Genomic DNA, 140,645 nt, shown 5'->3' with positions numbered 1-140,645 from the left:
CATAGAGAAAGAAAAAGTGGGCCCAGGGGACCTGCGCTCAGCATACAGAGGACCCACGCCTGCACGGGTCTCTTGAGTTCCCTCAGTATTTATTGATCATTATCTTTACCATCTTAGAAAAAGGGAAGTGGCAGGATAATAGGATCATCCTAGGGAGAAGGTCAGCAGTAAGACATATGAATAAAGATCTCTGCGACATGAATAAGTTTAAGGAAAAGTGCTGTGCCTTGATATGCATATGCAAACATCTCCATAAACCTTTTCAGTGCATAAAGAGCAGCATTGCGCTAGCACGTCCCACCTTCAGCCTTAAGGCGGTTTTCTCCTTTCTCAGTAAATAGAACATACAATTGGGTTTTACACCGAGATGTTCCATTGCCCAAGGAGGAGCAGGAGACAGATGCTTTTCTCTATCTCAACTGCCAAGGGGCCTTCTTTCCTCTTATACTAGTCCTCCTCAGCACAGACCCTTCACGGGTGTCAGGCTGGGGGACGATCAGGTCTTTCCCTTCCCACGAGGCCATATTTCAGACGATCACATGGGGAGAAACCTTGGACAATACCTAGCTTTCCTAGGCAGAGGTCCCTGTGACCTTTGGCAGTGTACGTGTCCCTGAGTACTTGAGATTAAGAGAATGGTGATGACTTTTAACCAGCAAGCTGCCTTCAGGCACTTGTTTAACAAAGCACACCCTGCACAGCCCAAAATCCATTAAACCTTGAGTCACTACAGCACATGTCTCTTGCAAGGACAAGGTTCGGGGTAGGGTCACAGATTAACAGCATCTCAAATACAGCACAAAATGGAGTCTCTTATGTCTACTTCTTTTTATATAGACACAGTAACAGTCTGATCTCGCTTTCTTTTCCCCACAAACAGTGAGCTGTAAACTCAGCCTTGAACAAAAGAGAACGAAAAGGAAGGTCTTAGGAAGGAGGCCTTGGCCAGAATGCCAAGTTTCCAGTTGATGCCAGGATGAAGTTACTCATTGGAAAGGGATAGTATCCCAGGGCAGATGTTGGTCAGGGAAGGGGGATGTATTTGAAACTTAGTTTACACATGGTTTGCAAAAAGGCTTTCTTTGAAACACACCTCCCTAAATAAGTTGGGTCCCCTGTTCTTCCATCTCACTTGTTCAGTGTCCATCATCGCCCTAGGAGGGCAGCTCTGCCATGACCAGGACTGGCCCAGCCTCTCTGCCTAATGCATGGCTGACACTGGGTGAATTGGAGGGGAAGTGTGGGAAGAAATAATCAATGTCATCTGCATCTCAGGCTTGGGTCCTGGGAGAGGGCTTTCCTCTGAGTGGTTGCTGTCTGACATCCCCCTCGGCCCCTGCCCTAGAAGGACGGCTGATGCTGTCCGCCTGCAGGAGCTGCCTGCCCTGCCCTCCCCCCAGCCCATAACACTGCGGGGAATGGAGAAGGGCTGACCCTCGGATGCTCACCTGGAGTCACGGAGGATGAGTGAGTGCCACACTGCCCCCCTCCCTGTGATTACTTCTGCTGATAAGTTTGCCACAAGGGCCTCCTCTGTTGTCACCACCGCTATCACTTGCCACCTCCCAGCTCTTCCTCTTCCCTGTTCCTTCCCTTTATCAGTGGACTCCAGCTGAAGGAATGCCGCAGGGGTGGCAGCATAGGACCATCCACCCCATTCTGTCCTGTCCTCCCAGCAGTTGGATGTATTTGAAACCATCGAAACCATCTGATGGAAGCACACAGCCTTTTTTTTTTTTTTTTTTTTGAGACAGAGTCTTGCTCTGTCGCCCAGGCTGGAGTACAGTAGCATGATCTCAGCTCACTGCAAGCTCCGTCTCCCGGGTTCATGCCATTCTCCTGCCTCAGCCTCCCAAGTAGCTGGGACTATATAGGCACCTGCCACCATGCCCGGCTAATTTTTTTTTTTTTTTTTTAGTTCAGACAGGGTTTCCCCATGTCAGCCAGGATGGTCTCGATCTCCTGACCTCGTGATCCGCCTGTCTCGGCCTCCCAAAGTGCTGGGATTACAGGTGTGAGCCACCGTGCAAGGCCATGGAAGCACACAGTCTTACCCATGTTACACACACATGTGAGAGTGGGTTTCTGCACCGGCGTTTCTCTAGAGGATGGACCAGGCCTCAGCTGTTTCTGAGGTTTGTTTCCAGAGATGGGATTACCAGAGAGACCCACTTTCTATGTCCTGGACCTCTCTAGTTTGGCTTTTTTTTTTTTTCCCACACAGAGTCTTCCTCTGTCTACCAGGCTGGAGTGCAGTGGTGCAATCTCAGCTCACTGCAACCTGTCTTCTGGGCTCAAGCAATTCTCCCACCTCCGCCTCCCAAGTAGCTAGAACTATAGGCGTGCAACATCACGCCTGGCTAATTTTTGTATTTTTAGTAGAGATGGGGTTTCACCATGTTGGCCAGGCTGGATGGCCTTTCTTAAATAAACATTTTGTTTCAGAGTAAAAATAAATAAAATATGGAAAATATGGCCAGGTGTATGGCTCATGCCTGTAATCCCAGCACTTTGGGAGGCTAAAGCGGGTAGATCCCTTGAGCCCAGGAGTTCGAGACCAGCCTGGGCAATATGGCGAAATCCTGTCTGTATAGAAAATAAGAAAATTGGCTGGGCGTGGTGGCTCGTGCCTCTGGCTGCAGCTACTTGTGAAGCTGAGGTGGGAGGATCACCTGAGCCCAGGAGGTCAAGGCTGCTATAAGCCATGATCACACCCATCCTGAGTGAGTCTCTGTCTCAAAAAAAAAGAAAAAAAAGAAAAAAAGAAATATATGGGCATTGTTTGCTAATTATTGGTTACCAATATCTTTTTTTTTCTTTTGGTTACAAGTAACAACTAGTATCTTTCATAGTTATGTTTTCAGGATTAAGGCTGTGCTTAACTGACCTTTCCATAATGTCTGTATTTCTTTTGAAATTTGACATCTTTTCTAAAAAAGTCCACGTTTTGTAAAGCACAGATTTAAAACAATTTTTTAACCATTTTTGGCCAATAGTTATAGGCAAATAGTTCCTATCTAACTGAATAGTCTTTTTTGACTATTAACGCCTAGTTCCAATGGCTTTATTGGATCATACACACTGAAAAGCATGTATCATCTTGGAATATTTGAGAAGTGTCTGTTTCATTGCTTACTGTTTTACCAATTGCGAAGTTTCTTCTAAGTGCTGTTTATTTGACACTTTCGGAGGGAGAAGACTGTCCCACAGCCAGTCACCTGGGGCCTTGTTTCCAGAAGTGGAGTCCTGGAATCAGCGCATCTGCGAGCAGTGGGCGTCACATCGTATAACGTTATGGTCAGTGGGGCCTAGAAGTGAGCTCCAGCACCCTGCCACCCTCCCAACACAGGACACTACACATGTAACCAGAAAATAAAAACAAGAATGGCTCCTGTTTCTAGATTATCTAAAAGGAGGGAATCTCTTATTTCTAGATTTAAATTTAAACTTTTTTTTTTTTTTTAGAGACAGGGTCTCGTTTTGTTACCCAAGCTGGAGTACAGTGACACCATCGTAACTCACTGCAACCTTGAACTCCTGGGCTCAGGTGATTCTCTCACCTCAGCCTCCCTAATAGGACTGCAAGCACACGCCACCATACCTGGCTCATTTTTAAACTTTTTTATGGAGACAGGTTCTCCCTATGTTGCCCAGGCTGGTCTTGAACTCCTGAACTCAAGTGATCCTCCCACCTTGGCCTCCCAAAGCACTGGGATTATAGGCATGAGCCACTGTCGAAAGGAGAGAAACCTTTGCAATGTGAATAGACTTCTCTAAAAGCACACTTGGCTTCCTCCCTCAAACTTACTTGATTCTGATGCTTTTTCCCACTCCATAAACTCTTTTACAAAGTTGAATTTACATGTATCATTAAGATACATAATTTCCACTGTTACATCCTTCTTAGAGGTCACTTCCCCTTACCTACTGCTTGATATGACTTTTTTTGAGGGAGTGTGATTAAGGACATCACGGGACTAGACTGAGCTTTTTGAAAGCAGGGGCCGTTTCTCAGTCATCTTGGGTATCTACAGCACTTGTTGTGAGTGAATGAATGAATGAGGATGGAATGAGTGATGCCTGCTCTGCTTTCACATGGCCATAAAGCAGGCATCCAGGTACCCATTCCCAGGAGGAGGTGAGGTCCACAGTCTCCACCCCCCAAGCCCCCATCCCTTCCTGGACCCTGGTGGGAGCCCAAGTGTAAAGCAGCCCAGACCAGAGAAGGGGTTACAGCTGGACAGCCCCCAAAACACAGGAGGGCAGATTGCTCGAGCATCCCAGTCTGAGAACAGTGGGGGCAACATGCCAGAATGGAGGTGAAGGAAACGGAGGGGCAGGGGCGTGAGCTCACCTCCACCCTGTGGCCAAGGAACGGGCACAGGTAAGAAGGGAAGGAAATGTCCTGGGCTCGGCAGGAGATCGCAGACCTGTGAGGGAAAGTGAGGAAGAGCTTTTGCAATGTTGGGAGGAGAGGCAGGAAAAAAGTTTCCTTTCCTCAGAGGAAAAGGAAGGAGAGCCCAGTTTTAAAAACAAAACCCTCACCTGCACCCTCCATAACCAAAGATCCCGACACTCATTCTCGACAGCTGAGAGTGAGCTGGGACACAGAGTGGTTCATCCACCCCCCAACTGCAGACAGCAAGCTGTGGGAGGGGCAGGTTTATGGGCCTTGAAACCCTCTGAGATGGGAGAGATAATATCCATAAAATCCAGGATTGCTAGAGAGCCACAGACTTGCTCTCCAAAAAGCTGAAAATAGAAAGTAGGAAGTGAAATTAATAGAGCTGGGAATGAGAAAGAAACAAGGCCATGTGTGCGTATCTTTAAAGCTAGAAAATAACAACCACATCTTCTGAACACATTACATTCCCGGTGCCGAACTAAGCAATTTGCACTTATTTAATCCTCATATAACAATCTAAGGAGACGGATATTACAATCTTGTTTTATTGGTGAGGAAATTCTCTCAGAGAAGTTGTTACCACACCTGTAATCCCAGCACTTTGGGAGGCCGAGGCGGGCAGATCACCTGAGGTCGGCAGTTTGAGACCAGCCTGACCAACATGGAGAAACCCTGTCTCTACTAAAAATACAAAAATTAGCCATACATGGTGGCGCATGCCTGTAATCCCAGCTACTCAGGAGTAGCTGTCTCAAAAAAAACAACTCTGTCTCAAAAAAAAAAAAGTTAAGTTACTTGCCTGAAGCCACATAACTGAGCCCAGTTCCAGCTGACTCAAAAGGGTACAAATTTAGTCACTATGTCAGTTATTTTCAAACTTTGTTTCTTTGTTTGTTTGTTTTTGAGACAAATTTTGCTCCTGTTGCCCAGGCTGGAGTGCAATGGTGCAATCTCAGCTCACTGCAACCTCCACCTCCTGGGTTCAGGTGATTCTCCTGTTTCGACCTCCTAAGTAGCTGGGATTACAGGCATGTGCCACCACACCTGGCTAATTTTTTGTACTTAGTAGAGACGGTGTTTCACCATGTTGGTCAGGCTGGTCTTGAACTCCTGACCTCAGGTAATCCACCTGCCTTGGGCCTCCCAAAGTGCTGGGATTACAGGCGTGAGCCACCGTGCCTGGCCTGCTTTCAAACTTTTTTAACTAGGACCCACAGTAAGAAATATATTTTAGACCGGGCCCAGTGGCTCATGTCTGTAATTCCAGCACTTTGGGAGGCCGAGGCAGGCAGATCACCTGAGGTCAGGAGTTCGAGATCAGCCTGGTCAACATGGCAAAACCCCACCTCTCCTAAAAATACAAAAATTAACTGGGCGTGGTAGTGAAAGCCTGTAATCACAGCTGCTCGGGAGGCTGAGGCAGGAGAATCGCTTGAACCTGGGAGACAGACATTGCAGTGAGCCAAGATTGTGCCACTGCACTCCAGCCGTGGTGACAGAGTGAGACTCTGTCTCAAAAAAAAAAAAAAAGAAGAAGAAAAAGAAAGATATTTTAGATTCTAAGCCAGCACACATACATATAATTGATAACCAAAATGAAAATTTTATAAAATGCATGTAGCCTTACTACTTATTAAAAGAAGAACTTTAGTCAATAAAATTTAGCAGAGTTTATTTGAGCAAATAATGATTCATGTTAGGTATGGTAAGTAATGCCTGCAATCCAGCACTTGGGGAGGCTGAGGTGGGAGGATCACCTGAACCCAGGAGTTTGAGACCAGTCTGGGCAATATAGTAAAACCCTGTTGCTAAAAAAAAAAAAAAAAAAAAGAGAGAGAGAGATAATCCATGAAAGAGTGGTTTGTAAAAAAAAAGCACTCACAAGTATGAGTTGTAATTTATATCTTATATATAATTTTTTTGGTGGGGACAGAGTCTTGTTGCCCAGGCTGAAGTGCAGTGGTAAGATCTCGGCTCACTGCAACCTCCACCTCCCGGGTTCAAGTGATTCTCCTGTTTCAGCCTCCCAAGTAGCTGGCATTACAGGTGCATGCTACCACACCTGGCTAATTTTTATATTTTTAGTAGAGACGGGGTTTCAGCATATTGGCCAGGCTGGTCTTGAACTCCTGATCTCAAGTGATCTGCCCGCCTTGGCCTCCCAAAGTGCTGGGATTACAGGTGTGAGCCACAGTGCCTGGCCTCTATCACATATATGTAATGGCCTCTGTCCCCTCCACTAGAATTTGAACCCTTCGAGAGTAGAGAATTCTTTCATTCGCTACCTTTGTATTTCCAGCACTTAGCCTAGAGCCAGCCATTTAGATGCTCCTCAATACATTTTGGAGGAATGTTATCATTAATTAATCAATATCTGCCTGAAAGAGGACTCTGGGGGCATGTGCCAGGGCTTCAGCCTTAGTCCTCTCATGTTCAACATTCTTCTCAGCTACCTGGACACGGAAATGAATGACATATTTATCAAAGTTTCAGGTGGCAAAAAACTGGGGCAGCCAAAGTACTGAATGACAGAATCAGGTTCCGAAAATAACTTAGTAGCCTGGAATGGTGGGCTGAACGAACGTAGAGAATAATAGACATCTGTATTCTGCCTTTCTGTCTAAAACTTAGCTTCATAAGCACAGGACTGGGGGTAGATGATTTAACAGCAATACATGTGAGGGACTTGTGGTTTTTACTGCAAGCTAATTAATGAAGCAGCAGTGTGGTTAGGTCACCAACTCTGCAGACTTAGACTGTGAAAATACAGACTCAGTGAACAAAAGAGGGAGACCAGAGTCCCTCTACTTTATGCAGGTCAAATGACACTGGAAAAACTGGCTTTGTCTGAATGACATTATTAAGGAAGACATTGACAAATTGCAAACCTTTTTAGAGGAGAACAATATGTTGAACTTCCCTGCGTCACAATTAAGGATTCCTGTTAAGTATAAGATGCCATAAAGTTATTGGATGAATAACAAACTAGGAAAAGATGTAACATGTAAAACTAACACAGAATTAATATCTAGAGTATTTAAGGAACGTCTGCAAATCAACAAGAGAAAGCCAGGAGTCTGTAAGAGTAAAGGTCACAGAGAATGAGTACTCATTTCACAGAAGAGGAAGCTTGAACTGATACCAATGTAAGAAAAGATTCACCACTAATCAGATAAATTAAATGAAAACAACAGGACTTCCTTTTTCTAGTAATAGGAGTATAACTCGCTCAAGCAACCCTCCAGCTGAAAACAACTAAATAAGCTCAATAAAATACTGAAAACAGGCCAGGCACGGTGGCTCATGCCTATATTCCCAGCACTTTGGGAGACCAAGGTGGGCGGATCACCTGAGGTCAGGAGTTTGCGACCAGCCTGGACAACATGGTGAAACCTTATCTCTACTAAACATACAAAAATCAGCCAGGCGCGGTGGCAGGAGCCTGTAATCTCAGCTGCTCGGGAGTTGAGACAGGAGAATTGCTTGAACCCAGGAGGCAGAGGTTGCAGTGAGCCAAGATCGCACCACTGCACACTCCAGCATGGGCGACAAAGTCAGATTGTCTCAAAAAAAAAAAAAAAAAAAAACAAACCTGAAAACATCTTCTGTAAAGAATTGACAAGGTGGGACAGCATCACTCTGTAGGCAACAGGAACCAAAGGAGAGGGAAGTCCGGAGGCTGTTCTCTCTCCGGGACCCTTCACCCATCAGGGGAGGGTAGAGGGTCAAGCTTCTTTTGATGATGTATTTTTCTCTCCCTCCCTCCCTCCCTCCCTCCCTTTTTCTTCCTTCCTTCCTGCCTTCCTGCCTTTTCTTTCTTCCTCTCTCTCTTTCTTTCTTCTTTTCTTTTTGTAGAGAGAATGTCTCACTGTGTTGCCCAGGCTGGTCTTGATCTCCTGCCTCAAGCAATCCTCCTTCTTTGGCCTCCCAAAGTGCTGACAACCACTGCATCCAGCCCAATGGCCTCTTTCAGTGAAAGGATCTGAATCACAGCCCAGCACCATCCTAGGTGGGAAATCTATCAGGACATCCCCTTTTCCCCAGTGAACTGTAAGTGGACCAACCGGCCAGAATTACAGCCTAGCTCTATTTGCCTGGATTATCCAGGGAACCCCCAGGCCTTGACTCTGGATAGCCCAAGACTGACAGTGCTCCCAAGCCTCTAGCAAATGCAAACACAAATTCTCTGCAGAGGAAATCACCTTCGTCTTGGCCCTTAAATTATTCCCACAAATAATTTTTCAAATATAATGACCAGCATATAGTCAAAGATAACTAGGGACACAGGAAATTAGGCTTCAGGTCACTGCCCTAGAAGTCCAATTTCTGTAGCTGTGGGAATCCAAATCTAACACCTGGGAGCAGGGATGTCATAGAGTATGTGGCCACCAACAGCTACGTGCCCCAGGACCCAGAGACTGCATGAGTGAGTGAGAGTGTGGGTACATGTGTGTGCCACCACAGTACTGGAAAGTTCTGCCTGGCAGAGCTGGTCTGGTTTTGTGATACAATAATATTATAATTTTTGCAGAGATCCATGGCTTACGCCTACAATGCCAGCACTTTGGGAGGCTGAGGCGGGAGGATCACTTGAAGCCAGGAGTTCAAGACTAGCCTGGGCAACAGAGTAAGACCCTGTCTCTACAAAACAAAATTTTTTTTTTTTTTGAGACGGAGTCTCACTCTGTTGCCCAGGCTGGAGTGCAGTGGCCGGATCTCAGCTCACTGCAAGCTCCACTTCCCGGGTTTACGCCATTCTCCTGCCTCAGCCTCCCAAGTATCTGGGACTACAGGCGCCTGCCACCTCGCCCGGTTAATTTTTTGTATTTTTTTTAGTAGAGACGGGGTTTCACTGTGTTAGCCAGGATGGTCTCAATCTCCTGACCTCGTGATCCGCCCGTCTCGGTCTCCCAAAGTGCTGGGATTACAAGCTTGAACCACTGCGCCCAGCCAAAAAATATTTTTAAGTAAAAAAAAAAATTAGCCAGGTGTGGTGGTATGTGCCAGCTACTCAGAGGGCTGAGGTAGGAGGATTGCTTGAGTCCAGGGAGGTCGAGGCAGCAGTAAGCCATGATTGTACCACTGTATTCCAGCCTGGGAGACAGAACGAGACCCTATGTCAAAAAAAAAAAAAAAAAAGACACTTGTTCCAATTTGTGTAAAGGTGCTCTATGGCCTAGTGGCAGCTCCATGTATAGACTTTAAATATTATAACTATCTGGCTGGGCACAGTGGCTCACACCTGTAATCCCAGCACTTTGGGAAGTCAAGGCAGGTGGATCACCTGAGGTCAGGAGTTCAAGACCAGCCTGTCCAACATTGTGAAACCTCTTCTCTACTAAAAATACACACACACACACACACACAGAGACACACACAAAATAGCCAGGTGTGGTGGTGCATGCCTGTAATCTCAGCTACTTGGGAGGCTGAGGCAGGAGAATAACTTGAATCTGGGAGGCAAAGGTTTGCAGTAAGCTGAGATTACACCACTGTATTCCAGCCTGGATGACAGAGTAAGACTCCATCTCAAAAAGTAAAACTAAATATTACAACTGTCTGATACATACAACAAAAACTCTAAGTTTATTATTTTAAAGAAATAGGAAAGAAGAAAAAGTGAAAAGTGATATGGCAGATTTTTAAAGGAACCTAGAAAAAAGAGTTTTTAGAAATGATAAATACAATAATTGAAATGAAAAACTCATGCCCATGAGATAACTACTTTATACCAGTTAGAGAGATCAAAATTAGAAAGATGGGAAATACCCAGCACTAGCCAGGATGCAGGGCACCAGGAGCTCGTGGGCAACACTTGTGGCTATATATATTAGGTGCTGCCCCCTGGAGAGCCGCTGCAGTACTGAGTGCAACTAGGCACGTGTGACAGTCCTGACCCTGCATTCAGAGCTCAGAGAGACCCTTGCACTAGCTGGTGCAGACAAGCATGAAGGCATCCAACCTTGTGGCACAGACCACAAGCAGCTGTGAGGAACGCCCTCATGCAGCACCCAGAGATTTTATTACAGCAGGTGTGGAAAGAATGTTTTCAAATGGAAAAGTTCACACCATAGCATGTGGAAACCGAGAAACGAAGAAACCTTATCCTTGGGGGGAATCTAACTAAATAGGAAGCAAAAGCTATTATTCATAAAATCATAAAAGTGATTATTCATAAAAGTGAAGTGATTAAAACATTGAATTTTTAAAATATTTTACTTGTATTGCTGTCAGAGTATTAAAGTCACTTAATTTGTTTTGCAAAGTCCATGCACATTTGTTACAGAAGATATATGATGTGGCTGTTTTAGAAAAAGGAATATTTTTATGTCAACATTTTTTCGTAATGATAGTTGGGCTTCTCACAGAGTCATGTAAAAATAAACTCACAGCTAAAATGCAAAACTGACCAATTAGTTTGAGGGAGTTAATTTCCCAGTGACTGCAATTATTTGCATCATCTGTTTTTTTCTAAATAAATTAACAAATCATCTTTCTACATGTGGATATATTGGCAAAGATAATGAGTAATTTTAATTATTTAATGTTATTAAAAATGTTTTTGACCGGGCGCGGTGGCTCAAGCCTGTAATCCCAGCACTTTGGGAGGCCAAGATGGGCGGATCACGAGGTCAGGAGATCAAGACCATCCTGGCTAACACAGTGAAACCCCGAAACCCCGTCTCTACTGAAAAAATCCAAAAAGCTAGCCAGGCAAGGTGGCGGGCGCCTGTAGTCCCAGCTACTCGGGAGGCTGAGGCAGGAGAATGGCGTGACCCCAGGAGGCAGAGCTTGCAGTGAGCTGAGATCCGGCCACTGCACTCCAGCCTGGGTGACAGAGCAAGACTCCGTCTCAAAAAAAAAAAAAAAAAAAAGTTTTTAAGCCCGGGCATGGTGGCTTATGCCTTTAATCTCAGCACTTTGGGAGGCTGAGGTGGGAGAATCACTTGAGGCCAGGAGTTTGAGACCAGCCTGGACAACATGATGAGACCCTGTCTCTACAAAAAAATATAAATAAATTAAAAAATTAGCTGAGCATGGTGGTGCAGTCCCAGCTACTTGGGAGGCTGAGGCAGGAGGATCCCTTGAGTCCAAGAAGTTGAGGCTGCAGTGAAACGTGTTCATGCCACTCTACTTCAGCCTGGGTGACAGAGTGAGATGAAGTCTCAAAAAATTTTTTAAAGTTCATATAATAAAATGTAGCCTAAAGCCAAATCCAAGATGTGAAGACCATATATTAAATTTATATCAAAAAATGAGCAAGCACTGACTATTTTGTGGAAAGCTGATTAAATCAAGAGACCCAAAGCAATACTTAAATACATTCATAACAGATGTTTAAAATAGTAAATTGAATCTATCTTATTAAAATCAGATCCCCTGACTCCATATACCAGATGCAATTTGTGCTGATAATATTTAAAACAGTTTGCAATTCCTGAACATCCCTGGCTGGTCCCTGGAAGATGATCCTTGGGAAAGCTCTACGGGTGGAGGTGGGGGCTGCCTAGAACCTGACATTCAGGGTGGGCACATCTGGCAGCCTGTCTGGGCCTGGATAACAGAGGATTGACTACTGAAATGTATTGCCACCAATCGGCTCTCGTGTTTCTTGGTTTGTTGGTGTAAAATTGTTTATATTGAGGCTACATTTGCAAATTCCTTATTAAGGGATTAAAATTACACTGATTTGCTTTGTTGTATTTGGAATGCAAAGCTCAGATATATTTTTATTGGATTCTGGAAGCCCCAGGGGTTTCTCATAAGTAAGCTGCTTGTTAATTGCCTTTTTTGTACATAAACAAAATCCCAAATTGGATAAAAAAAGAAAATGGAGAACTAAACTTTCTCTACTTTAAAGGCAATTTATATAGTTTTATGTCTTCCTTTCCCCTTTCCATTAATTATTTAACACATTTTATGATACATGGGGGTAATTGGCTGCTTTAAAATTAAAACTGAGAAAAAATACTTATGAGATCCAAATGATGGTGTTTTTCCCCAATAATAGTTCTGAGATACGATGGGAGGCATTTGAAAGAGTATGAACTTTACAATCACTCAGACCTGGGTTTCAACTGGGGTTTCTCAATTAGCTATAAATTAATTACCCTTTTGATGTTTCTGCTCTGTGGAATGGGACTATCACTCCCATTACGGTTGTTATGAAGGCAAAAGATAATATGAGTAAAGTGCCTGGCAAATGAGAGACAATTTCTTTTTTTTGTCTTTTTGTAGAGATAGGATCTCACTCTGTTGCCCAGACTGGAGTGCAGTGGCACCATCACAGCTCACTGCAGTTTTAACCTCCTGGGCTCAAGCGATCCTCCCACTTCAGCCTCCTGAGTAGCTGGGACTACAGGCATGTGCCACTACACCAGGCTATTTTTTTTTTTTTATTTTTGTAGAGATGGGGTCTTGCTTTGTCCCGAACTCCTGGCCTAGAGTAATCCTCCTGCTATTCAGCCTCCTGAGTGACTGAGATTACAGGCATGAGCCACCATGTCTGTAAATACTTTCCAGTGTGACTTCATTTCCCCCAAACCTAACACTTTCATATGAATTAATTAATCTAATCTATATAATAGTCTATGAAGGTCTGTCTCAAGCCCATCAATATGAACTTATAATTAAAAACTAGAAAAAATTTTTTTTTTTTTGAGGCCAGTCTCGCTATGTCCTAGGCTGGAGCTGCAGTGCAGCGATCTCGGCTCACTGCAAGCTCCGCCTCCCGGGTTCACGCCATTCTCCTGCCTCAGCCTCCGAGTAGCTGGGACTACAGGCGCCCGCCACCACGCCCGGCTAGTTTTTTGTATTTTTAGTAGAGACGGGGTTTCACCATGTTAACCAGGATGGTCTCGATCTCCTGACCTCGTGATCCACCCGCCTCGGCCTCCCAAAGTGCTGGGATTACAGGGTTGAGCCACCGCGCCCGGCCAAAAACTAGAAAATTAACAAAGAAATAATCCACCACAAATTAGACTTTGTTTACACCACAAACAGTGCAGGATTAGACCCATAAGCACTTCAGATAATGAAATTACAAGATTCAGTCTCTAAGTATGTTAAAAAGTATTGAGGTTATAAAACAAGGAATCAAAAGAAAAATAAACAGAATGCTATTGGAAAATCAGGTATCATTTTCAAAGTTATTATTATAGACAGTGAATGGGTTACACAGACAATTAGAAGTAGCACAGAGGCTAAATTCAGTGGCTTACGCCTGTAATCCCAGCACTTTGGGAGGCCAAGGCAGGAGGATCACTTGCGCCCCGGAGTTTGAGACCAGTCTGGGCAACATAGCGATACCTTGTTTCTACAAATACTTTTAAAATTAGGTGGGTGTGGTGGCGTATACCTATAGTAGCAGCTACTTGGGAGGCTGAGGTGGGAGGATCACTTGAGCATGGGAGGTCAAGACTGTGGTGAGCCATGATTGTGCCACTACACTCCATCCTGGGTTATGGAGCGAGACCCTTCCTGTCTCTTGAAAAGGAAAAGAAATTACTGAGGACAGAGATGGATACTAGAAGATAAATCTGACAAAATTTTCTAAAATGTAGCATAGAAAGATACAGAGATGAAAAGTGTGTTGAAGAGATGAAGAGGCATCATGGATAGCATAAGATATTCCAATAAATATTTGAAAATATTTGAGCAGGAGAGAATAGGGAGAAGAAGATGAGTGGAGAAAATGCTCATTTACAAAATCATTCAGCTGTTTAGAAGCACCTAATGTGTGCCAGGCACTATTCTAGGCTCTTAGAACATACAAGGAGATAAGAGGAAGAGATCAGAGCTGATCATCCTCCAGAACTGACTTTGGACAATAATTCTCTTTCAGGAAATGAGTCCCAAGATACACTAGATTCTCACCTGGGCACATAGAGAAACTGAAGGACTCAAAGATGGAGATGGGGTTAAAAAATAAGAAAGCAGACTGGGTGCTGTGGCTCATGCCTGTAATCCCAGCACTTTGGGAGGCCGAGGTAGTCAGCAGTTTGAGACCAGCCTGGCCAACGTGGTGAAACCCCGTCTCTACTAAAAATAGAAAAATTAGCTGGGAGTGGTGGCGCATGCCTGTAGTCCCAGCTACTTAGGAGGCTGAGGCAGAAGAATCACTTAAACCTGGCGGGTGGAGGTTGCAGTGAGCCGAGATTGTGCCACTGCACTACAGCCTGGGTGACAGAGCGAGACTCCATCTCAAAAAAAAAAAAAAAAAAGAAGAAGAAGAAAGCAAAGACATTTCCCACAGAGCAAGAATGCCTGGACAGACGGCAAACTTCTCAACAGCTACTATAGAAATTAGAAGACAAGGGAATACAGAATACAGTCTTCATAGTTCTTAGAGAAAGTATCTGGCAACATCGACCATAAAACCCAACTAATCCATCCTTTGACATGGAAGGTGACTTGAACTAATAACCAGTATACAGTCAACTCTGGCTTAGATTTACCCAAATCCTTACAAGCTTTTTGGACAGCTGGAGAAATGTGAATATAGACTGCATTAGATAGTTTAAGGAATCATTGTTATTTTTAGTGATATAATATTGTGGTTAAGTAGATGTCTTTAATTTCATAAGATGAATACTCAAGAATATTAGGTGAACTGCCATGATGTTACAGCATCTTTGGGGTGTCAATTTTCTTCCTGAAAACCTTGTGGCTGGTGGTGCCTTTGGAGCCTTTGCCCATGTTCTTGTCCTGTGTCCAAGTACACAGACAAGCGAAGGGTGAAGAAGATGAAGAGGGCCTTTATTTAGTGTTAGAACAGCTCAGAGGAGACCCACAGTGGGGAGCTCCTCTCTGTAGACAGGTTGTTCTGTTGAGTGTTCAGCTCTCAGCAGAGAAGGCCCTGGAGTGGGTAGCTCTTCTCTGCCCATGGTCATCTGCCGCCCTCAGCAGAGAGGAGGCCCTAGGGAGAGTGGCTTCTCTCCACAGGCAGGTCATTTAGACATCTCCACAGGCCTCTGAAGGTCTCATCAGAGAGGGTAGCTCCTCTCTGCAGCTGGTCATCCTGTTGTCTTTCTGTCCTCTGCCCTCTGCTCTGCTCTGGCTGAGTCTAGGGCTTTTATGGACTGAGAGGGGAGAAAGTGCCTACCAATTGGTCATGGGCAGCCATGGGTGGGCCTGGAGGAGGCACCACAAGTGCTCACTCTGGTGGGCAGAACTGAATGCCTGGCCCCTAGCCTTCAGGTCCTCCCTGGCCTGAAAGTGGGGCTTTACTGAGGACCCCCTTCCACCCAGGGCTGTGCCTTCCACTGACATTCAAAGCCCCAGGACTGGCCCCGACCTGGTTCCCACTGGAGCTGCCAGGGAGAGGAGAGAGGTCAGGCAGCAGGAAAACTGGGTAGGGTTGGGCGGGCTGCAGAGATGCCCAGGTCCTGTGCCTGGGAGGGCAACTGCAGCTGCAACCAGGGAGCTCCCACCCTGCCAGTTTGGAAGGGGCGGGTTTCCTGCTTGTCCTCAGCTCCTGCCTGTTCCATGGAGCAGGAGGCCCAGGTCTGCAGTTGTGGGTTGGGAGGCTGCAGCTGCAACCCGAAGGGCAGATCCTGCCTACTCCTGCCCCTCCAAGAGCACAGAGAGGCTGGGATCCACAGCCACAGTTTGGGCTCTGTAGATCAGGAGGCCTGGGTCTGCAGCCAGGGTTTGGGTGGCTGCATGGCACCAGGGAAGCTCCTGCCCTAGGTCAGAAGGGGCAGGGCTCCCACTGGCTTCATGGAGTGTGCAGCCCCAGCCAGACCTCCTTACTGCAGCCGGCATGATGGCAGCAGCCACTGCCATCAATCATGTGTGAAATAATTTTTTTAAAACCATAACGAGATAATGTTTCACATAATTATATAGGCTAAAGTAAAAATGTCTGCAAATACCAAGTGTTGGGGAAAAGAAATGCCTTACATGCTACTGGAAGAGGTGTAAATGGGCTAATTAGACAGCAATTTGAGACTAAGTGGTAAAGTTGAAGATGTAATCTCCTTCTACTCAGTAATTCTGCTTTTTAAGTTTATAGCTTAGAAAAATTCTCCTGCATGTACAGAGGCATCTTCCAAGTGGTCCCAATGAGTGCTGCTTAAAGGCTGTATGTGTATGGCCTTTTATCCCCAGGATGCATTTTCCAACATTCTTCCTTGTCTCTTGCTTTTTTTTTTTTTTTTTTTTCAGAGTTTCACTGTTGTTGCCCAGGCTGGAGTGCAGTGGTGTGATCCTGGCTCACCGCAACCTCTGCCTCCCAGGTTCAAGCGATTCTCCTACTTCAGCCTTCCACGCAGCTGGAATTACAGGCATGCGCCACCACACCTGGCTAATTTTTGTATTTTTGGTAGAGAAGGGGTTTCTCTATGTTGCTTAGGTTGGTCAAACTCCCGACCTCAGGTGATCTGCCCTCCTTGGCCCGCAAAGTGCTGGGATTATAGGCCTGAGCCACTGCACCCAGCTCTCTCTTGCTTTTTTTTTTTTTTTTTTTTTTTTTAGACAGAGTCACACTCTGTTGCCCAGGCTGGAGTGCAGCGGCATGATCTTGGCTCACTGCAACCTCTGCCTCCCCAGTTCAAGTGATTCTCCTGCCTCACCCTTCCAAGTAGCTGGAACTACAGGCTCATGTCACCAATGCCCGGCTAAGTTTTGTATTTTCAGTAGTGACGGGGTTTCACCATATTGGTCAGACTGGTCTTGAACTATTGACCTCAGGTGATCCACCTGCCTTGGCCTCCCAAAGTGTTGGGATTATAGGCGCGAGCCACTGTGCCTGGCCCATCTCTTGTTTATTGTCCATCACATGAAAGTGAAAGAAAGAAAGAAAGAGAAAGAGAGAGAGAAAGAGAGAGGGAGGGAGGGAGGGAGGGAGGGAGGAAGGAAGGAAGGAAGGAAGGAAGGAAGGAAGGAAGGAAGGAAGGGAAGAAACCATTCACCAAGGATATAATGTTAGCATAGAACTTAGTACAAGAATGCTTATATAACAGATGGATCAGTAGGAGTCTTCTAGCCCAGCACAGTGGCTCATGCCTGTAATCCCAGTACTTCGGGAGGCTAAGAAGGGAGGATCACCTGAGGCCAGGAGTTTAAGACTAGCCTGGGCAATATAGTGAGTCCCTATCTCTTAAAAAAAAAACACAGCCAGGTGTGACGGCACACACCTGTAGTCCCAGCTACGAGGGAGGCTGAGGTGGGAGGATCTCTTGAGCCCAGGAGGCAGAGGTGGCAGTGAGCCAAGATGGCACCACTGCACTCTAGCCTGGGTGACAGAGCCAGACTCTGTCTCAAAAAGAAGTATTCTGATGTGAATATTGCATCGCCTGTGATGTGATCAGCCAATAATGTTTGATATGAATCCAGTGAAAACTTTGGATCTAATTTACAGTTTATAGGAAATATAGAGGAAAGAGGAATGTGCTAACCACTACCACAAGGAAGCAGTCAGACCCAGGAGGTGGGAAACTCTGCAGGGCAGCCTACCCTGTCTCTTCAGCCAATGAGCACCGTGAAGAAAAGGACTGTCCAAGACTAAAAGAGACTAACAGGCATACTAAATAAACTGACAGTATGTGGTTCTGGATTGGATCTGAACTGAAAAAGCAAACACAATTGGGATAATCGGAAAACTTTGAATATGGAATGGATATTAGATGATACTAAGAAATTGTTTATTTTGGTAGATTTGTTTATGTTTAGTTGACTAAGAAAAAGTTCTTTTTAAATATAGACACAAAGTATATTTAAGGTTGGAATATCAAGATCTAAAATTCTGGATTTTTAAAAGATAAAGCAAGTTTAAAAATATTTTAAAAGGAGGTGAAATCGAGTTGTTTTTATTCAAAGAAAAACAAAGAGTTTATCGCCTACACAGCCTCAGTGAAGGATTTCTAAAAGATGTATTGCAAGATGAAGAAAACTGAACATTAAGATGCAGGAGAGGCCGGGCGCGGTGGCTCACGCCTGTAATCCCAGAACTTTGGGAGGCCGACGTGGGAGGATCATGAGGTCAGGAGATTGAGACCACCCTGGTTAACACAGTGAAACCCCGTCTCTACTAAAAATACAAAAAATTAGCTGGGCGTGGTGGCGGCGCCTGCAGTCCCAGCTACCTAGGAGGCTGAGGCAGGAGAATGGCGTGAACCCGGGAGGCGGAGCTTGCAGTGAGCCGACACCGAGCCACTGCACTTCAGCCTGAGCAACAGAGTGAGACTCCGTCTCAAAATAAATAAATAAAGAAAGACAGAAAGAAAGAAAGATGCAGGAGTGAGGAGTCTACGAATAAATCAGTAAGAACTTGAGTACATTTAAATAGGAGTTGACTGTACAAAGCAAGAATAATAATAACGTCAATCTGGGGCATAGAAAATAAGATACAGTGAGACACTGGACTCCAGATGGAAGGGAGGTGGTTGGTGTGGTAGCATTCAGAGGCCCTTTACTCTTCTGAAAGAAGGCACTGAAGTTAATCAACTTTACACTTTGTCAAGTGTGCATACTATAATATTAAAGATAGGCCGGGCGTGGTGGCACACACCTGTAGTCCCAGCACTTTGGGAGGCCGAGGCAGGCAGATCACAAGGTCAGGATCGAGACCATCCTGGCCAACATGGTGAGACCTTGTCTCTACTAAAATACAAAAAAAAATTAGCAGGGCGTGGTGGCACACACCTGTAGTCCCAGCTACTCGGGAGGCTGAGGCAGGGGAATCGCTTGAACCTGGGAGGCGGAGGTTGCAGTGAGCTGAGATCGCACTACTGCTCTCCAGCCTGGTGACAGAGCGAGACTCTGTCTAAATAAATAAATAAATAAATAATAAAATAAAATAAAATATAAAAGATAGTTACTAAGAGAACAGAAACAGAAAGTGTAACTTCAAACCAGTAGAGAGAAAGTAAGGGAAAAAATTAAAACATAATAATTCTAAATTATTATCATGAGGTCAGGAGTTTGAGACCAGCCTGGCCAACATGGTGAAACCTTGTCTCTAGTAAAAATACAAAAATTAGCTAGGCATGGTGGCGGGAGCCTGTAATCCCAGCTACTCGGGAGACTGAGGCAGGAGAATTTCTTGAACCCAGGAGGCAGAGGTTGCAGTGAGCCAAGATCATGCCACAGCACTCCAGCTTGGGTGACAGAGCAAGACTCTGTTTCAAAAAACAATAATAAAATAAAATAAATAAATCCACATAGTCACCAATAACAATAAGTATAATTTTCCCATCGTTCCAAGGATTATTGGGTTGAATGATTTTTAAATAACAAGTTATATGCTATTTACTAGATCACATTTAAAACAAACAAGCTATTTTCAGAAAAGTTGAAAATAAATGGATGGAAAATGATATAGTAGACAAAAAGTTAACCAAAGGAAAGGATTATTAGGGCGGGAGCAGTGGCTCATGCCTGTAATCCCAGCACTTTGGGAAGCCCTGGTGGGTGGATCACGAGGTCAGGAGTTCAAGACCAACCTAACTAAGATGGTGAAACTCCATCTCCACTAAAAACTGCAAACATTAGCCAGGCGTGGTGGCAGGTGCCTGTAATTCCAGCTACTTGGGGGGCTGAGGCAGGAGAATCACTTGAACCCAGGTGGCAGAGGTTGCAGTGAGCTGAGACTGTGCCACTGTACTCCAGCCTGGGTGATACAGCAAGACTCTGTCTCAGACACACACACACACACATGCGCACACACACACACACACACACACGATCCCATGGATCAGAGCCTTTAGCAAATATGTCTATTATAATTTCACATTCAGGAACCTGGTAAATAACCACATGGTGAGTTCACGGCCCAACCAGGCCTGCCTGTTGTGAGTCAGATTGGAATTGAGAGTCCATCTATCACTTGACCACCATAACCCCTATTTTTTTTAAAGAACGGTGATTCGCCACCTGTTGCCCAGGCTGAAGTGCATGGTGTAATCATGGGCCTCACTGCAGCCTTGATCGCCTGGACTCAAGCAATCTTCTCACCTCAGCCTTCTGAGTAGCTGGGAGGCACAGGCCTTGCACCATCACTGGTGCTGTTTTAAATTCCTTTTGTTTTGTTTTGTTTTTGAGAATGAGAGGCCCCGCCTCATTCTTCCTTAGGCTGGAGTGCAGTGGCCGTATCCAGCTTTCTGCAAGCTCCGGGCCCTGGTTTATGCCATTCTCCTGCCTCAGCCTCCCAGGCTGGACTACAGGCCTACCCCGCCTCGGCTAGTTTTGGGTTTTTTTGTATTTTTTAGTAGACAAGGCTCAAACTGGGCTAAGATATGACCTCGTGATCTGCCCGCCTCGCCTCCCAAAGTGCTGGGATTACAGGCTTGAGTCAATCGGCTACCAGCCTTAAATTTTTTAGGGCTGGGGAGGTTTTGTATATGTTGCTTGTGGGCTAGTCCCAAACTCCTGACCTCAAGGAATCTCCTGCCTCAGCCTTCTGAGTCACTGGAATTACAGGTGTGTTACACGCCAGCTCCCATACCCCCACTTAGGGACGGTGCATTTTGAACTCTGCACTGCAATTAATCCAGACAGTCCACAACTCCCAAAAGGTCTGGGTATTTCCTTTTTTGTAAGGCACAGTCACTGTAGGAAATGTCTGCAAATTCCCTTAGGGAATGCTTAGAAGATGTTTTCTGTAGTTGTTGGTGTTTTTCGTTTTGTTTTGTTTTGTTTTTGAGACAAGGTCTTGTTCTGTTCCCCAGGCTGCATGCACAGCAGCAAGCACCCTGCCTCATCCCTTGACCTCCCACAGTCAAGCTTTCACCCTCCTACTCCTCAGCCTCTCAAGTGTAGCTGGGACTATAGGCAATATAAATTAAATTCACACCTGCTAATTTTTGGTTTATTTTTTGTAGAGATGAGGTCTCACGATTTTGCCCAGGCTGGTCCCGAACTCCTGAGTTCAAGTGATCCTCTCGCCTCAGCCTCCCAAATTGCTGGGATTATAAGTGTGAGCCACCATGCCCAGCCAGAATGCGAAGCAAAAAAAAAAAAAAAAAAAAAAAAGATCTGTCGACCCTGGCGATCTGTTATTTGTCGAGAATTATGACGATCGATATGGATGATTTAACGAGCATGACTCTGACTTCGGATCCGATCGATCTGGAAGTGCTGAGATTATAGGCATGAGCCACTGCACCCAGTCGCAGGTGTTTTCTTATAGCAGTGTTACAAGGTCCTGTGAGATCTTCAAGGGAAACTAGCCTCCTATTCAAGCAAAGGGCTCTGAGTCAGTGAACCAACTTTAGCCTGGAAACTGAGTGAGAGGCCACCATTCACCATTGTTATGACTCAAATCAAGTATTTGGCTACTGGACATAGGGTTTTCCTATTATACAGATCAGCTAACTCCACCAAAGATCTCTGCAGGCCAAAGTGTTTTGACTACTGAAACATTTCTGATGCCCTTTATGGTTGATGTGCCCACCTAGTCTTTGTTGGTTAAGTGCTTCAACTTGGCCTCTGCTACAGTGCAATACCATCATCCCCACTGAAATTAGGGGGCCCATCTTAAAGTTGGAACCCCCCCACAGCCTGGTCTAACAAGGGGAATAACCAGAGAACTTGTCAAAGACGCAGATGTTCCCCTGACAAACGTATTTTTTAATGCCTTGATAAAGGGAGTATCTTCTTGGGTCTTTACATAGAATAAGTCACACGTGATCAATCCACTCCAACATTGCCATCTCCTGATGCTCTTGGATTTCTTCTTCCACAACACACCAGCAAAGCTCTGGCGTCTTAACCTCATTAAATTAGACCTCATGAAACTTGAATTTTGAGTTCAAGTTTCAGTCAATGAACAAAATAAGCAGTTAGATTCACCTTCATCTACACAAGCTAACACTTTACATTCAGAATTCTAGTAAGTACACTCATGTAAAAGGATTTGGCCTGATATTGTGCTATATCAGGTCTACCAACCTGTGATCTACCAACTTCAGAATCCATTCCCATGTATAGTCCCCAGGTTACTACTAATATATATTAGCAAGGCCCTGCAATCCTTTTGGTGCCTAAGCTGTCTCCTCCTGGGTCCTAAGTACTCCTGTCCCTCTGGAACATGCTAAGACTTTATGGGTCTGGTGGCCACAGGGTATGGCTGTGGTGGGTCTAGTGGAGAATGCGCAACCCTATTCAAGGCATCTGCCTCAAGCAAGGTTGTCACAAGGATTTCAAGCAGAAGAAAGGTAACGTCCTCAGACACCAGAGGGCAACCTACTTCTGCTGGTCAGGGGGCTCAGAATGACCCCCTGATAATCTTGGATCTCAAGACTATTGGCTTCATTTGGATATCTCAATTCATTTGAGTTGTCTCAGTTCATTTGAGATGTCTTGATTACAAGATTCAGGATCCCATTCTTTCCTTATCAGTGCCCTTGCACATTAAAAACTTGCCAAGACTGTGAACTCAAATGTCATTATAATTAAGTAAACTGCACAATTAAGTTTTATTTTTGGTCTTCAGCAATATCAACCCTGGATCTACAAGAAAGATTCCTAAAAAAAAATTTTTTTTTTAGAGACAAGATCTCGCTGTGTTGCCCAAGCTTGTGTTAAACTCCTGGCCTCAAACAATGCTCCTGCCTCAGCCTCCCAAGTTGCTGGGATTACAGGCATGAGCCACCGTTCCCGGCAAGGTTCTTTTTAGGGTCACCATGGAAGCTTTCTTGTTCTCACTTCAAGACTTGAACTGAAAGGTAACAGACATGAACTTGTCATTTTTTCTCTTATGAGCTCTCAAGTACACTGGAAAGAACCGTCCCACACCTTAGAGCTTATAGTCATTATTACCGTCATAATGGTGCAGGGTGGCAGCCATATGGGCTCCTGAGGCATGTGCTTCCTTCTGTTGGCACTCCATCAGAATCAACCACAGATGATGGCTTGACGAATTGTGGTGCCATTGCATGCCCATTTCTCATGGACAAGGAGGTTAGCACTGTGCTCAAGCCCAAGGACACAAACAAACCAATGCCCAAATCTCACCTTTTTCAGTCTGTTCCTGGGACCACTCCTGAGACCGATTTTTTTTTTTTTTGAGATGAAGTTTTTTTTGTTCTGTTTTGTTTTTGTTTTGTCACCCAGGCTAGAGTGCAATGGCACGATCTGGGCTCACCGCAACCTCTACCTCCCAGGCTCAAGTGATTCTCCTGCCTTAGCCTCTCAAGTAGCTGGGATTACAGGCATGTGCCACCATGCCCTGCTAATTTTTGTATTTTTAGTAAAGACGGGGTTTCACTGTGTTGGTCAAACTGATGTCGAACTCCTAACCTCCAGTAATCTGCCCGCCTCAGCCTCCCAAAGTGCTGGGATTACAGGGGTAAGCCATTGCGCCTGGCCAGGACTGATTTTTTATCAGTCTGTGTCCAATTAGTAGACAGAAACCATCCAGTAACTTAAACAGAGTGGCTTAATATAAAGAATTATTAAATGATTAACTATAAAGATGTGAAAAAAGCTCTAAAGGGTATTGTGGAGTGGAGGGAGAATACCACCAAGGCCCTACTTGAGACCTTATTGGAGAAGCTGCAGCTGCAGTCCACTGGATGGCGGAAAGGTCTGCGGCACGCCCCGGCCAGAGCTAGTCAACAATCAGCAGGCAAGCAGGAAACAACCCCCAGGGTGGCAGGGGAACGAGGCTGATGGACAGGCATGGAGAGCTTGGCTGCTTGGAGCACGTGGTGTCTACATCAGGAGGGTTTCGAGGTGAGCTGAGGCCAGTGGAGAGGCATGCAGAGACAGTGAGGGCACCACTACGGCTGTGCGGTCTGGAGTATGCTAAATCTGCATTGGCAGCAGCAAGGTGGTCTCTGGGCCCACACTGGGGACTCACGGTAGCTTATTCATGGTGTGCAGCTGAGGGGCTGCGTTCTCATTCTTGGGGCACACAGCTTGAACAGAGCACTCGTAGATCATCCCCACCATTGACATACATTCACTGCTGATAGACCATGGAACAGGAGCAATAAAAGCAAAATGCAGCACACTGGAACTAGGAAGAGAAGCTCCCTTCCTTCTACAGCATCCCTCCTGTGCCCTCTACTGAAAAAGCTCAACATCATGCTCCTTGCAAAGGAGAAATGCTTACATAGTCCAGTCTTTAATAGTGCTTTCACAGGGCCAGGTACAGTGGCTCATACCTGTAGTCCCAGCTACTTGAGAGGCTGAGACAGGAGGATCACTTGAGCCCAGGAATTAAAGACCAGCCTGGACAACATAGTGAGAACCTGTCTAAAAAATAAAAAATCCTAGGCCTGGCGTGATGACTCACACCTGTAATCCCAGCACTTTGGGAGGCTGAGGCGGGCGGATCACGAGGTCAGGAGATCGAGACTATCCTGGCCAACACGGTGAAACCCCGTCTCTACTAAAAATATAAAAAATTAGCCAGGCGTGGTGGTGGGCGCCTATAGTCCCAGCTACTCGGGAGGATGAGGCAGGAGAATGGCGTGAACCAGGGGGGTGGAGCGTGCAGTGAGCCTAGACCATACCACTGTACTCCAGCCTGGGAGACAGAGCGAGACTCGGTCTCAAAAAAAAGAAAATCCTCTCATAGTGGCATTCTGGCTGTCACACCTTTCCTGAGTTTGTGGCTGGTTAGCTTCAATTTGCATTGTCTTCATTCAGCATATCAATGTCACTTAACAGCAGTCTAATAAGGTATAAGATGTACGGATTAGCAAGGAAAAAATAAAACTGACATCATTCATAGATGACATAGAAAATCCAAAAGAGTTCACAGAAAATGTTAAAAATTAAAGAGTAAGTTAGCGCAATCTTTTAAATCAGTTTTTTAATTCTTTAATTTTTAATTTTTATTTTTTTGAGACAGAGTTTTGCTCTTGTTGCTCAGGCTGGAGTTTAGTGGTGCGATCTTGGCTCACAGCAACCTCCACCTCCTGGGTTCAAGTGATTCTCTGCTCTCAGCCTCTAAGTAGCTGGGATTACAGAGGCTAGCCACTGACACTTGACACATGCTTTAGTGGGGTGGGGTTTTGCCATGTTGGCAAGGCTGAGGTCTCGAACTCCTGACCTCAGATGATCACCCACGTAGCCTCCCAAAGTGCTGGGATTACAGGCATGAGCCACTGCACCCAGCCTCATGAATTTTTTTTTTTTTTTTTTTTTTTTTTTGAGACGGAGTCTTGCTCTGTGGCCCAGGCTGGAGATGCGGTGGCGGGATCTCAGCTCACTGCAAGCACGCCTCCCGAGGTTCCGCATACCCCGTTTTCCTGCCTCAGCCCTCCCACCCAGGCTACAGGCATCCGCCACCTCACCGGCTAGTTTTGTATTTTTTAGTAGAGGCGGGGTTTCACTGTGTTAGCCAGGATGGTCTCGATCTCCTGACCCACCGTGATCCACCCATTTCGGCCTCCCAAAGTGCTGATTACAGGCGACCGCAGCCCGGACCCAGTATTTTTTACAAGTACCTTTTTATATGCCAGTAACCGTCAATTAGAAAATGAGATTTTTAAAAAATACAATCTAGGCACAGTGGCTCATGCTTATAATCCCAGTGCTTTGGAGGCTGAAGCAGGAGGCTTGCTTGAAGCCAGGAGTTCAAGACCAGCCTGAGCAACATAGTGAGATCATCTCTACAAAAAATTAATAAAATTAGTCAGGCATGATGGCACATGCCTATGGTCCCAGCTACTCAGGGGACTGGGGCAGGAGGATCACTTGAGCCCAGGAGTTTGGGCTGTAGTGAGCTATGATCGTACTTTTTCATTCCAGCCTGGGTGACAGAACAAGACCCTGTCTCTTAAAAAGAAAAAGAAAATAATTACAATTCCATAAAATACCAAGAAAAATACCTAACATAGTATCTAACCCAGAACGATATCTAACAAAAGACGTGCAAGATCTTTACAAAACATCATTAACAGTGACACTAGTAAAAATGGTGGAGGGGAACTTCTAGAGGCCACCCCTCCCCAGAGACACCCAAAAAACTATCAAGAATGGTCAGAATCAACCTTATCAAACTCTAAAATATAGTCAAAGGTTTACCACAACCAAGCAAATGCTTAACCAGAAAAGCTACTGTAGGGGAAGGAGAGTGTCGAGGTGTTATTTTGTGTCTTGTTTTGTTTTGTTTGTGAGACAGAGTCTTGCTCTGTTCCCTAGGCTGGAGTGCAATGGCGCGATCTCGGCTCACTGCAACCTCTGCCTCCCAGGTTCAAGTGATTCTCCTGCCTCAGCCTCCTGAGTAGCTTGGCCTACAGGTGCCCGCCACCACGCCCAGCTAACTTTTTGTATTTTTAGTAGAGGCGGGGTTTCACCATATTAGCCAGGATGGTCTCGATCTCCTAACCTCGTGATCCTCCCAACTCGGCTTCCCAGAGTGCTGGGATTACAGGCATGAGCCACTGTGCCCGGCCCCTCGAGGTGTTTTAACTGAGCCTTTCCCCACACCCCTCCTTGGCATGGAAGATGGCAGCTGGCGTTCCTGGTAACTGGTTCCAGAGGGAACAGAGTGGACTTTGTTCCCGAGAAATTGTGTTTATCTGTTTTCACCTGACGGGCTTCCCCGAAGGATTGATGCCAGAGGCTTCTCTTTGTTTTGCCTAACTCAGAAATCTATCAGGGTGGAGCAGCTGTGCAGAGGACATTCTTGAAAACTGAAAGATAAATGAACTAGCTGCTGCCACCCTGGGAAAAACGTAACATTGGGGCAAAGAAGACATGAAGAAAGCCTGGGAGGAAAAGCTGGAGAGTGAGACTTTGGGGGAATAGGAGGTCTGGAAAATCTCCTCTGTATACTGGGAAACCTAGAAATCCATATACATGCCCAGGCAGGATGCATGCCCAGAAAAGACCTGAGAAGAGCACAAGCATTCACCTCCGGATGGTCTTTAGGCTCAGAAGAAACAGAAAGTGAAGGCTAAGAAAGAGTTGTAAATGACCAGGTTAGGCATCGAAAAAGTTCTCCCAACACAGAGCCAATCTGCAAACACCTAGAGAGTAATTTCGCTTTGCCTGCCTGCCCTTCCTTCCTTCCTTCCTTCCTTCCTTCCTTCCTTCCTTCCTTCCTTCCTTCCTTCCTTCCTTCCTTCCTCTTTCTTTCTTTCTCTTTCTTCCTTTTTTCCTTCCTTTCTTCTTTCTTTCTTCCTTTCTTTCTCTTTCTTTTTCTTTCTTTCTCTTTCTTTCCTTTTTCTCTTTCTTTTTTCTCTTTCTTTCTTCTTTCTCTCTCCTTCCTTTCTTTTCTTTTTCTTTCCTTTCTTCCTTCCTTTCTCTTTCTTTCTTTTTTCCTTCCTTTCTTCTTTCTTTCTTCCTTTCTTTCTTTCTCTTTCTTTCTTTTTCTTTCCTTTTTCTCTTTCTTTCTTTTTTCTCTTTCTTCTGTTTCTTTCTTTCTCTCTCCTTCCTTTCTTTCTTTCTTTTCCTTCCTTCCCTTCCTTCCCTCCCTTCCCTTCCCTTACCCTTCCTTCCTTCCTTCCTTCCTTCCTTCCTTCCTTCCTTCCTTCCTTCTTTTCTTTATCTTTCTTTCATATGGAGTCTCACTCTGTTGCCCAGGCTGGAGTGCAGTGGCGTCTTCTCCACCCAGGTTCAAGTGACTCTCCTGCCTCAGCCTCCTAAGTACCTGGGGTTACAGGCACCCACCACCATGCCCAGGTAATTTTTAAATTTTTAGTAGAGGCAGAATTTCACCCTGTTGTCCAGGCTGGTCTCAGAATCCTGACCTCAGGTGATCTGCCCGCCTTGGCCTCCCAAAGTGCTAGGATTACAGGTGTGAGCCACCACACCTGGCCCTCTTTCTTTCCTTTTCAGTCATATCATAATATGAAAGGTTTCAGCCAGGCATGGTGGTTCATGCCTGTAATCCCAGCACTTTGGGAGGCCAAGTCAGGTGGATCACCTGAGGTCAGGAGTTGGAGACTGGCCTGGGCAACATGGTGAAACCCTGCCTCTACTAAAAATACGAAATTAGCCAGGTGTCATGGGATTACATGGCTGTAATCTCAGCTACTTGGGAGGCTGAGGCAGGAGAATCACCTGAACCTGGGAAGCAGAGGTTTCAGTGAGTTGAGATTGTGCCACTGCACTCCAGCCTGGGTGATAGAGTGAGACTGTGTCAATAATAATAATAATAATTATTATTATTATTTAAAAGATGCAAAATGCAAAAAATAAAAATACTAAAGTTAGCCAGGCATGGTGGCAGGCGCCTATAATCCCAGCTACTCAGGAGGCTGAGGCAGGAGAATCACTTGAACCTGGGAGGTGAAGGTTGCAGTGAGCCAAGATTGTGCCATTGCACTCCAGCCTGGGTGACAAGAGTGAGATTCCATCTCAAAATATAAATACATATATATACACACACGTGTGTATGTGTGTGTGTGTGTATATATGGTGTCTAGTTTGCTTTTTATTTAATTTTTTTTCTAGATAGGGTCTCTGTTGCCCAGGCTGGAGTGCAGTGATGTGATCTCTGCTCACTGCAACCTCTGCCTCTCCAGCTCAAGCAATCCTTCACCTCAACCTCCAGAGTAGCTGGGACTACAGGTGTGTGACACCACACCCAGCTAATTTTTGTATTTTTTGTAGAGATGAGAGACTGACGCAGGAGGATTACTTGAGCCTGGGAGTTCAAGGCTGCAGTGAGCCATGATCATGCCACTGTACTGTAGCCTGGGTGACAGAGTGAGACCCTGTCTCATAAAAGAAAGAAAGAAAGAAAGAAAGAAAGAAAGAAAGAAAGAAAGAAAGAAAAAAGAAGGAAAGAAAGAGAAAGAAAGAAATGAACAGAGACTAGGAGATTGTGAGGCACCATTAAACATGTCAATTTAGGCATAATGAGAATGCAAGAAAGAGAAGAGATAGAAAGAGGCATAAAAAATATTTGAAGAATTAATGCCCCAAAATCTGATAAAAGACATGAATCCACACATCCAAGAAGCTCAACAAACTCCTAAACTCAAAGAGATCCACATTGAGACAGATCATCAAACTCGAAAGCCAAATATAAAAAGACAAATTTGAAAGCAGAGAGAAGGGAATCATAACGTGCAAGGGATAATCAATAAGTATAACAGCCAGTTTCTCATTAGAAACCATTAAGGCCAGAAGGCAGTGGAATGACACATTTAAAGAGCTAAAAGCAAAAAAGCTGTCAACCAAGAATTCTATTCCAGTCAAACTATCCTTCAAGAATGTAGAAGAAATTAAGACATTCCCAGATAAACAAAAGCTGAGAGTTTATTGCCATTAGTCTGGTCCTATAAAAAAGTTATAGGGAGTTCCTTGGGGCAAAAGGAAAGGACATTAGATAATCTACCTCCACAATAATGAATTTGAACACTTATTTCACACCATAAATAAAAATTAACTAAAAATCGGTCAAAAATCTAAAACTAGGAACTAACACTATCCCATTCTTAGAAGAAAACTTAGGGAGAAATCTTCATGACCTTAGATTTGGCAATGGTTTCTAAAATATGACACCAAAAGCACAAGCAACAAAAGAAAAAATAGATAAGTTGGACTTCATCAAAATTAAAAACTGTTTGCATCAAAAGACATTATAAAGAAAATGAAAAGATAATATTTTCTCCCAGACAGAGCCTGTGAGACTTGTAGGACCATTACACATACCAACTTAGGCCTAATGAGAATGCAAGACAGAGAAGAAGTGGAAAGCGGCAATAGAATGGGAGAAAATATTTGCATATTAAACATCTGATAAGGGTCTAGTATCCATCCTATCTAAAGAACTCTCGGTGGGGCACAGTGGCTCATGCCTGTAATCCCAGCAATTTGGGAGGCTGAGGCAGACAGATCACCTGAAGTCAGGAGTTTGAGACCAGCCTGACTAACATGGAGAAACCCCATCTCTACTAAAAAATACAAAATTAGCTAGGTGTGGTGGCATATCCTGTAATCCCAACTACGTGGGAAGCTGAGGCAGGAGAATCACTTGAACCCGGGAGGCGGAGGTTGCGGTGAGCCAAGGTCACGCCATTGCACTCCAGCCTGGGCAACAAGAGTGAAACTCCGTCTCCTGAATGAATAAATAAATAAATAAATAAATAAAAATAGAACTCTCACAATTCAACAGCCAAAAGACAAACAATCCAATTAAAACATGGGCTAAAGTGCATTATTGCTGGTGGGAATGGGACATAAAATGATGCAGCTGCTGTGGATAGCAGCATGGCAGTTTCTCAAAAAATTAAATGTAGAGCTACCATATGGTTCAGTAATTCCACTTCTGGGTATATATCCAAAAGAATTGAAAGCACAGCCTGGAATAGATATTTGTACACCACTGTTCACAGTGGCATTATTCACAGAAGCCAACAGGTGAAAACAACCCAAATGTCATCCACAGATGACTAGATAAACAAAATGTGTTATATACATACAATGGAATAGTAGTCATCCATAAAAATACATGCTACAACATGGAGGAACCTTGAAAACATGCGAAATGAAAGAAACCAATCACAACAAGCCACATATTATGTGATTCTATTTATATGAAATGTCCAGAATAGGCAAAGCCATAGAGACAGAAGCAGATTGTGGAAGCTGGATGCATGGGGGAAATGAGGGGCAACTGCTTAATGAGTACAGGGTTTCTGTTTGGGGTAACAAAAAAGTTCTGGAACTAGATAGTGGTGATGGTTGCATAGCATTCTGAATGTATTTAACACCACTATATCACTTTAAAATTGTTAAAATGGTAAATTTTGTTGTATGTATTTTACCAGTTCAAAACTAACGACTTTTTTCTTCTTTATTTAAGACACAGGGTTCTGCTGTGTTACCCAGGCTGGAGTGCAGTGGCACAATGATCACTCACTGCTGCCTTGACCTCCTGGACTCAAGCAATACTCCTGCCTCAGCCTCCTGAATAGCTTGGACCACAGGTGCCAGCCACTGCACCTGGCTTATTTTTTAATTTTTTGTGGAAGGCCAGGTGCTCATGCCTATAATCCCCGCACTTTGGGAGGCCAAGGTGGGTGAATCTCTTGAGGCCAGGAGTTCAAGAGCAGCCAAGCCAACATGGTGAAACCCCATCTCCACTAAAAATACAAAAATGAACCAGGCATGGTGGTGCACATCTGTAATCCCAGTTACTTGGGAGGCTGAGGCAGGAGAATTGCTTGAACCTGGGAGGCAGAGGTTGCAGTGAGCAGAGATTTTGCCACTGTACTCCAGCCTGGGTGACAGAGCAAGGACCTGTCAAAAAAAAAAAAAAAGAAAAAACACTTTTTTTTTTTTTTTTTTTTAAATGTAGAGACAGAGTCTATCTATGTTATCTGGAGTGGTCTTGAATTCCTGGCCTCAAGTGATCATCCTCCTGCCTCAGCCTCCCAAAGTGTTGGGATTACAGGTGGGAGCCACTGTGCCTGGCCACAAACTAATTACTAATGTGAATAATGCTGGAGTGAACACGGGAGAGCAGATATTTTACAAGGTGGTGATTTCATCTCTGGGCATATGCCCAGCAGAGGGGGTTGCTGGGTCACATGGTAGTTCTATTTTTAACTTCTTTAGGAGTCTCTGCACTGTTTCCCGTAATGGTTGTACCAATCTACATTTCCCAACAACAGTATGCTAGGTTCCCTTTTCTCCACACCCTCACCAACATTTAGTATCTCCTGTCTTTCTGATAACAGCCATCCTTATGGGTGTAAGGTGGTGTCTCATAGTGGTTTTAACTTGCATTTCCCTTATGGATGAACAGATAAAGAAAATGTGTGTGTGTGGGGTGTGTGTATGTGTATGTCACAAATATATATAATGGAATATTATTCGGCCTTTACAAAGGAGATCTTGCCATTTGCCTCAACATGGATGGACCTGGAGGACATTATGCTAAGCGAAATAAGCCAGACGGAGAAAGAAAATATTGCATGAGCTCACTTATATGTGGAATATTTTTAAAAAGAGCCCAACTACAGAGATAGAGAATGCAAGAGTGGTTCAGGGAGGGGGAGGAAATGGGAAGATATAAGTCAAAGGATACAAAGAAGCAGATATGTAAGATAAGTAAGTGCAGACGTCTAATGTACAGCATGAAGACTAAAGTTCATAAAATTAATTATTACTAAGAATTTATTATTATTTCGTTTTGAGACGGAGTCTTGTTGTTGTCAGCCCAGGATGGAGTGCAATGGCACGATCTTGGCTCACTGCAACCTCCGCCTCCTCGGTTCCAGCAATTCTCCTGCCTCAGCCTCCAGAGTAGCTGAGATTACAGGCGCCCACCACCATGCCCAGCTAATTTTTGTGTATTCTTAGTAGATATGGGGTTTCACCATGTTGGCCAGGCTGGTCTCAAACTCCTGACCTCAGGTGATCCACCTGCCTTGGCCTCCCAAAGTGCTGGGATTACAGGTGTGAGCCACCACACCCAGCTAAGAATTTATTGTTTGTTAAATAAATAGATCTCGGCTGCTCTTGTCACAAGAAAAAATAACCATGTGAGAGGACAGGTATGTTAACTTGCTTCATTATTGTAATCATTTTACTATCCATGTGTCTCCCACAACATCATGTTGTAAACCTGAAATATATACAATAAAATTTATTTTTAAAAATAATTGCTATTAGCCGGGCGTGGTGGCACGTGCCTGTAATCCCAGCTACTCAGGAGGCTGAGGCAGGAGGATCATTTGAACCCAGAAGGCGGAAGTTGCAGTGAGCCAAGATCGCACCACTGCACTCCAGCCTTGGCGACAGAGCGAGACTCTGTCTCAAAATAATAATAATAAAAATAATAATAATTGCTAAAAATTAGTAAGGACTTAACTAAATGAAAGGCTATACCACATGAATGGGAAAATGCAATATTACAAAGATATCACTTCTAAAATCTCTAAAAATAAATATAAACAAACAAATGGAATTGATTCCAAAATGTATATGGAATTGCAAAGAGCAAGGAATAGCAAACACAATCTTGAAGTAAAAGAACAAAGTTGGAGGTCTACACAAATAGATATCATAAAGCTATAATATTTAAGATAGTGTGGTATGGGTGAAAGGATAGACAGACTAATGTTATGCATTTTCTGTGTCAGTTCCCCACATTACAAAATGAAACAACTAAAGTGGAACACTATGAAGAAAGCAGGTGAACTGAAAACACTAAAGAATCATGTATACTGGAAAAGATAAAGTATATTAGGAGGTGAATGCATAAAAGGATATATGCTTGGCCATGCACGTGTTCTATCTCCTGTGAATACCTTATGTTCTGCATGTGAGAAAATAAAGACAAATTATTCAAACAATTGTGGTTCTGGAAAGCTGTACAACCATCACCACCATCTAGCTTACCGTGCTCCCTTCAAAAAATGCACTGATTTAGAAGGAATAATGCTGGAAGGAGCTAAACTGGAGGAAGAGGAGAGTTATGGAAGGAATTGTGTCCCCCGACCCTCTCAAATGTTGATATTGAAGCCCTCACCCTCAGTGTGACTGATTTTGGAGGTAGAGCCTTTAAAAAGGTGGCTCAGGTTAAATGAGGACATAAGGATGAGACCCTAATGCAATAGAACCGGCATCCTTATAAGAAAGAATAAGCTGGGCGTGGTGGCTCATGCCTGGTAATACCAGCACTTTGGGAGGCCAAGGCGGGTAGATCACCTGAGGTCCGGAGTTCGAGACCAGACTAACCAATATGGAGAAACCCTATCGCTACTAAATACAAAAAAATTAGCTGGGCATGGTGGCGGGCATCTGTAATCCCAGCTACTCAGGAGGCTGAGGCGGGAGAATTGCTTGAACCCAGAGGTTGCAGTGAGCCAAGATGGCACCACTGCACTCCAGCCTGGGCAACAGAGTAAGACTCCATCTCAAAAAAGAAAAAAAAAAACAATCTAGAATAAAAGACACCAGTGATGCTCACACACTGGGGAAAGACCATGAGAAGACACAGTGAGAAGGTGTTCAAACAAGACAAGGAGAGAGACCTCAGAAGAAGCCAAACCTGCTGGGACCTTGATACTGAACGTCCGGCCTCCAGGACTGTGGGAAAATAAATCTCTGCTGTTTAAGACTCCCAGTCTGGGGCATTTCGTTATGACAGCCCCAGCAAACGAATGCAAGGAGACACTGATAACTGACAACAAATTTTTAAAGGAAATTTTAATCATCAAGATAGAATGATTGCTGTTTGCTTACAAGAGATTACGATCAGCCAGGTGCGGTGGCTCATGCTTGTAATCCCAGCACTTTGGGAGGCGGAGACAGGCAGATCATGAGGTCAGGAGTTCAAGACCAGCCTGGCCAACATAGTGAAACCCAGTCTCCACTAAAAATACAAAAATCAGCTGGCCGCGGTGGCAGGCGCCTGTAATCCCAACTACTCCCAACTAATGGGGAGGCTGAGGCAGCAGAATCTCTTGAACCCAGGCGGCAGAGGTTGCAGTGAGCTAAGATGATGCCACTGCACTCCAGCCTGCGTGACAGAGCTAGACCCTGCCTCAAAAAAAAAAAAAGAAAAAAGAAAAAAGAGCGAGAGAGATTATGATCACATCGAGAGGAGAAAAATCACATTCAAAAATGCATTCTGGCACAGTCTAGGGTTATCAGAAGCTGCATGACACAAGCAAAAGGAATGGGACACTTGTCCATTTTGAGTTTCTTGTGATGCTTTGTCAATACTTTCAGAAGATGATTAACAATCGTCCACTTCTGAAGACTCCATTGCCAAGAAAGAAAAGTAGACTGTCCATCAGCTTCTTGGATCCGAATATGGGCGAACCCCAGGCATTCACGGTTTCACTCAGTCCTTCCACAGCTCATTTTGTTCACTTTTACCTTCCACCAACAGCAACCGGGACCACAGCCTCCATATCCACATATCCCTTCTCATCTCCAAACCTCACTCACTTCACTCTTCACTAACCAACTTACTTTTAAAAGTAAGTCTAAAAACTTGCTTCATTTTATTATTGCTAAGTGTTATTTAACTTCATTATATGTCTTTCACACATTATTTCACTGTTCACATTTGTTGCAGTTAAAGGAAAACATAATTTGTATTCTGTAATGTTACTACACAAATCAGCTAATGAGTTAATTTAGTGTTAAACAATTAGGCCATTGGTGTTTTAAAGGCTTTATACTAAGCAGAAAAATCTTTTATATATACATATATAGAGAAAATGGTTGGGGTTTTTAGATGTGCTGGGAATACATTATCATTTTTTTCCCATTTAATGTAATGACATACAGACTCCCACGATCTAAAATCCACTATGCAGCGTGTTTTTAGGAATGGATTAGACTTTCTGATGGATGTCTGAACTAGGATACGAGATACTAGAAAGGACGAAGTCATACAGTCACCATATTGACGTGTATTTTAGGTTGTATTCCATTAGAAGGCAAATATGATTGACCATTAGTTATGCTAAGGTTGACCCCTACCTAGATTAGGGTGGTGACATTCTGATCACTCCATTTATAGTTAATGTTTTCCTCTGGGGACTAGAAGTAATCTGTGTGGTGTTACTTTGGTCCTATATGAATGTCTACAACAATCAGTCATCTATTGTTTTCAATGCCAAATGATAATCCTTACCTGAATCACTAATTTATTGGAGTTTGTGAAATTATATTTCTTTTATTTCGTTCACATGTATGAACTAGATGTGTACACATCCACTTAAGTTTAAAAAAAATAAAAAAGGCCGGGCTTGGTGGCTCATGCCTGTAATCCTAGCAGTTTAGGAGGCCAAGGCAGGTGGATGACTTGAGGCCAGGAGTTCAAGACCAGCCTGGCCAATGTGGCGAAACCCTGTCTCTACGAAAAATACAAAACAGATTAGCCAGGTGTGGTGGCATGTCTGTAATCCCAGCTACTCGGGAGGCTGAGGCACAAGAATCACTTGAGCCTGGGAGGCAGAAGTTATAGTGAGTTGAGACCACACCACTGTACTCCAATCTGGGTGACAGAGCTCTGTCTCAAAAAAAAAATAAGTTAATAACATTTAAACAAAATATATTAACTAGAATTCTGTGAAGGCTTTGCTCATCAACTAGGGCTATTTGGTTATCCTAAAATAAATTTTTACTGAAAGAGCAAAATAAATGCTTTTTTCTTTTTTCTTTTTGAGACAGGGTCTGGCTCCGTCACCCAGGCTATAATGCAATGGGGCAATCTCGGCTCACTGCAGCCTCAACCTCCTGGGCTCAAGCAATCCTCCTACCTCAGCCTTCTGAGTAACTGAGACCACACGTATGCACCAACATTCCTGGTTAATTCTTGTATTGTTGTGTGTGTGTGTAGACATGGGGTTTAGCCACGTTTCCCAGTCTGGTCTCGAACTCCTGAGCTCAAGCAATCTGCCTGTCTCGAGCTCCCAAAGTGCTGCGATTACAGGCATGAGTCACTGCACCTGGCCTAAAATTTTAATTTTTTTTAATTACCAATTTTCAAAGTAAGGAGTTGTTTTAATAGTTGTCTCAAATGGTAATAAATGCGACTTCTTGACTTCTTCTTATTGTATATTTATGAACTAATGAATTTTCATTGATTCAGTATATTCAATCCAAAATTATCATTATACTTTTAGTTGTCCAATTGTCACAACATTGTTCAGTGGGGACACCTTCACATGTGCTCCTGAGTCCTTTTGACGTGACATTATCTTCTAAAATTTTCTTTTTTTTTTTTTTTTTTAAGACAGAATCTCTCTCTGTCGCCCAGGCTGTAGTGAAGCATGCAATCTCAACTAACCTCTGCCTCCCAGGTTCAAGCGATTCTCCTACCTCAGCCTTCCGAGTAGCTGGGGACTACAGGCGTGCACCACCACACCTGGCTAGTTGTTTTGAAATTTTAGTAGAGACGGGGTTTCACCGTGTTGGCCAGGCTGGTCTCAAACTCCTGACCTCATGTGACCCGCCCACCTCGGCCTCTCAAAGTGCTAGGATTACAGGCGTGAGCCACTGTGCCCAGCCCTGCTTTCATGCTTCTTAACATGAAAAGGAGTCCCAGACTCACCTTGAAAAGTGCCTGCACTAGACCTGAAATCAGCAGTTTCCCAATGAGCCATATCTTGTTTTAATGTGGAGTGGTATTAGAGAGCACAGCATGGACATTACAAATGCTCATTTCTTCTGGTCCATTTCAGTGGACAGGACCAGAAAAAAAATTATACATATATATATATATATATATGTGCATGTATATATATTATATATATTTAAAAATATAGAGAGAGCTATATAATTTTTATATATTTTTTGAGACAAGGTCTCACTCTGTCTCCTAGGCTGGAGTGTGGTAGTGTGATCTTGGTTCACTGCAGCCTCAACTTCCTGGGTTCATGCCTCCTACCTCAGCCTCCCAGGTAGCTAGGACTACAGGCGTGGACCACCATGCCTGGCTAATTTAATTTTGTATTTTTTTGTAAAGGCAGGGTTTTGCCATGTTGTCCAGGCTGGTCTCAAACTCCTGGGGTCAAGCGATCTGCCTTGCTTGGCCTCCCAAAGTGCTGGAATTATAGGCATGAGCCACAGCGCCTGGCCAGAATATATATATATATATATATATATATATATATTTTAAAGACAGAGCCTCGCTCTGTCACCCAGGCTGGACTGTAGTGGAGTCATCTCGGCTCACTGCAAGCTCCTCCTCCAGAGTTCATGCCATTCTCCCACCTCAGCCTCACGAGTAAACTAGAACTACAGGCACCTGCCACCACACCCGGTTAATTTTGTTTTTGTATTTTTAGTAGAGACGGGGTTTCACCATGTTATCCAGGATGGTCTCAATCTCCTGACCTCATGATCTGCCCAGCTCGGCCTCCCAAAGTGCTGGGATTACAGGCGTAAGCCACTGCGCCTGGCCCAGAAAATATATATTTAAAAACAATGAGTTAACGTTGATTTTTCAATTCAATTTTAACATTATCGTGTTTTCACTTAGCTTCTTTGATTACATAATTGTATCTTTTCGCTTGTACTAAAAATACTGGTTCCTGGCCGGCTGCGGTGGCTCATGCCTATAATCCCAGCACTTTGGGAGGTCAAAGCAGGTGGATCACCTGAGGTCAGGAGTTCAAGACCAGCCTGGCCAACGTGGCAAAACCCTGTCTCTACTAAAAATATAAAAATTAGACATGGTGGCGGGTGCCTGTAATTCCAGTTAGTTGGGAAGCTGAGGCAGGAGAATTGCTTGAACCCAGAAGGCAGAGGTTGCAGTGAGCCAAGATCGCACCACTGCACTTCAGCCTGGGTGACAAGGAGACTCCGTATCAAAAAACAAACAAAACAAAAACAAAAACCAAACAAAAAATCTAGTTTGTTACATTATTAATTTATGCCTATTTATGTCTCTTATGAGAAAATTGTATATTTTCAAAATTCCAGTACTGATAATACTACAAACAATATTACTTCTGAGAGTTTAAAATTTAGGAGAGTTTAATGTGTAAGGGTCTAAAGTTTAAAATTTTAGTTTCAGCTTTTTTATCCTTAAAATGCATCCTATTGTCTGGGAGCAGTGGCTCATGCCTGTAATCCCAGGACTTTGAGAGGCTGAGGCTGGTGGATCATGAGGTCAAGAGATTGAGACCATCCAGGCCAACATGGTGAAATGTTGTCTCCACTAAAAATACAAATATTAGCTGGGTGTGGTGGCACATGCCTGTAGTCCCAGCTACTCAGGAGGCTGAGGCAGGAGAATTGTTTGAACCTGGTAGGCAGAGGTTGTAGTGAGCTGAGATTGCGCCACTGCACTCCAGCCTGGCGACAGAGTAAGACTCCGTTTAAAAAAAAAAAAAAAAAAAGCATCCTATTAATGATGTAAAGTCTCTCTCTTTCTCTCTCTTTTTTTTTGAGACAGAGTCTTGCTCTGTTGCCCAGGCTGGAGTGCAGTGGCACAATCATGGCTCACTGCAGCTTTGACTTCCTGGACTCAAGTGATCTTCTCACCTCCTAAGTAGCTGGGGCCACAGGGGTGCACCACCAGGACTAGCTAGTTGTGTGTGTGTGTGCTGGCGGCAGGGGGCTTTTTGTTTGTTTGTTTGTTTTTGGTAGAGACTGCAGTCTCACTATGTTGTCCAGGCTGGTCTCGAACTCCTGTCTTCTTTTATTTTGGGGTTAGGTAATGGCATTACATGACTCAAAGTATACAAGGAGGAGTCTCAAAGCACATGGAGTCTTGTTTCCGTCTTTACCTCCTCAACTCCTCTCCCGTTTTTATTGTTTCTTGTTTATTCTAGCAGTGCTTGCTTTTACAAATACAATATTAGACCTTTCTTATTTCTTCGCCACCTCCACCCTTTCTCATAAAACATAGCATGCTGTATATCCTGTTCTGCACTTTACTTTACTTGTTTCACTCAATAATATATACTGGAGATCCTTCTACATCAATATGTGGAGCCTCTGATTATTTTAAGACTTAAGCAAATAAGAATAGTTTTATTTATTAACTTGGACCAGAACTATGTGCTTATAATGTAATATTTTTGATCAGACATTCTTAAAGTGTATAAATAGCTATTTCAAAATTTATTTCTCAATCTTTCTTTACATTGACTATATACACAAATTTTAATTTACACACTTATCTAGAGCATGTATATGTATGCATTTAACATTTTATTCAACCCATAACCATGGATTTTTTATTATCTATAAATAGCCAATGCCATCAAAAGACAAGCCCACTCCCCGTCTTCTTTTCAGTGATGGAGTCTCACTATGTTGTCCAGTCTGGCTTTGGGCTGCAAGGATCATCCCACTTCAGCCTCCCAAATAGCTGGGATTTACAGATATGCCTCACCATGCACAGGTATAGGCCTCTTTTTTTCCAGTCCCCCGGGCTGGAGTGCAGTGGTGCGATCTCGGCTCACTGCAAGCTCCGACTCCCGGGTTTACGCCATTCTCATGCCTCAGCCTCCTGAGAAGCTGGGACTACAGGCGCCTGCCACCACGCCTGGCTAATTTTTTTTTGTATTTTTAGTAGAGACAGGGTTTCACCATCTTAGCCAGGATAGTCTCAATCTCCTGACCTCGTGATCCGCCTCGCCTCGGCCTCCCAAAGTGCTGGGGTTACAGGCGTGAGCCACCGCACCCAGCCCACAACTGAAATTTTTAAGAATAACTCCCTGGCTGGGCGTGGTGGCTCACCCCGTAATCCCAACACTTTGGGAGGCTGAGGCGAGGTGTGTGGATCACCTGAGGTCGGGAGTTCGAAACCAGCCTGACCAACATGGAGAAACCCCATCTCTACTAAAAATATAAAAATTAGGTGGGCATGGTGGTACATGCCTATAATCCCAGCTACTCGGGAAGCTGAGGCAGGAGAATCACTTGAACCCAGGAGGCAGAGGTTGCAGTGAGCCGAGATCGTGCCATTGCACTCCAGCCTGGGCAACAAGAGTGAAACTCCATCTCAAAAAATAAATAAATAAATAAAAATAAGAACTCCCTAATATCACAAATGTTCAGTCAGTGGTTGAGTCTACAGTTGTCTCACAAATGTCATGTGAAAAAGAGATCGAGACCATTTTTTTAACACTATAATCCAAGCAAGGTCCACACATTATGATTGGTTAACGTGTCTTTTATTTTTCTTAGAGACAGGGTCTTGCTCTGTCACCCAGGCAGAGTGCAGTGGTGCTATCATAACTCACTGTAGCCTCAAACTCCTGGGCTCAAGCCATCCTCTTGCTTATCCTCCTAAAGTGCTGGGATTACAGGAAACAGCCACTGCGCCAGCCCTCTTTTAAACTGTAGGTTCCAATCCATCTCTTTTTTCCCTTGCAATTTTGTGTGTGTGTGTGTGTGTGTGTGTGTGTGTGTGTGTGTGTGAAGAAATGGGTTGTTTGTCCTTTAGAGTTTCTTATAGTTTTGATTTTGTTGATTGTACCACTTTGCTGTGATTTAATGTGTTTCCCTGCCCTCTGCATCATTTTCTGTAAATTGATAATTAGATCTTTTCTTTTATTTTTTTAGGTTCTACAGAAATTTATTTATTTATTTATTTATTTATTTATTTCCATAGGTTTTTGGGGAACAGGTGGTATTTGATTACATTAGTAAGTTCTTTAGTGATTTTTTTGGTTTGTTTTTGTTTTTTGAGACAGGTTCTCTCTCTGCCCAGGCTGAAGTGCAGTGGCCTGATCACAACTCACTGCAGCCTTCACTTCCTGGGCTCAGGTGATCCTTTCACCTCAGCCTCCCGAGTAACTGGGACTACAGTTGTGCACCACCATGCATGGCTAATTTTTGTATTTTTTATAGAGGTGGGATTCTGCCATGCTGCCCAGCCTGGTCTCGAACTACTGGGCTTAAGCTATCCTCCTACCTTGGTCTCCCAAAGTGCTGGGATTACAGGCATGAGCCACTGCACCCAACCTATATTTTGTTTATTAAGAAATGATACTTGGACGGGCTTGGTGGCTCACACCTGTAATCCCAGCACTTTGGGAGGCCGAGGTGGGCGAATCCCCTGAGGTCAGGAGTTTGAGACCAGTCTGGCCAACGTGGTGAAACCTTGTCTCTACTAAAAATACAAAAATTAGCCAGATGCAGTGGCATGTGCCTGTAATCCCAGCTACTCGGGAGGCTGAGGCAGGAGAATCACTTGAACCTGGGAGGCGGATTTTGCAGTGAAGCAAGATTGCACCACTGCACTCCAGCATGGAGGCCTGGATGATAGAGCGAGACTCTGTCACAAAAAAGAAAAGAAAAGAAAAGAAAAGAATAAAAAGAAGTGGTACTACAGTTGTGCTAAAAGAATAAGAATATATACATTGACATGGCCGGCCGGGCGTGGTGGCTAATGCCTGTAATCCCAGCACTTTGGGAGACCAAGGCGGGCAGATCAAGAAGTCAGGAGATCAAGACCATCCTGGCTAACATGGTGAAACCCTGTCTCTACTAAAAATACAAAAAATTAGCCAGGCGTGGTGGCAGGTGCCTGTAGTCCCAGCTACTTGGGAGGCTGAGGCAGAAGAATGATGTGAACCTGGGAGGTGGAGCTTGCAGTGAGCTGAGATGGCGCCACTGCATTCCAGCCTGGGTGACAGAGTGAGACTCCATCTCACACACAAAAAAAGAATATATACATTGACATTACAGACTGAGTAGTCATCACAATGTTCCCAATTCACAAGAAAGCAACAGTCAGAAAAATTAGAAAGCTTTTTTGAAAAAAATTTAATCACAGCAGAATTTATTCACACACACAAAATTAAAATAAAGCTACAATCACAGTAAGTTTCCACATAGCTCATTTGTAGCCAAGCAAGGAAAGCCATTTATCAATAATGAGTTAATTAAATCATGTGATGCAGAAGCCAAAGAAGTGTGTCCAGAGAAAATAAATTTGTTTAAGACTCTTATTCATCAAGAACAGCTGCTTGAAGAGTTGAGGACACTGGGATAAAAATCAATAATCAACTAAAAACAAGTCCAATGATTAAATGTGATTTTCCCTTGGCTCTTGATGAGTGGACAGATGCTACTGACACTGCTTAGCTGTTATTTATTCAAGGAGTCATTGTGAAGTTTGGAGTGAATGAAGAATCAGCTGCTATCAACAGTATGTTTGGAACAATTACATAAGATAATACTTTCAAAAAAGTTGAGAAAACACTACTTCCATACAGCCTGAAGTGGAACCTACTAAGATGTGCTACAAGTGATGGTGGTAAAGGAAACGTTGTAGTGAGGCATATTTGCAAAGCATATGAAAATATAAGGTGTTTAAAGCCTGTGGTTATTCACTGTAATAACCATCAGTAGGTACACTGTGAAGAATATTTTAATTTATCATGTGTTATTGAACCAGTGTGTCAACAGTAAACTTCATTTGCATCTCGTGGTCTTAACATTGTCAATGCTTTGAACTGAATGTTTATGTACCCCCAAAATTCATATGCTAACCCCTAATTCCAATATGATGGTATTTGGTGGTGTGGCCTTTGGAAAGTAATTAGGTCATGAGGGTGGATCTTTGTGAATGAGATTAGTATCATTATAAGAAGAGACACAAGAGAGCTTGCTTCTCTCTGCTCTCTGTCTTGTGAAAATATGAGAAGATAGCCATCTACATCTTGGGCTTTCCAATCTCCAGAACTGTGAAAAATACGTGTTTGTTGTTTAAGCTACCAGTCTGTGTTAATTTGTTGTAGCAGACTGAACTAAAACAGTTTTTGTTAGAAACAGAAGTTGAATATCCTGACTTGTCCTACCATACAGCAGTTCATTGACATAGTGGTGGCAAAGAGATGTTAAGATTTTCTTGAGCTCAGGGCTGAGATAGAAAATTTTCTGAACATGCCTTCAAACACATGTAATAGTTAAACTTTCTGTGTCAACTTGGATAGGGTACGGTGTGCAGTTCTTTGTTCAAACACTAGTCTACATATTGCTCTAAGGGTATCTTGTAGATATAATTAACACTTATAATCAACTGACTTTAAGTAAAGTAGATTACCCTTGATGATATGGGTAGGACTCATCCAATTAGTCAAAAGCCTTAAGAGCAAAGACTGAGGTTTCCTGGAAAAGAAAGTATTCTGCCTCAAGACTGTAACATTGAAATTCTGCCTGAGTTTCCATCCTGCCGACCTGCCCTACAAATTTCAGACTTGTCAGCCCCCACAATTGTGTGAGCTAATTCCTTAAAATAAATCTTTTTAAAAAACTTTTATTTTAAGTTTAGGGGTACATGGGCAGGTTTGTTATATAGGTAAACTGTGTGTCACCAGGGGTTTGGTATACAGATTATTTACTCACCCAGGTAATAAACATAGTACCTGATAGGTATTTTTTCTGATCTCCTTCCTCCCACCCTCCACATTCAAGTAGGCCTCATTGTCTATTGCTCCCCTCTTGGTGTATGTGTTCTCATTGTTTAGCTACCACTTACAAGTGAGAACATGGCCTCGATGAATTTAATCTAAAATTACAAGGTAAAAAGGTGCTTATTGTGAAACTTATACTACAGTAAATTTATTAAAGTTGTTTGAATCAGGTTAAGCTACTTTATATATTTCCTATCATCAAAAGCTAAAACAAGAACCAAAATCTCCATTCCCATACAAAATTTGCAGCAGATATATTTTCTGAGCTCAAACCACAGTTCTAGCAGGTTTTTTGGTCCTCAGTGCAAGTGCAAAGGAAATTTCTATATTTCAGGCAGGGCTTGGGGGCTCACGCCTATAATCCTAGCACTTTGGGAGGCCCAGGCAGGCAGATCACTTGATCCCAGGAGTTTGAGACAAGCCTGGCCAGGGTTTCTGTAGAAACCCTGTCTCTACAAAAAATACAAAACTTAGCTGTGGGTGGTGGCACATACCTACAGTCCCAGCTACTTGGGAGGCTGAGACAAGAGGATCGCTTGAACCCAGGTGGTCGAGCTGCAGTGAGCCGAGATCACACCACTGCACTCCAGCCTGGATGACAAAGTGAGACCCTGTTTCCAAAAAAAAAAAAAATTCTATATTTCATTTAACTGTGCAATTGAGGAGCTTCTACCTAACCCTCATTTGGAGGTGATTAACCTACAATGTAATGATATGCTAAAAGGCAAGGATCAAGAAAAGTATATGTATTAGCCTGTTTTCATGATGCTGATAAAGACATACCTGAGACTGAGAAGAAAAAAAATGTTTAATTGGACTTACAGTTCCACATGGCTGAGGCCTCAGAATCATGGTGGGAGGTGAAAGGCATTTCTTACATGGCGGAGGCAAGAGAAAACGAGGAAGACACAAAAGCGGAAACCCCTGATAAACCCATCAGATCTTGTGAGACTGATTCACTATCACAAGAATAGGACAGGAAAGACCAGCCCCCATGATTCAATTACCTCTCCCTAGGTCCCTCCCACAACATGTGGGAATTCTGGGAAATACAATTCGAGTTGAGATTTGAATGGGGACACAGCCAAACCATACCATTCCACCCTTGGCCCCCACTTGGTTCATGTCTTTGTATTTCAAAACCAATTATGCCTTTCCAACAGTCTCCCAAAGTCTTAATTCATTTCAGCATTAACCCATAAGTCCACAGTCCAAAGTCTCACTGAGACAAGGCAAGTTCCTTCCACCTATGAGCCTGTAAAATCAAAAGTAAGCTAGTTACTTCCTAGATACAGTTGGGGTACAGATACTAGGTAAATACAGTCATTCCAAATGGAAGAAATTGGCCAAAATAAAGGGGTTACGGGGCCCATGCAAGTCCAAAATCCAGCAGGACAGTCAAATTTTAAAGCTCCAAAATGATCTCCTTTGACTCCAGGTCTCACATCCTTTGACTCCAAGTCATGCTGATGCATAAAGTGGGTTCCCATGGTCTTGGGCAGCTCTGCCCCTGTGGGTTTTCATGGTACAGCCTCCCTCCCACTGCTTTCATAGGCTAGAGTTGAGTGTCTGTGGCTTCTCCAGGCAAACGGTGCACGCTGTCAGTGAATCTACCATTCTGGGGTCTGGAGGACAGTGCCCTCTTCTCACAACTCCACTAGGCAGTGCCCCAGTAGGAACTTCGTGGGGGTCTCTGACCCCACATTTCCTTTCTGCACTACCCTAGCAGAGGTTCTCCATGAGGGCCCTGACCCTGCGGAAAACTTCTGCCTGATCATCCAGGCCTTTCCACACATCTTCTGAAATTTAGGTCAAGGTTCCCAAACCTCAATTCTTGACTTCTGTGTACCTGTAGGCTCAACACCACATGGAAGCTGCCAAGGCTTGGGGCTTCACAGCCCAAGCTGTACATTGGCCCCTTTCAGCCATGGCTGGAGTTGCTGGGACACAGGACACCAGGTCCCTAGGCTGCACACAGCATGGGGATCTTGAGCCCAGCCTACGAACCTTTTCCTTCTGGGCCTCCAGGACTGTGATGGGAGGGGCTGCTGTGAAGGTGTCTGACATGGCCTGGAGATAGTTTCCCCACAGTCTTGGGGATTAACATTAGGCTCCTTGCTACTTATGCAAATTTCTGCAGCAGGCTTGAATTTCTCCTGAGAAAATGGGTTTTTCTTTTCTATCACATTGTCAGGCTGCAAATTTTCCAAACTTTTATGCTCTGCTTCCCTTATAGAACTGAATGCCTTTATCAGTATCCAAGTCACCTCTTGAATGTTTTGCTCCTTTGAAATTTCTTGTGCCAGACACCCTAAATCATCTCTCTCAAGTTCAAAGTTCCACAAATCTCTGGGGCAGGGGCAAAATGCCACCAGTGTCTTTGCTAAAACATAGCAAGAATAACTTTTGCTCCAGTTCCCAACAAGTTCCTCTTCTCCATCTGAGACCACCTCAGCCTGGATCTTATTGTCCATATTGCTATCAGCATTTTGGGCAAAGCCATTCAACAAGTCTCTAGGAAGTTTCAAACTTTCCCACATTTTCCTGTCTTCTTCTGAGCCCTCCAAACTGTTCCAACCTCTGCCTGTTACCCAGTTCCAAAGTCACTTCCACATTTTCGGGTATCTTTTCAGCAGCATCTCACTCTACTGTTACCAATTTACTGTATTAGTCTGTTTTCATGCTGCTGATAAAAACATATCCCAGACTGAGAAGAAAAAAAGGTTTAATTGGACTTACGGTTCCACATGGCTGGGTAGGTCTCAGAATCACAGCAGGTGAAAGGCACTTCTTACATGGCAGTGGCAAGAGAAAATGAGGAAGAAGCAAAAGCAGAAACCCCTGATAAACCCATCAGATCTCGTGAGACTTATTCACTATCATGAGAATAGCACAGGAAAGACTGGCCCCCATGATTCAATTACTTCCCCCTAGATCCCTACCGTAACACAGGGGAATTCTGGGAGATACAATTCAAGTTGAGATTTGAATGGGGACACAGCCAAACCATATAAGAATATAATAGAATTGCCGGGCGCGGTGGCTCAAGCCTGTAATCCCAGCACTTTGGGAGGCCGAGATGGGCGGATCACGAGGTCAGGAGATCGAGACCATCCTGGCTAACACGGTGAAACCCCGTCTCTACTACGAAATACAAAAAATAGCCGGGCGAGGTGGCAGCGCCTGTAGTCCCAGCTACTCGGGAGGCTGAGGCCGGAGAATGGCGTGAACTCGGGAGGCGGAGCTTGCAGTGAGCTGAGATCCGGCCACTGCACTCCAGCCTGGGCGACAGCGCGAGACTCCGTCTCAAAAAAAAAAAAAAAAAAGAATATAATAGAATTATAAAAAGCCTTCCAAGTAATGAATATACCCAATCAAAACCAGATGGTCTTGGATTGATATCAGTATTTGGCAATACCTACCTTTGTAAAGACATTTTCAAAGATGAAATATGCAAAATCTCATTGTAGATCAGCATTAACAGATGAATATTTAGGGCCAGACGCAGTCTCTCATGCCTGAAATCCCACCACTTTGGGAGGCCCAGGTGGGTCAGGAGTTCAAGACCAGCCTGGTCAACATGGCGAAACCCTATCTCTACTATAAATACAAAACTTAGCCAGGCATGGTGGCATGCACCGATAGTCCCAGCTACTCAGGAGGTTGAGGCGGGAGAATCGCTTGAACCTGGGAGGCAGAGGTTGCCGTGAGCTGAGATCATGCCACTGCACTCCAGCCTGGATGACAGAGTAAAACTGTGTCTCAAAAAAAAAAAAAAAAAAAAAAGATGAACATTTGCAGTTGACTTTGATGAGGAGGAACACTAAATTTGAACCCCAATTAATCAGCAAATCTATATTACAAAAAAATTGCATTCAATTATTACTTTTTTTATGTTGTCAAAGCATACTCACCCTTCTCACCATGTGATGTCCTGCATCCCCTTGGGACTCTGCAGAGTCCCCGTCAGCAAGAAGGCTCTCACCAGATGCACCCTCTTGACCCTGGACTTCCAGCCTCCAAAAATGTAAGAAATAAATATTGTTTCTTTATAAAACAAATTTGTCAATGACAATTCATGGAAATTTGTTTTATTTTTAAAGTACTTATATAATATCCTTGATTTTGTTTCTTGGCATGCAAAGCCTAAAATGTTTACTATTCGATCCTTCATAGACTAAGTTTGCCAACCCCCGATCTAGAAGAACACCTGATAAATACATCTTGGATAGCTCATAGTGATTTCTACAAAACTCTTTTTTTTTTTTTTTTTGAGATGGAGTCTCACTCTGTCACCCAGGCTGGAGCACAGTAGTGCATGGCTCACTGCAACCCACGCCTCCCCAGTTCAAGTGATTCTCCTGCCTCAGCCTCCCAAGTAGCTGGGATTACAGGCACCCACCACCACGCCCAGCTAATTTTTGTATTTTTAGTAGAGACGGAGTTTCACCATGTTGGACAGGCTGGGCTTGAACTCCTGACCTCAAGTTGTCTATCCATTTTGACCTCCCAAAGTGCTGGGATTACAGTCATAAGCCACTATGCCTGGCCTATACAAAACTCTTGATCCACTCCGAAGTTCTTTTATTCCTGTCTTCCACTCATTAAATTACCTCTAATTCAATTCCTCAAGCCAAAACTTTACAGATCTTTTTTTTTTTTTTTTAACTTTCCCACAATCTCTACATTAATCCATCAGAATATCCTGTCAGCTCTGCCTCCAAATAGAGTAGCTTTAATTCATCTAGTTCTCTGCCTATCTGCTGCCTTTACCCATCTCTTGTCTGCACTACTAAAATGGTCTGATTGGTCTCCCCACTTTCACCCTTGCCCCCTAATGAGCCAATATTCACTCTAGCTAGAAGGAGTCTCTCTAAAATGTTAAAAGATTATTACTCCCCTACTTAAAACTTTTTATTGCCTTCCCATTGCACTTCCAAAGCCAAATTCTTTATCATGATGTCAAAGGCTCTATATGACCCAGCAGCATCCTACCTCTTCAACCACATCTTTTCCCTCTTTCCCTGTAGCTCTAGGTCCACTGGTCTCCTTGTTAAGCAAACCATTCTTTTTCTCTTTCTTGGCTTGTGCATCTGTTAAACACTTTAGTAAACCATCTTCTCCCTTTTCTTTGCATGTCTGGGCCTTTATTTCCCCTTTGAATATTAGATTAATGTATATAGTATGCCCTCCTTTTCTGTTACTCTCCTCCTTATCTAGTTTATTTCATTTACAGCACTGCAGTGTAAGCTTATGAGAACAGGCACTGCCCGGGCATAGTGGCTTACATTTATAATCCCAGCACTTTGGGAGGCCAAGGCAGCAGATCGCCTGAGTAGCCCAGGAGTTTGAGACCAGCCTGGGGAGCATGGCTGGACCCCACCTCAATTAAAAAATAATAAATATGGCTGAGTGTGGTGGCTCACGCCTGCAATCCCAGCACTTTGGAAGGCTGAGGCAGGTGGATCACTTGAGGTCAGGAGTTTGAGTCCAGCCTGGCCAAAATGGTGAATCCCTGTCCTACTAAAAATACAAAAATTAGCTGGGCATGGTGGCACATGCCTGTAATCCCAGCTACTCAGGAGGCTGAGGCAGGAGAATTGCTTGAACCTGGGAGGCGGAGGTTGCAGTGAGCCTCGATGGCGCCATTGCACTCCAGCCTGGGCAACAAAGCGAGACTCTGTCTCAAATAATAATAATAATAAATTAATAAATAAAAAGAACAGGGACTGATCATTGTGCCTAGAGCAGTGCCCACACATGAGTAACACTAGATAGTTGGCATGTATGTTTTTTCTCAACTTTTATTTTTTATTTTAATGGCTGCTCCATAGACAGAGCAGGGCTATTCTATAGGCAGAACAGCCTAAACTTTCATTTTAGATAGAGGGGGTACATATGCAGGTTTGTTACATGGGTATATGGCACTCAGATACTGAGTGGAGTACCCAATAGACAGGCTTTCGACTCACACCCCCTTCCAAATGCAATTACTTATTGAATAAAGGAAATTGAAAAATATGGGGAATCAAGAGCTATCAGAGCACATAGCAGAGGTCCTACCCTGGTCCCATGTAATTCTTCATCAAGATTTCTAGATGAAGTGAGGTTTAAACTAGTATCCGAAGAGCAGGAATTATTCCACTGACGGGAAACTATACTAGGTAGAGAGATGAGCATGAAAAGCAGGAAAAGCCAAAGCCTGGGACCAGTAACTGGGACCAGATCACTCGGACCTCATGAAAGAGCAAGAGGAAGCCAATGAAAGGTTTAAGCTGGAGAGTGGTGAAACATTAATTTTTGCTTTAGAAAGATTACTCTGGTCCTAGTGCATAGGGTGAAATACAGAGGGAAGCAAGACAGGAGACAAAGAACCAGTTAGGAGGTTGTAGTGGCAGAAGTGGGTAAGGAGTGCATCAATGTGAAATATTTAGGAGATAGCTTTGGTAGGACAGGTATGGGAGGTGAGAGAGCTGCTGGCAAGGAACCCTCCCAGGTTTAAACCTTGGGCATTTGGGTTGATGATGGAACCATTACCAAATCTGGAAACAACAGAGGAGAGCTGGCTAGAGGTGGGGTGGAGTACTTTAGACATGTTGAGCTTGAGATGTCTATGGCATATGGCTGGTTTAAACGTCTTGTCTCTTAAAGACATCATCCAGAGTTCAAGCCCCTATGATGCCTTCTGCTCTTTTCTTCAGTGTCTGGTATACAGCAGGCATTCATTGTTGAAAAAAGAAAGGAAAGAAGGAAGAAATCCAAGTGGGTTTGGGGCCCAGTAAAACTAGAGGTATAAAATTAAAGGTTGGCTGGGTGTAGTGGCTCATGCCTGTAATCCCAGCACTTTGGAAGGACGAGGCAGGCAGATCACCTGAGGGCAGGAGTTCGAGACCGGCCTGGCCAACATGGTGAAACTCCGTCTTTACTAAAAATACAAAAATTAGCCAGGCGTGGTGGCAGGCACCTATAATCCCAGCTATTCGGGAGGCTGAGGCAGGAGAATCGCTTGAATCTAGGAGGTGGAAGTTACAGTGAGGTGAGATGGCACCATTGCACACCAGCATGGGCAACAGAGCAAGACTCTGTCTCAAATAATAATAATGATAATAATAAAATTTAAAGAAATACATTAAATTAAAGGTCATCACTATTTAAATGGTTCAACTCGGAAGAGTGGATAAAGTCACCCAGGAATTTCAACATGAGTTCTGCATAGGGGAAAAAAAAAATCACCCCAGAGTGTGTAAATTTAGAAGAGGGCATAAAGGACCCTGAAGAACTGTAGCATTTATGAGATAGGTAATGATAATGATAATATGTAATCCTTACTAAATACTATGTGCCTCATTTCTAATTTTGTTGAAAATATTTTACCCCTTCACTAGAAATGTTTCCATTTCATCTAGAAATCTCCCAATTATTAGGTCAGGCTAGGACCTCTGCTATGTGCTCTGATAGCTCTTATTTCCCCCATCTTGCAATTTTCTTTATTATGAACGTGATCCCTCCCTGGGAGAACTGATCGCAGTAAAGGTGTGGGGAACTGATGACTACTGGTCTCACTCATAATAACAGCTAACACTTACTGAGTGATTACTGTGTGCAAGGCACTGTTCTAAGTATTTTACATGTATTAATTCTCACTACCCTATGAGCACGGTTAAATGTAATGAGGAACTACAGAGACAGAGAGGGTAAAGATAAAGGAGAGAGGTGATAATTAAAAGAGCAAAGGCTCTGGGAATGGGGCTATCCCTTGACAACAGATTGGACATCTCCTCCACTGCATCTTCTGAAGGACAGAGGCAGAGAGGTAACAAGTTTATTTGTGTAAACCAAAATCTTTAATTTCTGCACTTGTTTTCTGTATAATACCTACAAACAAAAAAGAAAAACTCTAACAAGCTATTGTAATTGGTTTAATACCAGTAAGGACAAAGTGTCATGGGTATTAAGGAGAGTCAGGAAACAATTCTGCCTTACATCCAGCAGGCAGAGGTGGAAGTTGGGCAACTTCAGCACCCACTAAGTAGCAAGTATACCTGAGGCTTTGGGATCCCAAAATGTGTAACATATGGAGATTGTCCAGTGTGTCTCTGTTGCTGTGGCCTGGCCAGAACCCATTCTCCACTTTTCTGTCCTAGGACTTCAATTGCCTTTGAGGATTTCATGCCCACTTTGTTGCCATCTTGATGGACTATATCATCAAGGTGCTCTGGCTAGAGGGTGGTCATGAGGCTTAAGTTCTTTCCCCGGGAAATTTTATCTTGAGATGAGTGACACAAGAGACAAGAATGGGTCATCATCCCAAACCGTATGCCTTGGAGTTCCTGCTCCATGGATCCCCGACGCTGACCCAGGTCTTATCCTTCTGATGGCTGGTCCTTTGGCCCTTCTTTCAATTCCAGGAGCCACCCCACATCCTGCCATAAATTCCTCTTCTGATGAGGTTAGCCAGAGCCAGCTTCCAGTGCTTGCAACCAAAGGATCCTGGCCAATGGATATAGCCACCCACAGAATATGTGTCAAGAATAGCTGATGGATGGGACTGTAGCAGATCCAAGATAGGTTGACCCCTCCTCATCCCCTTTCCCAATATGTTCACAGTCCTTATCATGGGGATGGGATTATGGCGTGGCTCTTTTGAGACGCTGACAAATCCCAGCTAGAATTTACCTTCTTAGCCACAGTCACATTTTTCAGACCCTTCTGAGCGCCATACCTCGTAACTTTCAGAAACAAACTTTGGGGAAGGCTATCACCCCTGGCCCTATACTTCTCACTTCAACTCCTCTGTTTACCATCTGCATGTCAGTTCAGCCACCCACACCCATGACCATACTGTGGCACATGGAAGTTGTGTTTGTGAAACCTCTGCTGACCGAGAAAAGGTCTTTAGCTTTCTTTGTGGCATTCAAGCGGTTTGTACTGCCCACTATCATCAACTTATCCTATCACATTGTAATAGCTTGTCTATCTTTGGTAATACCTGTGAACCCTTTGAGGGCAGTGTATTAATCAGGGTCTAGCATAGTGCTTTGTACTGAATGTTTGTAGAACAACCATCCAAACATACAGAATACAGGAAGTTGGGGAATATTATAAAGATCATGTGAACCAGTCAGGTGCAGTGGCTCAGGCCTGTAATCCCAGCACTTTGGGCAGCTAAGGCAGAAGTATCACTTGAGCTCAGGAGTTCAAGACCAGCCTGGGCAACATGGTGAGACTTTGTCTCTAAAATAATAATAATAGACTGGGTGCAGTGGCTCAGGCCTGTAATCGCAGCACTTTGGGAGGCCCAGGTGGGCAGATCACCTGAGGTCTGGAGTTCAAGACCAGCCTGGCCAACATGGTGAAACCCTGTCTCTCCTAAAAATACAAAATTAGCCAGGCGTGGTGGCACACACCTGTAGTCCCAGCTACTTGGGAGGCTTAGGCAGGAGAATCGCTTGAACCCAGGAGGCAGAGGTTGCAGTGAGCCAAGATCATATCACTGTACTCCAGCCTAGGCGACAGAGCAAAATTCCAGCTCAAAACGTAAATAAATAATAATAAAAAGATAATATGTGCCAACCTCTTCTAAAAAGGAAAACAAAACCAGTTAGGTGGTCCACACCACCCTACCAAAAAAAGTGCTAGTTTAGATTTTAAAAGGTAAGGCAGAACAGGCGCAATAGCTTACGCCTGTAATCCCAGCATTTTGGGAGGCTGAGGCGGGCGGATCATGAGGTCAGGAGATCGAGACCATCCTGCCTAACCCGGTGAAACCCCATCTCTACTAAAAATACAAAAAAATTAGCCAGGCGTGGTGGCGGGTGCCTGTAACCCCAGCTACTCAGGAGGCTGAGGCAGGACAATCGCTTGGACACGGGAGGCAGAGGTTGCAGTGAGCCCGCGATTGTGCCACTGCACTCCAGCCTGGGGGACAGAGTGAGACTCTGCCTCAAAAAAAAAAAAAAAAAAAGTAAGGCAACCTACTCAAGGTTATCAGGTAACAGGTTAGGGCCCAAGTCCAGAAGAGTGTTCTTGGCACCAGTGTGAAACCATCCCATTCCTTCCCCATCAACATAACCTAGCCACCTAGGGAACACATCCAAGGCTCTGCAGCTCCGTTCTCACTCTCTCTCCCACACAAATTACTCAATCCAGTCCACTATCAGTTTAGGTTTCAGGGCACAGTTTATTCAAAAATATTAAGTAACTGCAAGTCCCACACCCAATTCCAATATCTATCCCCTCCGTATCTCCACAGAGGGGCTGTCTATCATATGTGGGTGGGATGGGAAAGGAAGAGGTATGGTCCTATTATGCAAGTTACTTGCCAGCCTTCAGCTTGTGCTGTCCCAAACCTGAGTCCCTCTGACGAAGGCAACTTGTTCAGAGAGCAGTGGTGCCACCCTGAGAGCACTTTAGGACAGTGCCATCTCCTGAGATCACTAGTCACATTCCAGTCATTGTGACCAATATATGAGTTACCAGTGGTGGTCAAAGGTAGACCAGAGGCACAGGCTGTTGAGGGAATACCCTCTATTAAAGAAGGTTCTAAGAATGAAACATGGAATGCTCAACTTGTTAAAGTGCTCAACTACAACATTAAAAAAGTGTTGGAAAGGTGTCTACTGGTGAGAAAGCAAGGTACAATCTGAGGGGCTCCTGGAAAGATACAATTTTAAAAGTACACAAAAGGAATTCTGCTTAAATCATTCCAGCAATGAGAGAGAAAAAAGTTTAGAGCTTAGCCTCTGAATTACTCAAGCTCTAAATCAAATGTATCCGTAGGTGGAGACCAACTCCTTTAATTCCTTATGGAGACGGAATAAAACATTTACCACTGTCTTTTGCTCTAATTCTTCTCTCACTAAATAATTGAAAATCTGGTTTCCTTAATGGACATCACCACTACAAAAATGTCCACCATGGGCAAGTGATCAACTTAAGTATGAATGGCCTATAAACCGCTTTCCTGCAGGGTTGGCTAGCCAAAACCTGGAGTGGGATGAGAAATTTGAGTTTCCACATCTGCCAGGCTGAGAGGCCCATATCTAAGAACAAGAGGTCCATAATGTATCAATGTATCTATTCTCTTGGCATGATTACATGATCCATGACTGGTGTGCCATGGTAGTGAGGGAAAAGTACCCATCAGCAGCAGTGGTTATTTCATTCTAGAAGCTAGTATATAGCCTCAGCAGTCACTTGTAAGTCCAGTGGGCAGTGGCCCAGCCCTGGCCCTTGCACAGGTCCCGGTGGCGGAGAAAACAGGCATGGACTCGGAAACGACGGCCACAGTGGGGACAGGCATGCAGGGCTCCAGCATGGGTCTTCATGTGCTCTGTCAGATGGTGCTTCAGCTTGAAGCGCTTGTTGCAGATGCCACAGCCAAAAGGCCGAAGGCTGAAGGTCAGCATGATGTGCCGGTCACGCTTTGGCTTCACTGCAAACCGCTTCCCACACAGGCAACCAAAGCGTTTTCCATCTGCAGGGGGTGTCCCCCCTAGCTTCACAGGCCCATGCACAGCCTGGCCTGCTCCCCCAGGTCCTCCTCCCCCTGACAGGATTTCATTCCCATGAAGATCCACTGGTTTCCAGGATGGACCCCCTCCCCCAGATGTTGGCCCTGCCCCTGAAGGCAACAAGAACCCTAGCTCCCCATTCCCTTCAGTGTCCCCTCCAGAAAACACTTTGGTTTCCTCCTTTGCTCCTCCAGGCTGAGTTCCACTTCCTGGTATCTCCTCCTTAGGCTCGAAGGGTTCCTGCTTAATGTAGAAGATTTTAGGGGGCAGTGCAGTAGGAGGGGCAGGAAGCTCAACTGGTGCACTCTCACCCTCTGGAAGCTTTCGGGGAGTAGCAGTCACGGGCAGTGGGTGGGGTCCATGAGGACGGGGAAAAACCCCTGATACTCTCTGGGGCTGAGGAGTCTGAGAGAGTGTGGCTGACCCCTGGTCCTCATCATCATCTTCCTCCTCCTCCTCCTCTTCTTCTTCTACCTGAATTTGCAGCACTTCTCCCAGTTCACTTCCCTCCCCTCCCACAGGGCTCTCAGTGGAAGCAGGGCTTTCAGTGGAAGCAGAGGACTGTACTGGGGTCTGGAAAGGCGAAGAGCGAATGCACCAGCCTCCTGTAGAGGATGTAGTGGAAAGAAGGGCATGGTAGGAGTTTGCTCCACGGGCTGAAATTCCACCACCTGAAGTTTCTAATTCTCTAAGAATCTCTGAGCACTGATCTACTACTTGCCACATTTGAAGGCCACTGGCCACAAGGAGATGAGCAGGAAGAGCATCCAGTGGTAGGCGGAGACGCCCTGAATAAATAAGCTGGAGCAGCCCTTCGAAGGCATCGGCTTCAATGACACTCGGCAGAGTGAGACGAGGTGCATCCCCCAGAAGCAGCTTGTCATGGAAGTAAGGAGAGGCAGCAGCCAACACTGCTTTATGAGCCCTAAGTTCCCGGCCCTGCACCAGGAGGGACACATCACAGAACTTTCCCTCTAGCCTGTGGCGGTTCAGAGATTCCAGTAGCGATGAGCTATGCTGCGGGAACTCGATCTGTATTGTCCGTGGGGCTGGGTTGCAGGTCGGGGAGGCGGGTACGGGCGGCAAAGGCGTTGGGGTTTCCATGGCCTCCTCGAAGGTGAGAAGAATTGGGAAGAGGAGAGGGGCCTGGGGGTAGACTCCACGCGGGATGAAGGCTGCAGAGGAAAAAGATGGAGGTCACAGAAGCCCTGGATAAAGGGAGCCACATCTCTTCAAACAACCCCCTCCCCCCACGAGCAATAACTGGAAACTTTTAAGTCAGTGGCGGTTTCTGCAAATCAGTCCAGCACACCAAGAAAGCAAAAACAAACAAACCACCACCACCACCAAACACCAACCGGGGTTGTAACTTCCAGCCCCTGTGGAAGATGCGAAGGAGGTCCTTCAGCCACGAGCCTGTCTTCACCTGCCCAGAACAGCTCCTGCCCCGCCGCTCCGTTCCGCCTCACAGTGCCCACAGAGGCCTGCTCCCGGGAAACCGCGGTCACCCAGACACCGGGAGTCCCGGCCCGGCTGTCCTTCCCGCCGACACGCCCCCGCCGTTACACACGCGGCGCTGCCCTCGCAGCTACAGTGCCGCTACAGCTCGGTCCCAGGCCGGAAGCCGCCGCCTCCCCGCCGGACGCCGTCGCAAAGTGCGGCGGGCGGAGCTAGAGGCGTAGCCAATCGAGGAAGGGCAGCCTACAAGCCTCGTGTTGACTGGCTACCGCAGACGAGGAGGGCGGTGCTAGTAGGAGGGCGCTGGCCCAGGGTGCCAGCGTATCGGGCGTCCGGGGTACCTGCCGAAGTCCTCGCCGCTACAGAGAACCGAGAGCCAGGTCCCAGGAGAGAACAGCCCGGTCGGAGGGGGCGGGCCGTCAGCCGCCCCGGAAAGCTGCGTTTCCCGGTGATTAAGTGTAGCACCCGCCCCCGGTAGGTCCTGAGAGGGGCAAGATTAGTTGGGCACTTACCGTGTGGGCCTGGCACTTGCCCACATCACCTTGTGTCCTCCCACCGGCCCTGCGAGGATGGGGGTTGCCGTCCTCAGTTTCCAGGCGGGGGAAACGGGCTGGAAGCGTCACTCAGTTAATAGTAGTGGACCTGGGACTGGAACTCAGATTTGCTAAGGAACTAGGCAGGTTCTTTCCTCTATTCTGCATAGGAGCATTTTAACCAGCAATTAAAGAAACCTTACTTCTAGGTGATTTTTAAAAGAGATAAATGTGGATATATACATGAATTCTTTTATCAGATAACGCCGCTGTTCCTGGCCTCAGACTAAGTGACACAGTGGTGAGGGGAGGGAGAGACTGGAGAAGTTTGGCCAGTGCAGAACTCCTGCTCTAAAATATAAAAACTCTCATTGGGAGGGGAGAGTGACATTTTATGAGGAGAGTGTGGCATCAGGTGGGGATGTACGGTTTTCCTCTCAGGCTGTCAGCTTCCTTTCAGAAAGCAGATCTTACCACCGTACAGGTCTGCCTGGAGAGCCCTGCCTAAGAAAGTCGGCACAGCGATAAAAGAACAATCTCCGTTTATTAAACATGTTTTTTTCTGTTTCACCACACACTCCAGAAAAAAAGGAAATGGGGCTGGGAGTGGAGAAAAGGGGACAGCGAGGGGGGGATAGATAAGGCTGGGAGTGGGGTGGGGAGGGAGAACGAGAAAACAAAATAAAACAGGTAGGAAGAGCATCTCCCTACCCTTAAGGTAGGGGGGGGGGAGGGAAGGGGGGGGGGGGGGGGGGGGGGGGGGCCAGGAAGCTCTGTACAGAAGGGTTGCCCCCAGCCCACACACACACACCCCGGATATGTACAGTACAAACCCCAGATAATTACAACAGCCAAAGAAGAGAGAAGGAAGGTTGGGGAGGGTCCAGGGCTAGGGCCTGAGGTGGGGAAAGGGCACAGGGATAAAATTTCACATATTTACAACTTTTATATAAGTATAAATTTGGCCCCGGCTGGGTGTATGTGTAGGGGGATGGGACTGAAGGGAAACTGTCCATACAAAAGAAAGAGTAGAGTCTAGGAGAGTCTCAATACCAAACGCAAAAGGATGAAGGGGGCAAGGCTGGGTAGGGGACAGCAGTCAGGGAAGAGGGGGTGCCAAGGAGGGGCTTCTCCCCTCCCATGGCCTACCCACCCCAAACCCCATCCATCCTACCTCCCCTATCCCGCCAGAGAACTATGTACAGAGAAACACCGAAAAATTGTAGAGCTGGCGGGAGGGAGGGAGGTGGAAGGAGATTGGGAGGGGGAGGATGAGAGGGAAGCCCAGCCCCGTCCTACCTCCCCCAGGGGACAGAGTCATGGAAGGGGGCCCCCCAACACCCCTCCTCCAACACAGGTCCCCCCACCCCGGGGGAGAGAGACATGGCTTTTCCTAGAGTAAGTTCCCCCCTCCCCCTGGGAGTAGAGACCAAGAAGAGAGAAGGGAGCGGCAGGGGGGGCTGTGTGTCAGAGTAGGACAGATCAACTAGCCTGTCCTCCCAACATACACACCCTCCTAAACCCTGACCCCTCACCCTAACCTCAATTCCACCCCACCCAACACACTGGGGGAGGGGGGGGGCATAAGCCCCCTCACCCCGCTCTGGGACCAGCCGAGAGCAGATCAGGTGTGGGGAGAAGGGGAGACAACTCCCATTCCCCCCTTGCCGCCCCCTCCCTGCCCCGGTGGCCCCCTCCACCCCATCTGGGTTCTGGGTGGGGAGGGAGTAAATTTAAGAGGGGTAGGAGGAGGAGTTTGTGCGTGCTGAGCCCCCCCAGACGCTCCTGAGAAATCAAGGGGTAATAGGGCCCCCTCACCTGGGGTCCCCTCCCCATAACAAGGGGGGCAGGGGAGGCCAAAATGGGGCGGTGGAGGGGAGTTAGATTGTCAGCTCTGGTTACTGCTAAAAAAATCACCCTGAAGTTGAAAGTTTGGAGGTGCCACACCCCCAGGGTGGGGGTGAGGGTCTGTCCCCCAGTGCTCAGGGGAACGATGAGGCAGAGGATGGGGATAGCACCCCGGAGTGAAGGGGTCTGTGTGGGGTAGGCGGTGTCCTGGGGCAAGGGTCCCTGGGGGTCAAAGAGAGGGCAGCACCCCAATGGGAAGGAAAAGGGGGCGGCTGAGGGTCCCCGCTCTCCCTCCTGGAAATGGTGCAGTGGGGGGGGGGGGGGCAATCAGTGTGCCTCCCAGGGAGGCATTCGGGGAGGCAATCCCGCTGTTCCTCGGTGATGTCCAGTCCTGGTGGTTGGTGCTGTTACAGGGTGGGGTGCACAGGAAAGGAAGAGAAGGTCTGTGATGCTGGGTGGGCTAGTGGTCTGCGGTGTTTCGGAACTCGCCGTTCTCCGTAATCTGCAGCCGGGGTGGGGGTGGTGGGGCTGGGGGGGCCAGGCCGTTCCACGGTGGGGCCAGCGTCACACGCGGGTTTGTTGGACCCAAGGGGGGAAGCTGCCTCTCCTGCAAGACACCAAAAAGGAGAGCGCGGACTTATTGAGACGCTTCAAGGGGGCCTGGATGCCAGTCCCCTAGCAGTGGCCTCCCCTATAGCCAGCCCACACCACAAGCCATGGACCACCTCCTCCTCCCAGGACAGTCCCCACCATCCTCCTATTTTGTTTCTCACCTGCAGTAGAAGTTAACGTCCTCTGGGATCAGAGAGAAGAGAATCTCACCCCTAGACTCCTAACAGGGGCCTTCAAGCCTTTAACCCAGAGTGTCACACCAGGAAACCAGATCAAAGCAGGAAGTTCCCACCGCACCCCCAACCTAACCCTTCTCTGGCTTCACCTAGGTATATTCCTGCCCATTCCACCCTCCTCCTCTTGAAACCCCCTCCCACCCATCCCCAATCCTAGGTGGGGAACTTCATGTTAAGGAATAAGGGGAGGCAGTACAGCAAAACCTCATTAATCCAAACCCCTGTGGATTTGGAATTTCTTCGTAATTTGAACAAAAACTGAGCTTGAGTTTTCCTTTATCTGTGAAGAAAAGGTGTACTAAGCAAATTAGTGGTGGAAATATGTCTGTAGGAGGGGATATTTAACCCATACCAGAAAACAGACTTTTGAATCATATCTATTCATTAATGCATGCTCCCTGAGGAGTGGAAAAAGCCTTGTTCATCGAGTTCTACTTACTGTATATATTTTGAAGACATGCATTTCATTAAATAGACACTGTCATTCAGTTTTGTCACTTATTCACAGTGGCCATCTTCTCAAATATAACATTCCAAATTAGAGAGAGGTTTAACTGTACTGGGGGGAGAGGAAGGGGATTCAGGGAAGTGATACGGGAAGGGAAAAATCTTATGGGAGGGCTGCCCCTCTCTCTCACAATTATGGCAGAAATGACTAGGAGCTTCTGCAGACACAGCATGCCCCAATCTCTGCATCCCTGGGAAGCAGAAGCCGGCTTTATTCTTTTCCACCCCCATCTTCTTTTCAGTCCTTCTCCCTGGGCTCCCAATTAGAGGGTGAGGGGTACCAGACCCAACTCCTACCCCTGGTCCTACTCTCATCACCTCCTGTAGCTGCTGGACCAACTCCTGGTTCCTGCCCTTAGTTCTGTTCCTCTGCTGGGAGAAAAGAAAGCCATCTGAATTTCCCTACACTTCTGGTTGGGAAATTCACTTCCTTCTCTCTTCTTTGGCTGTTGTAATTATCTGGGGTTTGTACTGTACATATCCGGGTGTGTGTGGGGGGAGTGCTGGGGGCAACACTTGGCTTTTTAAAATTCAGGCTCAGAACTAATTTTTAATTAATGGCTGAGTTGCAGAGGGACCAATATCTACCACAAGTGGTTTATAACAAATATCCAAATTATTACTTGGGCTACATGGCATTTAGGCTTGGCAATACAGCTATGTCTGACCTTAAGATACAAAACCTTCCAAGTAAAAGCTTCTATGTAAGCTCTCCCTTCCATCCTAGGATTAAGGAGCTAACCTCTCAGGTTGCCCAAACCCCAGCCTTGGGAATGAGATACCCAGCAAAACTGCCTTCTTAGCTTGCTGGGTATCTCACACATTTTCTGCAAGTCAGTGAGAGGAAATCACTTATGGTAGGGTATCCTGAGTATGGCGGGAGAGCAGGAAAGGAACCCCCATATTCTATTCCCTGTTTGTCTGCTGGTGACAGCACATAAGCATGCCCCGGACACCCCCATAGACCCAAATTTAGAAAGTGGATAAATTAGGGTGCCATTATCCATTTTACAAAAGAATTCACTGCAGGAGTCCTTTAAATGGCAAAGTCCCCTGGTGCCTTTTAGCATGTGTTTATAGATCACCAGCTACTTTGACAGAGAGGCTGGGCAGACAGAGTTAAAATTACAGTGTAAGGAGCCACTGCCCACTACAGCTCAATCCCAAAGAAAATCGCATCTCAGAAATAATGTCTGTAGCTGACAGGTTCTCATTTACTGGCTTTTTAGGTAGGGTTATGTGTCCGGCAAGGCCACTCAATGGCAGGAGAGGGGGAGTGAGTGGCATCAGCAACCTGGGGATGTGAGCTCTGAGAGTACGTTCTTTACCATGCTGTTCCTGGCACCTCTGCCTGGGAATCAACATGCCTACTGAGCCCACGATCTGATCTAGGAGGATGTCTCTCCCCATTTCTAAACTCCCAGGCCACATGGTCAAGTCCATGTCCTAACATCTGCCTGAGGTTCCTTTCTTGCTCCTTCTTGTTCCACCCACCGTGCCTAATGTCAGGACATCTCAATAGCATTTTTTCCAGGGTATCCCAAGTCTCCCTGAGTTAATTACCCACTCCTAATTCCCACCCAACGGGGGCCAATATGAGCTCCAGATGCCTTCTGCCTCACAGATGTGAGGAGGAGGAAGAGAGAGAATCAGGTGAGGAGTGGAAAGGAGGGTAGAGAACCAATGTTAGGGAAGGAAGAGGAAAACCCAACCTACCTGCTGCAGTCAGCACAGCCCCTATAGCCAAGGTCCTCCAACCCATCATCGCCTCCACCCCATTAACAAACCCACCCCCAGCCCCTAAGGACACTCTGGTGAAATGGGGGGTGACAGACATACACTGGAGAGGTAGAGGAAGAGGAGGGCTTAGAGTCAGGAGGAGGCTGGGAGGGGGTAGGTTTTGCAGGGAAGTGGATGTGACCTGTGAATGTGCTGGGCCCATCTAGGGCCCAACTCTTGGTGTTGCTAAGGTATTGTTGGACAGTTCTGGGAAGCAGCAGCAAATGCTGTCTTTGGGTGGTGTCTTGGGAGATGGGTCTGTACAGGAGGTGTCGGAGGGCTGGAGTCTGTGGAGGTTCTCTGGGTGTGGAGGGCAGCAGTGAGAGGGGAGAGGCTCCAGAGGTGTTGGAGGGAGTGGGCTTCATGACCAACCTGCAGTGGTCCGGAGTCACCTCCCCCTGTGTCCTCCGCCCGTGGCCAAAGCGGAACCAGGAGAATTACCTGATGAGGAGCTGCAGTGGGAGAGAGTGGGGTCATGGGGTCAGGAGCCTTGGTGGGGGCATGGCAGGCAGGGGGAGCCTAGCAGTCAGAGCAGAGGAAAGAGGAGTATGGGTAGGAAAATGAGCAGAATTTTGGGAAAGCAAGGGGTAAGGGTGCAGAAGGGAGGTCCTAGAAGCTGGCTTTTGAGAAGAGAGGCTGGGCAGCAGGCAGCTGGGAAGGTGTGAGGGCCAGAGTGGGAGGGAGGCCGGAGGGAGGCCAAAGGGAGCCTGGACTTAAATTCTGAGGGAAAAGGGAGGTTACAGGATGGAAGGCCTTCAAGATCTGAAGAGTCAGGAAGAGGAAGCTATGCAGGAGCTGCCAAGGAGACAGGAAAATTGGGGAGCCAAGAGAACAGAGGTGATGGGGTCCCCAAGTTTTCAGGGTACCGGCCAGGGCCTAGGGAAACTACAGATCATACTGCCCTGTGCTCTATTCCAGAAAATAGCAGCTTCTAGCCCTCTGGCCCAAGAGCTCAGAGGAAGCTGAACAACATGCGTTGAATAGGAGTGGGCAAAGAAGGGGCAGGGGTTCACGGAACTAGGTGGGGTCTAGGGGCAGAAAGACCAAGGTTCTGGTAGAGAAGGTCCCGAGATGCAGACAGGAGTGGGAAGACTGGATGGGAAGGCACAGGAGTTGGGCTGACGCTGCTAGGAGTGACAAAGGCACAGACGATGGAATGAAGATGGGGTCACTAGGGGGCTGCCAGGAGCAGCCAGTGGACAAACTGCAGACTATGAGAGACAGATGGTGATGGGGCTGGGTGGCTGGTGTAGTGAGTGCACGAAAGACAGTGGGATGGATGGGGATGGGACACAGAGAAGATAAATGACATTGTAATTTCCACCTGAGCGTCGAGCAGCCTCTTCTTGGGTTCTGGCAGCGGCTCAGCCATGGCGGGGTGGTCCCGGCGCAGCTCCTCCTCCACCAGCATCAGCCTGAAGGGACGGGCTTCAGTGGGGTTAGTGGCGGGCACAGGCTCAGAGCCTGCCCATGGAACCCCACAGCTCTCTGGAAAAGCCTCAGGCATCCTTATCCCTCAGAATCAGAGTCCCTCCATTGCCATGACACAAGACTCCCTGTTACTCAGGATCATGCTCTCCACCTTCCTCCCAGGAACCCTTACACCTCCCTGCTAAGGCAGCTTTCTGTGCCTCAAAGACTTCTACCATCCAGACACCTCCAGGCCTCCATCTTCCCAATCAGGACAGTAGTGCCCCTTCCCCAGACCTTCCATGGCTGAGGACCTGGCTTCTGCATCCCCCATGTCACCTCACTGTGAAGATCCTCAAAGTGATTTCTCATAAAGGATATCAATTAGAGCAGTGGTTTTAAAAAAATATTTCAAGAAGTCCTTTTCTTCTAATTAAATCTTATATAAAATACATTTAGAATGGATCAAAATAGAGGTGGCTCTGGTTGGAGTGGGGCCCAGGGGCACCCCCCTCCCCGCAACCCCACCACTCTGAAGGTAATTGACCTCTTTGCTGAGGATACCCTCTTTGGAGCCCAGGGCTTGCTGGAGCAGCTGAAAACATACACAGGCTAAAAGACCCTTTCTACAGAACACCTTTCCAAGGCTAGAGAGGGAGGGTCTGCCCAGGAAGGGCAGGGGCTACTCTGGCTAGGGAGCCCTGCTTAGGTTTGGGGTGAACATCACAGGTTAAGTTGAGAATAACCAGTGGGGAGTCCTGGCCTAGGGTGAATGCAAATGCAGTGATGGTTGGACAGGAACAGGTACATTTTCCAAGGGCTTCTGAAGCTACTCTATCAGAAGAGAGGTCAGGGTTTAGTAAAGGGATATTTAATGCACTAAGCAGGTTGCGGTTTCTCTCCATCTGGTGATAGTGGGTGGGTGGCTTCCCGGGGAGGAGAGTGGTGGGCTCTCCTGGTGGGCTCCTGAGTTTGGGATGGGAGTCAGTAGTCGCTCGCCCACTTGCTTTCTTCAGCCTCAAGCTCTCCCTCACAACCCCCTCCCCAGGCCGCCCCTCACCTGCCAATGATGCTCTTGATCTGCGAATCTTTCTCTGCCTGCTGCTGCCTTAGCCTCTTCTCACTCTGCTCCAGTCGGGCCTGATACTGCATCAGGATTTTGCTGGTCTGTTCTTCCTGGGACAGCAGCCTCCGCTCATACTCTTCTAGCTTCCGGTTGGACATGTGCAGCCGCTCTTTCAGTGAGTGAATCTCCTCCTCGTACTCCTTCACCTGCCCGCCGGGCACACGACCCCGCACTGTGAGGGGCGCCCCACCCCAAGCCCACCACCCAGCCTCCATCCCTGTCTGCCGAGCACAGCCACTGCATGGTAAGGGACATCCCGCTGCCTTCCCCAACCCCTTCCCTGCCTGTGGATCATATCCACACACCTGCTTTTGAGAAGAACCTGCCATGGTGCTGAGGCTCCCTCAAAATAGAGCAAGGTCACAGACTCCCACACCCTGAGGTCTATGTATGGCACTTCATGAAGACCCACACAGAAACCTAGACTCACAAGCACACCTTGAGTAACTGTGCTCAGAAATTAAAAATAGGGTGACTCTTCAGCCCTAAGCCAGGCCCCAGAACACATGCTGGAGACACAGGAAGAAAAGGCAATTGATGGGGGAAAGGCAGGTGTTGTCCTCCATGTGACCCTCTCCTTGGCTCTGTCAAGGAGCCAAGGATAGGGGGTCTACAAGTGAATTCTAGACTGAGAATCTAGGAATTCCAGAGCTGGAAGAGTTCAGAAGAGTCATTTTATCTGCCCTATTGGCTCTAGAGTTTACAGCTGTGCTGTCTAATGTAAGAGCCACCAGCCCACATGTAGTTATTTAAAATTTAGGCCAGGCACGGTGGCTCAACACTTGGAATCCCAGCACTTTGGGAGGCTGAAGCATGTAGATTACTTGAGCTCACAAGTTCTAGACCAGCCTGGGCAACGTGGCAAAACCCCGTCTCTACAAAAAAAAGAAAAAAAAAGAAAAGAAAAAAAAGAAAAACCAGCCGGGCATGGTAGCACAACCCTGTAGTCCTAGCTACTCAGGGGGCTGAGGTGGGAGGATGCCTTGAGCCCAGGAGGCAGAGGTTGCAGCAAGCCACATTTGCACCACTGCACTCCAGCCTGGGTGACAGAGCAAAACCCTGTCTAAAAAAAATTACAAAATTAAAATTAAATAGAGCTAAAAATTCAGTTCCTGAATCACAACTAGCCACATGTGAACAGTACAGATTACAGAACATTTCATCACTGCAGAAAGTTATATTGGATAGTGCTAGTCTACAGCCTTTCTCAACAAGGTTTCCTCATCTGAAGCACAGAACAGAAAAAAAAAATGATTCAAAAGACTATTTCCTCATTCTCTGAAGAGGATACAGACATGTATCACCAACCCTTCTACATGCAGAGGAGAGATGTGAATTAACTTCCTACGGTGGCTGCGTTTGGGCTAATATTAGGGCTTAATTCTCATTAAATTTGCTGGTCAAGCCCATTTGAGTCAGTCCCCACATTTCCTATGCTCAAAAACCACTTCCCCATGTTAGGGTCATATGTTGTTTATATATGACCTAATCCTGCAGCCACCCTCTTCCTCAGGCCCTAGGAGCAACAGCTTCCTCAAGTAACTTTCTGCTAAGTTATCTGTGTGTGCCCCAGAGCTCTTGGTGCCCCTTGCCCTCAGCCTCCACCAAGTGAGGGTCCGGATGGCCTTTTCACACATGACCGATACATACTACTTTACCACATGCATCCTCTGCCCACTGAGTAACTTATGCCCATGGGACAGTGACTGGGTAGGCCAGACATCACTTGTAATATAACTGCATCCTCCTCCATCCCCACCCAATTTATTAGCTCCTACTGCCAGTAAAGTAACATTTCCTTTCCTAAGCAGTCACAGGAGCCAGGGCTTATGTTCCTCCTGGGGAAGAATATGGAGGTAAGCCTAAAATAGATGATCCCCAGATAGTCTACGATATATATATAACCTACAAAATAGAGTTGAAAGTGACTTTTAACAACTGTGTGTATCTGGTCTCCCCAGATGGACTGAAGGCTTCTCAAGAGGTAATCACGTCTTTGACTTTTCTTTCTACCATAACTACCTGACCCTGGAGGTTTCCCTTGGAAGTGACTAGAGATCTCCCCTGTGGGTAAAAGGAAACATTGGGGCTTGGAGCTGGTAGAGCCCACCATACCCTATCCAGCCGGCTCTCATCCATCGATTTTGAGTACTCCTTGAGCTTGTACTCTTCCCGCTCGATGTGGGCACTCTCGATGTCAGCCGACAGGTGAGGCATATTGGAGACCCAGGCCACTGTCCGCTCAGAGGCTGGCATTGTGGGGTTCAATGTGGACGGTGTCTGAGAATGCTGGGACAAGGCACAGTGAGGGCGAACAGAGAAAGGAAAAGTAGGAAAAAGCAGGGTACATTTAGAGGGCAACAGCACAGCCAAAGGAGATGACAGTCCCAGTCCTATTGCCCTGCTGTAGCCTTTATCACCTCTGAATGCCAGAGATGTGAGTTGAATGCCAGAGAATTTCTCCTGTTACTGTTCTGATTCAGGATCTGATTTTTATGCCTCCAAGCCCCCAACTGGCCCTATTCCAGTAACCCCCACACTACTTATGGATTAATCCCCTCTGGAATGAGAGTGCTAAGAGGGTTCAGTGCCATATCCTTAGTGCCTGGCATAGCACATGGCACATAGCAGGCCCTCTATACACATTTAATGGCCAAAAGGAGGCAAGAAGATTGTAACTTCAGGCCACAGACTCTGTTCCAACCCCACCCCTCCAATCTCCTTCTTCCCTCCCTGTCGTGACCCAGCCCGCCTTCCTCCTGCCTTCACCTACCTGCTTGGTGATGGAGGGCTTCAGCCCCCCACCCCCTCCGCCACCGCTGCCCCCGCTGCCCCCAATGCTGCCCTCCTTGCTGAGGCTCTGTTGCCGTGGACGGGCGGGGCCATAACTTGGCTCTGGGGACTGCAATAGATTCCCGCTGGATGGCCGGGGTTTCTGGGCTGCGCTGACTGTCAACTGCTGAGACTTGCCCCTCTGCAATGGAGGTGGCTGGCCCCCGCCACCCCCACCGCTGCCCCCACCGCTCCCACCTCCAGGCCCTGAGGGGGCTGGCCTCTGGGGACCAATGGTGATCTGGGGAGGGGACAGCATGTGCTGCAGGTTGTCCTGGAGTGAAAGCTGCCGACGGGTGAAGTCAGTGCCAGAGGGTCCAAACTCATCACTGTAGCTGTGGCTATGAAGGATGGAGGCAGCAGGGGGCTTGGGGACCCCAGAAGAGAGGTCCTCACTCTTGCTATAGCCATGGAATGGGGCAAAGGTGTCCCCAGGGGGCTCTCCACCTCGGTGGTGGTGATGGTGGTGGTGGTGGTGATGGGAGGAAGGTGGGCCATGGCCACTGCCCCCGCCATGGCCGCCTGGGGGACCTGGCCCATCAGCAGCCATGTGGAAGAGAGGGTTCTGGAAGGAGAGGGGTATTCGCAGTTGCTGGGCAGGGACACCGTCTGTGGTGACACCCATCTGGCTGAGGCGCATGCCAGCTGCCGTGATGGATGAGCCACTCCCCTGGGAGAGGCGTCCAGCAGGCGCAGGCCGTAGCCCCAAGGCTGCTGTCAGCGAGGCCTGGCTTGAGTGCAGCAGGTCCCCTACGGCTGCCAGGTTCGAAACACTGCTGCTGTTGAGGCGGCCACCAGGCCCATCGCCCTGTAAGTCCAGCATGGACACACTCTTGTTGACACTCAGCATCTTCTGCTCTGGCTCTGTGATGTCCGAGCTGCTCGTGCAGTATGCTGGTGAGGAACGGGCCAGGGGTGGACGGCTTACATAGAACAGGTCTTTACCCCCACCAGGCGGTGGTGGGGGTGGCTTTTCCTTGGTTGGGGAGGGGAGGCGAGCCATGTCCATAGAGCTGTCAGAAAGGAAGGGGGCACACAAGCAGAAGGTAAGGTTGGGGCTCCTAGCAATTGAGCCTTGCTGTGGTCTGGCATAGGCCTTGGGGTGAAAAGTGGGACCCAGAGGGAAGGGCTGAGAGCTAGCAGTGGCAGCCCTGAAGAGGGAAGGCAGGGAGGATGGGAGGGGACAGGTGGGTAAAGGGAAAGGACAGGGCCCCTCCGGGAAGGGGGTGAGGCCTAGAGGAGGGGAGATGGGGGCAGCAAGAGAAGGAATGGGGACAGGGCTGGGCAGATATGGAGGAGATGAGGTCCATGGAGGAGGAGAGGAATAGGGCGAAGGCCAGTGGAGCAGGAGAGGGAACAGACAGGAGAGGAGAGGAGGGCGGGGGAGGGGAGAGCCCCTCACCTGTTGAGGCCTCGAGCCATGAAGGACTGAAGGTCGATGGAGCTGGAGAGAGATGGAAAGAGGGGCGAGCACAGACAGAGAAGGAGAAAGATGTGGACAAATGAAAGGAGAGGCGGGAATGGTGGCATGGGTATGGTGTCATGGAGGAAGACACGGGCAGAGGAACAAGCAGGGCCATCATCAACATAATGAGCAGCAAATGAGGCACGGGCACCACCCATGGGAATTGAGGCTGGGACTCTGGAGCAGGCTGCAGGCCCTACTAGGCTTCTGCTGCCACTGCTCTAAGTGCTGGATCATGGGGAGGTCTGTGAGGTTTTGGTTGGGGGCTAGGGGAAGTGCTTATTCACTAGCTATTACTGAGATGTTTGAATATTTTGACACATAGCTGACATGACGTGCTGGCTGAACCTCAGCCTGGGGACAAGCATAGGCAAGCAGAGGGACAGCAAATCAGAGCTTGCAGCAGGGATGCTCTAGGCTTACAACTAAGCCGTGAGTTGGTGAAGCCTCAGCCCTCTTCCTAAAGCTCCACATCTCTCACTCCCTCAGGCTGTAAAGGGCTCTCAGCCTACCACTGACTATACCTGTCTCCTTACCAGTCTTCCCTGAGAACTTGGTGCTTTTTCCTTTTTTTCAAGCCCTAGAGAGATGCGTGTGGGGCCCAATGAGGAGTATTTAGAACAGGAGAAGGGCTCCTAGGGCATAGGCCTGGCTGTCCCAGGGTGCTCACCTGTTGAGGTCCCGCATCATGTAGCCCTGCATCTCAGCCGATGGCCCCCGCAGTACCACGGGCTGAGGCCGGGGCCGCTCACTCTGGCGGCTTGGCTGCCTTTGGATGTTGGGGTTCCTCAGAGCTGTGCTGATGTCATTGAGGAGCCGGGGCAGTGGGCCCAGCTTCAGGAGGGCTTCCTGGAAGGGTGAGGCTGTTACCTGGGGGCTCAGTGCCCAGCTCTAAGAGGGCCTCTGAGGGTACAGGTGGAGGGAGTCTGAGCTGGGATGGTAGTGGTGACACCTCGGGGAACAAGGGGAGAAAAAAAATCTTCAAAGGGTAGTTTCTTAGGCTCCAGGAACCTCTGGAGTCATGTGGGGATAGGGCAAAGAGGGGATCTGCTGACCTTGCTGAGCTGGGGCAGCACCTCCCAGAGCAGGGCATGCAGTGTGGAGAGCTCTCGGCCCAAGTCGATGTAACCCTCAAAGCTACTGCTGTTGGTTAGCGTGTCCAGGTTGGAGATCTCATACAAGAACTGCTGCATGGAACCCCATTCCAGCTCCAGAAACTCATTCATGAAGCCCAGAAAGTCCTCCTTTGAGGTAAACCTAGCCAAGAATCCAGAAGATAAAGGTCACAGACACACACACAGAGAAGGTGTCATAGCCTCCCCATCTCAGGATCTCTGGGGACTCAGGAGACCCTTCTTGCCCACCCCCAGCCCTGCCACGCCCTGCCCTGCCCCCTCCTGAAGCTTCCCTCACTTGGAAAAGTTGGCCAGGTTCTGGATGACCTTGGCAATGAGGGTGAGGGTGCGTGAGGTCTGCTCATCTGGGTACTCCTGCATAAGCCCAAAGAGACTGGGCGACATAATCGCTGGGCAGAGGAAGCGCAGGAAGAGCGAGGCGCTGATAAGCCTGTCTGCGATGTCCTCCCGGCCTCGCTCTGCGCAGCGCAGCCGCCACGAAGCAAACACCTCCTTCAGCTCCCTCGGGAACACGCTGGGGGGAAGGGGCGGGGAGACAGAGAGAGAGAGAGAGAAAGAGAGAGACCGGGACTGAGCCCCAGAGACCCTCAGCTTCCAGGGAACATGCTGAGGGGGGTGGTAGGAGGTGAGGGTGTGGAAACAGAGGTGAGAGAGACAGGGAAGGAGGGACCGCAGGAGCAAGATGGGAGGCTGCTTGAAGAAGGGGGCCATGGCAGAGGGAACAGACAGATTAGGGAGAGAGAAATGGAGGGGGAGAGAAGGTGAGGGGAGAGACACATGGGAGAGAGATGGAGGGGTGTGGGAGAGAGACAAGGAGAGGAGGAGAAGAAAAACAGACACCAGGGAGAGACAGAGATGGGAGAGAGATGGAGGGTCACTTGAGGTACAGGGAGCTCGGACCCCCCAACTCTTCTGGATTCCAGGGAAATGGGGATGGAGGTGCCCCAGGCATGATCCCCAGTCCCTGGAATGGCTCAGAGCTCACTCCCCCCACCTCCCAGATCCACTTCAATGTCCCACTGACACCTTAAACTCGACTGGTGTAAAGCAGAGCTCACCACCGCCCCCACACCTCCAACTGGCTCCTCCTCCTGACTTTCCTGGTTGTCAATGAGGCCACAGGTCTCCCAATCACCAGCCTCATGGCCTCTTGAGTCATCCGTGACTCCCCGCAGATATGCTCCCTCTTTTCCAATAAGCTGACAATTCCTACTGATCCTTTCCTCAGAGGGTCCTTCCAGTAGCTCCTTCCTAACTCTGTCACTGTTCTGATTCAGGATCTGACTTTCATGCCTCCCAACCCCCAGCTGGCTCTACTCCAGTCATCCCCATACACCCCTCTATTCTACTGCATATAGTCTACTTATGGATTAATCTTTTTTTTTTTTTTTTTTTGAGACAGAGTTTCACTCTTGTTGCCCAAGCTGGAGTGCAATGGCGTGATCTTGGCTCACCGCAACCTCCGCCTCCTGGGTTCAATCGATTCTCCTGCCTTAGCCTCCCAAGTAGCTGGGACTACAGGCATGCACCACCACATCCAGCTAATTTTATATTTTTAGTAGAGACAGTGTTTCTCCATGTTGGTCAGGCTGGTCTTGAACTCCTGACCTCAAGTGCTCTGCCCACCTCGGCCTCCCAAAGTGCTGGGATTACAGGCATGAGCCAGCGTGCCCAGCCTATGGATTAATCTTCTAAATCATAATACTTCTGATACCTTTAATGGCATCCCAAGGCCTACCAATGACCTCAGACTCCTTGAGGCCTTCCAGTTTCTAAAGCTAATCTTCCTGCCCAGACATCTCTCCCACCACTCCCCATCATGAGGCACATGCTCCACTAAACCTGATGTAATTGCTACTAAGCTACTCTAATGTCCCCTGATAACTCCTGGGCCTTTTCACCATCACACATGTGCCTTTCTCACAGCTTTCTTCTGAAATGTCTTTCTTGCCAACTATGTCCACATATCAGAACCTAAACCAGTCTTCAAAGCCTACCCAATGGGGCACCTCTTCCCCGCTTATCTCAATTAAAGCTCTGCCTTCTCTCTGACCTTCTATCACACAGAGGTGGGGGGACCCTTACTCAGAACTTACACACCATTATGACTCTGTGGCTTTTTTTTTTCTAATTTGTCCCCACTCATTCTGGTGGAGGCCCTCTGAGGGCAGGGACCACGCCTCTTTCACCTGTTTGCTCTATAGTGCCTAGAACAATGCTTTGCCCATAAATGGTTCTCAGTCCTCTTTGAGGATGGACAGATAGATGAACAGATGAACACATAATTCCCCCGACCCTGGCCCCCCAGCCCAGCGTTCCCAGTCTCACCAGTGGGAGTTGACCACCTTGCACAGGGCCAACTCACAGCACATTCGCAGGTTGGCCTGGTGCTCTGCCAAACTGGACGCTGTGCACTTGATAGGGTCTACCTCGCAGTTTTCCTCAGACTCATACAGAGCACGGATGAACTCTCCTGGGGGGTGGCGGCACAAGAGGGTGTGGTCACACTTTTCAAGGGCAGGGAAGGGGGTGGCCAAGGTTGGGGAAATTTCAGAATCAGGTGTTGGAGGCTGGAGTCCTAGGACTCTGGGTTAGGAAGTATCAAGCTGTGGAAGGGTGGACTTGGGATCTGGGGTGGACATCTGGCAGGTTTGGGAAGAAGAGGGCCTAAGTGTGGGCCATACCAATGGCATCCTTGAGGTATTTCTGACCAATCAGTCTCATATACTCTTCTATGGCTTTAGTGGCGAGCGTGTTCTCGCGGAATATGAGGTGCTCCCGTTCCATGAACCGGTCTACCTCAGACATGGCCATGTCTGAAAGGAAGTCCTGAGGCCCAGGAAAATCCAAGTGTCAGCCTCTGCACAACCCAATCTCGTGAATTTGCCCTGTCCTCACTAACCCCCAAGCAAGTGCCCATTCCCAAGTCACCTTTCCCTGAGGGCACAACACTCACCTTGGCCTTGCCTGTACTCTGCAGGATGTGAACTAGTGCACTGGCAACCTCCTCCTTGCCTTTGACATTCAGGGCAGGCTCCAAGACTGCACACAGCATCCGATAATGGTTGGTGACATACTCTGCAAACTCTTTATATAGCTCCATGGGCAAGATGCTCATTGTCTGGTAACGTGCTTTCAGCCGCACAGCCGGGCAACCTCCTTTGCCCTTGCCCCCTGAGCCGCCCCCCGAACCTCCTCCCCCTCCCGAGCCCATGCCCCCAGATCCCCCACTGCCTGTTGGCAGGGTTACAGGGTACCACTGCTCTGTGAAGTGGCGCCCAGCCAGGGTGGCCACTGGCACAGTCACCAGGCCGACATAGCCCGCCTTGTCCTTCTTGCGCTTTTTGTCTGAGTCACGGTACAGATGCAGCCGCAGGGCACGGACAGCCGGCAGGTTGTTAAACTCGAAGTGCTCGCCCCAGAAGACGGTGTCCCCTGAGGCAGAGCGGGGCTTGGAGGTGGTGCGTGCATACAGCATGTCATCTAGGCAGAGCTCGCAGTAGTACCGCTTCTTGGGGGGCAGCTCTCGGGCCTCTATGATCCACAGCTTTAGCACATTGTCTACCCGGCGGCTGTTGTCCTGGCATGGTGGGGTGGGCACGATGTTAAAAGGGGAAGGGACAGAGAGACACCAAAAGAGGAGAGACAGTAAGAAAGTGGGATACAGACAGCAATCATAGGTGAGACGGTGTACTGGGTTGAACAGTATCCCACCAAAACTCATGTCTACCCTGAGCCTGTGAATGTGATCTTATTCGGAAACAGGATCCCTGCAAATGTAATCAAATTAAGAAGAGGCCAGGCATGGTATCTTATTCCTGTAATCCCAGCACTTTGGGAGGCTGAGGTGGTGGATCGCCTGAGGTCAGGAGTTCGAGCCAGCCTGGCCAACATAGTGAAACCCTGTCTCTAATAAAAATACAAAAAAAATTAGCTGGGCATAGTGGCACGTGCCTGTAATCCCAGCTACTCGGGAGGCTGAGGTAGGAGAATCACTTGAACCTGGGAGGCGGAGGTTGCAGTGAGCTGAGCTCATGCCATTGCACTCCAGCCTGGGAAACAAGAGCGAAATTCCATCTCAAAAAAAAAAAAAGGCCATACTGAATTAGAGTTGACTCTTAATCCACCTTATAAAAATTGATGTCTTTATATGGAGAGGGAGATTTGGAGACATAGAGATACAGGATACAGAGACACACAAAAGGAAGCCAGCTACATGAAGATGGAGGCAGAAATTAGACATATGCAGTTACAAGCCCAGGAATGCCAAGGACTGCTGGCAACCTCCAGAAGCTAGGAAGAGGCAAGGAAGGATTCCCTGCTACAGCATCAAAAGGAGCATGGCCCTGCTGATACCTTGCTTTTGGACTTCCAGTCTCCTGAACTGTGTGAAAGAATAAATTTCTGTTGTTTAATGTAACCAAGTTTGTAGCAGTTTGTTATAGCAGCCCCAGGAAACTACTCCAGAAGCGTAGTTCATACACTAGACAACACAAACAGTATTGGAAAGAGTTTTAAAGCTGGAATAACAAGCCAAAAATATTAACGTAGAATTTAAAGGGAACTGGAAAGTCCTGCAGAGACTATCAGAAATTGTGAAAAAAGAATTGTATATAGAATGGGTAAAGCTTGGCCAGGTGTGGTGGCTTATGCCTGTAATCCTAGCACTTTGGGTGGCTGAGGCAGGCAGACAACTTGAGGTCAGGAGTTTGAGACTAGCCTGGCCAACATGGTGAAATCTTGTCTCTGCTAAAAATACAAAAATTAGTCAGGTGTGGTGGTGCATGCCTGTAATCCCAGCTACTGGGGAGGCTGAGGCACAGGTATTGCTTAAACCTGGGAGGCAGAGGTTGTAGTGAGCCAAGATCACACCACTGCACTCCAGCCTGGGTGACAGAGTAAGACTCAGTCTCAAAAAAAAAAAAAAAAAAAAAAAAAAAAGAATGAGTAAGGCTTGACAGTTGGTATAAGGGCCTGGGGGGATACAATTGAGCACAAGCTAATGGGAAGGCTCAGGTGATATTGCAGTGTGTGGAAAAAGAACATGGTGTTTGTACTCTGCATAGGTCAGATCATGTCAGCATCTTGGGTTGAGTTCTTTAAGGACATCAAGACACAAGAGTTCCCCCCAGAGGAGGGTGACTACGACTGTAAGCTTGCTAGAAACTGGGATACAGAGAATAGCTGACAGAACTGAAAGCATGAAGTTTTGGGAAGAACACAGACTCATAGAATTTATGTGCCAAAGGGAACTTAGAGATCATTTAATCCAACCCTAAGACAGTTCCCTCTGTCTTAGAGAGGAAACCAAGGTACAGAGACTTGGCTAAGTGTATTTTATGTGTCCTGCGGGGTTTTAGTGAAGCATTCCTGCCTGCAGGGAAGCTAGACTAAAGGATTTCCAGAGCCCCGTCAACTCTGTAAGTCTACGACTTATATGGCAGGGAAAGAGATCGTAAGGCAGGGTAGCAGTACAGAAAGTACAGAAAGAGAAAAGAAATGGGGGACTCAGAATAATGGGGGTCTCCCCCTTCTTGTCCAGGTACCCTGTACTTCAATCCTCTCCTTCTCCAAGCCTCTCCTCCTTTAACTCACTTTCCTCCCTAGGCCCCCAACTTTCCATGTTGGCGCAACCTTTGCCCTGCATAGGTTATGTCCCCTTTATTCCCCAATACCTTGTTGGGCTTTACTGCCCGCTGCAGATTCTCAATCCATTTGTCTCTTTCGGCTGCAGACCGACAGGCAAAGCATTTTGTTCCTGATGAAGTTGTTACCTAGAAAGGAGTGTGGAGTTGAGGGAAAGGGCTACAGAGGGAAGGAGACTCTGCTACTTTCTCTTCCTCCCTGGCCTATCCTCCTTTCTTCCAGTCCCAGAAGTTTGTTTCCTTGATGTCCCCACCTGTGCCACTTTCTCTAGACCTATCTGCCCCCCACCTTCCATTGCCCCTTTCCTTTGGCCCTCCCCAGCCCACTAGACCCAGTACCTCAAAACAGAACTCCTGGCCCAGGATGGAGCTGTGCACTGGCTTGATAATGGAATCTTCATCCAAGTTGAGCTCCAATGCCTCAGCTGCACTGCTAGGACTCAGCAAGGACTCATGAGAGTGCGACTCCTTAAAGCTTTGCATCAGCCGGGCCCTGGCAAGCAGGAGGTTCAGGAGAGGAGGGGATCAGGGCCCCCCACTCTTTTTTTTTTTTTTTTTTTTTTGAGACAGAGTCTTGCTCTGTTGCCCAGGCTGGAGTACAGTGGTGTGATCTCGGCTCGCTGCAACTTCTGCCTCCTGGGCTCAAGCGATTCTCCTGCCTCAGTACACCCAGCTAATTGTTTTTCTTTTTCTTTCTTTTTTTTTTTTTTTTTTTTGTATTTTTAGTTGAGACACGGTTTCACCCTGTTGGTCAGGCTGGTCTTAAACTCCTGACCTCACGTGATTCAGCCTTCCAAAGTGCTGGGATTACAGGCATGAGCCACCACGCCCGGCCCCACTACTCTTCTTAGACACATAGGGATCCTGCACCATCAGTCTGTTCCAGGATGGAGACTTGGAGAGAAGGCTCCCTGAACACCCTTCCCAGACAGGCACTGAAAGAAACCCTGCCTATCTCAGGAAGGACATGAGGGATGTGAGAGAAATGAGAATCCTTTAAGGAACTCCCCTGCTCCAGCTGGGCCTGGTGGCTCACGCCTGTAATCCCAACACTTTCAAAGGCCGAGGTGGGAGGGTCACTTGAGCCCAGAAGTTCGAGACCAGTCTGGGCAACACAGTGAGACCCTATCTCTATTTTTAAAAAAAGGAAAAAAAAAAAGAAACTCCAACCATCTCACACCTAAGGGATTGTGAGGAATGGGGATACCTAGAAATATCTCAACCCAGAAATGGACCATGGCAGAAAAGAAAAAAAAAAGGAGAGAACAAAGTGGGCCTGGGGCACTTCTAGGTAGTACCTCCAGGTAACCCCAGAAACCAGAGCCTCAGTATAAAGGAAAAAGTGGAAGTAAAGAAGTGAAGGCACAGAGAAGAGATATGTCTAGCCTGGGCCTGGCACACAGCTAGTGCCTAATAAACATTTAATGATTCAAAGAATGAATGAACATAGCATAAGAGGACAAGTTTTAGCAGAACCAGGGGAAAGAGTGAGGGAAAAGCATATGAAATAGGAGAAAGCTGAGGGCAAAAAAGAGCTGAATGAGGATAAAAGACAGAATATGGGGACTAGGGAAGAAGAGAAGGTAGGGCAAGGAGAAAGGGGAAGACAAAGGTATGTGCAGCAAGACAGAGGACAGGAGAAGAGGAGGAGGGCCAACTGGAGAGGTGGCCAGGAGAACTGAGGTGGGGGCTAAGAGGGGATGGAATGCAAAAAAATCACTGCAGGAGGGCAGAAGATAAAGGGGACTGGGGGCATGGAATAATGAGGGGTAGGATAGCAAGCGGTATGGAGATGGGCAGGGGATGAAGAGTAGAGAGCAGTGGGAAAGCGGGAGGGGAGCTCGGGTGTGGGAGCCTCCAAGAAGTTATTTATAGCAGCCCCGTCATCGCAGGCTCTGGCTGCCGTCAGCGCGACGCTCCCCCGGCCCCCGGCCCCCCCGCCCCCGCGGCCAGGAATACCATGCCCTCACCCCCTGCCGGCCCCAAATCCAGCTCTGGCAACATGGGAGGGGGGCAGGGAAAGGTGTAACTCACTTTATCCCAACCTCCCTACCTGCCCAATCCTGTGGGTGGCCAGACGTGGTGGAAAGGGAGGGCATGGTTCTCCCTAGGGAGTGACTGGGTGAGGGGGAAACCCAGATAGGAACCCCAAATGGCAGGCAACAAAGGCAAACAGTGGAGGTCTCCTTCAGCCTGGCCTCAGGGCCACTGCCTTTGGACGTCTCTACAGGCTGCTTCTTCATGCCTCAGTCCATGGATTGCTCCCCATTCTGTCACCCTGCACACCTGTCCCAGCCTCCCTTCTCTGCCATGCTCTATACTGTCTCTTCCTTCACTGATGAGGTCCTTGAGCCCTAGCCATCATCCATTCATTCAGCCACCCCCAGCCCCGCTCCAACCTGCTGCCCTGTATTTCCTGACCTTCCCTGACACCCTTCCACCTAGAGCCTATTGCTCACTGACCTACCAACCCCTTCCCTGCATTCCTTAAACGCTCCTCCAGGGTCACTCTCCTCCTGTACAGCTCCTTTGATCCTGGGCTAGAGCCCATCCTTCTTGGCCTGAGTAGTCCCTGAGGAGTCACTCCTTGGCTTCACCTTCATTCCCTTTCCAGCCTCTCTGTCTGTCTTCTCTCTGCCACTCTACCCCTCTCCTGCTGCTCACAGATCCCTATTCTAGTTATTTTCTGTTCTGTCCCCTGCCCCGTGACATCCCCCAACCAACTTGAGTTGAATCCTTCAACCTTTGCACACAGATAACCCCCTCCCTCTGCATCTCACACAAGAGACCCTACATTACATCGATCTCATCCCACATGCTCCAGCCCCTGTACCGGTCATGGTCAGCACTTCGGAAGCGAGGCAGGATCTGGCGAAAGCTGCTGGTCCGGTCAAGTTTGGGTTGTGACTTCGTTCGTTTGATGGAGCTTTTTAGCCGTCGGCTCAGGAAGCCTTGCTGGGGGGGAAATGGGGATGGGGTGGGTTGAGGCAGGGTCAGTTCTACCTACTCATCCCTCAGCTGGTAGATAGTCCCTGGATGAAAGTGGGATGGGGAAAAGGGAAGTCTCCAGAGGCGAGGAAAGGGGCATAGGAACCCTAATAGCAGTTTGTCTTCCTTGCTCCCACAGGTACAGTGCAAGCACGCGTGCACACACACACACACACACACACACACACACACACACACACATAGCTTGGAGAAAGTGGGAGGGCTGGTCTCAGAAGCAGAGGGGCAGAGCCAAGAAGGGGGAAACCAAAGAGGTGGAGAGAGACACACACACACACACACACACACACACACACACACACACACTCTTTTTCTCAATCTCACTCCCTCTTTCCCCCTCCTGCCCTCTTTCTCAGACTCCTAGGGCCCGAGTTGGGGCTGGAGGGGAGGGGGCCCAGCTGAGCCACATCTGGTAGGCACCACTCACCGAGGGCCGGAAGGGCGCAGCAGGGGCGCCCTCCATGCTGTACTGCTTCCCCCCTGGGACACTCTTCCTCCTCGAGCGACCCAAGTGGTATTCTGGAGGGGAGAAAAGGGCCAGAAGGGAAGTTGGGGAGGGGGCCAGGAGGGAAGCTGTTAACCCAGGTTCCCACCCCTGACCCCAGTGCATGCCCCCACCTCCCTCTGCCCTTCAGCTCCGGCCTCACCTACCCCCCGGAAAGCAGCAGGAAGAGCAGCGACGGCGGAGAGGCTGGCAGCGGGAAGGAGGGGGCAAGGAACCTGAGCAGGAGCCCCCTGAGGGGGATGGGGTGGGAGGCCTTAGGCCCATGACTGGGGCTAGCAGTCAGCAGGGGGGCATGGCTGAGAGGGTCAGTAAAACCCCAGTAATGAAGGACACCAAAGATCCAGGGAGGCTAGGTCCCTGGTGCCCACCCACCCCAGAAGGGGCCAGCTGGGGGGAAAGATGGGTTAAAGGTCATTGCCCATAGGCAGGCTTTCCTCTTCCCCCTGCTGGACACATCTTCCATCTGCCCCCCACCTCCTGGAACCCCTGTCTGTCTGGAGGGCCAGGGCTGCCTCCCATGACCCCCTCCCTGGACTGGAGGGGGAGGTCTTGGAAGAGACCTGTGAAGAGTAGCAGAGGGAGAAGCCGGGGACAGAAAATCCAAGGAAGGGGCAGGTGGGGGGAGGGGAGAAGGAGCCGGTTCCACGTGCACTGCAGTGGCAGGGGCTCAGAAGGTGGGGGAGGGGAAAAGCAAAGAATGCAGGGGAGTGGGCAGGGAACAGGAAGGATGGGCAGTGGGGGTTCTGGGGACTCCCAAGTAAGGGCAGGGAGAGGAGGAGGAGGGGAGGTGAATGCGGATGCAGCTCAGCCTGCCAAGAGCCTAGAGAGATGGCAAGCTCTGAAAAAGGAAGCTGAGGCTCGGCTACAAGGGAATTTAGAGGGGCCGAGGGGCTGGAAGAGAATGTAAGTGGGGGGATGCCAAGCTCCGGCTCCAGCTCCAGAATGGCTGCCCAGGCCTGGGCTCCCCCCTCAGCCCCACAGTCACCACTGCAGCCAATGGGGGGGGCAGGTGCTGCATCAGGGGCGGGGCCAGCATCTCCACGGCAACAAGAAGCTACAGGCTGGAAGGAGGGGGGTGGACCGGAAGAGCTGCCTGTTAACCCTCTAGGTTCCAGAACAGAACAAGGGAGGACCACAATTATATTTTCACTGTCTGCTTCCAGAATTGCAAATTGCCTGCAAACTGCCCTAGAATCAGTCCCCAGCTCCCCTTTACCTGTAAAACCCAGGTGGTGGACCCCATGACACGAGAACCCTATCACTCCCTCAGGAACAGGTGTATAGTACAGAAGCATACACTGAGCTGTAGTGGTACGTGTATATGAGAACCACAATACAAAAAAATAACTGGGGATCTATGTGCTTTTGAGACATAGAGACAACTGTGAGCACGGGCATAGCACGGATCCACATTCTGAGACCCTAAGGCCCACACACCCCACAGGATACATGCTTTGACATATGTGAGTACTACAACAAGGGAGTACATACTTGAACCCAGTTACCCACATGAGAGCTGCTCGTGTGGACTTTGTGGCCCAAGTCTCTTGGGCAATCATGTGGACAGCACACTACAGAAATGGACCTATAACCCTAAGACGCGCATATCCCCATGCAGGGGAATTCCAGTTTAACCCCTGAAATACATGCTTGAGTACACCATGATCCTGACCACAGAAAGGTATCCCCATATCTCAGAAGCACAAACATCCTTTCATTCACGTGAAAAGTACAACCATATCCGCTCTGTCTCAGGACAACCCCCTCTCCTCCCCCAGCCCTTCTCTCACTCTAACACAGGCATCCAAGATTGCCACCAGAGTAAAGAAAAACCAGGAGCAAATGTGTTAATTATCCTTCTGGCACACACTAAGCAGTGCATCCAATGGTTCAGGATATCTCTTCCCTAGTAACATTTTTCTGCATTTCTCAGGTATGGCTGCCTCACTCTCATTTCAGGGAACCGAGCTCAGCCATTATTTTCATGTGCAAGCTCATCTAATAAAGGCATAAAGTCTAACTTTAAATGCATTAAAATTCTGCTTTGGAACTAAAGCATTAACAGAAGAACAAATTTGCTAATTGGCTTGCTTGGTTCTTGGAAGTAATATAACCTTACACATATTATCAAGAATTAAGATCCATGAACTCACTCATAAGTCACAGGAACACAGAGGCCACATACACATACGCTTATTAAAGACTTTTGTTGCCGCAGGAAAAGAATAGCAGAAACACAGAGGAAAGGGGGACAGAGTGACAGAAACACTGAACATCCTGTTATTAGTGCTGCATGCAGTGACATGTACAGAGAAAATAACACACACCCGTGTATACACACACACAGCAAACCTGAAAAGCATAAACTGTGATCCTGGGTCTCCATGTCCCATGCCTGCACGATGTATACACGCATGCACACACATAACAGCCACCTACACAAACCCGTAACACAGGCATTGTGCACACACCCACACATGTACACACCCTGTGTACACACACAATGGCACTCACACACACACACAGCAAGGGCTTGGACTCCTGCCCCTCCAACATCTCTAATCTTGCCATCACCCACAGAATCTCCCCCTGCCCTCCAAATCCCTAACCTTTCCTTGGCCTTTCTTCCTCTCCACACCCAGCTGGCAGCTCTCAAGGGGAGCCAGGGGAGGGAGGTTGCCAGAGAAGGGCGAAGAACAGGGTTGGACACAGAGCAGAGAAATGGGAGACAGAGCTCTGTGCTGGGCATATGAACCTCTAATGACAGTCCCTGCCATGACAGGCCTCACTGTGAGCCAGCCCGTATGCCTGAGTGGCCTTCCCTGATCCAAAACCAAGCCTGATCCTACAAGGCCTACAAGAATCCAATGCCTTCTCCCATCTTCTTCCCTTTCTTCTTTCAGAGATGACTTTACCAGAAGGCCTGACTCTCTCCTCCCCACTGCCTTCCCAGCTCCCAGACCCCTTCTTTTCCCACTATCTCTATCCAGTTCCCCATCTTAAGCTCTTATCCCCTGTTCTCTCCTAAGTCTGGCTCGGCTTTCTCCCACATTCCCATTCTCCAGCTATTTCTCCCTGGCCTGCTCTCTGCTCTCTTCTTCAAGCCTCTCTCATTCCTTCGCTCCTATTCCCTCCCCACTTTTCCTCTTTACCCCATTTTTTCCCTTTTTGAGCTTTTCTGTCCCCACTTACTGACCAAGCAGGGCTTACACCTGCCCGGCCCAAAGGTGTTTCATACACAGTAGGATTCCAAGGAACACATTCACACACTCCCCCCCGCCACACCACCCACATCCAGACACGCCCTGGACACCCATGCTGGGACTGACACAGATACTCAGGCCAGTGCTGGAACACACATGCAAAGACACACACCTGCCACCAGGGACACAGAAAATCCTGCTCATAGGGCCACACATTCCCACACACAGAAGGCTGACAGGAGGTGAGCCCCAGCCAGGGATATGCATGCTCAGGGTCAGAGGTGACATGGACCAGCATGGCCACGAACTGCCCCACAAGCCCATGGCTGGCCCAACAGCCCCCTAGGCAGGAAACAGGCAGAGGCAGGATAAGACAGGACACACTTGCACAAGGCTGGCTGCACATGTGTGCACGAGGAACTGGGCCCCCGTGTGCACATGGTACCGACACACAGGAGACACGAGCATGGGCACGAACACACACGCGGACACACGGGCTGCCCCTTCCACCAGGGGCTCCAAGATCGCACACACACCGGCCGCCCCCGCGTGCTCAAGACCCTGTCCGCACGAGGCCGGTCCCCGACCCTCCCGACCTCCGCTGTCCCCCTCCGGTTACCATAACTCCCCCCACTCGGAAGATGCAGCGAGAACATGCGGAGGGAGCAGCTGCCGCCGCCGCCGCCGCCACCGCGGCTTCCCCACCCCCCTCCCCGCGCCCACGCACACGCGCGCCCCCGCCCCACGCGCGCGGCGGCCTCCCCCCCCCCGCGCGCTCCTAGACCGCCTGGCCCCGCCCTTACCTCGCACCGCCCCCCGGGGGGGGGTCAGGGGTGTCCCCGGTGGGGGAGGGGCCCCGCCCCTGCGCGGGGGAAGGGCGGGGTGCGGAGTGAGAGGGGGCGGTACGGCCCGGCTCGCGCCGCCCGGCGCGGTGAGGGCGGCGGCGGGGCCCGGGACGGCCGGGACGGCCGCGCGGTGACGGCCGCGGGAACGGCTCCCTCCGCCGCCGCTCCCGCCGCTGCCGCCGTTGCCCGGGCCCCGCCGCCGTTGCTAGGCGACCGCTGCTGCCGTGGCCGCCTCTGTCACGAGCCCCGTCGCCCGGAGACAGCGCGAGAGAGACGGGGGAGGGGGGCAAGGGGACCCCCAAAACAAACCAGGCCACCCACCATCCCCTCCTGAGCAGGACCCCCCCACACACACAAAACCGCGGAGAGAACGAGGGTTCGCGGCTCCACCCAGCAGAGGAGGAGCCCTGGATTCCAATGCCCCTCAAAGGTCCGGCGACCTCTCCCGGGCTGGAGAGTCCACAGCCTCAGCAAACACCTTTGCATAGCCAAGTCCCCAAGGTTCCAACGACCCGTGTCCACTGCACATCCTCTGTGCCCTTTACACATTCCATGTTTCCCTGAAGACCCTAAATGTTCACTCCCTATCAACTTTCACTAAGCCCTCCCCCCAAATACATATGCCCCTGGAACCCCTCCCAGCCCCTAGTGAACCCCAATACAGCAACCTCCACGTGCCACCTCAACTCCAAACACTCACGGTGTCCCCACCCAAAACACACGGGAGACCCCCGCCAGAGACCCCTAGACCCTGAGGACTCAGGATAAGGAGAAGAAAGATGGGGAATAAGTGGGCAGATCTGCCAACCACAGGACACATGATAAACATGCTCTGTGAGCATGTGACCATTCTGGCCTGGAAACGCAGGTATACACACGTGCACACAAACACACACATCTTCCCCAGACACGAACATGACATACACACATATACATAACACACACAGATGTGACAGACATCACACACATTCTCTGTATACACTCCACCACCACCTGACTTTGCCTTACAGAGATGTGCTACCCACACACCCCCATGGTATGGGGTTTCCATGACAATGACACACATCCCTGACCACCCACCCACCCACCCACCCAAGGTCCCCAAACCGGCCCACAAGGCTAGTAGGGCCTGGACCTATCAGAAGGCTGGAAGGAGCCAACGGATGGGGACAGGTCACCGGCTCTCTAAGGGAAAGAAACTGGTAGCCTGAATTCCTGAGGGGAGGGGGAGCTGGTGGGAAAAAGGGGTCACCCGGGGGTTGGAAGAATGGGGAACCTGGATCGCTGGGTCCGGGAAGGGAAATGCAGTGGAAGGGGGCAGTGACGAGGGGGTTTCCGGGGGCTGAGGGCGTCTCTCTGCACCTTGGCTGCAGATCTCTGTTCTCTGCCTTCATCTCCCCTCACTGTTCCCATGGAAACCTTTTAAGCGAACTTCTCAGGAAGACAAAAATCTTTTTTTAAATGACTAAAGAGGGGGTTGGGGGGGGCAGAAAGGGGGAGGGAGGGGAAGAGACAGATGGAGAGAGGGAGAGAGTTGGAGAGACAGACCGAGCAGATAGCTCTACAGACAGAAAGGAGATGAGATGGGAGTCTGATGGACTTTCGCCGGGAGCAGAGGGGAGGGACGGGGTAATCAAGAGGGGTACAGAAAATAAGAGAAATCAGGGAGGAAAGAGAAAGGGGGTGATACAACTGCAGAAAATAGAAGCAGCTGATGAGAGAAGAAACAAAGGGGGCAAGAAAAGGAGACCTTAAGGACTGAAGGTCCGGAAGAAGAATCAGGAGCATAGGGGTGGGGCAGAGGTCTGGGGGGAGGGCAGGAACTAGGTCATTCTTTCCAAGATCCCAGACCAGGGGCTGGGAGGCGCAGGGGCAGGAACACATGGACTGGAAGCTAAAGATCTAAGGAGACTATTTTTACAAGCACCAGGAAAATAGTCAAACTTCATTGCTGGAGAGGAGAAAGGGAGCGAAGCCGAGCGAGGACCTACAGGGGCCTCTCACCCACAGCCTCTGTCCCGCTCCACCTTCCAGAGGAGGGCGCCATCTCCCCTCGGGAAGCGAGACTTTGTCTCCACCTTCTCCCGCCCCCGGCCAGCTCCCGCAGCTCCCCGACGCCCCCGCCCCGCCAGCCCCGTCCACCTTCAGCCCTCTCCCCTCGCCTGTCCGGGGCATGAGAGCCTGCTCGGCCGCCGTACCATGCTCGCCGTGGGGCCGCCCCTCCACCGGCACGGAGACTGTGCGTCTCAGCAGTTTGTTGCGACTGGACTCGCTCCTCCGGTCCCGGATCAGTAGCGGGTGTATCTAGGGGAGGTGGGGGTGTCTCAGACCTCCCTGGCCCACGCCGCCCTTCCCCTCCCTCTACCCCTCTCCGCCCCCTCCCAGGAAGGGCGGGCCTCCCTTTCCCCCCTCAGCCTGCCCACCTTCTGCCCCGGCCCCTCCACACTTTGTGACTGGATCTCTCCCTTCTCTCCCCCAGTCTCTCTCTCTCATTCCTTCCCGTCCCACCCTCTTTTCTCCCTCCATTTGTCTTGAAACACCTTCCTGAGAATTCTCCCAAACCCTACTCAGCTCTTCTGCAACTCCTCAGAAGTTAGCTACTTCCTGAATCCAGTTTTCCCTTGACCTTCAGTTCCTCCATTCTCCCTGCTTTCCTCCCAACCTCCCACCTCCCTTACCCCCTTCTCTCCCTCCGAGCCTGTCACGGGGGTAGCAGAAGCTGCATTTATAATCAGGATCCACAGCTTGTCTCCCTCCCACGGCCCGGCTTGCGGCCAGACTGGGACCCAACCTCCCCTCCCCCCAGAGGGCCTGGTCACCTTCCCCCACCTTTCATCTCCTTCCATCACCCGACCCAACATTTCTCAGTTCCCTTCTTCCCCTCAGCCATCACCTTTCCCTAAGCTTCACACCCCACTCCCCCTGTCCACCTCCATCCCTACCTCCATACACCTCCACCCCTGCAGTCTCCTCCACCTCTACCAAGAGCCACAGGAACAGACCCCTCACTATCTCCCAGCCCCAGTTCCACCACCCATCCAATTGCAACTCCCTGTGTCTGTCCAGGCTGCTCATTTTCCCAGTTCCATCTACTCCCCCTCCCACACACATGCCCTTCCTACTCCAGACCGGCCATTCCAATTGCCCCTCAGCTTGCTGGCCACTGGTCCCTTCAATCTGTCCCTATCTCTGTCATTCCTTCATTACCCCAATCCATGGTCTTCCCTCTTCATCCCTATAACAGTCCCCACTCTTGGTTCCAGTTTCCCCCATTTCTCCTACGGACTCCAAACCTTCATCGAGGGGTTTGACCACAGTCACTCAAATCTCTCCCAATGGTGTCCAAAACTTAGACTCCGCAAACCACCTCCCCTTTCAAAGTCACCATATCCTCTCCTTAACACCTCTACTTTACTCTGTGGCCTGGAAGCTGTCTACCCAGCCATCTCTCCACACTCTCACCTGCCCCCACAGGTCCCTTGACACTGTAGTTAGCCCTGACTCGAATTCTAACCCTTCCTCATCACACCATTCCCAACAACTTTCAGGGCCTATTTCTCATCACATTTGGTTTTCCAGGCTACCCTACCATTCTTTAAAGCTTGTCCCCCAAATCACCCCCATTCCCTGACTCACACTTATGGGGTATCCTTCCAGTTTTCATCCTCTATTTCCTCCGATGGACACTCCTACTGACCCAGCTCCCAAATCAGAACCCACACTCCCCTGGCTCTCAGATCTCCATACCTGGCCACCACCTTCCATAAGAGGCCTCTGTCCATTTCATCTCCTTTACTCTGGCTAGTCCCTGCCCCTACTCCACTCCTACTCCTTTAGATAACTCCACATACTCCCAGTTCCCCTCCCTTATATTCCTTCCTGATGTCCAACCATTCCCTTGCAGAATCCCTCTCAGTGTCTCTCTGAACCTTGATCTCAGTCACCCTCCCAGTCTTCACCCCCATCATGCCAAGATCCACTGACCTCAGTCTTCTCTCCTATTACCCTTCAGCTACCGAAAACCTCCTCTATACCCTGCGTTTTCTCTGGGTCCTGCAATTTCTCCTCCTTGCACTCTGCCCCCTGATGGAGAAAGGACTGGGAGTCTTGCTCAGTGGGCAAAGCAGAGAGGGGTCCTGAAGATTACTTTGGTGGGGAGGGCTTCCCATGTCTTCACCCCTTCTCCAAACTTTTCAGTTCCCCTTCCCCATTCTAACCTATCCTACAATATGGACAGTATGAAAACAGGAGCCTCCCCACCCCAAAATCTTCAGACACATCTCCTCCCCAACACAGTTCATAACCCTCAAAGACTCCCTTCCCAAAGTGAGAGGATGACTACCCCTCTTGTCACACTCCAACCCAAGTCTCAGTAGCCACCCTCCTGCCATTTGCAAATGCTTCTTCTTTGTCTGCCTTCTTTGTGTCTCTCTCCCCTTCACTAATGAGGATTCTCCCCATTCTCCCACATGCCTTTCCCCAGCCTTCTCACCCCACTCACCTCATCCTCATCCAGCATGAGCAGCTGGTTCCCCGAGATGATGCAGAACCGAGGGTTCCAACCAGGACGATCATATGGGGAATGAACATATTGGGTTCGGTGCATAGAGGGTCCCCGTACATCTGGGAGACAGAGATACACAGAAACAGTAAGGGAGGCTCTATGTATTTGGAAGCAGAGGCCTAAAATGGCAAGAAGAGAGTCCACAAAGTGAGAAGGGGACCCCACCAGCCTTCAGGAGATCACAGTTGAAAGTGAGGCACCTGGCAACTCTAAAGGAACACAAGACAAGCGTTTATACATAGGGGAAAAGAGGAGAGGATCACATCACAGAAGGCTCTGGAGACTTGGGGGAAGAAATGCAGAGGTTCAGGGACGGGAATTATATGACAGAGAAGGTACACGTTTGGGGGCAGAGAAAGAAGAAGGAGCTCTCCATCTACTTCAGGAAAATAAGGTGGAGATGCCACAAAATTGGCAGGAGAAAAACACAGAAGTTGGTGTCAGATATCTGGGTAGAGGAAGGCATCCAAATAGCTGCAGAAGACAAGGACTTGGAAGGTGGCACCATCCCTCTATAAAAGAGTATGAGGAAAGCTACACAGCTGTGGGAAAGAAGGATGGGGTGTGTGTGTAGGAACACTGGGATCATGAGATTCAGAGGGCTAAATATCTAGAAAAGAGGAAGTCAGGGAGCTTACCTGTTCACAGAGTCAGAGACATGAGAGGGCCTCCCCTCCCAACTCTCCCTCCTCTGTGCCCTCCTCCCCTAGTTCAACCCTGTTCATCCTTTAGGGAAAGTTCTGGTTCTTCTGGTGTTAAGGAGAAGATGGCTTTTGTCGGCATCTGGCTGTGGAGGGGCCAGGGCAGAATGTGAGAAATATGCCCTTGTTTGGACGAGTAGAGACCAAATTTATCTCTTCCCCCATTCAGTGCCCAGAGATTCAACACTGCCCCCACCACCTCACCCCACCTAGTCTCAATGGACAGGATGGAAGCCACTCCATAGGTTAGGAGCCTTCCCAAGGCACAGCGAAGAGCCTGAGGAAGAAAGAGGTCAGGGGGAAAGAATGGAATATCCAGGCCTGGTGACATAGAGGGGCCTCCAAAGACGAGAGCTGGAGATGGGAACAAAACTTGCAGAAGAGAGAATAGTAGACTAAGTGTCACCCATGGCTGAGATGATCCCAGGGTCCTCCTTCCCCAATTCTGTTGTTCTTGCCATACCGCTTTTCCTGCAAACTGCCTCTCCTTTAAACCCCAATGCCACACAGGCCCTATTGAAGTAAGAGGGCCTGTCACATTGGTGACAGCAAAGAGAAATCAGCTTAAGGTATCCGATTTTAGATGGAAAAAAAGATCAAACTCTGTCACTTTTATGGGATAACCATGAGTATACTGCAGGAGAACTGGTCTTTGAGCTTCATTCCAACAGAATGCACTGAGTAGCAGAGTTTTGCAAATTCAGCCCTTTTCTGTCTATAAATATATCTCTCAAATTTACCCAGCCTCCAGATCACAGTGAGCGATGAATGTCCACCTCAGAATGTCCACCATCTAGAAACCACAATACTTTGAAACTCTATCTCAACCCATTTCCAGAGACTAACTAATGTTCTCTACACACAAAGATCACCAATACCTAGCCTCTGAAACTACAGACATTGCTGGCAACATGCCCACCGCACTTAGACATTTGGTATACTCAGAAGAGAAATCTGTTGATACACATAAGCATCTTGGGAAAGGGCTGGTTCAGGCTGCAGCCAAGGGAGGCAGGTTAGACTTCAGAGGGCATCTTTCTCCTGGCAGCAGGGAACTTAGGAACAACTCTAGAAACACACACACACACACACACACTGTCTGGACTTGGTGAAGAATGATTCTGGAGGCAGATGCAAGAGGCAGAGGAACATGACTGAGAAAGGGAAAATTTTTACTAGCATGAGAAATCTCTTAAGGGCTGAGATGGGGATCCCTTGTTCTAATCATCAAAACCTGTGTCTTTGTAACCCAAATCTCCAACACCCCAATAAGTAGAGGAGACAAGAAAAGAGAAATGATAATAAGAGTTGAGGTATTAAGGGAAAGTGGGTAGGCACAGACTTGTGGTGACAAGGAATGGTCTGGGGGACAAATAATAGGAGTAGATATAAAAGAAAAGGAGGCAGAAATGATGGTAAATGCCTAGGGGCAAGGGAATACACCTGAAGGGCTCGACTGGACGTGTCAGAGCAAAGGAGGCAGACCTAATGCGGGGGCTATGACAAGGGGTCAAGACAGACTAGTAGAGAAGCGATAGAGATATAAGGGAGCGACCACATAGAAAAGAGATAGAGAGAGGCAATGGACACCAGAGAGGGGACTGATATAGGGGAAGGACAGAAGGGGGACTCATATAAGGAACGGACACCATATGGGGGGAAAGATATAGGTGATGGACAGCAGAGGAGGGAGGGGGAATGGAAATAAGGATTGGAGGGGTGGGGGAAGGGGGTAAAAGTGATGAAGTGAAGATAGCATTAAGACCCCAGAGGTTACATTTCACTGGTCAAGAGCCTTTAAGAGGGTCAGAGGCTGGGGCAGGATCCTAACCTGTCCCCTACTCCCATCACTTAATTTTACTTATATTGCCACCCCACCAAGCACACATAATTTGGCCCTCCCCCTGCCCTGGTCTCCCCTCCCCCACCATTCCATCTCTCCTCTCTTCCCTCCATCTGGACCCTCCATCCCCCCACCCCCCACTGCCTCCCTCTCTCTCCATCTGGCCCCTTCTCTCCCTCCATCCTCCTCTCTTTTTCCACCCCTTACCATACTCTGAGTCCCCCACCAAATTCTCCCCCCACATCTTCTTGGCTTCTCTTTTCACCCCTATGTTTTCATTTCTCCCTCCTAGCCCCTCTTCCAAGACTCTGTCCCTCTATTTCCTTGATGTTTTCCTCATCACTCAGCTCCCACCCCCAAATTATTTCTGCAGCTTTTTCCCCAACCCAATCCTTCTACCTTCCCACCCCTTTCTGGCGCTTTCTTTCCCCTTCATCATTTTCCCTTCAGCCCCCTTTCAAGGCCCATTTCCTGGCCCCTCCGTCCCTTATCTACCCCTATCCCTCTGGCCTCCAATCCCTCCTTCCCGGTTGCTCCCACCCCTGCCTTCCCGGTCCTCCCCTCTCTCTCCATTTCAGCCGCTCCCCTCCCTTGGCCCCGACTCTCCCCCGCCCCCTGCCCCTCCCCCTGTTGCCCCCCATATGGCCCTCCCCCTCCCCCCACCACGTACCTCTGAAGGGGGCATAGGACATCGCGGGGATGCTCCCCCGATGGATGGAGGCTCGAGACCTGCTCATCAGGCCTGGGGGGAGGGGGCGGGGGGACGGGGGAGAAAGAAGAGAGAAAGAGGGGGAGAAAGAGGGGGAGAAGGAGGAGGAGGTGGAGGAGGAGGAGGAGGAGAGAGGAGGAGAGAGGAGCAGAGAGAAGCAGAGAGGAGGAGAGAGGAGGAGGAGGAGGAGAATAAGAGCCAACGGCAGCAGCGGCAGCCGAGAGAGAGGGGGGGCGGGGGAGCGAGCGAGAGCTAAGAGAGCAGGAGGAGGAGGAGGAGGGAGAGACTCTGCAGCCCCCACCCCTACTCGGGGAGGCCCAGATTGTGAGAGAGAGAGACCCCTGACTCAAAAACACACCAGAGAAAGACAGAGGTGCTAAAGATGCAGACCCCAGACCCTGAGAGAGAGACCCTAGACCCACAGAGAAAGATACTTCACCACCCCCCACCGTGGGTTAATTTGAGACACAGGCCCAAAATCTAGAGGAAAAGAGACTCCTGATTTGAGGAAAAAACGACCCCAGATCCCCCAGAGAGAGGAACCCAAGATCAAAATCTGAGAATCCAGGCTCAAAAGGGTTCTCCATACCCACAGACATCTTAGACTCCAGACCCTGAGATGATGATTTCAGTGATCAGGACCTGAGACCTAGACTCAGAAAAAGATGAGGCCCAGATTCAGAAAAAGCCAGATGTAGAATTAGAGCTTAGAGAACTCAGACCTAGAGAGAGACCCCAGACTCAGATCTCAGAGACTGATAACTCAGAGACAGAGACACTCCAGATTTAAGGGGAGATAGAGAGAGACCTCAGCTGGTCCAGAGATGCACAACTCAGAGACCCAAAATTCATGAAGAAGACTTCGAAAGACCTCAGAGTGTGACCACAGACCCTGAAACATAGAAACCCCCCAGACCAAAAACATAAAAGGAAACTCAGTCCTAAGAAAGATCTCCACACAAATACTGAAAGACCCCTCCGAAATCTGTCTCAGAGACAAACTCCAAACTCAAAGACAGAGATCTCAGGGAACCTCCCCTCCCCACTTCCCTGCCCTAGAACCTCCCAGAGGTAGAACCCTGACGTCAGCCTGGGAAACTCCGAGGCATTCCCACCACCAGACCAATGACCTCAGACCTTGAAGGGAGGGGAAATATTGGGTGGGGGCAGTGGCAAGAGCTTTTTTCTCTGCGCCTCCTCCCACCTCTCTGCCTCTCACTGGCCCCTCTCTCCATTTTTGGGTCACAGGATGTGCTTGGGCCCCAGGGAAGTTATGTAGGGCAGGTCCTGGCTCCTCAGGGGATGGGTTAGGGAAAGGAGACCCAAGGCTGAGAGGTGGACCAATCCTGTGGAGTGGAATAGGCAGGGAAGAGGGGACAGAAGGACCATCACCACTGTCCCCATCCTGCAGCCCTCGTTCTCCTTCCCTCTGATTCAGTAGTCTGTCTCAAGCTTTGGGTTTTCAATTAAGATGGCTAGGCCCCATTTTCACCATCCTCTACCCCATTTACAGGATCTCGCTCTGTTTTAAAATGCATCTTTCCTCACCTAGCTATTGTTGTGCCATGCCCATGCCTGCCTAATCACTCCCCGCTACTCAGGGACAGCGGGCTTCTAGATCACCGTTGTTCATTCCCAAACCCAGGCATATCTCTGTCCCAACTAAAATGGCAGGGGGCGCTCTCTTAACCCCTGAGGTTGGGGTGAAGGGTCTTTCTCAGACCCTCCCACACCTTAAGGCCTCGGAAACAGTGCAGGGGAGGTTAGGCACATTGTGGGGTTTCAGAATGATTCCCCACACCACAGCCTGACGCATCGACTATGCGGGGTCTCCGGCCCCCCCCCCTTTCCTGGAGCCAGCACTCGCCTCACGTGGCCTGCAGGGCTGGCCTGTGATTGGCCACTTGGCGTCACTCGCTGAGTGCCGCCGCCGGAGAGGACCGGCCCCCTCACGTGACAGTGGAAAGCCGCAGCGGCTCTCCTCAGCCAGCAAGTGGTAGTTTCGGGTTCACACGGAAACGGGCGTGCCATTTCCGCGCACGTCTGCAGATCCGGCGGTCGATTGGTCAAGTCTCCCATCGCTCCGCCCTCATCAGGAGGCGGGCAAACCGCGCCACGACAGGGCCAGGATTGGCTGGCTCTGGAAGGGCGGGCGGTCCCCCTTCTACTGTCACATGGTGCGCGCTGTTTTCTTATCACGTGGCTGCCACCCAGGTAAGAGGCCGCTCTTCCTGGGGTTGTTTCTCCGTGTGACGTGTGGCCTCTGAGATCAACTCTCCTCTACCAGCGTAGGCCGCATGAGTAGGGGGCGGGCTCCTGCGGTCCTGCTCGGCGGAGTGGTGAGTGACCGGCCCCGTCCCGCCCCTTCCGGTCCTCGAAGCCTCGACCGCTACCTGTACCCCAAATCCCAGAGGTTGGCCCCCTGAGGTGTGAGTGAAATGAGCCTTTGCTTTACTTTTCCAAGTTTCTCTCTCACCTTCAGGGGCATTCTTCTTCGGGGTACATCAGAGGGAGGGCAGAGCCTGAGTATCTAAGCAGAGGCTTCCCTGGGTGTAATTTCCTGGGCTGTTGGTGAGGAGAGATCGAATTCGCCTCCTGCTCTCAGGCTTCTCTGCTCCTGTCTTTTGTTTGGATGCCGGCGCTGCTGCCTGTAGCCTCCCGCCTTTTGTTGCTACCCCGAGCCCTGCTGACCATGGCCTCTGGAAGCCCTCCGACCCAGCCCTCGCCAGCCTCGGATTCCGGCTCCGGCTACGTTCCGGGCTCGGTGTCTGCAGCCTTTGTCACTTGCCCCAACGAGAAGGTCGCCAAGGAGATCGCCAGGTAGGGACCTCGATGTTCAGCGAGAAAGGATGATCATGAAGGGAGAGTTGGGGGTGGGGCAGAAGAGTGCCGCTTTCTCCTCTCTTCAGCTCTGCAAGCCTGTCTCTGGGCTGCCAGTACAAAAACTGGGGTCATGGGGCACTCTGAATGGGACTGTCTCTTCACTCCAGGGCTGTGGTGGAGAAGCGCCTTGCAGCCTGCGTCAACCTCATCCCTCAGATTACATCCATGTGAGTCATAGGAGTTGGGGGGTTAACCTAACTGTAGGAGCTGACTGGGAACCTCTTTCCTGGGGGAAATTCTTTGCTCCTCACAACTCTCCCCCTCTGACCTTTCAGCTATGAGTGGAAAGGGAAGATCGAGGAAGACAGTGAGGTGCTGATGGTGAGAAACATTTCCCCCACCCAACAAAATTTCCCCAATCCCTGACCCCTTTAGCCCTTACCCCTCTTCTGAGAAACTGAACTCAGTCCCACTCCTTGATTCAACCATGTTTATCTTTGTCCCTTAGATGATTAAAACGCAAAGTTCCTTGGTCCCAGCTTTGACAGATTTTGTTCGGTGAGAACTTTTGAGATGTATGGGGTGAGGGTGTGTACTGAGGGTGTGTACTGTGGGGATGTGACTTGCTTGCGCAAGGGAGTGGGTTCCTTTAGGTCAATCTTTGAGTAATCCCCTTCCCCCACCCACCTATCTTGTAGTTCTGTGCACCCTTACGAAGTGGCTGAGGTAATTGCATTGCCTGTGGAACAGGGGAACTTTCCATACCTGCAGTGGGTGCGCCAGGTCACAGAGTCAGTTTCTGACTCCAGCACAGTCCTGCCATGATGAGCCCTGTTCCTGCCGTGATCCCTTTGATACTCAATGCCTTCTGACTTCCAGGTGATGACCGGGCCCCCAATAAATCCTGTCTTTAGGTCTTTCTGCCTTTTGCCTGTTTTTTCCTTGTCATGTATGCAAATTTGTTGGGAGAATATAAGTGCTTCTAGTCCCTGTATTCTCTACATCTTTCAGAATGACTCCGAGCTGCTAGATTTATTTCTGTTTATTTCAATCATACAGAGTCCGCGATCCCTTATCATCCTCCCTCCTCAGTCTCTGCCCCCAGGGGTTAAATAATTTTAAAAAATATTTAAAAAGCTGTAACAAAATAACATCAAAGGAAATGGGAAGGATGGAGGGGTCAGGAATCATGAAGGAAGGTAGAGAAGAGAGCCTCTTCCCCACCCCCTACTCTTGGATTCCAGCCTGGGCAGTAGGGAGAACTATCCCCTATCTCTCCAGGTACATCCCAGCTGTAGGTGAGGTCAGAGGTCAGGGTATGAAAGTGCCGGTGTGTGTGAATGGGGAGGTGGGCAGAGGCAAGCTGTTCAGAAGATGCCCCCTCCTCCCCACTCAACCAGGTACTGCACAGAGCCATCAGGCCGTACTCTCCGAGCAAGGACCCGGACAGGGTCCCCTCGGGACAGGTAGCCAACCCCACCTCGGACTCCTCCCCCAGTCCCAGGAGACAAACTACGGCACAGGGGAGAAGGGGGTGCTGAGCGTCTAGGAAGACCTGGGGATGGGGATGAGACTGAGGAAGATGAGGCAGTCATCGAGTGGGGGGCATTTTTAGGGATGTCTGTGGGGAAACCAATGTGAAGTTCCAGGGGTGACCTAGGGAGAGAAGGCAATTGTAAGAAATGGGCAGAAATGGAGAGCACATGTGAATCAGAGAAACAGTGTTAGAGACTAAGAGCCTTGAGCACATAGAGGGGAAGAGGAGCATTGCTGGTAATAGAAGATAGAATCTCACCTGTCTGGGGGTTCACCGTCCCCAGAGGTCCCTGCGGTGCTGGCAGAAGGGTGGAAGGAAGCAAACATCCGGATGGGGCTGCTGGGGTTGGAGTGGGGCAAGTCAGGACCTGAAGCAGGGGAACAGGACCTTCTCCCCCGGGGAAGTGCAGAGCTCAAACACTACCCACAAGGGACTCCCTTCCCCAGAATACTGGCTACCAGACACTAGTTCTAGAAGTTGGTCTAGGCCAAGAAGTGGGTAGCCAAGGGGGAGAGGGAAAATAATTCTGGGTGAGAAAGTCCAGAAGATGTGAATAAATGGGAGCATATTTTGTGGGGGAGAGGCAGAGGAGCACTGACCTGGGCAGGCAGCGGGCATCTGTGGGCCGGAAGTTGTAGCCGCTGCTGCCCTGGTAAGTCTGGTTAGGGCTGGGGGATGGTGGAGACACTGAGGCCTAGAAGAGGGGGCAAAGGACTGAGAGGTAATCCTTGACTCCTTCCCACACCCCACCATTTGCTCCATAGGGTTCCCCCTGCCCCGGTACCTGCAGTGCCCTCTGCAGATGAGCCCGCTCCCTCTGCTCCCGGGGCTCGGGCTGATTGCGCACTGCTGAGGGTGGCCCCAGCTCCTCCACTTTCCCCTTCTGCCTCCTCCTCAGGGGCTCTGGCTCCGGCCTCCGGCGCTTCCCCAGGGGACGTGAGACCCCTCCCCCAGGGCCCTGCCCTGAAGGGAAGCTGTAAGAGGCCTCCTTATCCCCCCAGCCCCCTCCCGGACACCCCAAAGACCTCCCCATCTCTATACATATACCCGCCAGCACTAACACCCTGAGAATTTCCCCCATCCCCCCTGGACCAGTGACCTGGTGAGTGCTCCATCTCCAGTAGGGGGCTCCACAGGGGGAGGCATCCGAGCATGGAGACCAAACAAACATTTCCTCTTCTTAATCTCTCTCCCTGAAATGAAACTGGAGCAAGAAGAAAAATGATATAGGGTCAGTGCTGTTTAAAAAAAAAAAAAAAAAAAAGGTTCCTCCTTACACCATTCCTCAATCCTTTTCAGTCATAGTCTTCCAGGTGGGTTGCAAGCCCCTCCCCTTCCAGGCTTCCAATCTCCATCTCTTTCTGAGTCTCATCCTAGACTCCTCTTCCCTCCAACTCACCGGTCCTTGTGGCTGTTGAGAGCAGAGAGGAGCTTGGAAGAACGTTCTCCTTTGGGGGTGTCTGAAAGCTGAGAGGAATGAAGAAAAATGGGGCCAGGGGAACAGTGATTTCTTCTCTTCCCCTTTCCACTACATCTCCCTGTCCCATCCCAACCCCCAAAACTGCACTACCCCTTACCTCCCCCAGAAGCAAACTGTCCCAATTCTCAGAAGTGAAGGGGAGGATCTCACGATCAAAATCAAAGTATTTCTTCTTACAGCAAACGCTGAGGTGATACAGGACAAGATGGGCCACATCCACCCTGGAAAAACAAAATTTCCAAGACCACAGAGGCATTTTAAGAGCCAGGGGAGTCCTGAGGTGCGAGGCTGGGGCATACAGAGTAAAATACTAGGGGTGTGGAGTTACACTGAGGTCATGCCCAAGCCAGCTCACCAGCGAAGCTGTAGTCTCCGGACTTTCTCAGGGCCTCCACGACACACACAGCATTCAAATTCATAGAACCTGGACGTGGGCAAGAGGGAGAACACACACTTACGCAGGAAAACTATGCCATCCCCTGGAGGACTCACAAGCAAGGATGGGGCAAACAGGTGAGGTAATGCTGCAGATATTGGGAAGAGACTGGAGTGGAGACGGGCATGGGAACTGAGGGTGGAGCACGAAGAAAGAGAACACCTTGGCTTCTGGAGAGTCTGCCTTGGTCTCACCTGTCCCCATAGAGGAGGGGCTTGCTCAGACACTGGGTGCAGGCCTCATGGAACCACTGCAGGCAGCTCCGGCACTGCAGCATTTTCAGGTTCCACCTGAGGGGGAACATAGGACTTCTGGCCTCCAGAAACCCCCTTCCCCATAACTGCCCCAAACCCTAAACTTACCTCCCATCCCCCTGAGTGCTACCCTCATCCTGTTCTTTTTCCTTCATTTCCTGGGAGGCACCACCACATCATTCATTCCACAGTCTGCTCCCCCTCATTACTCACTCCCCGGGGCCACCACAGTAACAGTAACTCTGCTGTCGGTTGCTCAGATGTCCAGCATCCCAGTCCAGCCCCTTCAGTCCATATGGCAGAGAGAGCTTCATACCCAGCATGGCCCGGGCATAGGGGCCCTTCTTCAGGGCACCTCCCCTCTGCAGAGACAGGACAGGTGGATGACTTCAGAGGGGTGGGGAGAGGAAAAGGCTTGGGAGAGGATGTGGATGGGAGGCTCCCACAGGAAGGGGTAACAGGGAAGTGCCTTTACCTTGGTGGCGATCGCAAAGACACACTGGCGGCATACCCAGGATGTGCCCTCTCCCTCTCCAGGGGCTGGGGCCCTGGGAACATGGCAGTCCTGGTGATAAGCTGAAGAGTGATAATGTTAATAGTAGACCACTTATTGCATACCTGTGTGTGCTTGGTATTGGGACAGGAATAGTCTTTACCCATCTCATTTAATCCTTGACCATGTTCTTGATGAGAGGGTACATGATCCTTATTTTACGAGTCAGGGAACTGAGGCTCCTAGAGGTTAAGGGACTTGTCCAAGGTCATATGGTTAGAAAAGGATGCAGTTAAACCATCCTCTGCTTGCAAAGGTTACACCACCCCTTTCCATGGCTGCTTCTCCCTGGGCTGAAAGGGGATGAGGACTAAGATAGGGCTAAGCAGCCTGGCCAGAGCAGTGGCTTGGGGACTAAGGCCATGACAGGTGACATAAGGACCATCCTGGAGGGAAGAGCAAGCTAGACCATTCAGGTGACCTGCCCTCTCACCATGGCGACACTTCTCACAGCTGACCAGCCGGTTCCCAGGGACCACAGTCTCAGAGCGACAGACACAACAGAGGAGTTCCTCCCCAGGGAGGGCAGCTGTGAGAGAACACAGTGTCACGGGGCCTGCCCTTAAGTCTCTTTTTGCCCCTCTAAGCCAGGTTTGTTTTCCATGGGATGTGCAATCTCAGGTCTCTAGTCTTACCAGGGCTAATGTCTTTCCATAGAACCAGAAACTGCGAATCATCCTCAAACTGGACCAGACACACCTCTCTAGCACTGTCCACCTGGAATGGGTGAGCAAAGAGGATGAAATGGGAACCAGAATTAGATAAGGGAAATAGGAAAAAGATCAGAGGTAGAAGGTCTTACCTTTTTGATGGTACCCAAGTATAGCAGCCCATCAGTCCATCTGGCCAGCACATCTTGACCCTCCCAAAGTCGAGGCCTGGGGCCAGAGGTGGGAGCAGGAGAAGCTGGGTCCCAAAGTGAGGAGGTACCAGAGCGGCTCAGCCGGGGGGGCTGCGCCATTGCATCCTGGGGGGGCCTAGCCAGAAAAGAAATGGGGAGAAGGTTATGAATGCTCAGAAAGCTTCCCCATTTTTTTTTTCTGAGATGGAGTTTTGCTCTGTCGCCCAGGCTGGAGTGTAGTGGCACAATCTTGGCTCACTGCAACCATCACCTCCTGGGTTCAGGCAATTCTCCTGCCTCAGCCTCCCAAGTAGGTGGGATTAAAGGTACCCACCACCACGCCTGGCTATTTTTTGTATTTTTAGTAGAGAGGGGGTGTGGCCATGTTGGCCAAACTGGTCTCGAACTCCTGACCTCATGATCCACCCACCTCAGCTTCCCAAAGTGCTGGGATTACAGGCGTGAGCCACCGCGCCCGGCCAACTTCCCCATTTTCTTTGCCTATTTTGCCGTCAAGAATGAAGGATCTGTGCCCCCATCTCCAAATCCCTGAGACACCTGGATAGGAAACCACCAGGCCCCCATCACCAGCTTCTTGAGTCCTCTTTCAACTCTAGTGACTGGCTCTCCTCACGGTAACTGCCCTCCCCCCAACCCCAAACCTAGTTGCTAGTTTCCCAGCTTCCAGAGCTCTCCTGGGATATTATATCCTGGCCTTGAAATTTTAGGAGAAATTACGGTTGTAGAAGCAAAGGCTACCACTCAGTTTAGAGGTATCATAATTAGGGTGCCCTGTTGCCCAGAGATGTGTTTTGGGACCTTTTCTGGAGATGTTTTCCAGAGCAGAAACGGCTGTCTCCCCAGGCCTGCGTGTCTCATTAAGAACAATCATCCTGGTGCCAGGTTATGTCAGGTCACCCTCAAATTCGGGGCTCCCTGCCCCCGGGTTAGACAACTTCTCCGAGTGCCCCGGGAGGGGGGCGTGTCCCAGTCCTGGTCTCCACTCCCCAGGACCGCAAGTCCGAGAAGGGACTTGAGTCGGCCCAGCTCGGACCCGAGGCCAAGGCGGCGAGGCTCTCCCGCCCGCGCCCCGCGCCGACCCCCGGCTCCCTGCCCCCCACCGGCGCCTCCTGCCGCCTCCTTACCGGTGACAGCTGGGGCCGCCAGGAGCCGGGCAGGGGCAGACGTAGGAGACCTAGGCGAGTCCCCCGCGCGGAAAGGGCACGTCCGGGCGTGGGGGGGTGTGCAGGCGGAGGCCGGGGGGTCCCCAGGCCCAGCCCCTCCGTCCCGGCGGCTCTGGGGCGTATGACGCAGCAGCCAAAGCAGCGGCAGCGGCAGGAGGAGGAGGCGGCGGGGGGGAGGGAGGGAGGGGAGGGACGGACCGGTTGGGGGGGAGGGTGGTGGGAGGGGAGGACTGGGGGGAAGGAGGAGCCGGAGGGGGGGGCGGGCACCACCTCACCCCACCTCCCTCACCTCCGACAGGCCTGGAGGGCGCCGAGGAAGAGGCAGGCCCTCCGCGGCTTGGGAAGCAAAGAGTCGGACCCGGTGGGAGAGGGAATCCCCTCAGCCCCTTCCTCCGACCTGAGACTCGCCCTTGGGGCACGAGGGAATCCCCCCTCCCGGCAGCGCGCCTCCGGACTGATCCCCCGCCCCATGCCACATCCGTTAACTGCCCCACCCCCCATGGTCACTCCAAGTCCCGCCCCCCGGCCCCAGTTCACGGCCCCGCCCTCCATTCACCCTTCTCGATGCCCCCACCACGCCCTCCTCCCTCGCGCGCCCCGCCCTCCACTCGCCGTTAGCCCCAGCCCCGCCCTCCCCGTGGCGAGTCGCGCCCCACCCGCCGCCCTTTTGCGCACGCGTGTCCCCTCCTGCGCGCGGCACCTGGGAGGACTGAGCTCCTCCTTCACGGGGCGGCGGCCGTCGGCGGTTGGCGAGAGGGAGTCGGCGGGCGTGTGCGCCGCTTCCCGGGCACGTCCCGCCCCGTGCTTCCAGGGCTGGCGCAAAGACGAAGGGGGCAAGGACCCGAGGCGGTGACGCCACCGAGAGCCAGCCAATGGGCAGCGAGCGGGCAGAGCCCCAGCCGTTCGAACGGAAAGGCAGGGAAAGGGCGGGAGGAAAGAGCCAGCAGTTTGGGAGCGCGCGCTAGCCCCGCCTCTGGACTCCGAGGTCCGGTCCCCATTTGCCGACACCCACCAAAGGAACGTTGCTCCCTGGGGCTGGGGTGGCCGGCGGAAGGGTGAAACTTATCTAGATAACTACTGACCAAGGAGAGGGCGTGGATAGCTGGAGGGCACGCCTCCCTGATGTGAGGGATGGGGGAAGGGGTATTAGCAGAGGGGAAAATGATCCAGACCATGGTCCAGAACCGGTGAGAGCTGACGAGAGGAAAAGCCTAAGCCCTCAGCCCCCGCTCCCGCCTCCCACACAAACGTTTGGCAGAGGGGACAGATCACAGCTCCCACCTTTACAGATATGAAAATATCTGCCTTCTTGGGCAGATAAACCTTTATTTAAAAAAAAAAAACAAAACTATTCTTTATTTGATAGCCCTGGGACATGGTGCCCTCCACCCAATAAAGCACCCTCCAGCAACCCTCCCACTCCTCACCCAATACATACACATACACATACAGATACAGACACACACACACACTCCCAACACAAGATCTGGATCCGTCTTCACTTCCTGTTGGCCTGGGCAGTACCAATAACACACTGGTTCACCTGGGGGTAGACAGGATAAAAGTTTGCAGAGTAACCAATACAACATTTTCCCCAAGATCTCCTTCCATCCTCCAATGCTAGGGCTGCCCTCAGAAATACTGAAATAAGGCCTCCAAAGGCAGGTTCAGGCTGGTCCCAGTTATGGTTGGTTCTCCTCTGCACACTAGGTTTGGAGGAGGTTAAAAGGCCTGAGAAGAGATAGAAGCCCCAGAAGAAAATACAGGAGCAGAGAGAGGAGGCTTTCATTTCCAGCAATACCCTGTACTAGAGACCTCCAACCTCTCCCACTGTAAAATACTTAAACCGAGATAAAAGAGTAATAACACCCATTTAGGAACTAGGACTCCTTAGAAAATGGATCAGTTGAAATCTGGGGAGGAAATGTACAAGTTGAATCTGAAAAGACTGCTAGAGTTCTGTCTAAAGGACACTGGCGCCAACCTGAAGGAGGTTCTTTTTTTTTTTTTTTGAGACAGTTTTGCTTTGTCACACAGGCTGGAGTGCAGTGGCTCGATCTGGATGCTCACTGCAAGCTCCGCCTCCCAGGTTCACGCCATTCTCCTGCCTCAGACTCCTGAGTAGCTGGGACTACAGGCGCCCTCTACCACACCTGGCTAATTTTTTGTATTTTTAGTAGAGACAGGGTTTCACCGTGTTAGCCAGGATGGTCTCCATCTCCTGACCTCGTGATCCACCCGCCTCGACCTCCCAAAGTGTTGGGATTACAGGCGTGAGCCACCGCACCTGGCCAGGAGGTTCCTATTGGCCCAAAATGGGGCAATTTGAGCATCAGAAAGAGGAACGACTGTGGCTGGGCTGGGTGGCTCACGCCTGTAATCCCAACACTTTTGGTGGCTACAGTGAGCTATGATTGAGCCATTGAATTCCAGTCTAGGCAACAGGGCAAGTCTCTGTCTCAAAAAAATAAAAATAAAAATAAAGATAACCCTCAGATAAACATTCATTGGTCACCTTTGGAAGCTGCTAGGGTATCAACTCAATACTGAAAATCAATAAATAATTCAGCATTTATCTTGTTTTTCCTGTATGAACTGAATTTCAGAGAAACCAAGTAGATGGCAAGGCAAATGTCTTCATAAAAAAATTATGACTAACCAATGCAGAACAACTAAGATTAGAAAAATCGCCATTTAAAAACCCCTTAATGAAATAATGGATCCAGGTATGGTCACTGATGGGTAAAATCACTAGGTGAAAAAGTCAGTAAGGAGCTTTTAAATGGATAGATCACGCTAACAACACCCAAATATGATAAATAAGTGAAAGTACGGGGGAAAGAGGAAGCAATCAGCCAAAATCCAGAATAGTATATTCGATAGGACAAATGACCTTCAACAAACAAATGACATAATAGTGGCAGTGTGGGGTAGGGTTGTGGAACTTTAGACATTTCAATCAAGTGGGTGGCCCTTGCCTGGATCCTGATTTGAACAAACCTATTAGGTATAAAAGACACTTCTGAGACAGTTGGGTGAAATTTAACATAAACTGGGTATTAGAGGATATTAAAGTTCATGTTGTTGGATGTTACATTGGTATAACATTAATAAAAATTAGAAAAAACATCACCACCCTCTAAAATTGAACTTAGAAGACCAGATCAGGGTGCAGGTGCTGGCTACAGCAACAATCAGTGCTGATTGGGAGGAGGCCCAAGCGCACAGCAGGACAGACCTGATCAGACCTCAAATAAAGCCAGAGCCCATTAAAGGGCTATACGCTCAGGAGGAGGGTGAACCAGAGAAAAAAATTACCGTAGAGGCAGACAGTAAGGAAATTTTCTGACTTGCTTAACACTAGTGGGAGGAGATTCTAGTGGAAGGAATTCTCATACGTGAGAATTCATATGGCCACTGGCTGATCCTCATGGAGTTTGGAGTCTGAATTCACACTATTTGGAACAGTCTGAAAAACCTGTAAGCCTTTGATCCAGTAATCCCATTTCAAGGACTATTTCCCTGGTTAGATGTAACTGAAAAAATACAAAATGATGTATGTACAAAGTTAGTCAACGTGGCCTTGTTTGTAACTAAAAAAGGGTGGAAACAATCCAAGTGTCCAGTAGAGGGAACTGGTGGATAAATCTTGGTGCAACTACATAGTGGAGTCCTAGGCAGACCTAAAAATAATGGAATGATCTCTGTATGCTGATGGGGAGGAATCTTAGCGATATTTTGTGTGTTGTTTTGTTTTTTGAGACAAGGTCTTGCTCTGTCACCCAGGCTGAAGTGCAGTGGTAGGATCATGGCTCACTGCAGCCTCTACCTCCCAGGCTCAGGTGATCCTCCCACCTCAGCCTCCTGAGTAGCTGAACTACAGGTGTGAGCCACTACACCCAGCTAATTTTCCTGTTTTTTGTAGAGACAGGTCTCACTATGTTGCCCAGGCTGATTTTAAACTCGTGGGCTCAAGCAATCCTCCTGTCTTGGCTTCCCAAAGTGTTCGGATTACAGGTGTGAGCTACTGCGCCTAACCAGTTTAGACCTTTTAGTCAGTCACCTTTTCTTTTTTTTTTTTTTTCAATCAGCTTTCTCAGGTTAAATTAATCACCTGTTTTTTAAAAAACTTAACTCAAAAGCTAATAATTAAAAATGGAACCATGGTGAGTACTGCCTCAGATGCCTGCAAATGTAAAACCTTTCTGGACAAATGTGCTCCCTGCCCTAGAAGACAGAAGGGATAGGAATGGAGAAGCCTACAAGCACCCATGGGTCCTGACAAGGCCTGGGATTGATTGGTGGTAGTCGCACCTTGGAGGCAAAGCGTAAAGAGTTGAGGGACTCGGAGACGTTCTCTTCCAGTGGAGAAATGTTCACAAACATGAGCCTATGAAAACAGAGTATGCCCAATCCCAGCATTAGGGGCCAGCAGAGCCTGGACAGGTCTCCACTGTTCCCCTCTTTCTACCCCTCACCCCAACACAGTTCCTACCTGAACCCTTCCATCTGTCCCTTTCACTCACATCTTAGCACTACCACCCAGAGAGTTCTGCAACAGGTAGGTCAGTTTGCTGTTCCGGTAAGGCACATGGGACTCCTACATGATTGAGGTGGGGACAGATGTTTAGGAATGGGCAGAGTTCTGCACAGCCAACCCCAACTGGCCCCCAGGTCCCATATCTCCCCCCACTCCTATTCCCACCTTGTTACTCAGGGCCATGATAACCAGCCCCAGCGTGGACAGGCTGCTGTTAATGGCCTGTGTTTCCCGAAGGCGTTCCCGCTCCCCGGGGCCGAGGGCTAAGCCAGGGTCAAGTCGCTCACTCCCGGCCAGGTCAACAAGACTGAGGGAGGCCCCACACTGCAGGCCTCGGCTGGAGTGCTCCCCAGAAATCTGTAGCTGGAATACACTGTGGCTGCGTGATGACCGTTCATTCTGGGCTGTGCGGGCCACAGCCCGATTCTGGCGGGCCAGATGAAGCAGGGCCTCCACCTGGGGATGGGAGCAGAAGGGGCAAAAGGGCAGGCAGAAGTCAGTACATAGTAATATGTATGGAAATAAGTAAGAGCCCACCCCCACTCTCTTGAAGCTTTCTAGCCTGTCAACAAACAAAATTAGATGCACAGTATGTCTGAAAATGGTAAGGAATACATAGAATAGGCAGTGTATAAAGGCGGGGTGGGGAACCAAGTTTTGACAGGATAGCCAAAGATGGCCTCATTGCCGTAAGATCTCCAGGAAAGGAGCATCCAGGCAAAGGCCCTGAGATGGGGAGCATGACTAGTTGGTTGAGGAATAGCCAGGAGACCAGCATGGCTAGGATGAGCTGAGCAAGGAGATGAGACCTGAGATGCAGTGACCCTCCCCATTTCAGCAGCTGCATCACTCCCTCGCCACTCCCGGGTTAAGGCAGATCTACCTACAGCCCACAGGCCAAAACGGGATGTGGTAACCCAGCCTCACAACTTGTACTTCATCCTTCAATTCTCTCCTGCTCCTTTCTCTCTCTACCTCCATCTTGTGGCACCCTGCCCACTCCTCCCCATTCCCCAGTTCCAGTGCCCATGGGTCCTCACTTCTTTCTCACAGGAGACAGGGACATATCGAGCATTGGTGACAGTGAGCTCCTCGCTCCCTGGCCCCGCACGGCGAATCTCACACTCGCCCCCTTGACCCTTCCGGGTTCCAGTGGCCAGCAGGTCCCGGACAGTCTCATTGTAGATCTCTACGTAGCTTGCTACAAAGCTGTAGGTCCAGCCCTGACCACTCAGCTCCTGGGCCACAGAGAAGAGGTGCCGTAGGGCCCGAGGGATCAGCCCCTCCAACTGGGGGTCTCCCCCAGGCCCACCCTCCATTGTGAAGGTCTTGCCACTGCCTGTCTGGCCATAGGCAAAGATGCATACTGGATAGCCATCCAGGGCTGACTGGACAAGCATGGCAATCTCTTCAAACACTTCATCCTGTCCACTTCCTGGTGGGAATACCCGGTCAAAGGAAAAATCGTGGCGAGTTGGTGGGGCTGGTGCCCCACTCAGGGTCCCACGCCGCTCGTCAGACCGGGAGAGGCTAAGGCGGGTTGGAGGATCAGAGGGCCCACCAGGGCCAGAGGGAAACAGGAGGAGGCCAGGGGGTGGAGTGGGCTCCCCCGGAAGGACAGGGCGGACCCGGCAGAATACACGGATGTTGCCCTTGAGTTCCTGCAGCTGGTTGTGCAGTCGCCGGCGCTCCATTTCTAGCCCGTGAAGACGTTCTTCCCGCTCAGCCAGTAAGGCTGCCTGGGCCGCAGTCTCCTGCCACAGAGATGCCACCTCTGCTCGGCTGCTTGACAGGGCTGCTTCTGATGTCTGCAGCCTCCTCTGCCCAGAACAGAACACAACATACACAGAGGGTGATTTGCAACCAAGAATAAGAACAAATTGTGTGGCATATGGAGTGGGTGGAGTGAGGTCCCCGCTGAAAAGGACCTCAACACCTGGTAAACAAAGAAAGATAAGAAAATAAGGAATCATGGTACTAAGACAGGGAGTGCTATGGGTATGCCCAAGCACAGAGGAGCACAAGGAAGATGATATCTAGGCTGACACCCAGAAGTACAGAAGTGAACCAAGGAAGGATGCAGTACACAAAGAACATTCCAGAAAGAGGGAAGCACATATGCAGAATGCCCAGAAGTGAAAGTTGAGTCATTTAAGAGACTGCAAATAATTCAATCTAGTTGGTGCTCACCAGGAAGGAGTCAAGTGGACATGGGAGGAGGGAAAGAGAGTACCACAGGAATTTGTGATCAGGATGCCAAAGAAAGAGGGATGGAGGACTAAGGAAGACACAGATCTAAATGGGAGCTTTGCAAACAGTCAAGGGTAGGAAGAAGCATGGCAGAAAGCAAGACAGTCAGGAGTGGGCTGGGTGCAGACTGGTGGAAGAGAGAGGTATCTTCAGCAGCACCTATACTGCTAAAGATAGGTGCTCAGGAGTTCTGAGCCCAAACAGACTTGAGGGGCACCTGGAACGGAGGGGAGGCATGACCTCTGCCAGGAAAGCGGGGCTGGCATCTGGTGAAAATCTGGCCCTTACCTCCTTCTCCTCTAGTTGGGACATCAGTCCCCTCCTTTCTTCCTGCAATTCCACCTGTTTTTTCTGGAGCTCTTGCACCAAGCCCTCCTGTGTGCTCAGCCGCTCTTCCAGCTCCAGGACACAAGCACGCAAGTTCTTCAGCTCCTGTTGGCCCTGCTCAGCCTGGGCCTGTACCTTGGCTAAATGCCCCTCCAGTGTCCTGCGCTCTGTCCCCAGGGCCTTGGCCTGCTGTTGGGCATCTCTGAGCTGGTCCTGAAGCTGCTGGTTCTCTTGGTCCAATGTTTGAGTCCTCTCACGGCAGCGTTTTAGTTCTGCGTTTAGGTCACATAACTGACCCTTTAAGTCCCAGGCTGGACGTTTGCTGGGTTTCTTCCCTCCTGCCATGGGAGGAACAGCTGATGCTAAGATGAACACAGAAAGGACAAAGCTCAGTGAAGTCTAGGCTCTCTATCCCTCCCCCCTTCTAGCCTTTATGGGATCCACACCTGATGCTACATCTCCTTCCCCTAAGAGACCAAATGGATTTTTCTGGGCACTCACCATCTTCTCTTCCCTATCCCAGCCTCTCACCCAGTGGTTATGTTTGTCACCTACTGCCAGGCTTCTGGACAGGAACAGCAGGAACTGGCTTCTGGTTCTTCAACCCTAGAGAATTGAGGAGGTGACTTAGGAAGTACAGGACCAGTGTCCCTTCACCTCCATCATTCTCCCTTTACACATTACCCCAAATCCCTTCTCAGACCCAGCTCTTGAGCACAGTTACCTGTGGCAATAGCTGTGGAACACCGGGGTCCTGTCTTCTTGGAAACTTTTTGAGCTGCCCAGGAGATGGGAGAGAGCAAAGGTAGAATGATCATTCTTAAGATGACATGTAATCTTGCTAGGACAGGGGCAGGAGAAGTGCTTTTCTCAGAATTAGAAATAACTTTCTTCCCTTATCCCTACATCTGGCCAGCTCCTAATGATACCTCCCCTAGAACCAGAAATTACAGTCATCCCTCAGTATCCAAAAGGGGTTGATTCTAGCACCCCCCAAGAATACCAAAATCCAAGGATGCCCAAGTCCCTTACATAAATTGGTATATAGTATTACATATAGTCTATGCACACCCTCCCATATACTTTATTTATTGATGATTGAGACAGAGTTTCACTCGTTGCCCAGGCTGAAGTGCAATGGTATGATCTCAGCTTACAGCAAACTCCACCTCCCGGGTTCAAGCGATTCTCCTGCCTCAGCCTCCCAAGTAGCTGAGATTACAGGCATGCACCACCATGCCTGGCTAATTTTGTATTTTTAGTAAAGACGGGGTTTCACCATGTTAATTAGGCTAGCCTCGAACTCCTGACCGCTGGTGATCTCCCTGCCTTGGCCTCCATTTTTTTTTTTTTTTTTTTTTTGAGATGGAGTTGCACCCTTGTCACCTAGGCTGGAATGCAATGGCGCAATCTTGGCTCGCTGGAACCTCCGCCTCCAGGGTTCAAGCAATTCTTCTGCCTCAGCCTCCTGAGTAGCTGGGATTACAGGCATGCGCCACCATGCCCGGCTAATTTTTTTTTTTTTTTGTATTTTTAGTAGAGACAGGTTTTCAGCATGTTGGCCAGGCTGGTCTCAAACTCCTGACCTCAGGTGATCTGCCTGCCTCAGCCTCCCAAAGTGCTGGGATTACAGGCGTGAGCCACAGCATCCAGCCACATATACTTTAAATCATCTTTAGATTACTTATAATATCTAACACAATGTAAATGCTATGTTAATACAGTCATGTGCCCATAATGACGTTTCAGTCAATGACAGACTGCATATACTGTCATTGACCCATAACATCATAATGGAGCTAAAAATTCTTATTGCCTAGTGACATTATAGCCATGGTAATGTCATAGCATTCCCCACCTGTTTGTGGTGATTCTGGTATAAACAAACCTAATGCACTGCCAGTTGTATAAAAGTATAGCACATACAATTATATATAGTACATAATACCTGAAAATGATAATGACCATGTTACTAGTTTATATATTTACTGTATTGTACTTTTTATTGTATTTTAGAGTGTACTCCTTCTATTTGCAAAAGCAGTTAACTATAAAACAGCCTCAGGCATGTCATTCAAAAGGCATTCCAATTTAATTTTAAAAATAAAATTTTAAATTAAAAAAATAATTTTAGGCGGGGCATAGTAACTCACACTTGTAATCCCAGCACTTTGGGAGGCCGAGGCAGGCAGATCACGAAGTCAGGAGATTGAGACCATCCTGGCTAACACGGTGAAACCCCATCTCGACTAAAAATACAAAAAAGTAGCTGGGCGTGGTGGCGGGCGCCTGTAGTCCCAGCTACCAGGGAGGTTGAGGCAGGAAAATGGTGTGAACCCGGAAGGCGGAGCTGCAGTGAGCCGAGATCACGCCACTGCACTCTAGCCTGGGCGATAGTGCAAGACTCCTTCTAAAAAAAAAAAAAAAAAAAAGGGCATTCCAGAAGGCACTGTTATCACAGGAAGTCACATCTCCATGTGTGTTACTGCCCCTTAAGATCTTCCAGTGGGACAAGATGTGGAGGTGAAAGCCAGTAATGTTGACGATCCTGACCCTGTGTAGGCCTAGACTAATGTGTGTTTCTTCATTTTTAACAAAAGGTTTCAAAAGCAAAATAATATTGAAAAATTTTCAAATTCAAGCTTACTTCTTGGAAAAAAATACAAATAAAATTTTAAATTAAAAAAATAATTTTAGGTGGGGCATAGTAACTCATGCTTGTAATCCCAGCACTTTGGGAGGCTGAGGTGGGCAGGTCACAAGGTCAGGAGATCAAGACCATCCTGGCTAACACGGTGAAACCCCATCTCGACTAAAAATACAAAAAATTAGACGGGCGTGGTGGCATGCACCTGTATTTCTAGCTACTCGGGAGGCTGAGGCAGGAGAATTGCTTGAACCCGGGAGGTGGAAGTTATAGTGAGCTGAGATCATGCCACTGCACTCCAGCCTGGACGACACAGCAAGACTGTCTCAAAAAAAAAAAAGAATTTTCTTTTCAACCCAGGAGACGGAGATTCATATTGCTCTCAGTATATGCTCCCCACCCAAAAAAAAAATTTAGACAGAAAAAAAGCATGAGGAATAAGGATATAAGTAAATAAAATATTTCTGTACAGCTATACAATGTTTGTGTTTTAAGTTGTTATTACAAGGTCAAAAAGATAGCCGGGTGCGGTGGCTTACACCTGTAATCCCAGCACTTTGGGAGGCTGAGGCAGGCAGATCACGAGGTCAGGAGATCGAGAACATCCTGGCTAACACGGTGAAACCCCGTCTCTACTAAAAATACAAAAAACAAAATTAGCCAGGTGTGGTGGAGGGCGCCTGTAGTCCCAGCTACTCGGGAGGCTGAGGCGGGAGAATGGCGTGAACCTGGGAGGCAGAGCTTGCAGTGAGTTGAGATTGTGCCACTACACTCCAGCCTGGGCGACAGAGCGAGACTTCATCTCAAACAAAAAAAAGAGAGAGTTAAAAAAAGATTAAAATGTTACATCAGCCTTGGCAAGTGGGAAAAAAAATGTTAAGTTTATAAAGCAAAACAGTTATAGTAAACTAAGGTTAATTTATTATAAAAGAACTATTTTTTATAAATTTGGTGTAGCCTAACTGTACCATGTTTCTAAAGTCTACAGCAGTGAAGAGTAAGGCCCTAGGCCTTCACATTCACTCACCACTCACTCACTGACTCATGCAGAGCAACTTCCATTCAACCATGCTCCATTTAATGGTTTGTACCCTGTACAGGTGTACCCTTTTTTTATCATTTATATTGTTATTTTAAATGTACCTTTTCTATGTGTAGGTATGTTTATATACACAAATGGTTACCACTGGGTTATAGTTACCTACAGTGCTTCAGTATAGTAACACGCCACACAGGCTTGTTGCCCAGGAGCAATAGGCTATCCCAGACAGCCTAGGTGTGTAGCAGGCTAGATCATCTAGGTTTCAGTAAGTACATTCTATGATGTTTCCACAGTAATGCATTTCTGATAATGTATCTGCACTGCCAAGTGACACATGACCATAATTGTTATATTGTATTTTTTGGTTATTTTTTTATTTTCCATGAATTTTTTTTTTTTTTTTGAGACCGAGTCTTGCTCTGTCGCCAGGCTGGCGCAATCTCAGCTCACTGCAACCTCCACCTCCCGGGTTCTAAGCAATTCTCCTGCCTCAGCCTCCAGAGTAGCTGGATTACAGGTGTGGGACATCATGTCCAGCTAATTTTGTATTTTTAGTAGAGACAGGGTTTCACCATGTTGGCCAGGCTGGTCTGGAACTCCGGACTTCAGGTAATCCACCCACCTTGGCCTCACAAAGTGCTGGGATTGATTATAGGCGTGAGCCACTGTGCCTACTCTCCTTGAATATTTTCAACCGATGGTTGGTTGAATCTGCAGAAGCAGAACCCACGGATACAGAGGGCCAACTGTACTCCATAGGCCAAAAAGCAAGTTGGATCAAGATAAGTAAAAGCAGAACCATGTCTAAAGTATGCCACCATTTGCGTAAAAAAGGTGGGGGAGTATAGTCTTACTTGCTTGAATACCAATAGAATTTTCCTGGAAGAACATACAGTTGCCCTGGGTAGCAGAACTGGGTGGTTGGAGGACAGAAACAGGAAGCAAATTTTACTATACAACAACCTTTGTGCCTTTGGAATTTTGAACCAAATGAAATGTTATTACCTATTCAAAACAGACAGGCTGGGCATGGTGCCTCACCTGAGGCCAGGAGTTCAAGACCAGCCTGGCCAACATGGTGAAACCCCGTCTCTACTAAAAATACAAAAATTAGCTAGGCATGGTGGTGGGCACCTGTAATCCCAGCTACTCCGGAGGCTGAGGTAGGAGAATCGCTTGAACCTGGGAGGAGGAGGTTGCAGTGAGCAGAGGTCGCGCCACTGCACTCTAGCCTGGGCGACAGAGCAAGACTCTGTCTCAAAAAAAAAAAAAAAAAAAAAACCCAGAAAAAAACCAAAATAGAATAAAATTGAAAGAAAAGAAACAAGTGAGTTGAAGAGCACTGGACTTCCGTGTCCTTGGAGGCTATCCATCCCGAGAGCCCACCTGTGGTCTGGCCTTGTGTCTGTGGCACTGTAGTGAGGGATGGAACTCTTGGGTGGGATGTGGTAATTTTGGTCGTTGCACCCAGGCCTCTTGTCCGTTTCTGGGGAAAGATAAAGACAAGGTCCACAGTCACCCTCCCAAATGGTTTATACTCTCTCTCTCCTTTCTTTCACACACACATACACACACACACTCCCACATACCCCACACACACATGCACAGCTCTCCACGCCCAGCTCACCTTCTCAGGCTCCAGGCCATCTTCCATCTGGTCAGGCCTCCTCTTGAGTCTGCTTCCTGAGAGAGGCAGCCGGGAAGGGGCCTTAATCCGAGGTCTCTTCAGTTCTATGTTCCCCTTTACTTCCAACAGGGGGGACCTCTGTTGGGAAAAGAGACCCTTGAGACAATACCCAGGAGCCCAAATGTCCCAAGAACTTCCCGTCTTGGCCCCCCAGCCTCAATTATCAACATCACCACACCAAGCACTGAGCACCACTTGTGCCAAAAGCTGAATTATGTGCCAGACAGACAGCATGAAGAGAAGTGGGGACATAACCTAAAAGTGGGAATAACCTCTAGGAGAAAAGCTGGACTTGACTAACTTTAAGGGCAGGAGTCAAACAAGCAGAGAGGAATGGATGCTCTTTCTGGAAGGCAAAAATTCAAATATGCACATGGCATGGCTAAGAAACCAACTGGCCCTTTTGGCTGAAGCTGAGAATCATAAATAAGGGAGAGAGTGGAAGATATGTGAGGGCTGAAGACTGCTTGGGAGAATCAGGCAACATTTATTGAGCAATGTTTGAAATGTTTTACCTGGGCCAGGTGCAGCAGCTCACGCCTGTAATCCCAGCACTTTGGGAGGCTGAGGCAGGCAGATCACAAGGTCAGGAGTTTGAGACTAGCCTGGCCAACATGGTGAAACCCTGTCTCTACTAAAAATACAAAAATTAGCTGGGTGTGGTGGCGCATGCCTGCAATACCAGCTACTCGGGAGGCTGAGTCAGGAGAATCACTTGAACCTAGGAGCCAGAGGTTGCGATGAGCCGAGATCACGCCACTGCACTCCAGCCTGGGCAACAGAGTGAGACTCCATCTCAAAAAAAAAAAAAGGCATTCGAACTTAATTCTGGCCGAGCACGGTGGCTTACGCCTGTAATCCCAGCACTTTGGGACACTGAGGCGGGCAGATTACTTAAGGTCAGGAGTTCAAGACCAGCCTGACCAACATGGTGAAACCCTGTTTCTACAAAAATTACCCGGGCATGGTGGCATGTGCCTGTAATCCAGCTGCTTGGGAAGCCGAGGAAGACAATTGCTTGAGTGACTGGCAGAGGTTGTGGTGAGCCAAGATCATACCACTGCACTCCAGCCTGGGTGACAGAGTGAGACTGCGTCTCAAAAAAAAAAAAAAGACGAAGAACTTGGCCAGGCGCGGTGTCTCACGCCTGTAATCCCAGCACTTTGGGAGGCTGAGGTGGGCAGATCATGAGGTCAGGAGATTGAGACCATCCTGGCTAACATGGTGAAACCCCATCTCTACTAAAATATACAAAAAATTAGCTGGGTGTGGTGGCGGGCGCCTGTAGTCCTAGCTACTCGGGAGGCTGAGGCAGGAGAATGGCATGAACCCGGGAGGCGTAGCTTGCAGTGAGCCACTGCACTCCAGCCTGGGCAACGAAGTGAGACTCCGTCTCAGAAAAAAAAAAAAAAAGAACTTAATTCTCATGGAACTTAGTTGAAAGGGGCTATTCTAGAAGCTTGAGGGCTAAGCTAGGCAGACATCCACCTTAGCGAACCAGATGGCATTTGCCTGTGGTCCCAGCTGCAAGGGAGGCTGAGGTGGGAGGATGGCTTGGGCCCAGGTCAAGGCTGCAGTGAGCTGCGATCATGCCACCGCACTCCAGCACTCCAGCCTGGGCGACATACTGAGATCCTGTCTCAAAAAAGAAAAAGAAAAAAGAAAAAGAAAAGAAATAACACAGAGATCTGAGTACCTGAAGAGCTGGTTTTTGTTTATTTGTTTTGAGACAGGGTTTCCCAAGCTGGTTTTGAACTTTGAGTTCAAGTGATCCTCCTGCCTCAGCCTCCTGAGTGCCTAGGATAACAGGCACGTGCCATTGGACCCAGCAGGATTGGTTTTATGGATGCTAAGTTCAATTTTGGGAAAGTGAGTTTGAGCTACCTGTGATACAATGAGATTTACTCAAGGAAGTTCATAAAGCATCATTATTTTTAAAAATTATGAAACAACCTGATACACTGTTTTCTTTTGTTTTTAATTTATTATCATAACCCCTATATAAGACTGTGAGCACCATAAGAATTCATCTGTTTTGTTCATAACTATATAACCAGAGGGCCTAGTACAACGTCTGCTACATGGTAGGACTCTACAGTTTTTGAAGGAATGAAATTTAATGTTCATCAGTGGGGCAATACTTACACTGTGATATATCCATACCATTGGCTTCTATACAAATAAAATGGGGAAAAAAGAGGTAGTATTTTTCCTGCCACCTACAGAAATGTGCACAAAGAATGCTTATTTTAATTTAGCGTAATCAATTATAGTATGGAAACCAAATTTTTCTTTAAGTATTCCAAAGTCAAACACTGATTTTCAAAAATACCCTGTGCCCTTCCTCCTCTCTACACTACCATAGTGGATCTGCCACAGACCTACCTCCTTGGAATCTGTCGGTTCAGAAAATGTGTTTAAAGGTTTGTTTATTCAGGACAACTCCAAAGACCACAGTATATATATTTTTCCCATCTATTAATATAAAGCTAGACATGATACCCTCCAACTTTCCACAATGAGAAGCATAAGCACTTAACCTTCTATAAGAATAGATATTCATGCAACCCTGCCTACATCCACCTCACCACAAGATCAGAGATGGATGGCCCTGCTCCTAAGGCAGCCCTTTCACATATGCATCACATCCCACCCCTCCTCACCAAATCCTGGACTCACCAAATCCTCCCAATTGCAGGAACATTCCTCCAGCAATCATCCCTTCTCACCTCTGCACCATCAGCTTTGCGCTATATGGCATCACTCCAACTGACATACAACAAACTCTACTATTTCTTTGAACCTAAAAGAATCTGAACTGTTTTCCCTAACAGATACTATCCTTTTTCCTTGCCGCCCTTAGCAGCAAAACTCTCAGCAGCAAAAGTATTACCTATATTGTATTCACTGTGGCCAATTTCTCTCCTAAGCCCATTGCAATCAGGCTTTCATTCCCACCATTCCATCGAAATTCCTATTCTCAAGATCACGAGTAACTTCATGTTGCTAAGTCAATTCTTTATCTTCATTTTCTTGACCCATTAAACAGCATTTGATACAACTGATCACTCTCCTTTTCCTTAATAGGCATTCTTCATTTAGCTTCCAGGAGACCACCCTTTCTTACCTCACTGGCAGGTCCTCCCCATCACTCCAGACTTTAACAGCATTCTCTATCTATACTCACTATCCACTCCCATGGCTTTAAATATCATTGATATGCTGACAGTTTCCAAATTTATATGTCCAGCTCAGACCTAGATCCTGCACCTATACTGAACTGCATCCTCAACATCTCTATTTAAGGCTGGGAGTGGTGCCTCATGCCTGTAATCCCAGCACTTTGGGAGGCTGAGGTGGGTGGATCACTTGAGGTCGGGAGTTCGAGACCAGCCTGGCCAACATGGCAAAACTCTGCCTCTACTAAAAATACAAAAATTACCCGGGTGTGGTGGCACATGCCTGTAATCCCAGCTACTCGGGAGACTGAGGCGGGAGGATCACTTGAAGCTGGGAGGTAGAAGTTGCAGTGAGCCGAGATCGCACCACTGCACTTCAGCCTGGGCAAGAGTGAGAGACTCCGTCTGAAAAAAAAAAGTCTCCATTTGGAAGTCTAATAACTGACCTCCTGATGTCCAACCCTGCTTTGAACTTGCTCCTCTTGCAGCTTTCTCCATCTCAATTGATATAACTCCATCTTTCAGTTGCTCAAGCCAAAAACCCAGAGTCTTCTCTTTCTCCTACATACCACATCTAATCTGTCAGCAAAGCATGGCTGATTGTACCTTCAAAATATATCCAGAACCCAACCACTTTTTACTATTTCTTCCACTGCTACCACCCTGACCTAAGACACCATCATCTGGCACCTAGATTATCATAAACCAGTGGTTCTCAACTGAGGGCTATTTTATCCCCCAGGTGACATTTGACAATGTCCAATGCAGTACTGCACACTGTCAGATGCCTAGCAGCATCCCTGCCTCTACCCACTAGATGCCAGTAGCAACCCCCCACCTCGTCATGACAAAAAATGTTGGCTAGGTGTGGTGCTCATGCCTGTAATCCGAGCACTTTGGGAGGCCAAGGCGGGAGGATCATGAGGTCAGGAGATTGAGACCATCCTGCCTAACACGGTGAACCCCTGTCTCTACTAAAAATACAAAAAATTAGCCAGGTGTGGTGGCACGCGCCTGTAGTCCCAGCTACTCGGGAGGCTGAGGCAGGAGAATCGCCTGAACCCGGGAAGCGGAGGTTGCAGTGAGCCAAGATGCCCCCCCTCCCTCCAGGGCGGGCAACAGAGATGAACAACTCCCAAAAAAAAAAAAAAAAAAAAAGTTGCAGGGCACGGTGGCTCATGCCTGTAATCCCAGCACTTTGGGAGGCCAAGGTAGGTGAATTGCTTGAGCCCAGGAGTTCCAGACCAGCCTGGGCAACATGGCAAAACCTGTCTCTATAAAAAATACAAAAAACTAGCCAGGCATAGCGGCAGGTGCCTGTAGTCCCAGCTACTCAGGAGGCTGAGGTGGGAGGATCACTTGAACCCAGGAAGTTAAGGCTCTAGTGAGTCATGATCACGCCACTGCACTCCAGCCTGGGAACAGAGAAAGAACCTGTCTCAAAACAAAACAAAACAAAAAAAACAAGAAGCAAACAAAAAATCAAAACAAAAGGCAGTGGTGCTATGGTTGTGAAAATCTGTTGGACCCGACAAATATTATCTCTTTGCTTAAAATCGTCCAGTGATTCCCCATCTCACTCAGAGTAAAAGTCCTCACAATGACCCCCACAAGGACTAACTGTGATCAGCAACCCCACTACCCATTACCTGACTTCTTTTCCCACAACTTTTCCCCTTGCTCACTTCAATCCTGCCACACTTCCCTCCTTACAACTCTTTAGGGACTCTGTTCTAGCAGATTCCCTCTATCTGAAATGTTCTTCCCTCACTATCTGCTTGTCTATCTCCCTCACTTCCTTCAACTCATCTTTTCCATGGGGGTTACTGAGACCACCCTATTTAATATTCTATCCCGCCAGTTGGCTTCTCCTGCTCCCTTAACCATGAATTTCTCCTTTTCTCCACAGCATTTATGGCCTTCCAGCAGTTATATAATTCATTTATTACATTTGTTGTCTGTATCCCCATAGAATGGCAGCTCCATGATGGCAGCGATTTGTCCCTTGTTCACTGCTGCATCCTAAGTACCTACAACCGCGCCTGGCATGTAGTAGGTGCTCAGTAAATACTTGATGAGTAGATCTGAGAAGGCTTTTACTACTTCTCACTGTCACATCATACTACTCTGCTCTCTGGTTATCACGACAGAAAGAATCTCTCTTTATTTTTTTATTTTTTATTTTTTTTTGAGACGGAGTCTCGCTCTGTCGCCCAGGCTGGAGTGCAGTGGCTGGATCTCAGCTCACTGCAAGCTCCGCCTCCCGGGTTTACGCCATTCTCCTGCCTCAGCCTCCCGAGTAGCTGGGACTACAGGCGCCCGCCACCTCGCCCGGCTAGTTTTTTTGTATTTTTTAGTAGAGACGGGGTTTCACCGTGTTAGCCAGGATGGTCTCGATCTCCTGACCTCGTGATCCGCCCGTCTCGGCCTCCCAAAGTGCTGGGATTACAGGCTTGAGCCACCGCGCCCGGCCCAGAAAGAATCTCTCTTAAGGGAATCCTAACTTTAGGGAAACCTGAACGTGAAATACTAGTAAACAAAAGATTCAGGCAGGAGACCTTTCCTGGCACCAGAAATCAGTACACTCCAGCTGTCATACACATTCATCTCTCTTCACTGGAGAGAGGAAGCTGCATATGGTTGTGGGGTGCAGCAGGGCACCATTTAAGAGAAAGAACTAAATCAATCAGTTTCATTGGGCAGCAATCTGCAAAATTTGGGAAAGGAGAGAGAGAATGAGTCTTTCGGCCCAGATTACCCTACTGTCCTTCTCCCTTTCCTACACTCTGAAGCAGCAGTGATGAGGAGAGGCGATAACACAAAAGGATCTTAGCAAGGATGTGGCCTCAGACACCATGTCCCCAAAGGAAGAAGTCATATCAGAACTCTCCCTTCTTACACACTGCAATCACACCCTGAGTAGGAATAAAGAAGTGGAAATGTGTCAGAGGAGCCTGAGAATTCGAAAGGGGAAATCTCGGAGACATGAAAGGGAGGGGCCCCCGAGACTTGAAGCTGGGGGAAGACAGACAGACGTCCCTTCCGACCTCCCCGGGTGCACTCTGCCGTCTCCACTCCTGCCTCCGCCCCTTTCCACTTGTGCGGGGCCGCACGGACCTTCGCTCTCCCGGTAGACATGACAAAGGCCGGCCGGGAGCCGGGGGCGCGACAGCATCGGGGCGGCCAGCCGTCGTCCCCATCCCCAGGACAGGACACCTGCGCCGCCCCCTACTCACCTGCGGATCCATGTCCACCTCGGTCCCACACGCGCCGGGGGAATGCAGTGGAAGAGAACTGGGTTCCCGGGATCCTGGGACTCGCGTTCTCTCGCCCGCTCGCGAAGCAGGGTAGAGAATTCGCGCGGCTCCGGCCGCTACCAGCCCCGCGCCACACCCGCCACTTTTGAATTCCAACGGCCGCCACCCGCTCTCACCGCGCTCTGCACGCAGGGACCAATCGTCGCTGTCGCCACAGCCGAGGGCCAATCGCAGCGTCCTCCGCCACCCGAAGCCACACCCCGCCCGACAGGCGCCTTCTCTTTTCTGTTTCGCAGGCGCTGGAGAGGTAAGCGGATTAATTCCACTTCCGGTCCCACTTACGCTTCTCACCCCTCCCTCCTCTAGCGGCAACCGTGCTGGACTTCCGCTCCGCTCCCCGCCGTCGCTCGCTACGTCAAAAAATGCGTGGACGTCGCCGCACGAACGCAACTGGCCGAACGTAACTGGTGGCGGCCGGAGGAGGAGGGGCGGGGATGCTGGAGGAAAGAAATCACGCATGCGCAAACAAGGACCATTGCCGGTAGACAGGCTGGACTAGCGCCTCCTGGTGACTGCAGTAGGGAGCGCACTCGTTTTCCGTCGACGTGATTGCGGCTCCAGCGCTGCCTCTCCTGGTCGTGGTTGACTGGGCCCGGAAGTGGCTCCTGGAGCCCTCACGTGGACGTTAGTGGCCTGGTCTGTTCATTCCCTGGTGATGTTGCCTTTTCTCACCAAATTTAGGAACTTTTGCGCTCCATTGAAGCCTGACAGTGGGGATTCAAAACTCAGGAAATAATTTTTTTTTTATAGCCCTCTTCTCTCAGTCAACCTACTTACCTGGGTGCTGTTACTGGTGCTGGGCTCAGGGCCTTTGGAGTCTCGAGCCCAGGGAAGATTTACTGCTTCCATTTATGGAGTATTTTATGTTTTTCAGGTTATGGACCTGTATTATCTCCTCTTATAATTTCAAAAATTCACTGAGTTCCTACATTGTGCCACGTTCTTTGTATAGATGGATGGAGACAGGTTCAGAAAGGTTAAATAGTAAGTATAAGGTCACACCGCTGGTTGGGAATGGATCTAGATTCCATTAGCTTCAAAATTCGAGCTATTTCTGTTAACTCACGTTGCCTCTAACAGGCTCGGTGACAAGAGAAACCCCTTACGTGTGAATAAGGTGCTAGTTTGCAAAGTCGTTCTACCATATTTACTCATCCGAGTTTCCATCCAATCCTGGAGGTAGTCAGGACAGGGTTTTATTTATGAAGCCGAAAGGCAGGGGCCTAAAGCATATGTTCCGGGATTTGGTGTGCAGTTGGAAATTGGCAGGTCTGGCACCCACGCTGCCGTCTTCTATCCATTGCTTTAACTTGGCTTCAAACAAACTTGTGGAGAGAAGCAGATTGTGGGGAGACACACTGTCTGAAAACCATGTTGCCATCCCCCCAACCTTTGATATCCTGGGAAAACTCCAAAAAGCAAGAGCTGGAAGAGAACACAGTAAAAAGAAAAGTAAAGGAAGAAACTAGAGAAAACCGACAATGGAAGGTAAAGGGAGTAACTGAGAAGGGAGACCTGAGAAGAAACATATAGCTAAAGATATTTATCAAATTAAAAGAAAAAGTTAAACTAGGAGAAATATAGACCCATTAGCAGATGAAAGGGGGAATATTTATTCATCCCAATTGATGCAGCAAAGCCACTCAAAATATTCAACACCCATTGATTTAAAAAAAAAAAAAAAAAAACCTCCAGAAGCTGATAAAGGACATCTTCAAAAATTTCTGAAAACATCTCACCATAATGGTGAAATGTTGAAAGCATTCCTTTCAAGATGGGGAACAAGGCAAGGATGCCTGCTCTCAATAATCCTCATCAATACAACAATGGAAGTTGTAGCCAGTGCAATAAGCAACAAATATATAAGGATTACAAAAAACAATAATGTTAATATTCGCAGATGAAATTATTGCATGTACAGCAACCCTAAAGTAAAATTCAGATAAAATTGATAAATGAGTTTAGCAAGGTTGATGGATAAAAGATCAGTAAGAGGAAAAAAATCAATTTACAAGATCAATTGCATTTCCATCTTCAGCAACACCAATTAGAAAGCGTAACTTTAAAAATTGTACTATTTGATTACATGAATATTTACATACATAAAAGTTAAGCTCAGGCTGGGCGCGGTGGCTCATGCTTGTAATCCCAGCACTTTGGGAGGCTGAGGCAGATGGATCACCTGAGGTCAAGAGTTCAAGACCAGCCTGAACAACATGGTGAAACCCCGCTTCTACTAAAAATATAAAAATTAGCTGGCTGTGGTGGTGTGCCTGTAATCCCAGCTACTCAGGAGGCTGAGGCAGGAGAATTGCTTGAATCCGGGAGGCAGAGGTTGCAGTGAACTGAGATCGCACCACTGAAGTCCAGCCTGGGCTAACACAGTGAGACTCCTTCTCAATAATAATAATAATAATAATTAAAAAAAAGAAACATTGTGTGCCAACGATCTGGAGCCAGAGGACCTGTGAAGGTGCCACACTGTGCTGCTTACTGGGAATACAGCAGTGAACACAACAGATGTGGGCCTCCATTTCTCAAAGTTCCGGCCCAGTGAGGAGTACAGATGAGCAGAGAGGCAGCGACAAAAAATAAAAGAGATCATGCATGTGAAGTTCTTAGCACGGTCTGTACAATTGTATGTATCCCTGAGCAGCAGCAGCAGGGCACAACGGGCCAGAGCCAGGCTCATCAAGTGTGCAGAACTGAGAAGGGCTGCAGCACGGAACAGTCTGGGGAGCCAAGGCTGGCAGGATGGGTAGGAGGGGGCAGACCACGAAGGCTTTACCCTGGGGATAGGAGCAGGAGTCTCCTTCAAATCTGTCAGTTGGTGGGATTCCCTACTTCCAGGATGGGGAAGGGTGAAGCTTTACAGGGACAAAGTCTGTGCTGGAGTGAGCCCAGGAGTTCAAGACCAGCCTGGGCAACATGGGGAAAAGGAGTAAACACTCCTTTTCTTGTGCATCATGCAGTTTGCCACCATCTGCTATAGAGAGCCCCACAGGGCAGGGTTTCCTGCTGGGTCACCTCAAGTGCTACAGGCCTGCCCAGGGGTGTCCTGCCCACACAGGGTGCTGTGGCTCAGGCACTCAACCTTGGTCCAGCCTCTCACAGCTGAGCATAATATTGATAGTGACACTGAGCCTTTGATAGAGGCTGTTAGTTTCCCCCCCTAGTATTGTTTCTCCAATCTTTTCTTCTTAATGAACCCTCCAGTTTTTTGCAAGACACAGGGCCACTCAATTCCCAGCCTGTCTTGGGACTAGGTATGGCAATGGATGGTGCTCTGGCCAATAGAGCACAAATGGAAGTAAGGTATCCACATTTCAGGGAAAGCCCGGAAGAAAGGAGTATGCCCTTCCCTGTCAAACCATGCCATTTGTTGAGAATAGAAGAACCACAGGCTTGGCCTGGCGCTGTGGCTCACACCTGTAATCCCAGCACTTTGGGAGGCTGAGGCGGGCAGATCACCTGAGGTCAGGAGTTTGAGACCAGCCTGGCCAACATGGTGAACCCCGTCTCGACCAAAAATACAAAAAATTAGCTGGGCGTGGTGATGGGCACCTGTAGTCCCAGCTACTCAGGAGGCTGAGGCAGGAGAATGGCGTGAACCCGGGAGGCGGAGCTTGCAGTGAGCCCAGAGAGCACCACTGTACTCCAGCCTGGGCGACAGAGCGAGACTCTGTCTCAAAACAACAACAACAACAACAACAAACCCACAAAAAATTAGCCAGGCATGGTGGCAGCCGCCTGTAATCCCAGCTACTCAGGAGGCTGAGGCGGGAGAATTGCTTGAACCTGTAAGGCGAAGGTTGCAGTAAGCCGAGATTGCACCATTGCACTCCAGCCTGGGCAACAAGAGTGAAACTCTGTCTCAAAAAATTAAAAATTAAAAATTAAAAAAAAAAAAAAAGCTCTTCCTACCATCTTGACTCCTGTGGAGGCCTGCTGGGAAAAGGACTTCTAAAAGGAACTATGTCAGGAAGGTTGTGGTCCAAGGCCATTTTTGGCGGCTATAAGTGGGGTCTCCAGAACCAGAGGGAGCACATAGCTATTCTTAAAATTGAAGGTGTTTATGCCCGAGATGAAACAGAATTCTAATGGGGCAAGAGATGCACTTATGTATACAAAGCAAAGAACAACACAGTGACTCCTGGCAGCAAATCAAACAAAACCAGAGTAATCTGGGGAAAGGTAACTCAGGCCCACAGAAACAGTGGCATGGTTGGTGCCAAATTCCGAAGCAATCTTCCCACTAAGGCTATTGGACACAGAATCCGAGCGATGCTGTACCCCTCAAGGATTTAAACTAATGAAAAGTCAATAGGCTGGGTGCAGTGGCTCACTCCTGTCGTCCCAGCACTTTGGGAGGCTGAGGCGGGTAAATCACGAGGTCAGGAGTTCAAGACCAGCCTGACCAAAATGGTGAAACCCCGTCTCTACTAAAAATACAAAAATGCTGGGTGTGGTGGCGGGCACCTGTAATCCCAGCTACTTGGGAGGCTAAGGCAGAGAACTGCATGAACCCAGGAGGCGGAGGTTGCAGTGAGCCGAGATTGTGCCACTGCACTCTAGCCTGGGCGACAGAGCGAGGCTGAGCCTCAAAAAAAAAAAAAAAAAAGAAAGAAAAGAAAAGTCAATAAATAAACATGGATTTGTGCTCTTAAAAAAAAAAAAAAAAAAAAAGCCAGGCATGGTGGATCATGCCTCTAATCCCAGCACTTTGGGAGGCCAAGGCAGGAGGACCACTTGAGGTCAGGAGTTCCAGACCAGGCTGGCCAACATGGTGGCACCCGTCTCTATTAAAAATACAAAAAAAATTAGCCAGGGCATGGGAAGGTGAACAATTCCAGCTACTCAGGAGGCTGAGTCAGAATTGCTTGAACCCATGAGGCGGATGTTGTGGTGAGCCAAGATCGTGCCATTGCACTCCAGCCTGGGCAATGAGGGCAAAACTCCATCTCAAAAAAAAAAAAAAAATTATTCAAAGACTTAAAAGGCTGTAACTCAGCCTTGATTCAAATAGGTTACAAGTAGTCATGATGATATTTAACAGGAAACATTGCAAGATGAGAACTTTGATGAAGTCTCATGTAGGTATAGATACAGGTACAGATATTCATATAGGTACAGATACAGTTATAGTCATGGTAGACTCCAGATCACAATGAACCAACATTTGGCCAAAGGCAAAAAACTTATTTAAGATTACTTTTATGTATGCTGAGTCTCTAGTAAAGGTAACTACCATTCAATTTATTTAATTTTTTATTTTTTGGAGACGGAGTCTTGCTCTGTCAACCTCCGCCTCCTGGGTTCAAGCGATTCTCCTGCCTTAGCCTCCTGAGTAGCTGGGATTACAGACATCCGCCACCATGCCCACCTAATTCTGGTATTTTTGGTGGAAACGGGGTTTTACTGTATTGGCCAGGCTGGTCTCGAACTCCTGACCTCATGATCTGCCCGCCTTAACCTCCCAAAGTGCTGGGATTATAGGCGTGAGCCACCACGCCTGGCTTACCATTACATTTTTAAAACTGTGATAAAGTCACATAACCTCTGAGATAGGCTACTTCTTTTTTTAAATAATATTTTATTTATTTATTTATTTTAAGACAGGGTCTCACTCTATCACCCAGGCTGGAGTGCAGTGGTGCAATCTGGGCTCACTGCATCCTCTGCCTCCCAGGTTCAAATGACTCTCTGACTCAGTCTCCCAAGTGGCTGGGATTACAGGTGCGCACCACCATGCCAGGCTAATTTTTGTATTTTTAGTAGAGACGAGGTTTCACCATGTTGGCTAGGATGGTCTGGAACTCCTGATCTCAAGTGATCTGCCTGCCTCAGCCTCCCAAAGTGCTGAGATTACAAGCGTGAGCACTGCTCCCGGCCAATATTTTAAAACTTTTAATAAAATAAAATAGAGACAGGGTCTCACCATGTTGCTCAGGCTGGTCTCAAACTCCTGGGCTCAGACAGTCCTCCTGCCTTGGCCTCCCAAAGTGCTGGGATTACAAGTTCGAGCCACTACACCTGGCAGTAACTGACTACTACTAACTCTGAAAACTGTAACCTGAATCTTACGGCTTTATTTGTTATAGGAAACTACATTTGTCAGAATGCTATAGTAAATTGTGTTTGTTTACTTCAAGTCAACTATATTTGTTATGTGAAGTTGTATTTGTATACCAACCTATGTTGGTAAGCTACTGTTTATAACCTCACTGATTTTCTTATAATCATATCTGTATATTATCTTGCCAAGATAGATTCCAAATCCAGAATTTTCCTCCTTATGGGTTGTAAACATAAAATAAAACATTATTTGTCTGTGCTACTATAACAAAATACCTGCGACAGAGTAATTAATAAACAACAGAAATGTGTTTCTTACAGAGCTGAAGGGTTGGGAAGTGAAAGATCAAGGTGCCAGCAGATACAGTGTCTGGTGAGGGACCTGGTTTCTTCTTCACGTAGAGCCTTGTTGCTGCATCCTCCAGAGGAGATGATCTCCGGAGGAGATGCTGTGTTCCTTACATGGTGGAAGGACAAAAAAGGGCCAAAGCTAGTCCCCTCCAGCCCTTCCCTCCAGCCCTTTCCCTCAATGAATAAGGCACTAATTCATTCATGAGAGTGGAGTCCTCATGGCTTAATTACTTCCCAAACAACCTCACCTCTTAATACCACCAAAGCTGAGATTAAATATCAACATATGAATTTTGGGGGACATTCAGATCAAAGCAGTATTATAGCACATTTGCTTTCAAAAACACATGACATATTTTTCTGTGTGTTTGTTTTTAGCCAGGGTCTCACTTTGTCACCCGGGCTGGAGTGCAGTGGCGCAATCTCGGCTCACTGCAGACTCCACCTTGCACGTTCAAGCTATTCTCCTGCTTCAGCACCCCCCAAATAGCTGGGACTACAGGCCTGCACCCCAGGCCCAGCTAAATTTTGTATTTTTTATAGAGACGGGGTTTTGCCATGTTGTCCAGGCTAGTCTCAAACTCCTGACCTCAGCGATCCACCCACCTCAGCCTCCCAAAGTGCTGGGATTACAGACATGAACCCTGGGCCCAGCGGCTGGGGTGTCTTTTGCCATCTCATCTTTGCCCCTTTCTTCCCCTGAACTATTCAAATATCCAGCTAAAGGCAGAGATAGAAATAGGAGGGGAGGCAAGTTGGGCTGAAAATGCTTGTATAACATCAGGCCTGCAGGCACTTTCAGAAGCCAGGCATCGCCTATATTTCATCTCAAACTGCTACACGAGTGTTATTTCCAACCATGTGCCAATATCACACAATGTCACGACTACACGCGGAACTGAATGAAGGTCCTGGAGAGTCTCTCATAATAGAAATTTTCAGATCCAGACTTGGAAATAATTGGTCATTTAAGTGAGCTAGAGTGGCGTTAAAATAAAGAATTGTGCTTTTCTATATTTTATTATCATTTCTTTGATGAGAAATGGAAGATGTTAAATAAAAATGGGAGTCTAGGCCCAGCGTGGTGGCTCACACCTGTAATCTCAGCACTTTGAGAGGCCGAGGCAGGTGGATCACCTGAGGTCAGGAGTTCAAGACCAGCCTGGCCAAAATGGTGAAACCCCATATCTACTAAAAATACAAAAATTGGCTGGGCGTGGTGGTGGGCGCCTGTAATCCCAGCTACTTGGGAGGCTGAGGCAGGAGAATTGCTTGAACCCAGGAGGCAGAGGTTGCAGTGAGCCAAGATCACACCATTCCACTCCAGCCTGGGCAACAAGAGCAAAACTCCGCCTAAAAAAAAAAAAAAAAAAAAAAAAAAATTGCCAGGCACGGTGGCTCATGCCTGTAATCTGAAATCCCAGCATTTTGGGAGGCTGAGGCTGGCAGATCACCTGAGGTGAGCAGTTCGAGACTGGCCTGACCAGCATGGAGAAACCCCGTTTCTACTAAAAATACAAAATTACCCAGACGTGGTGGTACATGCCTGTAATCCCAGCTACTCAGGAGGCGGAGACAGGAGAATTGCTAGAACCTGGGAGGCAGAGGTTGCGGTGAGCCGAGATTGTGTCACTGGACTCCAGCCTGGGCAACAAGAGTAAAACTCCATCTCAAAAAAAACTCCAACTCAACAAGAGTAAAACTCCATCTAGATCAGGCACAGTAGCTCATGCCTGTAGTCCCAGCACTTTGGGAGGCTAAAGCAGATGGATTGCTTGAGCCCAGGAGTTCAAGACCAGCCTGGGCAACATGGGGAAACCCTGTCTCTACAAAAAACACAAAAAATTAGCCAGGCGTGGTGGCACATAGGTGTAGTCCCAGCTACTTGGGAGGCTGAAGTGGGAGGATCACCTGAGCCTGGGAGGTCGAGGCTGCAGTGAGTAATGATTATACCACTGTACTTCAGCCTGGGTGACAGAGTGAGATCCTGTCTTAAAAGAAAAAAAAAAGAAAAAAAAAAGAAAAAAAAAAAAAAGAAAAAAAAAAGGGCACATATATTCCCCTTCTTCCAGATCCCTGCCTTTGGACATGAAGACCTCCCTCTAGGGTCTCCAGTCCAAGCTACCAGGCAGACATCACTCAGCACCACCACACCCTCCATCTGCGTGGACAGGCCTCCTAGGGGATGGCCACTCCTTGTGTAAGATCCATTACTACTCCGAAAATCAATGTCAAAGATCTAGGGAAGATATGCCCCCTAGAGGAGTTCTAGGGAAGCATCTTCCTTTCCCTGATCACTGCTCCTTAAGAAAAATTAGTCACAAAAGGAAAAAAAAAACAGTGACTGTACTTCACAATGTCTTGGTTCATTTTTATACAAGTTGCAAATTCAATATAAGAAACACTTATGGCCGGGTGCAGTGGCTCACGCCTGTAATCCCAGCACTTTAGGAGGCAGAGGCGGGCGGATCACCTGAGGAGTTCAAGACCAGCCTGACCAATATCACGAAACCCCATCTCTACTAAAGATACAAAAAGTAGCTGGGCGTGGTGGCATGTGCCTGTAATCCCAGCTACTCAGTAGGCTGAGACAGGAGAATCGCTTGAACCCCAGAGGCAGAAATTTTGCAGTAAGCTGAGATTGCACCATTGCACTCCAGCCTGGACAACAAGAGCAAAACTCTGTCTCAAGAAAAAAAAAAAAAACAGAAAGAAAGAAATTATGGTTTAGGAGTCATGCAGATGAAGGCTACAAGATTCTGACCCTCCCTAAACATCTCCTAAGATCAGTGCTTGAGACATTTTGCAGACCCTGCACTTGATGGATCAGCTGGCCCCACCCAGATTGATTAACTGGCTCATCTGATCTTATGGCCCCCACCCAGGAACTGACTCAGCACAAGAAGACAGTTTAGACTCCCTATGATTTCATCTCTGACCAATCAGCACTGCTGGCTCACTGGCTTCCCCTGACCCACCAAGCTGTCCTTAAAAACTCTGCTCCCCAGGCTGGGCGAGGTGGCTCGTGCCTGTAATCTCAGCACTTTGGGAGGCTGAGGCAGGTGGATCACCTGAGGTCAGGAGTTCAAGATCAGCCTGGCCAACATGGTGAAACCCCATCTCTAAAAATACAAAAATCAGCCGGGCATGGTGGCACAGGCCTGTAATCCCAGCTACTGAGGCTGAGGCAGGAGAATCACTTGAACCTGGGAGGTGAAGGTTGCAGTGAGCCAAGATTTTGCCATTGCACTCCAGCCTGGGTGACAGAGAGAGACTCCGTCTCAAAAAACAGAACAAAACAACAACAACAAAAACAAACTCTGCTCCCCGAATTATCAGGCAGACTGATTTGAGTAATAATAAAACTCCAGTCCCCCACACAGCAGGCTCTGCATGAATTACTCTTTCTCTATTGCAATTCCTCTGTCTTGAGAAATCTGTCTAGGCAGCAGGCAAAGTAAACATACTGGGCGGTTACAAGACCAGCCTAGTTAACATGGTGAAACCCCATCTCTACAAAAAATACAAAAATTAGCTGGGTGTGGTGGTGCATTCCTGTAGTCCCAGCTTCTCAGAAGGCTGAAGTGAGAGGATGGCATGAGTCCAGGAAATGGAGGTTACAGTGAGCCAAGATCAAGCCACTGTATTCCAGCATGGGCAACAGAGCCAGATCCTGTACCAAAAAAAAAAAAAAAAAAAGGCCATACATTATTTTTTTTTGCACCATTTCAACCAGTGCATTGTGACGGCTCTGCCCATTAGCTAAATCTAGCTAATCAGTATACGCATCTGCCCAGTCTGCCCATCTGGCTGGACTTCTCCAGGGAAAGTCTGCACTGACACTGAAAGTCTGGCCACAGAAGCTGTTATTCCTTAAAAGTGCCAGGCCTTCACATTGAAAGCGTAAAACAGTTTTCTCCCTTCTCTTCTCTTTTGAAATTATGAAATACTTAAGTAGAAAACTATGTAGAATAGCTGTAATGAATTTGTCTGGGCCAAAGGAAAACTTCCCTTTCGCCCTCTGAAGGTTGGCTGGAAAATCAGCTCTCAAAGACAGATGCAGGCTGGGCACGGTGGCTCACACCTGTAATTCCAGCACTTTGGGAGGTCAAGTCGGGTGGATCACCTGAGGTCAGGAGTTCAAAACCAGCCTGGAAACATGGTGAAAATACAAAAATTAGCTGGGTGCAGTGGCGTGTGCTTGTAATCCCAGTTACTTGGGAGGCTGAGACAGGAGAATCATTTGAGCCCAGGAGGTGGAGGTTGCAGTGAGCTGAGATTGTGCCATTGCACTCGAGCCTTGTTGACAGAGTGAGAGTCTAGAAAAAAAAAAAAAGATGCATTGGAGAAGAGGCATATAAATGGATTAATGTGTACACAGAGAGAACCACAGAGTGATTAACCAATCCACAACAGAGTTCAGGAGCTTATTTACCATCCTGGCAAAACAGGTTATGGGATAGGGAATAGGAATTCTATTGAGGGGCTCTAGGGGATTACTAGGGAGAATAAATGGGCCCAGAGATAGAGATTAATTTTTGAATAGTTCTCTGTGGAATTTGAATGAGCCTGAGAGACAGACTCTCTTGAGAAAGGACCTGCTCAGGTGTGATTCCATTCCTGATCTCATAGGGAGGGGAAGAGAAAACAATTGTTATTTGTGATATGTCTGGACTTGAAGCAGATAAAGGAACTTCAGAGAACAACTCATCCTGGCTTGTGGGAGAGCTGGTTGAGAAGAGAGGTCAGAGAAACCTTGAAGTTTCATCTTCAGTTCAGCATGTCAGCATATTTTGGGGTATTAATTTCTGAGCCTCAACAAACCTCACAGACTCACTACTTCCTTATACAACTGTAAACAAACTTTTTTTTTTTTTTTTTTTTGAGACAGAGTACCACCCTGTCACCCAGGCTGGAATGCAGTGGCAGGATCTCAACTCACAGCAACCTCTACCTCCTAGGTTCAAGCAATTCTTGCCTCAGCCTCCCGAGTAGCTGGGATTACAGGCCCGTGCCACCCCAGCCGGCTAATTTTTGTATTTTTAATAGAGATGGGGTTTCACCATGTTGGCCAGGCTGGTTTCGAACTCCTGACCTCAGGTGATTTACCTGCTTCAGCCTCCCAAAGTGCTAGGATTACAGGTGTGAGCCACCACGGCCGGCCTCTTTTTTTTGTTTTTTTGTTTTTTGTTTTTTTTGACACTGAGTTTCGATCTGTCACCCAGGCTGGAGTGCAATGGCAGGATCTTGGCTCACTGCAACCTCCACCTCCTGGGTTCAAGCAATTCTCCTGCCTCAGCCTTCTGAGCAGCTAGGATTATAGGCGTCTACACCATGCTTGGCTAATTTGTTTACATTTTGAATAGAGACAGAGTTTCACCATGTTGCCCAGGCTGGTCTCCAACTCTTGACCTCAGATGATCCGCCCGCCTCAGCCTCCCAAAGTGCTGGGATTACCTCTGTTTTTTTTTTTTAAGGGGGTGGAGTTAGGGGTGTCTCACTATGTTGCCCAGGCTGGTCTCCAACACCTGGGCTCAAGTGTTCCTCCCACCTGCCTCAGCCTCCCAAAGTGCTGGGATTACAGGCATGCACCACGGTGCCTGACATAAACTGTTTTCTTCCACCATACTCTTGTTACCTGAAAAAAACTGGGGTTTGTTTGCCTGGCAAATAACAAATGACTCTCCACAAGGCAGGTTTTAATTAATAGGAGTTCAATTACTCGTCACAAGTAAGAATAGCACTGGGAGGATTCTCCAAAGCAGTGTCCCCCGGAGAGAAGTGACAGGAGGATTTTAGGGGGCGATGGGGAGGGGAGAGGGTGCCTCATTGCATGTAGAGGACGGGTGCCAGTTGTGGAAACACAGTGAATCATCACGCCCACACACAGGTCACACGCTGTGAGAATGAAGCCACAGCTCCTCCCGGGATGGAGACTTCAGCATGGTAATGAGGAACTTTCACTCGGGTTTATCTCCAAGTTGCTGGGGTCTGCCAGGAGCCAGTTTTAACCAACCAGGTGACTGCATTCAACACAGGGTTTAGGAAAAAAGAGGCTGCAGGGCAGGAGGTTGTAAAACAAGCCAATTGCTCAGGATGATTAAATTTCTATAATCCCTGAAGACCCTCCCTGTCTGCTCACACAACACAAAACACTTGTGACCAGATGTGTGGGACTTTTCCCCCATACACCAAGCAGTTATCCAGCAAACACTGAGTGTCCTATTCGATTCAGTTCAGACACTAGCTACCTGGAGATGGTATCAGATTCCACAGGTGGAGGGCTGAGTCCCAAAAGACTGCCCCCCACTTTAGATGCTAGTTCCAAGACCAAGGCTGTGATCTGTGCTTCTGACAAACCCGCTATAAATCAGGGTTCCCACAACCCCCTCCTTGGCTTCATAATTTGCTAGGATTGCTAACAGAACTCAGGGAAACACTTACGTTTATCACTTAATTATAAAGGACATTATAAAAGATATAGATGAATAGCTAGATTTAAAAGATGCATAGAGTGAGCTTTGGGGAGGAAGAGACTTGGCGCTTCCATGGCCCATCTGGGAACCACCCTCCCAGCACCTCCAAGTGTCAGTACCCTGCCAGCCCAACAGTTCTTTTTTTTTTTTTCTTTTGAGAGGCAGTTGCACTCTGTTGCCCAGGCTGGAGTGCAGTGGCCTGATCTCGGCTCGGCTCATCGCAACCTCTGCCTCTTGGGTTCAAGTGATTCTCCTGCCTCAGCCTCCTGAGTAGCTGGGACTACAGGGGTGCGCCACCATGCCCAGCTAATTTTTGTATTTTTAGTAGAGACAGGGGTTTCACTATGTTGGCCAGGCTGGTCTCAAACTACTGACCTCGTGATTCAACCGCCTCAGCCTCCAAAGTGCTGGGATTACAGGTGTGAGCCACCGTGCCTGGCCAAAAAAGGAGTTTTTATAAAGCTTAACCTTCAAACACCACTACTTTTCCTGGAAGTTGGTGGGTGAGGCTGAAAATTCCAAATCTACTCCTTTAATACCTTGGTCTTTCTGGTGACCAGCCCCATCCTGAGGCTACTTAGGGGCCTCACCCTAACTCATCTCATTAGCATAAACTCTGGTGTGATCCGAAAGAGCTCATTATGAATAATAAAAGACACTCCTGGCCTGGCACTGGGGCCCAACACTTTGGGAAGCAGAGGCAGGAGGATCACTTGAGCCCAAGAGTTCAAAACCAGTCTGACAACATAGTAATTTGCCTGTTTCTATTCGAGTAAAAAAAAAAAAAGTTAAAAAATAAAACAGCAGCCGGGCGAGGTGGGTTACACCTGTAATCCCAGCACTTTAGGAGGCTGAGGCAGGTGGATCACGAGGTCAGGAGTTCGAGACCATCCTGGCCAATATGATGAAAGCCCATCTCTACTAAAACTACAAAAATTAGCCTGGCGTGGGGGCACACATCTGTAATCCCAGCTACTCGGGAGGCTGAAGCAGGACAATTGCTTCAACCCGGGAGGTGAAGGTTGCAGTGAGCCGAGATCATGCCATTGCACTCCAACCTGGGTGACAAGAGCAAGACTCCATCTCAAAAAAAATAAAAGACACTCATCACTCTGGAAATTCCAAGTGTTAGGAGTTCTGTGACGGGAACGGGAACAAAGATCAAATATATTTCACATTATACCACACCAACACTAATAATTTACCCTCTTTTTTTTTTTTTTTTTTTTTTGAGACAGAGTCTCGCTCTGTTGCCCAGGCTGGAGTGCATTGGTGCAATCTCGGCTCACTACAGGCTCCGCCTCCCAGGTTCACACCATTCTCATGCCTCAGCCTCCCGAGTAGCTGAGACTACAGGCACCTGCCACCTCGCCCGGCTAATTTTTTGTATTTTTAGTAGAGACGGGGTTTCACTGTATTAGGCAGGATGGCCTCGATCTCCTGACCTTGTGATCTGCCCACCTCAGCCTCCCAAAGTGCTGGGATTACAGACGTGAGCCACTACGCCTGGCCAATTTGCCCTCTTTTTAAAATAAGTAACACAGGTCCAGCATGGTGGCTCATGCCTGTAATCCCAGGACTTTGGGAGGCCATCCTGGGCGGATCACCTGAGGTCAGGAGTTCTAGATCAGCCTGGCCAACATGGCAAAACCCCATCTCTACTAAAATACAAAAATTAGCTGGATGTGGTGGCAGGCACCTGTAATCCCAGCTACTTGGGAGGCTGGGGCAGGAGAATTGCTTGAGCCTGGGGGGCAGTGGTGGCTCACGCCTGTAATCAGGAGATACTGAGACTGCACTCCTGGCTGAACAACGGTGAAACCCCGTCTCTACTAAAAATATAAAAACTAGCCGGGCGCGGTGGCTCACGCCTGTAATCCCAGCACTTTGGGAGGCCGAGGCGGGTGGATCATGAGGTCAGGAGATCAAGACCATCCTGGCTAACAAGATGAAACCCCGTCTCTACTAAAAATGCAAAAAATTAGCCAGACGTGGTGGCGGGCGCCTGTAGTCCCAGCTACTCGGGAGGCTGAGGCAGGAGAATGGCATAAACCCAGGAGGCGGAGCTTGCTGTGAGCCGAGATCGCGCCACAGCACTCCAGCCTGGGCAGAGCAAGACTCCGTCTCAAAAAAAAATATATATATATATATAACTTAGCCGGGCGTGGTGGTGGGCGCCTGTAGTCCCAGCTACTTGGGAGGCTGAGGTAGGAGAATGGAGTGAACCTGGGAGGCGGAGCTTGCAGTGATCTGCGATCACACCACTGTACTCCAGCCTGGGTGACAGAGTGAGACTCCGTCTCAAAAATATATATAAATAAATAAAAAAGACAGGAAATTTCAGTACTGATAAATTTCACACTTTGGAAACATAGAATCATCACAGAGAAGAATCACGAGAGTATGTTTTAAAAATAACCTGGGGCGGCCGGGCGCGGTGGCTCAAGCCTGTAATCCCAGCACTTTGGGAGGCCGAGACGGGCGGATCACAAGGTCAGGAGATCGAGACCATCCTGGCTAACACGACGAAACCCCGTCTCTACTAAAAACACAAAAAATTAGCCGGGCGAGGTGGCGGCGCCTGTGGTCCCAGCTACTCGGGAGGCTGAGGCAGGAGAATAGCGGGAACCCGGGAGGCGGAGCTTGCAGTGAGCTGAGATCTGGCCACTGCACTCCAGCCTGGGCGACAGAGCAAGACTCCGTCTCAAAAAAAAAAAAAAAAAAAAAAAAAAAATAACCTGGGGCTAGGTGCAGTGAGGTGACTCGCACCTGTAATCCCAGCACTTTGGAAGGCCAGTGGGGGCAGATCACTACAGGCTAGAGGTTGAGAGTTCGAAACCAGCCTAGTCAAAATGGCGAAACCCTGTCTCTACTAAAAATATAAATATTAGCCAGGCATGGTGGCACACACCCGTGATCTCAGCTCACTGTAATCACAGCTACTAGGGAGACTGAGGCAGGAGAATCACTTGAACCCAGGAGGCGGAGGTTGCAGTGAGCCAAAATGACTCCATTGCACTCCAGCCTGGGTGACGGAGCAAGGCTCTATCTCAAAAAAACAAAAATAAAAAAGCATAACCTGGTGGATGGCTTTCAATAAATAACTAATAAATATGATATGTCAACATCCATACAGATTGTACACGTATTCGGCCTTTTTCCTTTTTTTCTTTTTTCTTTTATTTTATATATATTTTTTGAGACAGAGTTTCACTCTTGTTGCCCAGGCTGGAGTGCAATGGCGCGATCTTGGCTCACCGCAACCTCCGCCTCCCAGGTTGAAGCGATTCTCCTGTCTCAGCCTCCTGAGTAGCTGGGATTACAGACAAGTGCCACCACGCCCGGCTAATTTTGTATTTTTAGTAGAGACGGGGTTTCTCCATGTTGGTCAGGCTGGTCTCGAACTCCCGACCTCAGGTGATCTGCCCACCTTGGCCTCCCAAAGTGCTGGGATTACAGGCATGAGCCACCGCACCCGGCCAATTCGGCTTTTTTCCTGGACTTGATTGGTACTGGAAGCATTTATTTTATTTTTGAATACATGATACAACTGCAGGGTTTGAAGTGTAAAAGAAGAAAAAGGGTATGTGTGACAGTCTCCCTGCCACTTCATCCCTCATCCACATACTGCCCTCCGCTGAAGACAACGAACGTCATCAATTTCTTCCAAACTTTATTTATTTATGGATTATTATTATTATTTTCTTTTTTTGAAATGAAATCTTCCTTTGTTGCCCAAGCTGGAGTGCAGTGGTGCAATCTTGGCTCACTTCAGCCTTTGTCTCCCAGGTGTAAGTGATTCTCTTGCCTCAGTCTTCTGAGTAGCTGGGTTTACAGGCCCGTGCCACCACACCCAGCTGATTTTTGTAGTTTTAGTAGAGACAGAGTTTCACCATGTTGGCCAGGCTGGTCTTAAACTCCTGACCTCAGGTGATCCACCAGCCTCAGCCTCCCAAAGTGCAGGGATTACAGGCATAAGCCACCACACCTGGCCTATTTTATTATATTTATTTATTTATTTATTTAGAGACAGAGTCTCACTCTGTCACCCAGGCTGGAATGCAGTGGCGCTATCTCGGGTAAATGAAACCTCCACCTCCTAGGTTCCAGCAATTTTCCTGCCTCACCCTCCAGAGTAGCTGGATTACAGGAGCCCATCACCACACCCACGGTTTTTTTTTTTTTTTTTTTTTGAGACAGAGTCTTGCTCTGTCGCCCAGGCTGGAGTGCAGTGGCGCAGTCTAGCTCACCACAAGCTCCGCTATTCTCCTACCTCAGCCTCCTGAGTAGCTGGAACTACAGGCACCCGCCACCAAGCCCAGCTAATTTTTTGTATTTTTTTAGTAGAGACCGTGTTAGCCAGAATGGTCTCAATCTCCTGACCTCGTGATCTGCCCACCTCGGCCTCCCAAAGTGCTGGGATTACACACCCAGGTAATTTTTGTATTTTTAGTAGAGATAGGGTTTCGCTATGTTGGCCAGGCTGGTCTTAAACTCCTGACTGCAAGTGATCCACCCGCGTCAGCCTTCCAAAGTGCTAGGATTATAGGCATGAGCCACTGTGCCAGGCCTATTATTTTTAAATTGACAGATACATTTTATGTATTTATCATATACAACATGATGGTTTGGTTTTAGTTTGGTTATTTATTAATTAAATATTTATTTATTTATTTATTTATTTTTGAGACAAATTCTAGCTCTGTTGCCCAGACTGTAATGCAGTAGCGTGATCTTCTTGGCTCACTGCAACTTCAACCTCCTGAATTCAAGAGATTCTCATGCCTCAGCCTCCAGAGTAGCTGGGACTACAAGCATGCACCACCATGTCCAGTTAATTTTTGTATTTTTTTATAGAGATGGGGTTTCTCCTTGTTGGCCAGGCTGGGCCTGAGCTCCTGGCCTCAAGTGATCCGTCCACATCAGCCTCCCGAAGTGCTGGGATTACAGGCGTGAGCCACTGCGACTGGCCTGCTTTTTTATTTTTATTTTCATTATTTTTTGAGACAGTTTTACCGTGTCGCCCAGACTGGGGTGCACTGCCACAGTCACGGCTCATTGCAGTCTCAAACACCTGGGCTCCAGTGATCCTCCCACCTCAGCCTATAGCTGGAACTACAAGCTCCAGCCACCACGCCCAGCTAATTTTTTGCATTTTTTGCAGAGACATGGTCTGCCTATGTTGCCCAAGCTGTTTTCTTTTTCTTTTTTTTTTGAGATGGAGTCTTGCTCTGTCACCCAGGCTGGCGTGCAGTGGCCAGATCTCAGCTCACTACAAGCTCCGCCTCCTGGGTTCACACCATTCTCCTGCCTCAGCCTCCCAAGTAGCTGGGATTACAGGCGCCCGCCACCTCGCCCGGCTAGTTTTTTGTATTTTTCAGTAGAGACGGGGTTTCACCGTGTTAGCCAGGATGGTCTCGATCTCCTGACCTCATGATCCTCCCGTCTCGGCCTCCCAAAGTGCTGGGATTACAGGCTTGAGCCACCGCGCCCGGCCCCCCAACCTGTTTTCAAACTCTTGGGTTCACACAATCCTCTTGCCTTGGCCTACCAAAGCGCTGGGATTTCAGGTGTGAGCCTCTGTGCCCAGCCTAATTCTTAGTTTCCATAGCGTTTAAATGCTATTTTGAAGCATATATAAACTTGGAATGACTAAATCTAGCTAATTAACATATGCTTTACCTCACATAATTATCATTTTGTGGTGAGAACACAAAATTCAATCTCTTAACATTTTTCAAGAATACAATGTATTGTTTTGTGGTGTTTTGTTTTTTTCTGGAGATGGAGTTTCATTCTGTCATCCAGGCTGGGGTGCAGTGGCTCGATCTCGGCCCACTGCAAGCTCCGCCTCCTGGGTTCACGCCATTCTTTTGCCTCAGCCTCCCGAGTAGCTGGGACTACAGGTATCTGCCACCATGCAGATAATTTTGGGGTTTTTTTTTGTATTTTTAGTAGAGACGGGGTTTCACCGTGTTAGCCAGGATGGTCTCGATCTCCTGACCTCGTGATCCTCCCGCCTTGGCCTCCCAAAGTGCTGGGATTACAGGCATGAGCCACTGTGCCTGGCCTGTTTTGTTTTGGTTTTTTTGGGAGGGAGTCTTGCTATGACGCCCAGGCTGAGGTACAATGGTGCAATATGTCTCACTGCAACCTTTGCCTCCCGGGTTCATGAGATTCTCCTGCCTCAGCCTCCCACGTAGCTGGGACTACAGGTGCGTGCCACCATGCCCAGCTAATTTTTGTATTTTTAGTAGTGATGGGGTTTCACCATATTGGCCAGGCTGGTCTCGAACTCCTGACCTCAGGTGATCTGCCCTCCTTAGCCTCCCAAAGTGCTGGAATTACAGGCGTAAGCCACCACGCCCGGCCTACAATACATTATTATTAACTCTAGTCATCATGCTGTACCAAATTTTAAATAGGAGGATATTCTATGTGTTCTACAACTTGCTTTCTTTTTCTGATGTACTTCATATTTTTTAGTCTTATATTTTGATGTTTTCTGTTTTTTTTTTTTTTCTTTTTGAAATCTTTAGACCCAGTTAGCTCATTTTATGTTGTAGAACAGTGCTGTCCAATAGAACTTTCTGCAACGATGGAAATTTTCTATATCAGCATCGTCTAATATAGTACTCACTAATCACATGTGGCTGCTGAGCACTTGAAGTGTGGCTAATGTGACTAAGGAACTAATTTTTGAGATGGAGTCTTGCTGTGTCGCCAGGCTGGAGTGCAGTGGTGTGGTCTCAACTCACTGCAACCTCCATCTCCAGGGTTCAAACGATTCTCTTGCCTCAGCCTCCTGAGTAGCTGGGACTACAGGCGTGTACCACCACACCCAGCTAATTTGGGTATTTTTAGTAGAGATTGGGTTTCACCCTGTTGGCCAGGATGGTCTCTATCCCTTGACCTCCTGATCCGCCCGCCTTGGCCTCCTAAAGTGCTGGGATTACAGGCATGAGCCACTGTGCCTGGCCAAGGAACTAAATTTAAATTTTTTAAATGTGAAACATAGACATAATTTTAATTATTTAAGTTTAAGTTTAAATAGCCACATGTGGCTCATTGCTACCATGTTGGATAATGCAGCTCTTTAATATTCAATTATATAAATATATCACAAATAATGTATGCATTCTTCTGTTTATGGATTTTAAAGTATTTCCAATTACTTTATATATTGCTATATTAAAAAATGCTGCAATGAACATACTTCTGCATGCCTTCTTGAGCAAATGTGGGAGAGGCTAGGTATAAGCTCATAGGTAGAATTGTATTATCAACTCTACTAGGTATTGCCAAATGGTCTCCATAGTGGTTTTTCCAGTTTACACTCCCATCCACTAGAAGAGAGTCCCTGTTGCCCTGGAGCTTCAACAACATCTGATATTCCCAAAGCTGTCTTTGCCAACTTAATGAATGTCACCTTGTTATTTTATTATTAATTTTATTATTTTTTTCACCTCATTATTTTATTTTATTTTATTAATTAATTAATTTTTTTTTTTTTTTTTGAGATGGAGTCTTACTCTGTCACCCAGGCTGGAGTGCAGTGGTGGTATATCGGATCACTACAACCTCCACACCCCCACCCCCTCCCCGGGTTCAAGCAACTCTCCTGCCTGGGCCTCCTAAGTAGCTGGGATTATAGGTGCCTGCCACCACACCTGGCTAATTTTTGTATTTTTAGTAGAGATGGTGTTTCACCATCTTGGCCAGGCTGGTCTTGAGCTCCTGACCTCGTGATCCACCAGCCTCAGCCTCCCAAAGTGCTAGCATTATAGGCCTGAGCCACTGCACCCAGCCCTTGTCGTTATTTTAATTTGCTTTTTTTTTTGAAGCCCAAAATGTCAATATTAATTTACATTTTCTATTTTCTCTTTGAGGGATTGTCTTTCCTATATTTAATTTTTTTTTTCTCTTAGGTTGGTTGTCTTTTTCATATCAATTTGTGGAAGTTCTTTGTAAATTCTAGATAGTAATTCTTTCTTGGTTATATACCTA

At 48.2% G+C, this 140,645-nt stretch overlaps 5 protein-coding genes and 1 pseudogene across 37 annotated transcripts; 2 read left to right on the top strand and 4 right to left on the bottom strand.

The window, feature by feature from the left end:
- Window positions 1-54,323: 54,323 nt before the first annotated feature.
- On the bottom strand, window positions 54,324-57,655 carry ZBTB9 (zinc finger and BTB domain containing 9). Of its 2 annotated transcripts, none has more exons than XM_009204929.4 (2): window positions 57,035-57,655; window positions 54,324-56,851 (listed from the first exon to the last, which is right to left on the bottom strand). In XM_009204929.4, exon 2 carries the CDS (start codon window positions 56,778-56,780, stop codon window positions 55,356-55,358), a length of 1,425 nt encoding a protein of 474 aa, XP_009203193.1. In that variant the 5' UTR covers window positions 56,781-56,851; window positions 57,035-57,655; the 3' UTR covers window positions 54,324-55,355. The 2 variants fall into 2 exon arrangements, with proteins under 2 accessions (XP_009203193.1, XP_003897502.1); XM_003897453.5 differs by having other exon boundaries at window positions 57,103-57,655.
- Window positions 57,656-58,192: 537 nt separating this feature from the next.
- Window positions 58,193-93,619, bottom strand: SYNGAP1 (synaptic Ras GTPase activating protein 1). Of its 17 annotated transcripts, XR_004184263.1 has the most exons (21): window positions 91,601-91,857; window positions 88,324-88,445; window positions 86,021-86,126; window positions 79,697-79,788; window positions 79,097-79,218; window positions 76,603-76,756; window positions 76,294-76,392; window positions 73,575-74,198; window positions 73,303-73,447; window positions 72,947-73,091; window positions 70,896-71,132; window positions 70,538-70,739; window positions 70,153-70,331; window positions 69,420-69,461; window positions 67,959-69,030; window positions 67,301-67,474; window positions 65,120-65,331; window positions 63,974-64,064; window positions 63,022-63,101; window positions 61,189-61,242; window positions 60,025-60,922 (listed from the first exon to the last, which is right to left on the bottom strand). XR_004184263.1 is itself a non-coding variant. In XM_031667033.1 (19 exons), exons 1-19 carry the CDS (start codon window positions 91,665-91,667, stop codon window positions 59,976-59,978), a joined length of 4,032 nt encoding a protein of 1,343 aa, XP_031522893.1. In that variant the 5' UTR covers window positions 91,668-91,862; the 3' UTR covers window positions 58,193-59,975. The 17 variants fall into 17 exon arrangements, 13 of the variants coding, with proteins under 13 accessions (XP_031522893.1, XP_031522899.1, XP_031522901.1 ...); XR_004184264.1 differs by lacking the exon at window positions 61,189-61,242 and having other exon boundaries at window positions 60,020-60,122; XR_004184261.1 differs by having other exon boundaries at window positions 60,025-61,242.
- On the top strand, window positions 93,606-95,380 carry CUTA (cutA divalent cation tolerance homolog). 5 transcript variants are annotated; one of them, XM_009204928.3, is made up of 6 exons: window positions 93,606-93,853; window positions 94,245-94,459; window positions 94,630-94,689; window positions 94,798-94,843; window positions 94,971-95,020; window positions 95,161-95,379. In XM_009204928.3, the coding sequence occupies exons 2-6, from the start codon at window positions 94,272-94,274 to the stop codon at window positions 95,285-95,287; spliced, it is 471 nt and encodes a 156-aa protein (XP_009203192.1). In that variant the 5' UTR covers window positions 93,606-93,853; window positions 94,245-94,271; the 3' UTR covers window positions 95,288-95,379. The 5 variants fall into 5 exon arrangements, with proteins under 5 accessions (XP_009203192.1, XP_009203190.1, XP_003897499.1 ...); XM_009204926.2 differs by having other exon boundaries at window positions 93,799-93,853; window positions 94,294-94,459; XM_003897450.3 differs by having other exon boundaries at window positions 93,802-93,978; window positions 95,161-95,380.
- A 106-nt stretch (window positions 95,381-95,486) lies between these two features.
- Window positions 95,487-100,923, bottom strand: PHF1 (PHD finger protein 1). 10 transcript variants are annotated; one of them, XR_001901708.2, is made up of 15 exons: window positions 100,709-100,923; window positions 99,525-99,699; window positions 99,358-99,439; window positions 99,156-99,251; window positions 98,645-98,745; window positions 98,383-98,531; window positions 98,110-98,205; window positions 97,835-97,903; window positions 97,577-97,700; window positions 97,399-97,466; window positions 97,099-97,203; window positions 96,784-96,962; window positions 96,599-96,693; window positions 96,258-96,338; window positions 95,487-96,118 (listed from the first exon to the last, which is right to left on the bottom strand). XR_001901708.2 is itself a non-coding variant. In XM_009204925.2 (15 exons), exons 2-15 carry the CDS (start codon window positions 99,681-99,683, stop codon window positions 95,830-95,832), a joined length of 1,704 nt encoding a protein of 567 aa, XP_009203189.2. In that variant the 5' UTR covers window positions 99,684-99,699; window positions 100,709-100,923; the 3' UTR covers window positions 95,487-95,829. The 10 variants fall into 10 exon arrangements, 8 of the variants coding, with proteins under 8 accessions (XP_009203189.2, XP_017813286.1, XP_031522906.1 ...); XM_009204925.2 differs by having other exon boundaries at window positions 96,784-96,973; XM_017957797.2 differs by having other exon boundaries at window positions 96,258-96,335; window positions 96,784-96,973.
- A 1,106-nt stretch (window positions 100,924-102,029) lies between these two features.
- On the bottom strand, window positions 102,030-120,407 carry KIFC1 (kinesin family member C1). 3 transcript variants are annotated; one of them, XM_009204921.3, is made up of 11 exons: window positions 119,656-120,402; window positions 113,181-113,318; window positions 112,940-113,039; window positions 108,589-108,642; window positions 108,420-108,470; window positions 107,826-108,226; window positions 106,328-107,107; window positions 105,453-105,743; window positions 105,274-105,347; window positions 105,062-105,137; window positions 102,030-102,290 (listed from the first exon to the last, which is right to left on the bottom strand). In XM_009204921.3, the coding sequence occupies exons 1-11, from the start codon at window positions 120,193-120,195 to the stop codon at window positions 102,246-102,248; spliced, it is 2,550 nt and encodes an 849-aa protein (XP_009203185.2). In that variant the 5' UTR covers window positions 120,196-120,402; the 3' UTR covers window positions 102,030-102,245. The 3 variants fall into 3 exon arrangements, 2 of the variants coding, with proteins under 2 accessions (XP_009203185.2, XP_009203184.2); XR_002521328.2 differs by having other exon boundaries at window positions 102,253-102,290; window positions 105,243-105,347; window positions 119,656-120,407; XM_009204920.3 differs by lacking the exon at window positions 102,030-102,290 and having other exon boundaries at window positions 104,810-105,137; window positions 119,656-120,407.
- Window positions 120,408-123,598: 3,191 nt separating this feature from the next.
- Window positions 123,599-124,156, top strand: LOC116275216 (annotated as a pseudogene).
- The last annotated feature ends 16,489 nt before the right edge of the window (window positions 124,157-140,645 follow it).

The sequence above is a fragment of the Papio anubis genome, chromosome 6 (assembly GCF_008728515.1).
Source record: "Papio anubis isolate 15944 chromosome 6, Panubis1.0, whole genome shotgun sequence".
Lineage (NCBI taxonomy): Eukaryota > Metazoa > Chordata > Mammalia > Primates > Cercopithecidae > Papio > Papio anubis.
The sequence above is the reverse complement of the archived record's forward strand: the minus strand, read 5'-3'. Positions and strand labels throughout refer to the sequence as shown.

Coding starts and splice junctions, on each gene's coding strand:
- ZBTB9 (XM_009204929.4), bottom strand. CDS start 56,780: ATGGAAACCCCAACGCCTTTGCCGCCCGTACCCGCCTCCCCGACCTGC.
- SYNGAP1 (XM_031667031.1), bottom strand. CDS start 91,667: ATGAGCAGGTCTCGAGCCTCCATCCATCGGGGGAGCATCCCCGCGATG. Junction 71,133..72,946: donor AAGGTGGTCAACTCCCACTG/GTGAGACTGGGA, acceptor CCTTCCCCCCAG/CGTGTTCCCGAGGGAGCTGA. Junction 65,332..67,300: donor ATGAGAGCCGGCTGGATAGG/GTATGGTGGGCT, acceptor CCCGGCGGGCAG/GTGAAGGAGTACGAGGAGGA.
- CUTA (XM_003897450.3), top strand. CDS start 93,937: ATGAGTAGGGGGCGGGCTCCTGCGGTCCTGCTCGGCGGAGTG. Junction 94,460..94,629: donor GTCGCCAAGGAGATCGCCAG/GTAGGGACCTCG, acceptor TCTTCACTCCAG/GGCTGTGGTGGAGAAGCGCC. Junction 95,021..95,160: donor GCTTTGACAGATTTTGTTCG/GTGAGAACTTTT, acceptor CCTATCTTGTAG/TTCTGTGCACCCTTACGAAG.
- PHF1 (XM_009204925.2), bottom strand. CDS start 99,683: ATGGCGCAGCCCCCCCGGCTGAGCCGCTCTGGTACCTCCTCACTTTGG. Junction 99,252..99,357: donor ATGGAAAGACATTAGCCCTG/GTAAGACTAGAG, acceptor GTTCTCTCACAG/CTGCCCTCCCTGGGGAGGAA. Junction 96,119..96,257: donor GACGGTGAACCCCCAGACAG/GTGAGATTCTAT, acceptor TTCTCTCCCTAG/GTCACCCCTGGAACTTCACA.
- KIFC1 (XM_009204920.3), bottom strand. CDS start 120,195: ATGCGTGATTTCTTTCCTCCAGCATCCCCGCCCCTCCTCCTCCGGCCG. Junction 113,040..113,180: donor ATGGCCTGGAGCCTGAGAAG/GTGAGCTGGGCG, acceptor ATCTTTCCCCAG/AAACGGACAAGAGGCCTGGG. Junction 105,138..105,273: donor CTGGGTGGTAGTGCTAAGAT/GTGAGTGAAAGG, acceptor CTGTTTTCATAG/GCTCATGTTTGTGAACATTT.